The 130,103-nt window shown below is 40.5% G+C and overlaps 2 protein-coding genes across 6 annotated transcripts; one reads left to right on the forward strand and one right to left on the reverse strand.

The window, feature by feature from the left end:
- Positions 1-47,197: 47,197 nt before the first annotated feature.
- On the forward strand, positions 47,198-48,343 carry S1PR3 (sphingosine-1-phosphate receptor 3). The gene has a single exon (XM_074569394.1). It carries the CDS (start codon positions 47,198-47,200, stop codon positions 48,341-48,343), a length of 1,146 nt encoding a protein of 381 aa, XP_074425495.1.
- A 7,256-nt stretch (positions 48,344-55,599) lies between these two features.
- SHC3 (SHC adaptor protein 3) lies at positions 55,600-121,548 on the reverse strand. Of its 5 annotated transcripts, XM_074569393.1 has the most exons (13): positions 121,314-121,548; positions 119,852-120,013; positions 98,171-98,241; positions 85,903-85,966; positions 83,135-83,254; positions 76,560-76,613; positions 72,356-72,407; positions 68,057-68,183; positions 66,766-66,919; positions 65,703-65,796; positions 64,570-64,764; positions 62,050-62,348; positions 55,600-58,990 (listed from the first exon to the last, which is right to left on the reverse strand). In XM_074569393.1, the coding sequence occupies exons 2-13, from the start codon at positions 119,999-120,001 to the stop codon at positions 58,862-58,864; spliced, it is 1,509 nt and encodes a 502-aa protein (XP_074425494.1). In that variant the 5' UTR covers positions 120,002-120,013; positions 121,314-121,548; the 3' UTR covers positions 55,600-58,861. The 5 variants fall into 5 exon arrangements, with proteins under 5 accessions (XP_074425494.1, XP_074425491.1, XP_074425490.1 ...); XM_074569390.1 differs by lacking the exon at positions 121,314-121,548 and having other exon boundaries at positions 62,050-62,345; positions 119,852-121,040; XM_074569389.1 differs by lacking the exon at positions 121,314-121,548 and having other exon boundaries at positions 119,852-121,040.
- Between the last annotated feature and the right edge of the window lie 8,555 nt (positions 121,549-130,103).

Raw genomic sequence — 130,103 nt, forward strand, 5'->3', positions numbered from 1 at the left:
GCAATCTGACAAAATACAAGGATGTTGTTTTTTTCCTGAAGTTTTGTAAGGACACCAGATTTTCCCCGTCTCTTCCTGTCAAGCTGCAGCCCTGAGAACAAAATCATTCCCAGTACCATAGCAAGGAAGATGTCAGGACCTCTCCCATCCCAGTTCTTGATCCCACCACACAGTCCGCAGCAGGATGAAGCCATTTCCACCTACCTTACACCCCTTTACAAAACCACCATTGAGTATTTTTAAGGGGAGATCAGAGAGGCATTACTTGAGGTTGCTCTAGGTATGATTCATCCTGTTTCTGTACTGGGACTCCAACAAAGCTCATCAACTGAGATCCCATTTTTTTTTCCTGTGGTCATAGAGTTACTAAGAGGAATTTGATGGAAAAGACAACAGAATACTGAGTTGCGAAAACACAAAAAGGTTACTAATAGGAAGATCTGTTAGACTGGGGTAGAAAATGGTCTCAAGAGTAGGCGAGGAACATCAGTGAATTACTTTAAAAAATGGATTAGGATCATGTTGGAATATAGGCTGTGAGTAATACTCCCAAGAGGACCTTGAGCGCCTAGACCAGAAGTAATCTAACACGTCTTTTTGAAGGTTAGAATGTACAAGTTTCATACTACTCTGACACCAAGTATATTTCTCTCACAGACCAGTAAAAGAAAAAAGCCCCCTTTTAAAACAATGGTATTCAGCTAAGTGAAATACCTGGAGGTAGCTATCCATATCTATTTACAAGAGGGTGTTACCATCAATTCAGTATTTAATATGACAAATTCTCATTGTCTGGCTTGCTGTGATATTACAGGTTGAATAATCTGAGCCACCTGCAGATAAAGTGCTACGATCTACAAGCTTTTTGTTTAAAGCAGTTTCTCTCTACATATTAAAAGCTGCTTTCCAAACCCAGTTTCAAGACACACCTTTATTTTTTTTTTTCAGTTTTTCAGAGCTCCTGGTAAAATCAGAATTGTTTTTGTCCTACAGCCTTCCAGGATATGGCCAAGCACTTGAAGACCTTCAGTCTAAATCAGTGCAAGTCAAAGCAGACCCTGATCTGAGTGCAGGAAACCCTGAGTGCAGGAGTGCAGTTCCTCTCATTCTTCCCCCTCATTCACTGCCCATTATCCAGCCACTACTCCTTACGTGGCTAAAAGTAGATGCAATTGTTTCCCAAACTGATTTTGACAAATTGTCCTTGTCAAAATAGGTTCTCAAAGAAAAAGACAGAGCCATGAGTTGTTACGTGGGGAGTGTATATTTTAATACTGCTCAGTCAAAGCCAGAACACAGTTAATCCAGTAAAACCAAGTGCATATTTTTATGGACTGAGCATGGAGGAAATGGGACTGAGCAGAAACACGGAGAGTATGTCAGTGTCCTTTTAGTCTGTATGGCTTAGCACTTGCTATACCTGCATGTTGCCCAGAGCTGCCTCCCAGGTCTCCCAGTCCCTGCAGGGAAAGCTGTCTCCAGATTCAGAAAAGTTTTGCTTGAACAATGGATGAGGTACACCAGAGATGGTGCTGCTGGTTGGTGGGGCTTTTTCTCAGACACAATGCCCAACACAGCTGATCAAATGAGTGAAGGTATGCCTTTCTGGAAGCTGTGGATTTGTGTGTAATGCGTGTTTCTGACCATTCACACTGACACCAACCGCTCCCACTCAGGAATGAACATTTAATTCCTCTCAATTCCTAACTGCTTGGGGTGCTAGGCAGCCCAAAAGCTGCTCCCCCAAATCCTGCCAGCTTCAGGAGATACTAAGATACGTTCTATAGTACTGAACAATTGGAGTAACAAGATGTAACATTACTTTTAATCGTTTTTTCAAAAATGCTCCCGTGTTCTCCTCGTGAGACCATCTGGACTGGTGGCTCAAAAGAGCAGTGCTCTCTTGTTATTCGGAGATCTCCATGGGGAGATTCATGTGTCCCAAGATGAGTATGATCTTAAGTGGTTTGGTGGATGAAAGCCAGTTTGCTCAGCAGCATCCCTGTTGGATAAGGAACGCACAAAGTAAACTGAGAAGGTAGATGAAAATCCATCAATCATACATAGCATATTTCACCTATCCAGGACCCTGCTCAGAAGCATTAAGGATATATTTAATTTCTCAGATGCAAAGTCATTCTGCTTTTAGCCATTTCAAAATCACAAAGGACTGTATGCTTTCAGAGAAACTCTTAGTGAGTGTAAGATGCTACCGGTGCACATAAAGGTACACATCAGGCAGAGTTATGGAAATCTTAAGCCTGTTGGACCTGAGTCAGAACTCACAAAGGGGTTTTACAGAGGCATAAAGCTTTGGTCCTGACAAATACAAATGAATGCCAGATGAGGACTGCAATGTTTGTATATGGAATACAAACAGTACAGTAAAGGGGCGGCTAATGCAGTCATGACAACAGCTAGAAAAGATTGCAAAGGAAACAGTAGCAGCACTTCATACTAAGATGCACTCCTACTCATCGCTAAAGTCCTGGGTTAAACTTTACACTTCCTTTCCTTTGTGCTGACCTTTGATTTTTAACCACTTTTCTGTGGCCTTTCTCACATGTCCTGATTAATGTTATGTTCAGATATCAGGGTTTTTTTGCAAAGCAGCACTCATTATCAGGATTTTCATAGCAATTCTGTGCAGCACGAAAAGCATAGGTCTTATTAAAAAATTATTCCATCAGAATTCTGTTTCCATAGTCTCACTCTTATTTCAATTGGCCTAAATAGTCACTTGAGTAACCTCATTAAAAAGTTAAAGTTTCAAAATGTGATGCTTCTAGCACCTTTGATATCCAGCGAGTTTTGGACATATTTCACAAATATTCATGCAAATTACAATTAGATAAACATTACTATAATGCTTTTGAAACAGGAGAAATGGAAGTAGAAATCTGTACATCAACACAGAAACAGAGAAACCTTGGAGTAAATTGAATAACACACTAGTACTGCACCAAGGTGTAATTCTTCCATTCTAGGGACAAATGACTGGAAACCTGGGAAACTCCATCCCTTTCTTTAACCGCTAAATAAAACTCTCCACATCATCTTCAAATGAGACATTTTTGTTGAAGCTATAGGAGACTTTACATGGAAATGGGAGATGCTAGTCCATGAAAATTTGTCAAAGTCAAACTGGATGCAAAGACCTCAAAAAGTAGCGGCAAACATTTAAAACCTAGAATACAACTATAACAAGATGAAATTAATTAGATTTTTAATTACAGCTGAATGTTGGGCAATGAAGAAGATTAAGTGGGCAGGGAGCTAGTTGAGATACAGCATTTCCCACGTACATAGCAGTGGACCTGAGAAAAAGGCAGAGCAGGAAGTGAAGTGATTTCATTTGGTGTGTGGGTAACTTATATGTTAATTTCATAAGGGTGAAGTCAGGCAATGACACCAGTTCAAAACAGTCTTCTGTGCTGCTCCTTCCTAACGCACAGGTTGAACAAGAGTAATAATTTGATGAGATGTTTGGTCTGAAAAAGTGCAATGGCAGTATATTATTCCCTTACCCTATTTCTCATACATCACCTTGAGCTGGAGGAGGTTCTGGGATGGGTAAGTGACTGAGAAAGCAAAAAGGCATAAAATAGAGTGCTTCCACAGAGAGGTAGGAATGCTGAGGTTTTCCCCTCCTTTTCATCAGAGGGATAATAAATTTTTAGTCATATTTTCTTTTCTTTTGTAAATGAAGCTATAAATCCTGAATCCTTGAAAACGGGTCCCACACTCTACCAGCATCTGTATGTAACGAAGCAACTGCACAGAGACCAGGCAAAAAAAGCAGCCCTAGGATGAGGACTGTGTAACTGTAACAGTTTACAGCCTTCTCACACTCAGTGGTCATCCCTGATGTCAGTTAAGGAATGGATTTTCTTTAAGCAATCTGAAATGTAGCAGTACTAGATTCTTAGAAATCTTCTGAAATTTCCTAGGACTGCCAAATATGAATTACGAACTAGCATCAGGTAAAATCCCTCAAGCTAGTCACAGACCATGTGGGTTGTTTTTCCGTTGTATGCATCAAATTTGAGGGAAAGGATGGGCTTGGGACGCATATGCACATAGGGAGTTTTACCCCAGCTTTCCAAAGAAAAAAGAATTGAAAAGCATTCTCCTTCCTGTTTCTGGAACACCATGAACCGTTCTACGGACTGGTATAAACCAAAGACTAACCTTCACTACATGCATATTTTACAGACCACTAAGTAGGGCTTTATTAAGGTATCAATGCTGCCACACATCACCTCTTCCTTTTCTGCGTTCCAGCAACAGTGACACACATAGGAAACATAATTTACAGAGACTACAAACAGTGATGTGTCTGCACACTGAAGTGTTAACTTTTATAGGCTGTAAAAAGTGTTACTGCTCATTTATGGAATGACAAGGTTTGTGATGCTCCACATCTGAGAAAAAATAGCCTCTTAAAGCTAAATAATGAAAACAGCACAGAGAAAGCATAAGTCTTCCCATTAACAGGCAGAGATTTTTTATAAGGTATATGAAGACAAAAGTCCTTGCAAAAGCAGTTGCAACCAATTATAGCCAGATAAACCACTCAGGATGTGGGATGACTCTGGCAACTGAGGGAAGGGAACACTCCTTCCAGTGCACCTGCATCTGATGGGCAGCAAGCCTCAGCCCCATGGTTATTCTTCGCAAAGCAGGAAGCCACAAAGTAATCATTTGGATCAGCCACTAATTTTAAGTCATGTTAAGGTTTTAAAGCATGCAGAGTGCTATTATTTTGTGTGGGACGGAAAATAAAGAGATGCTGGTGGTCTTGGGGAGAGGAGGGTATCGGACTGAAGCACACCAGGTGATAAGGATGTGGGGTCAATTTTATTTGGAAGGAAATAGTAGAACACAAGTACACAGTATGAAGAATATCATCAACATCTCCCCAAACAAGGACACCAAGAATACCTTTGTGGATGAGACCAATGCAAAGAGAATCTTGCCAACAATCAAAGTTATGTTGTATTTATTTACTGAGAGAAAAGCAGAGTATATTCAGCTACTGAAGATCTGTGTCAAGACATTGTGTGCACAGCTCCAGCTGTCTCCAAAGGGACCAGATCAGGAGAAGTAAAGAACTGCATCCCCACTACTTAGAATAAAAGGAGTAACACAGAGGAAACAAAGCAGAAGTGGAATTAGCTACCTTTCTTTGTGCTTTAAGCAAGAATGATAGAAATGCTTTTAGCTTCTTAGAAAAGGTGGCAGTTGCAAGTATGCCAATCCCACAGAAGGAGTTAGCTGTCCTCGAGTAGATAAATCTTTGAAAAAAAAAAATCTAATAGGGCAAAAGGGTAGTAGGGAAATGGAGAATCTGCCAAAACTGTGCTTGCAGGGAAATCCACTAATAAGGCTAAAATTCATGAGATATTGAGAGAGTCATCATCACTCATTAGCCAGAGAGAGAGCTATGAATATTAAACTGACTATACAGCACATTTTACACATCTCAAAATAATTCTCCCAATCCATATGTTTTCCAGCCTGTGGATGTTTGCATCTCCAGTGCTAGCCGATTATTTGACAAAATATTGAAGAATGGCCTTCTACTTTTAATTTTGACAAGTTTGTTTATATTTACCACTTGAGCAACTACTTCTGCACAGAATTTACTTATGGGCTTTACAGAAATTTTCCAAGGAGCAGGTGGTACTAAAAGTTACAATCATTAGTTTAGATCAACTGCTCTTCAATGGTTGTTGCTTCTTTAAATGGGAAATTGAAGATTTATCATAGCAGACTAGCTGCAATTTCCTCCTTTGAATGTTTGATGTTTGCAAAAGATTGCATCACTGTTGTTTGTGCCTGAACCTTCAAGTCTTGGGTAAAACTGACTTGTCCCATTTTGTATTGTAAATTCATTTCATATATCCCTGTCAGTTTTAAAAACATGAGCTTTTCTCACATTCAGCAAGTATATGTAAGTCAAAGCACAGCTTCTCCACCAAGTACCTTTTCTGCTTCAGATTGCTGTGTATACAAAGCAAAGGAAAAGGATAAAGCTCAGAGAATTTCCATGTGAAGACTGTCTCTGCCTCTTTGACTGAAGAAATATGTTTATTTATCCTTCAGGAGGTTTCACAATCTGATGATACTTTTGGATGCAAAAATGCTCCTAGATATTCATGTAGCAACAAAGATCAGGCTGAGTGTTTTTTAATCTATCTCAGACTGGGAGACTGTGACCGTTTCACATGACCCATGTCTCAGTTTGAGACTGGATTACTGCTCTGCATCCTGAATTAGCCTAGCCATTAAATCAGCTAGGAAACTGTAGTTTGTATACAATGGAAAGATTTTTTTCATGGAATGCCTTGATCTATTGCGGGTTGGCTCTCTGGACTGTTTCACCCTATGGGAGTAACAAAAGACTCACAGATTTGGCTTGATGTTTATTTGAAGAGCAGAAAATCCATTCTGGACACTTTGGGAATCCCTAAGTGTGTATCACAATTTGGATCTGAAATTTGTTGCGGATTCAATGCAATTGAGGCCCTTTAGCTGTGACATTAAAATATCCATTTACATTACAGACTGCAGTTGCTTCAGAAACCATACTCCCTGAGGTTGATTAGAATGACTGACCAAAACACCAGCAATAAACCAGACGTCTATTGTTTGGGAAAATCTCACCCTGTTTTCTCTTTTTCTTGTTCCTCTCTCTGCTTTTAAAAAGTAGTATTACATTTAGCACAGTTCTCTGGGTTTTACACAGAGCAATCTGGTGATAGGATAAGTTTCCTGCAAGGAGACACTCTCAGTCCTTGGTTTAAGAACAATCATGTTCCCAAACCCTGGAAAAATTTCTCAGGCCACCAGTAATTTGTCAGAGATGAGATATAGCTAGCTGAAGTTTTTGCTAAATGTCATGGATGGAGTGATGCACTTCACTTGTAGAAAGAAGCAGCAATACATTCATTGATATAAAACAGAGATTTACAAACTTTGATGGCAAATGCGACAGTGTTTTAAAAAGATTTGAGATGGCAAGGCACACTTGGTTATTTACTGCACAGAGGACAGGGTCAGAGAGACCCATCAGGGAGACCCTCCTGTTGAGTCACGGGGTTCAGAAGGGACCCCCTTTCTTTCTAAACTCCTTCTCAGAGAGAAGACTAGGTGCAGCTGCATCCAATCCTAGTCCCAGACTTCATCAATGGTTTATGCCTAAAGGATTATTTATGTGCAATCAAACCTTTATATCACTTAGCTAAGATTTCAAAGTTTGGCATGCTATTAGTCACTTACCAAGGATCTGTTGTGGCAAGGAATCTCTAAATCTTGAGAAGTAAAAGTAACCTTGAGTGGTGTCCCTGCTACAGGGGACATCCTGGTGCTCAAAGGGCTCTTGGGCTGTTCACTATTTAGGGAGGTAAGATGAATGACCCATAGTCATATTTGCATATTGACCACAGTACCAGTATTGCTCGTTAGCCCTTGGCTATTGTGTTTCTGTCTCCCTAAAAACACACTGAACCCGGTGCAGCCATCGTGACTACATGCACCCAATGTGACCACTACAGGTGGTTATCACTTGGGCAGAGTTTTGGGAGATAAATTCAATTGGTGCCTGGGGAAGGGGAGCACACCATCACACTAAAATCCCACCAAACACTCCTCATCAAACAGCTGCAGTGTGCCAGGAACACAAAGAGACAAAACATGCAATGTGGCAGATACTGCTCCTCATCCTGGACCGTGTCCAAGGCACCAGCCTCCGGGCAATTCTGAGACAGCCACACTCTTCTTTTCTTCATATAAGATTTATTAACAACGTCTGAGAAATAGGAAGAGACAAAAAAAAAATATTGTTCTGTAGCCTAGTGGATAGGATGCGTTCCCTAAGTAAAGAGGTCCTGGTTGCTTGTGAATGACCTTGACTACTGAACATAAAATAGTTTGGTTTAAAACACATTCAGGTCTTCTGCCTCTCATACACGACAGAAATGTTACTTGCTAGGGCTGACAATATTCAGGTGTTAAACGAGTTCCTGGAAGCATAAGCTCCTGGCTTTGGGGAGAGAATTGCAGAGACAGGTGTCAGTGTCAGGGAAAACCCCAGGTTTCTAAACCTCTTGGCAACCCATCTTCCACCACTGCGATGCCACATAGCTGTATGTCACACAGATGACAGTCTGGTTTAATCTTGCAACTGCTTGGTATGTTTGGCAGCAACCATATTACGAGTAGATGCTATTAGAAGTATGTGAGCCATTGGCAACGATGCCCATGGGGGTGTGTAGACACATATACAGGGATTTGAAAGCAAACTAGGGAAAAAAGCCCCAACCCAACCAACAACAAGTTTATTTTTCACTTTCTTTCTTTCTCTTTGCGTGAACAGACAACGGCACAGTAGTGTTGCCAGCATGGCCACTGTATAGCAGTGGCTTTCCTCTCAGAGGATCACATATAGGGCTGTTCTCGCATAGCAGGGAAGCTGCAGCAGCAATAGTAGAGAGTCCTGTTTAATTGTGCTGTTTCTGACACAGAGCATATGGCAACTGATTCCTGCCTCCCTTCTGCCCTGAGACAAGGCAGGGCTGCAGTTAGCACCTACATGGTTGCATGATGGCGTGACGAAGGCTGCCTTCTACCAAGTCAAGCCCTGTAAAGGCAGATTGCAATTATCTAACAGAGGCATGAATTTATGCTTTGAAGCATGTTTTGTGATGCTCTGACCTACTGAATTGAGTCTTAACTAGAAGTGGCGTTTTATTTACATGCCAGGAACCCAGCTCAGAACTTCTTTTGACATTAAATTGTTTACAATTAATCCATCACTTTTATTTGGCAGGCTAGCTCCTGAACAGGGGAAAAAGCACCTCAAAACCTCCAAACTAGAACATCAGAGCAAAGCAGGCACTCAATACATGGGAATCCAAGGCAGGACTCTATTTTATGGAGTAGTAATGTTAAAGTAAAACTCTTTGATCCCTTACTTCCACAACACGTGAGCTGCCATGGACTCAGCAGACAACAGATGCTCTTACTAATTACTACTAATTGCTGCTGTCTAGACACCATGTGAAGACTAAACTACCAGCCCTGTTTATAAACCAGCAAATGCCTGCTTACTCTTCTGGTGTTATTCTGGATCCCTGTGTGTTAAATCACCAGTGCTGATTTTGGATAGCAAGAGTAACGGTTTGCATCATCTTTTGCAGTAATATGGAAAACTGCATAAAGTAAAAGGAACTGGAGAGTCAAGCCCTCTATTGCTAACGACATTAATTTTCCTTCATCAGGTCCTTACTGTTTTTTTATTGTTGGTACTACAGGAGCAAGTAGTTTTCTGTATTAAACTCTCAGTCAAATGGCTACAAATGAGAAATGCTCACAAAGGCAGCTTCCAGCATGGGAAAACCTCACAGAGACTTTGTGGCACAAAGCATTTTATTCAATCTCTTTAAAAAGTGGTTAATTCAGTTTTGTTTAATATCCTTTAAACTGAAACCAGCTTAAGTAGAAAACGGTATACCTGTCACCCTGTTGTAAAAAATTTCCTAGTGATTGCTTTCACAAAATAAAAAAAATACTATTTGGAATTTCACAAAGTTGAAAAAATTTTGTCATGCCTTTCTGGAAAGAGTTTGCGATTGTTTCAAAGTCACGAGATTGTAACCATTCAGCCTCTACTCATCTTTTCTACAGAGAATAATATACGAATGCAAGCATTAAGAAGCATCAATGTCAAACAGGTTATACATGGCATACATGTAATGCCTACCATCTTACTTCCACCAGGAGTTAGTGCACCTACCATTGTTCTGACTCATGGTGTTTTTTTCATGTTTTTTTAGCTGTCATGAAAACTAAATGCCGTATTTCATGCAGAAAACATTTTAAAGCATCTATTAGTGGCATCTGCACAGGAATCTCCTACCTGCATCACACTATTCTTGCACAAGAAAACCTTCCAAATGTGTCTGCACAAAAGAGAAGGGTTAAACTGAGTAACAGAAATAGCAAATGAAAACAGAATAAAGTTGCGGTACCTGGAAATGAAAGAAGTATAAAAGAGTTTATGGAACAGTAAAAAAAGTTTATCAGGAGGGGCCAAGTTAATGTATTGTTCTTCACATGGAAGTAGAGATTTTTTACATAATTTTTCTTTCCTAAATAGGATAAAAACTGTCATCAAGAAATGGTACCAGATGCCAAAGTGATCCTGAATTTAAACTGGAATTATTGAAACCAAGGTCTTTCTTAAAGTGTTAGACTGCTGCTGTTTCCATTTCTGTAGACTGCACACAAGCCTTAGATAGATAAGGGCTAATGAGGAGATACTAAGGTCAGGAGAACAGTACTTAATATTACTGTTTGAATCCAGTTGTGATCTGATATGCCTACCCAAGGCTGAAATAATATGAATCAGCATAGATTGAGGCAAACCATATCCAGCAATAAGCCACAGATAAACCCTGCCTTGGTAAACAGTGCAAGCTAGATCTAAGGTTGCAGGTAGCCTCTTTTCAAAATGGACCAAGAGAAATAGCAAACTGCTTTAACCAGTGACAGTCTCCTCTGTCAGCACCCCTCAGCCAAAATATCCTCGTTGCACGGTGTGTCTATGTTAGTCTTGCCTTGTCACAGCACAGTTGTCAGCCCTTGGCTCGAGCCATGGCTGGAGACAGGACCTGTGCCCCAGACGGCATCTGCATGCAAACATACACCATGTGGAGTGGGGGAGAGGAGGTGTCCAAGGCGTCAGTTCCCTATACATGCTTTCCTTCCTTACTGTCATATATTCTATACTCCTTTTTTCCCCCTCTTAACTGCAGTACAGTTACTGTGAAACATTAATGTTACTTCTTCTAACTTCCCTGACTAGCTCAGCATTTGGACATTTGGAACTTATTTGAGTTAGAAAGAAAAATTGGTGAAAGGATATGGGATTTTTGGACACCCCTCCCCCCTTTATTTACAAGAATAAACAAATTCATGCTTTCCAGGGCACACAGGGAACGCAATGTCCAGGAACAGGTTTACAGCTGATGGTTTCTTGCCTCCTTAAGAGAAATCTGACCCAAATGTCCTTTGTCAAGCCTTTATTTAGTGCCAAACTGGTGTTTTTCCAGAAGTTTTGAAAAATTTTTCTCTATCTTTGAAATTTTGTGTCTTTCTCACTTCTATCCTTTTCCCTTCTTCAAAATGCCCTGTCAAATCTCTTCTGACAGACCATCTGAATTTGTGAACAATTTCCTATTCACTATTTATTTAGGTTGGAATTACATATTTTTTTCTCTCCTGCAGATCTCTGAAATGCAGTACATAAAAAGAAACTTAGAACTTCCAAATGAATTTAACCTATTCTGTCATTCTCAAGACCCTTCTACTTGAGACCAAAGTGTATTTTCTCTTGTATTTCCAAACCTTAGCCCACATTCACAGAATCGCAGAATCACAGAATTGTAGGTGTTGGAAAGGATCTTTGGAGATCATCTAGTACAACCGCCCCTGCCAAAGCAGGTTCACCTCGTGCAGGCTGGGCAGGAATGCATCCAGGAGGGTCTTGAATATCTCCAGAGAAGGAGACTCCATAACCTCTCTGGGCAGCCTGTTCCAGTGCTCTGGCACCCTCAAAGTAAAAAAGTTTTTCCTCATATTGAGACAGAACTTCCTGTGTTCCGGTTTGTGCCTGTTGTTCTTTGTCCTGTCACCAGGCACCACTGCCTGACCGCATCCTCTTGACCTGCCCTTTAGATATTTATAACCATTGATAAGATCCCCTCTCAGTCTTCTCTTCTCCAGGCTAAACAGACACAGGTGTCTCAAGCCTTTCTTCATAAGAGAGGTGCTCCAGTCTTTGTAGCCCTCTGCTGGACTCTTTCCAGGAGTTCCCTGTCCTTCTTGAACCGGGGAGCCCAGAACTGGACACAGTACTCCAGGTGCAGCCTCACCAGGGCAGAATAGAGGGGGAGGATGACCTCCCTCGACCTGGTTGCCACACTGTTCTTAATGCATCCCAGGAGACCATTGGCTTTCTTGTCCACAAGGGCACATTGCTGCCTCATGGTTATCCTGTTGTCCACCAGGACACCAAGGTCTCTCTCTACAGAGCTGCTTCCCAGCAGGTCAGCCCCTAACCTGTACCGGTGTATGAGGTTATTACTTCCTAGGTGCAGGACTCTACAAGTGCCCTTAGAAAATTCCCTTAAAAACAACCAAAGAAAGAAAAAAAAAAAAGAACACAAGTTGATGTTCAAGTTCACATAGTCCTCCTGTCCACAGCTGGCCTCTCTCCAGCTCTCACAAGTCCCAAGACACATCTTACTTACTCTTACTCTTATTCTTAATGTTTCTACTGGTGCCAGGTGGCTGTTCTCTTCTCCTACGTGTCTCGTTGTGAGAACTGGGCTTTCCAATACACAATTATGTCCCTCAAAGGAAAAACATTCCTTGGTGGGAATCATAAGAAACAATAAATCAGCGTACAGGTCACAAGCTGTACTTAGTGTCTGAAAGGGTGGAGAATAACTATTGAAGGAATGAAGGACAGAAAAATAGCATCGGACCAACTGTATTTGAGCAGTTGTATAATGCTTGGTCATTTTCTTATGAATAAAGATTTTATTGTGTTTCAGTAAAACTCAGTATTTCATCATGTATTTCTTCAAGGCTATTAATTGCCCTATAAATCTTGAGGTATCCTGATAGTTCTGAAGGCTGAAGAAACCTTGGGTGTTTGCTAACCCAAACATAGGAGGCAGATGACGTTACAGGGTATTCGACAGCACAAAATAAAACATAATGGAAGACTATGAATCAACTTCCTAAAGTACGCAAGGCTAGTAGTTATATGGATTTTCTGCCTCTGTGTTAGCACTATGGAAAAACTTCCCCTAACTGCAGGTATTGTCCCTTGTTTGCTGTAAAAAGGAGGGCATATTGAGCTTTCAGAAGGGCTTATATAGGAGAACTAATAGCAAAATGAAATTGGCTCTGCAGGAGAAGAGAGCAGAGAGCAGTGCTGATGGGGAATCCTAAAAACTGGCAAGTGAGCACTTGTCTTGAACTTAAGAGTCAACCACAAGAAGACCTGTGGAGTCTGAATTTCCAGCCAAATTTGAGATGTTTTCTTGTGACCTTCTTGACTGAAACTGTCCCCAGTCACAGCTCGGTGCTGTATGATCCACACACCTGAGGCTGCAGCAGCCATTATAACTCAAGGCAGCCACCAGCACAGGACAAAGGGTGGTTGTGATTGCCACGGCACCCCCTTGCTGCACCCTGCTATATCCAAACTACTACCATAATTCACAAGTGTGTCAGGGCAGAAGCAATTTCCATTACAAATGTGCCATTTGGAGTTCAGTTTTGTACGCAGTTCAAGCAACACCAGCCATGACACTGAGGATAGCCAGCTCAGCTCAGACTCTTTCACTGAGAAATTCCCCAGCACCTTTCCTCAAATCCCACAGAAATTAAGGTCCATTATGCTAGCCCTTTGATTTCTAGTTTTATGCAAAACAGAATGGTATTAGCTGGTAGCTAACAGCTAATTCCAGGTAGTTGAAGCATATCTTGTTAGTGGCTAGACTGATTCAGCCAATAACCTGGTTAAAACAGAAAATACTGCATGCTGAAGAGGTTGGGACTCTGCCACCAACTTTTTTTGGACATATTCATGGTCTACTGCTGTAGGTACCAGAGGACCCACTCTCTCCCCACTCAGACTACATTCCACTGGGATATCAGCTCTTGATATTTCTTCTTGGTCTCAACACACAGTAGAGGACTGCAGAGGCCTCTGCCTCTCTTCACGGCTTGTCTTGTGAAACTACACTCTTACTTTAGGAAATGTCCCCAAGGATGCCCCAAGCATATGACTATCTGTTAAGGTATTTAATCATCAACAGACGCTTTTTGGTCTAATTAATTAGTGAGAGCTGAACCTAGCCTTTCAATACTTTATTGATACATGTACAGTATAGCTCGATTGCTGCTGGAAAAATGCATTTTGCAGTCCTATGCCATTTTCTTCTACAGTCCCAAAATCGAACAGACATTTTGCCCTGCTGCAGCTTCTAAACACAATTCTGGTGTCATCCAAAAGACACAAGGTCAACTAGCTGTCCTGCATATTGCACTGATATGCAGCTCCAGACCATTCCCACAGCATGTGCTCACAGACAGTATGACCAGCAGCAAGGCAGGCTGCTGTGTGAAGCGTGGGACACAGCATAAAACTTTATTTATGGCTCGCTTCATCTTGGCTGATCAAACATCAGGCATTTCAATGAATGATCCCATCCCCAGGTAGAGTGCTCCTCGCACCCAGGCACTGCGGGATGCTCAACCCTCTCCTCTGGGGACTGTGGGCAGTATCTGCTCTAAGGATGGACTTGACTCCCAGGACTGGCAGATGTTAGTGTTTATGGAGGAAAAATTTTTTGTCAGCAATAACTTCCACGGGACTATAGCTAATGTTTAAGCAGCAACTTTTTAGCCAGGGAAAACTGAAGTGCTTAACACTCTAAAGAGGAGAGCAGGCTAACACCACAACAATGCGTAGGCAGGATGCAATTAGTGCCTGATTCCCATCTCCAGTCACCCTCCTGGTGCAGCTCTCCTGGGAGAAGATGCTGCTTTTTTACAGAAATGCCAGCTGCCCAGAGTTGGGCCAAGCTTACCTGCCAGTTGAGTTAGCATGGAGGGGGGTAGATAGTCACCAAACAGCCAGGCACAGCTCTTGCCCTGGGGAAGCTCTGGACTCTGGGTTAGCACAGACTAGGGAAGAGTACTGTCAGGTGAGGAAATGAGGGTCTCCCTGCCACCACATAGGTTTTGAACAAATGGCTCCTGAGTTGCACAGGTACAACCAGGGATGCACAAATCCACTCTATCTCAGATTCTCACTGCAAGAGGGTGCATTAGTGGGAAATGTCCTTCTTTCTTAGTTTTACTTTGACCCCTGTGAGCTGCTCTGGGCACCCGTGCAAAATACAGAGTTCATACATTCCAGGGAGCAAAAGGAGGAGCACAGCACATGCCCACAAAATGATATAGTCGTGGGTGCTGTTCCCACCATGATGTTAGCCAGCTGGCCTGGATGTAGCCTAGTGTAGATACACAGATTCAGAGAAAGCGGTAAATCAGGATATGCTATAACTAACCCTGGGTATACAGAAATCATGAGTCATGCCTAGAATAACCCAGGGATTAGCTTTAAAATTTGTGGTTTTTTAAAAAGCATAATGAATGCTGTGCTGCTTTTATTTTCCTGCCATTCTTTAATATTTCACATGCATTTTAACTGGATACCTAGTCACCACATGGGTTAAAACTATGATTTTTTAAAAGCTAGATCTGGAAAGTCCCTATAATAACCAGAGTGACAGGGATAAGACTTTCACCAAGAAAATCACCATTAACTGTGGGAACTTCGATAAAATTGCCAAAGTTGGTAACATTGAAATGCCCCCATGCACACCCTTAATGAAGACTGTGACAGGAACAGTCCCCCTGACTTGGTGCCAAGGTAAATATCCATGGAAAAGTCACTATGTTACAGTTATCTCCCTGCAGCACAGCAGCTTCTAATATGTCAACAATTTGAAAACAACTTTCTCCTCCAGACAGCCTTTATGCCTTTATCTTAAAATAGGGCTAGGTGTTCCTGGCTTTTTAGGAAACACCAGCCTGGGCTTTTTAACCTCCTTGTCTCTTAGTAGTTTAAGTGACATAAATAAACCACATGCTTTTAACTCATGGGTCCAACTGCTTTGGTTTTGTCAGTACTATAGCTAAGCCTGCCTGAGAAAGCTGAGTAAATAAATATCCATATATTTACTAAGCTGCTGCTCCACTGATGAAATCTGAACACAACAAAAACTTGGACAACCTTTGAACTACTGTGGCACCACTACAGTGAAATGAGATACAGCAGCTGATTTGCCTGCGGCAGCCATAAAAAAACTGGCATCCCAGCCATTTGTGGTTCGGCCTAATGGGTCTTCGGGTTTAGCCTTTCCAGCCAAACCAGTCCCTTTCTAAATTTCCCATGTTTTTGTATTTAAACAAAGTTCAACTCTCCCAGGCCCCGTGAGGAGGAGCAAACCTGGTGGTCCTTATTTTTTGTTTTCTTTTGAAAGCTGGGACTTATGTCTGTATTTTCCCCACTACCACCTATGCTTTCCCTGTATTTTCTTTGTAGTCCTGGCTACCTCAGCTACTGATCCTAGGGAAACTTCCTCTGCTAATACTCCCAGGAATAGAAGACATTTGTAGCCAAACTGGTAGTAATGCTGCGGTTGCATGCATGTTTGTAAAGTTTGTTTTGTATAGATTTAATCTGAAGTAAAGTGACTGGTTAGAAGTTTCTGCTTCTTTGGGCCATGCACAGATCCTTTGTCTGAGGTCTCCTTATCTTCATCTGAGAATCCCAGCTCACGTGACTTTCTGTTCTGAATCAATGTGCTATTCACAAATTGAATAACCAAAACAAGAAGAAATATTTAGTTATTTTTCAAACTTTTTAAACGTTTCAGAGTCTGTAAATCATCAGGAAAAAAAGGAAAGCTTATGTGGGCCTAAAAGAGAAAACAGCTTGTTCTCTCAATCCCTCCTCCTCCTCTCCCCATCAGCTGGCCCTGGAGGAGAGGACCTCTCCCAGACCCAAAGCTTGTTTATTTTACACAAGCTGCTGAGCTGAGGTCAGGTGGCACTTCTAGCAAAGAAAAAGCTGGGAGACACATCACGGAGTGGTGGGAAGTTGGCAGCAAGTACGGTAAGAAACCTGGGCCATCAGCGGATTGCACAGGTGTGCCCCACGTTAGTCATTCCTCTCTTTGGGGAAAAGCTCCTTGCCATGAGGCCCACAGGCTAAATCATAAAAGAAAAAAAACAAACAAACAAAAAGAAAACCCGTTTAGGAGTCTTCAAAGGGCTGAAAAGAGAAAGTGACTTGGCGCTATGGGGAGTTTTATGGAAGAGCTGAAATAGTTGGACAAACAAAGATGTTGCCGAAGTGCCTGAGCAGGGCAGCTGAGCAGGGAGACCTGAGCAGGCACATGGTCTGTGGGGAGGTGTGTGGGGCTGGGCCTCATGTACTGGCCACCAGCACTTTGTGTGGTGCAGGTGCTGCTTCTCTGTACACAGCCAGGCCGATGCCTCATCAAGAACCAGAGAGGAGAGCAGGACTAGGAACAGCTACAGCTGTTCTTTGGGTGAGGAATAATCCAGTGTTGCTGTTTTCACTCCTTTATCTTCCCACTGCTTTGGCCTCATAATTTTTAGTAAAATACTGTTTGCCAATGCCAATGGCATTTGTAAATGGGGAAAGTTAATTAACTAGGCAGCAAGTAGTTTAGTTTAATTTTCCTAAATACCTGGGTGGGAGCGTGAACTAGTCTTTTATTAATGATCCCTCAGATTTGATCCTGGCCCTTGGAAAGCCTGCAGTCAAGTCAGCACACAGTGCTGTTATGTCTGTGAAGATGCAGCTAGTGTCCATGACCTGCAAACAGAATTTCCAGCTGAGCGTTGCTTGGGTAGCATGTTCTGCATTTGTACACTTCGTGATATGCGGTGATGCAGCATTCCAGTACTTCAAGAAACTTTCCCCACTGTAGATAACACATTAGTGGCTTGGGTTTTTTCCCCTCATACCTTTTTCTTGCCAGTTTAAGTAAAGCTTCAAGTTCTGTAAGTCTTCTACTGCCAGCATATAATACCTATTTAAGGGAGTTCTGCTGCTTTCCAATGTGCTGTGAGCAAAAGGAAGCTTGCAACTTCTCATTTCGGTCAGGGTCTGCTCAGAGGACAATTTCCTCTCATATTTTATTTGATGCATTACAGTGGTGCTTTCCATTGCTATAGTTGTAGAGCTGTTTTAACCTCTCATGCAGCAGCACTGCTTTTGTGTAAATGTCCATCTGGATGTTCCCCCAAGAAATGAGAAAATTTTGATGGTATGGCATGTCACCCACTAAAAAAGAGAGTAAGATCATGGTAAACTTCAGACATATAGCCCATCCAACTACGCTCCTCCCTCTTATGTAATATTATCTGTATTTCCATAGATTTCTCCTTCTGCCTGTGAGCCACATCCGTCTCTTCTGCAACAGTGTATTTCCTTTGACCTCAACCTTACTATAAAATGGAGTCTGATTTTGTGTTGCATAGTTTTCACTGGAAAAAAACCCAAAACAATAACATGCATTTAAATACCTCTCTCAGTTTATTTTTCCTTCTAGGTCATCACATACTTGTTACAATATCTGGGCATTTATATTAGCTGTAGATCTATAGGAAATTCTAGTTACATATGTATTTTAGGTCTTTCTGGACCACACCACAGCTGAGGAGTAATGCATAATGTAGTTCATTGTAACTGGCAGGCATATGCCTACAAGCCATCCAGACTGCTTGCATTTATCAGTAACACTGAAGCCAAGCTCTCAAATACCTATTTTTCTATAAGATGGAAAAAAGTAAACAAGAACTGGTTCAGCAGCCTTTCAGGTCGAAGACTGGGCCCGTTTTTTTCCTAGCGCAATGACATCCTCAGTTTTCTGGAGTCTTTGGGCATTACTGCAACATAAAGTAATAATAAGAATACAATAGGAGAATAAAAAACCAACTACATATAATAAGTACACAACAAAGACAGTTAATATCCTTGAAACACTATGGGAAAGACATTTTCCCACTGAAAGATTCCACAAGAAATAAGAAAAATCATCAACATTTTGACATGATTGTCTAATTGAACTGTTTCTCTTTGTATGGGAATGTAATGAGTATTAAAAGCATTTCAGTATGTTAGTGTGCAACAGATGAAACCAAAGACTTTGGTGACCAGTCCTCAGAGCAAATATTTCCAAGTGTTAAGGCAGAAAATGAGGTGTTACTTAAATGAACACACTTTAAAAAGTCTCCCTAAACCATTCAACTTTCTGAACCCGTGGACTGAGGATTAGCTTGAATTAATTATAAGCTTCTCATTTATTTTTCTTTACTATCTTGTGATGGATTTCTGGGAAGGCTAAGGGGTCTCACATCCATTCCTACTAACTCCAGACCCTGTTTGCCCCCGTTTACACTGGCAATCAGGCACAATATTGCAGATTTGCTCTCAGTCCATGAAAGCTCAGGAAACTAGACGGGAAGAGCAGCATCTAATTTGCAGAGCCATGGGAGCCCTTGGGCTTTGACCACTCTTCCCAGTGTCCTGCTGTAGGTCAGTGTTGGACTACAGCCTCCTGTCTAACACTAGTCACCCAAAGACACTTGTAGTATACAGATCTATTCATTAGCAACCCCCATGCAGGTCAGTGGAGGTATATTGTGTTTCTTTTTATGCTTAAAAATCATATATGAGCACTGGAAGCAGGCAGGTGTTCCTGAAGTTGTTTTAAAACATGGGGATGGATCAATAATGATACTTGTTGCTCAGAAACCAGCATTAACACAAATCTCAAACAAAGTAAAAAAGGATAAATATACTTACACAATCAAAATACAGACAACAGTTCCAAAAGCTTTAAAGGTCAGTAAAAAGAAACAAAATGTAATTATCTATACTTTAAATCAGCTCCAGGAGACTTCAACCCTGTGTCTCTTAAGGCATTTACCTCACCTTAGTGCTGTTCTTATGCACACTACTGTTCTCTGAGCCTGTAAAGAGACAAATCAGATACAGGGAATATTTAACTGTTATGCAAATTTCCCTGACATTGCATTCCTCTTTAAATCTGTCCTTCCTACCCCTGAATGATCTGTACAAACAAAATTCAGTCAGGGTGTTAATTTCAACCTTTTGCTTCTGGCTAAACACCCCTAACCTCTCTCTATCCATGAAGCTTATTCAAATACCCCAGGCACAGCTGGCCAAAGCCACCTCCTGCACAAACAAGTGCCTTCTGATTCATGGGGAAACTGATCCAAAGCACAATTCAATTCCCAGTGATTGCATTAAGAATAACTCCTTTTTTTGCCACCTTCTTTTTTACCTGAATGATTTCCACACTGGGGTCAACCCCCCCAGCCACTCAAACGTGTGCAATGGCATGGCTGCTGGGCCATGCTGTGGAAGGAGGGAGCAGCCAGAACCAGCAAGGAGGGAGCAGCAAGAGGGAGCTGCTCTACCCAGCCCTGCAGCCTGGATAAAAGCCCATGGATGTGTGGCCTCTGCACACAAATGCTTGAAAAGTCACTGCTCCCACAGGCCCCCATACACTCTGTGAGCATAGCATGAAGAGCAAGATTTGCAAATCACTGTTAGCTCTCGGCTAAGAGCCCACAGCAGTGCTCTGACACTGAGCTAGTTTCTGCATGTCTCCTGCTCTATGCTATGAGGGCACTGGGGCATTGCACTCTCCCCCAGCGGAGACCGCAACACTATGGATGCTGTGCTTGAAGCTCAGTCCTGCAATGAAACCTGTGTGTGGCCTCTCCATTGAAGGTTTTGCATTTATTCATGAAAAATATTGGCACTCAAGGCAAGTCATTGTTGGAATAGTTTTAGTTAAACATAGGGCCTATCTTCAGCCAAGTCATTTATCAATTTAAAATCCCACTGTTTCAGCAAAAGTTTTTACTAACAGAACAAAACTGCAGCCATTACTGAAGACAAAAAACAGCTACCATACAAGCACCAGAGCCAAATATGTCAACAACAGTACAGTTACAAGCTCCTATATATGTATCATAATGTATATTGATGGCTATGTGCAAAATACTTAGCAGAAAAACTGTGATAATGGAAGCAAAGAGATGGATGGATGCAAGCCTGGGGCCAGTAGAGTCTGATGGGCTCTTCCCTGACCCTTCTTGTGCTGCAAGGTACTCACACTTACACAGAAATGTTATTAGAAGTATTGTCTTGACTTGGATGCACATGGATTTTCATGGCTGATTTATTTCACTGTCACCCAGCTACGACTTCAGTAAAGCAATGAAGTCAAAGGAGTGTATTCTGAAAATAAGCATAAGCAGTGTTGCAAACTAAAACCTCAGAAAACATATCCAGAAAGGATGTGGTAAACATCTGTCAGTCTGTATCCTTTTAAAAAAATACCCAGGGGAAGTACATTTCATTACTGACTATGCATATTTACCGCAGGCTTAACCTTTTCATTGAATAATTGAGTATCCTTCGTATTCTGAACCAACTGAATGGTTTGAGAGAGTTGTTAGGGAGATTAGACTACTTGTAAATAATCCTGGCATCCATCCATTCTGTAATCCTCTCTAGAAAAAAAATGTTCATCAGTGAAGGAAGATCTCTCCAGAGGGACCAGTTTCAGAGCCGTGGTTTGTGTAGCCACAGTTGTTTAGGAGATATTGAATCACTCAAGGAAAAAACTAGTTGCTAATGACTGAGATATACATACACCCTATATTTATTTCAGAAGATTTTGAAGCAACATAGCAGCCTTTTCTCACTTCCAATGTGACTCTCACTGCATGAAAAAAAAGGAAAATCCATTAAAATCAGTAATTAAGCATTATTGCATGAATGCTATTAACATAACCCTTAACATAACAAGAAAGGATTAAGGTTGTTTGGATTCCAATTAAACTTAAAATTAGCTGAAAATTTCCTGTCTTTACAAAGCATTCTTTTTTGACAACTACTAAGTTCCCTTAATATTCTTTACCAAAAATTATGTGTGTATATACTCTCCAGCTTGACACAATTTTAATATCATTTGTCTTTGAAAACTGAATAAGGTCATATGCCAAGAGGACAGAGGTACAGACTACTGGATATTTGTAAATCTCAAGAGAGTAGTTGTGTCCCTCCAACCCTATTTGGTCTGCAACCATCCTATTTTTAAGAATCTTCTGCTCTGCTGCCAGATGAAGTGGTCATTAGTGAGGCACAGGAGAAGAAGCCATTGCCCAGCACCTGAATTATACTTTGCATTTTGTATAATTTAGGTTAGGGTTTTCAATGCCCTGGAGAAATACATTTTGCATTTTTTAGACCAAATGAACAAAGTGACATTATAACCCAGCTAGTTTTTGGACAGATGAGGTACCTAGGATTGAAGTATCATCACCTGAGATTGTCCCACTATAGAGGCTTGCTGACCAGCTTTTGGAACGTGTGTTTGCATGGACGTGTGTGTGTGTCTGTGTCCCCCTAACTAAATGACCACCCTCCCAAAACAACCACTTCAGCTAAGTGCTTACAGTAGTGGCGGACAAATTCGGCAGTGAGAGATCAGTGGTTTTCCTGACAGAAAAGGACTATGAATTACATGTAGGGAAGTTTTGGCTTTATATTTATATGCTTGGTAGCCACTAAGAATCTGCAGAAGGATGAGACCTTTTTTTTACATCTCTGTATTAACTTCTCTACAAGACTAAAAAGCTAGGACCTCTTTTTATATGAAATGAACCTTCCCAGCCCTGATGTATGTTTGCAAATGGCATGATGTCAATGAGTCTTGAGAGGAGAATTTGCCCAAATGACTGTATGTATATTGTAAGTAACCTAACCATTTACTTCAGTTTTGCTCTTAGCAGACTGGAGCATGATGAAAGATAAGCTTTGTTTCTCCAGTCAGGCATCCTGGCCCAAGCTGTGTGGCATTTCTGTGAAATCATGGCCAGAAGTACAGGACTTGATTCTTTCCAAAATGAGCAGTCAAAAATCTGATCATTAGGATGCATCCATCTGTGTTATTCTCCATAAGCATGTAAAGAAACTAACACAAGGTTGCTCAAGGAGAATTGGAAGTGGCTGAGTGCTATGCTCAACCAGTTATTCAAAATACTGCAGATAGAAGTAGGAGCTAAACTAGATATAGTAGAAAGCTTCTAAAACTTTTTGCTTTTGCCAGATACTGCTAGCATAAGCTAGATAACTCTGCTGCATCAAGGGATACATTACTTCCATGTCAAGTGATAGTGGGCAGTTGTTATGGAACAAGAAAACTGCTATTTTATTACTTATGTGGTATAGTTTTATAAAATACCACCCTCTTGTACATTCTACAAAATAAGTGCGAGAATAATAGATATCCCATGCTACTCGTTTCATTCTTGTCATTCTTGTGGTGGTTTTTTTTTTGGCAAGAGCAGTATGTCTTAAACCTTCCAAAGTCTCAAAAGCCGCCATGTAAGAGCAAATGGTTTATTTATTTTGCATAACAGAAATGTTTAAGTTCAGACCAATCTGAAACGGAAAGTAATATAACCAACCAGTATTGCTGCTCAACGAGCTTAGCAAAACAGATAGTTTTTCAGAACAAGGTAGTATCCATCCAATGTAGATATTCCAACTTAGACTGATGATACGTCCAGTATTTGCATCACTCTGATATATAAGTATGTCCTGAAGCCTAGGGTCATCCCACATAGCTTCGTGTGTGTTTGCCCTAGTGTCACTGTACGCTGGATGAAGAGACAGACACTTTCTATTACTATTTGGATATTTGGTGAATTCTAAGACACAAGCTCCTGTTTTGCTTCAGTGCTTTGAAAATATCGTCCTTTCTTTCCAACTTTAATATTTTGAACGTAGACTCAAAATTAAAAGGTTATAATTTCTTCTATCTGGCATATTGCTCTCCTTTTATTTATCAATTTATAATATATTATGCACATTAATACAAAATAGCATATGAAAGCTTTGGAGCATGGTTTGGCACATAAATTAAAGGGCAGTACATCAAAACCAGAAAGTGTATTACACACACACTTACTCTGTGATGCTTCCCAGGACCCTGCTTCCATTTGAAATATGTTGTTTGACCATTTTCATTTCAGGAGCAACCAACAAAATGCCAACTGTGGACAGTTTCACATTTATGAATCCCAAAGGCTGGCGGAAAAAACAGTCATACAAAGGAGAGAAGAGTGCGTTGGACGTGGATTATACTGCATATTTTATGCTGAAGTAATTGATGTAACTCATTTGGAGAGTGACTCCAGTGCCCAGTGTTTGCATGATTTATGAGGGACGATAGGAGAAGAGGCAGCAGCAGGGTTAATTTCAGAGTGCATTGCTGCCGAGTGCTGCCTTGACTCTGACTCCAACTCCTGTGTCCTTTGTGCTCATGGGCATCTCTTCAGGCTGCCACAAATTCAAAAGTCCACATGGAACTTCAGCAAAACATAGATCTTAATCTTGAAAAAAGAAATTAAAGGAAAAAAGAAATTTTTTTAAGAAAGTCTGCCAAAAGGGACTTCTGCACAGGATTGGTTAGTTGAAGCTTGTCACCATGCTAACAAATTCTTGTGGCCCTTGGCCAGTGTAGCACAAATATACATACAACACAGGTATCCTGGCAGCAGGATTGCGACTCATTAGATGAGACAGAAGTGATTTGGAAACTTCATGGCCTTGCGCTACTGCAAACATGTCACAGACACAACGGTACCCAGACACCCCATCTCCACCATGCTTTCAGGGCTGTGAGGCTGCAGTCACATGTGTAGCCGCTTTAGATCATCTTAATTGCAATTTTTCCCAGTGGAAATCCCAGAATAAAAGAAAGGAAGTCTCCCCAGAGCTTCACTTATGTGTGAGCCAGCTCAGCTTACAAAAATACAAAAGGAAATTCTTCTTGCCAGAACACCATGGAAGGAGCCATTGGTGTTTCCTGTTAAATATTTGCTTACTAACTGTGAAGCACACTCCAGCCGGTATTTATGTAACATCAAGCATTTGTATGCATTTTCCCCACTTCTTCTGCAATTCTCTGTCACTTGAAGACATTTTGAGAGTTAGTCCAAGCTGGCTCTAGCATAAAGGGTGAGCCTGTAACATCTGTAGTTCATTCCAAAATCAAATTCCTTAAATATTTATTTCAGGCACATTCCCAGGAAGCAAGAGACTCAGATGTAATCGCATTCTGACTGAAATCTATTATCAGTTGGCACTTAACATTGCCTTTTTAATGCCTGAGTCCAGAGTGCATTCAAATCATATTCCACACACTCATTGCAAGAGCAAAATTTATTTCTCAGAAAAATAACAGAGGTATTTCACAACATGAAAACTCGTACGTCAGAGAAACTTTAGTAAATCTATTGTACCTTCCCCTCACAGCCCTGTGGCTGCTGGTTGCTACTTCTTTTTATGCTTTAAGCTGTTAAAAAATGGTGATCAAACAACTTCTGATAACAAAAAATGAATATTTATTCTTCTTCAGACAAGATTTCTTATTGTGCCAAGGATCACAGCAGTGAGCAAAGTGGTACCATTGCATGCCCCGACAGGCGTCCCCACTTCCTTTAGTGTGTGCTAGCTGTATACAGAATTAAAGAGAGATTAGTACAAAGAAGAGACCTTGAAAGCAAGCCTTAACATAGATTTGCTCGGCTGATTGCTTTTTGCCTATCACACCCTTTATGCATAGTCATCCTGTCAGATTTGATACCTATTGGACTGTGTCTGAAGACACCTCTGTCTCTCCATGTGTAAGGAGGCCCCTTCGGAGCCAGCCCTGGGTATCTCCTCCTAGGGTGGCCAGGGAATGTGCCCTGTCTGTGCTGCCTCTATGTTATTCCACCCCAAAAACATCAAGGTTACCCTTTAGCACTTCCCCTCCACAATCCCAGTGGGAAACAATGGAACAAGAAGCAAAATTCTTCCCTCTTCTGTGACAGCGTGCAGTGGACCCTGCACAGGCACTGTGCCAGGCTGGCAATTGTGCTATGCTTAATCCTACTTATTTTTACAGCACTTCTTGTAATTGTCAAAGGCACGTTAGATGTTTACCCTTGATTGAGGTGGTTTGATGTTGTTTGTTCAAAAAGCAGTGCTATGAGAACTAAGGTAAATCATTTTTTTGCATCACATCGTAACAAAAACTTCTGTCATATCACCTCAGCTAACTTGCAGGCTAATACATTAGTAATTTTTTTAAAATGGAACTAAAAAGTCTGAGTGGAACTGTCTGTGCTTTTATTTTAGGCACAATAGGGACCTAACGGTCATATAGGAAATCACAAAGAGAAAATAAAATATTCCATAAATAGAAACACCTTGGCACCTTTCAATGTTCAACACAATTTACAAAAATACTTTGAGTGAATAAAGCTCCAGTTTGTAAAATATCTTCGGTTAATTTTGCTCTCAGATTAACAAATACACAGGAACCACTCTGATTTGTTGTAGACAAGCAGTAATTTAAACAAAATTTAGAGTTAAGGCTTATTTACACTTTATTACCTGGTCAGTCTGAGGTGTTCTGCATAAAAATTTGTAGATATATATATATATTTATTTTTTTAATTTCAAATTAGCTTGTGTTTTAATGCATGTTGTTATTAAACAACTTCAGAACTGGATCTATTTGGAGTCACACCGTAAAATGGTGGTCCCTGCCCCTGCCTGGTCCTTCCACAGGGTAGGGAGGTCCCTTTCCTGGCTTGCTGGTTTATCCCACCTGCCTTCCTCCCTCCAACCCTCTCACCCTCCTCTCTAAACATCCACCTGCCACTTGAGGACCAGCAGGCACTGAGACCTGCTCTGTGTCCTTTGCACGCCAAAATGTCGGTGAGATTGGGTACCCAAAGTGATGCCAAGGTGGTAGCCCCAGTTTGGCCACCCTTTGCCTTTCTGAGCCTCTGGGCCCTGGGCACCATACACCACCAAGGGGGGTCTGCAAGGCTGTCATGTTGGTCCTCATTCTCAAACTACTCTTTTTAAGCCATTCCCCTCCTCATCCCTCAAAATGGCAGCAGCGTCAGAAATTGTAGGAAGTTGGTCTCAACAGTCAATTGTAACTCACAGTGAAGGCTGCTACCATGGCCATCTCACCTTATCCCCTTTGATTAACCTGCCACAAGCCAAGATGGGAAGTCCTGAAAGGGAAAGGATTTGAAGGAAAGTGAACTCCGGAAATGAGAAAGTGTCAAGATTATATTCCTGGCTGACAGTTGCTGAGACGTTGGCTTTGACCCAGTGCTGCATACGATACACAGTCATGAAAAAAGAGAACTTGGACCAGAAGTGTCCCAGAAACCATACGGTAGACTCATCTGCCGAGCCTGTCTATGCAGCACAAGGTTCACTTTCACTTCTGCAGGTCTCTGCTGTACAAAATCATGGTGTATTTGCCTTCTATGCCACATTTCCAAGCATATTTTCCCTGCCATTTGGCTATATTCCTCATGGCACTATTATCCAAACAAAGCATTTTTTCTCCTTTATTATTAATAACATTTAGTTTGATGTAGTCTTCCTTGTTTATTTCAAAATCTTTGAGGCTATCTTTACATCTTGTAGTTTCGCATTTTGAGCAATTCATAGTCTCACACTTTGAACACCATAAACTGTGAACATGCTTTACATAAAGAAACCACATGTAATATAATGAAATCCCCACCAAAAAAAAACAAGTTATGTTTTCCACAAGACATGATATTTGCAGTAATCATCACCAAAACCTGTCAGAGAAGCATATACCTTGTTCCCAGTTGTCCTTTATACAGGAAGAAGGACACAGGACATTGAGATCTCAGTTTACAGGAGCCGTTAACAGCATTTTCCAGGGCAGTTCCATGTGATTGATGGAATTGTTCAGCAACCGGTCCACCTCTTCCTACCACACAGTTTCCCCTGCTTTTGAAAAAGTTTTGTGAACTATAGCAAGCAGCATTCATAGAAGGCAGGTATTTCTGAACAGCACAGAACCCTAGCAGGAACATCTGTCCATCTTCCAAAAGCGCATTCCTTCCTGCAGCTACTCAGGAGGGAATTACCAGCTCCTTTCTCTCACCAAAGGGCCCAGCAAAAAGTTTCATAAGCTGCAGAAATAAAATATAAGTCCACTGCCCCAGAGTGAATGGAAGAATCCTAATGCTATAGGTGTTTCTGAGCACAAATCTGCCACTTGCAACCACAAAAAGCAGGTCAGACCTTTTAAGATTCCTGGTATCGTAGACCTTTTAGGATGTCCTACATAAACACTAGGATATCTTCCATGGCAATAAAATGGACTTTAAAATAGGGAGAGACAATAACCTTTTCTCTACATAAACTGATGTTTGTCAGAAAATAGCCATATGCTTTTTATGAACAGTCCAAATATTACTCAGTATTTCCCACAGTGAAAATCTGTTAAGGCCCCCTGGTGAAAGGCTAGTCCTTTTGTACAGTACAACAGCAATGCACACATCTTAGTCCCACAGAACCACAGTATTGACTACTCACACCAAACCAGTTAGGAGCTAATTAATTATAACCAGAGATGTTAAATTTCCAGATGATGATTGCGCTTTCCTTCACACTGAGCAGGGCTCCTGTGGAAGTGTCCATTGGGGCAGTGCTGGGAGCAGTTCTGCACATCACAAATAAAGTAGCCTTAGTCGTTCAGAAATCAGCCTGCTCCTGCTCACTGTGCCAGGTCATCAGCTTCATCCTTCCTCAGATGCCATTTCTTTTCAGCCAAGCACATAAGCATTTCTTCAAAAGTGCAGCCACTCCAGGAAAGACCTGGGAGAATTCTCCCTTTGGTTTCAAGCTTCTCTTCCATGTCACTCATATCACACTGGTCCTGAAGGATCCTGAAATGATCCATTTGTCTTTGCACTGGTTTCTTAATGAAAGACGTGAAGGACTAATGAATGACTGTGATTAAGAAGATACTCACTCCACAAACAGTGGAAAAGATGAGCAACACAAATCTCAAGGAAGAGCAGAGCAAAAGAGTTAACAGTGTGTGCTATAGAAAAAGAAAAGGGGAAAAATATCCAACACCCTTCAAGGGACCTTTCCTATCAACAAAACCTTCTGTCTTTGTCTCTAATAGAGAGACAATACACTCATGAAAGCTTTGCTTTGCCACACACACACTCACACACACATATCCCTCCTGCAACTCTGTCACAGTTCATCCGTTAAAGCAGGCACTCTCACCCGAGTCATCCACCCTCTGTATATTTATAGCACTTTTGTTATTATTTCACTCTTTTTGTGGGTGATCTCTTGAGATATGCTTCCTGTGATTATTCATGAGAGTTATAAATACACTGCTGAATGTGTCAGCGTATCCCTTCACCCTCTTTGAAACAGATCTAACCTACCCAAAAACTCTATACCTCATTTTCTGAGTGGGGACCTCTTCACTGCGACAAGAAGATCCTTGAGAGGATATTGCTGAGACTACAGTATCTGATGAAATGAAATTTGTGAGGCGCATTTCTCCAGCTCTCCTGGGGAGCAAGAAAAGAAGGAACAGGGGATTGTACAAGAAGTATAGGCAGATGCTTTATCTTTGCAGCCTCACATGACCCACAGCATAGCATTCATGGGGAAAGCTTCTCGACTCTGTTATCTCTAACCAGCAGGCACATGGTTATACCTGGAATCATGCCACATTCAACAAAAACTTTCAAGACACTGTGTCATTTCTTCTTCTTCTTCTTCTGTGCTAGGGAATCATGCCTGATTCTCCACTCTTGTAACAGGAAGAATTCATATCAAGCAGACTATTTTAAGCCATACTATTTTAAGCTGGCCATACATCAGAGGATGTTAACTGATAGGACTAGAAGCAAGGTCCAACAGAAAACTCAGCAAACAAGCCTGTAAAAACATCAAGCACTGTCAGCATCACCATCAGTTAGTACAGGACAGCAAATGTGGATCACAGAAATCCTCCAGAATAAAATCATGAGGCTCTTCAGAGCTTACAGTGATAGGTAGCTGCCTCACCTCATATGCTTCTGGTATCTGTTACTGTAGTCCACCTTCTTATCATATGTACATCTCTTGAGGACTGCAAGAATATGCTGAACTTCTGAGACTGAGACGCACAAGGTCCATCCGGTTCAACTCCAAAACAAGCAGTATACTTTTTCCTTTCTTCTCTTTAAATGACTGGGGAAAAAAATCATGTCAATCCTTTCAAATGAACGAATTTTTGCAGAGATACAGCTGAAGCTCTGGAAATTAAAAAAAAAAATAGATATGTAAATTGTTCACATAAAAAACTACTGCTTATGGAGATCTTAAGAAATTGATCTTAAGTGACACACAAACTACTTTTTAGTGACGCAACAGTTGGTGCTTTCAGACTCTTCTGAAGACAACCCACTGACTAACCACAGGAACTGCAAACTAAGAGAAGAATGCAAAAGGTATGAGATGCACATACAGAAATTCAATAATGTAGCTATTTTCACTGAGACAATTAACACTTGTACAAATATGGCTACAAAGCAGATTTTGAAATCAACAAACAGCATTCAAAATAACACAGGTTTGTGTTTGCAAAGCTCACCTACAAACTGTTGCATGCATACATTATGGATGAGATTTCTTAGGAGGAAATATTCTTTCAACAAGATTTCTCCTTGCCCAGAGTTCTTGGAAATCTGCTATGTGTTGATGGAAGATGTTACATCCACCATCAGACCTGTATTTCAATCTTTCCCATCTATTGTCTTACCTTTCAAAACTAAATGTGCAAAGCTGACAGGACATTTCTTAAACAAATCTCCAAAGTCTGCAAATAAAAAGGAATGCTGTAAATTATTTTCCACCACAGCCACTACTATCATGTGTTATTCCTTTGTCTTCCAGAACAAGGACAACTGTTTCTGAGGCAGCACAAGACAATGACCTATAAGAAAAAGAATGGCTATAAATCAGCATTTACGGAGAAAGAGTGACTGGTATAGACACAGCTATATCTGTATACAAGGGCTAGCCGCATGGGCACTGTCCCCTCTATCCAATGTGAGAGCACACATGCACATATAGTTTCCATCAGAATTAATAGTAGCGAGGTCCTTTAACAGGGAACAGTCTACAATTACTGATTTTGCTACTCTTTCTCTTTGTGTCTGGTACAGGCAGTCTGTGCCTTTGTAGCCTGAAAGACTATGCCACTGTTGGGCAAAATATCATGACACAGATGTCCTGACATGCTATTAGCAGTACAACATTTTTGATATGTGCACAACTCATTGCCATGTTCATGTGTTGACATCCACTCCTAAACACACTGGTCTTTGACTACTACCTTGTGCTATTCCAGGTCCTACAGCTCTTGGGAGTACTATAACATCAAACTATTCCATATTTTTGTAATGGCAGCTTATCCATTAACCATTGAAAATAAATACCAAAATATAAAGATACAATAAAGGTGATATAGTAGTAAAAAAATTAATGCGGTAACTTATTTTTGTCAATGAAATAGAACAATGACAGATGCTTGTAAAAGTATGTCTGAACTTCCCAAAAAATAAATACCACAAACTTCAAACTGCTCTTAGAATGAGATGTAAACAGTTCATTACATCTTTATCACATCATGTGAAATGTTCTCCTACATATAACTTAGGTGATTTTCTTTAGGAGACTTTCCTTTGGAGGAAATGCGGAGTATCCTTCTCTGGAGATATTCAGAACCCTCCTGGATGCATTCCTGTCCAACCTGCTCTAGGTGAACCTGCTTTGGCATGGAGGTTGAACTAGATGATCTCCCTTCCAATCCCTACCATTCTGTGGTTCTGTGGTTCTGTCACTCTGTGAAATGCCAGCATCATCAAGAATCACCAGCCTTTACACTACCCAACACACTACACAGTGAAAGTTGAAAGAGCATTGAAGAAAATACAGAGAAATGTGGCAGATTTTAAACTGAATCTTATGCTGAGCTATGGATTCTGCTTTCTGGACTTCCCTGACAGCTAACTGAGCTCCTGAGGCTTTCAGCTGCTTGGGCCTGAGGTGTAAATGTGAGAGGCACCTTCAGCGAGGAGTCCTCTGCCGTGGGACTCATCTTCTTTCCTATGCCAGCAGCCTGTGTGGAGGAGGTGTCTAAATTCTGCAGAGATCTGAGGATGCTGAGACATATCCTTGTATCTTTTACACTAATGTATTACAGCAATTTACAGTGTAATAGCAATGATGGTCCTAGTGCCAGTGGGGGTGTTTACCTCTCCTTTTCACAACCCTCCCCAGTGCATGCACAGTTACCCTGTAAAGACTGGAAGTATGCCACTGGTAAAGATTCTGTGCCCACATGCTCTACATGACCATCATCAGGGGTGCAAATGAAGGATTTGCTCTTCCAGGACCACAGGGCTCTGTATTTAAGCTAAAGAAGACTTTGATCATGGCCTTTACTCCCAGGCTTGCCAACGGGCAGGGCATAAATAACACTATTCCAAAAGCATCCCAGAAAATAACGTGCCCCAGTGACATACATTCCTACTTTCCTCTGGAGATGGGAGAAATTATTATGAATAATGATTCTCCTCAAGTGATATGTATCCACCACTTCACACATGATTTGACCCATGAGCTACATCTAGTTCTGTATCCATTTACCTTCAGTGCTGCCAGAGACCCAGGAGAAAAGGTTTGATAGACACCACCACAATTAGGCAAGTTGTTCCTGCTCCAGCAGACACCTGGGCGCTTATGAGCGGTAGCAATAAAACTGACAAGATGTTAACTTTTGGTAACACTGATGCTTTAAATATTCTGTCCCAGTGATTCTTAGAAGAGTTTTAAAAGAGTAACAATGAACAGCTAAGAGAAATGAAAGGAAAAAAAAACAACTTACCACTGCTTTATGTGCAGTTATGGCATCGTGTGGATATGGGTGAAGGTGTTGGGAAGCCTCACTCATTTTCAGGTCTCCTTCCACCAGCAATCCCATTCCATACAGTGATGGTATGTGGGACAAGTGATCTTCAGACTGGGCTGCAGGCAATATTGTAAGCTGGGCCCTTACTGTGACACTTCAACCATCATTTTCCATGCAACAGCAACAAACGTGCCATCCATTAGCTCTTAAGAAGGTCTTAAAGTCTTATTAACAGAAGGGGCACATAGTGCTTCTGGGGAACTTTTTGGTTTAGCAAGTAATAACAGTTTTTAAGAATGCTATGTGGCATGGGAGGAATTTATCTCCCATTTAATGGGAAACAGATGTTGAAGGGAGCAGGACATGAGATCATTAAGGGGCTGCTGTAAGGGGTCAACGGTTCTTTTATGAACACTGCTTGTTTTATACTTTTCTAAATCATAACGTTGAGTCATTATTATAAAGTCAAAACATATGCCTGATTTTTAATGTTTCTGAGCACTCTCAACCCCTATTAGCCCCAGTAAGAGTCAGAATTTCTCAATGGCTCTGAAAACCAGGTCCATTATCTCTCTTAAAATATGGGTTTTTTTCTCCTCCCTTCTTCCACTTCTCTTTTCCTTCCCTATAATCATTCTCAGCATATAAATTACTCATGGCAGAGAGAGCTAGCATTTCAGTTCCTGGACTGACCTTACATACAGCCTGTTTAGATGTAAGCCTTGGTACAGATTTTAGCCTAGCATGCTGCAAATACAAGTAGTGTCCTCTGTTTCCAGTGCTTTCCACCTGTGGCCATGTCCCATGGCCACTTTGGAACAGACAAAAGGGGTAATGCAGGAACATGTGCTTCCTAGGAGGTCCTGATCTTCCCAAGCGGGTCTTAGGGGGAGTGCAGCTAGCCTTAATGCAGGCTGCCCATGCTTGCAAGTACGCTACAATGCTCTGCAGACATGGAGCACCTTAACAGCCTCTTTCTTTCCAACTCACTGTTACATGAACAGCTTAGGTCTAGCCAAGGTGTCTATTTATTTGTGCTGTTAAGAGAATAGGTGTTAGGTTTCCACAGCTAAGTTCCAGATGTCCTGCTACGAATTTCCTTCTTAGCTTCTGACGTGCCGCATCAGCAATAACTTGTCCCAGCTGGTGGTAACCGAGATGTAACTGGCCACATATTCCCTGTAGACTGCTAGTGAGCCTCAAAACTCAACTTGGATTGCATTTTCCAGAATAAGCTTTGGGAGAATTTGGAGAAAATTAGAGGGAACTGAATTAATGAGAAGGTCAGTTATTAACTGATATGGGGCACAACCATGTTGTTTTAAATCATGGCATACCACAGAGCTCTGATTCAAGATCCCTCATGGGCTCAGCAGAGGTGATTCTGTGTCAAGGACCTGGGGGCACTAATCATTACAGAGGCTTATCTCCAGCCCCATCTCCTGCTGTTCCTTGGCCACGCCCAGAGTGGCTGTGGCCCCATGACCAGCCCCTGCTCTGTCCCCTGCACAGAGCCCTGGGTGATGGCCCAGATGCATGGAATGGCCCACGGCAGGGCAACACCTCACCAAGCTCCCAGACATTAAAGATGTTATCATCACACCTTGATGATACCTGCTTGAACAGCTCTTGCAGCCCCTTGCAAAGGAGACAGCAGGGTTGATGCTAAACTCACCTTAACCCGTGGTGCTCTGCAGTCCAGGGTATAACAGGGTCACTGATGGTTTAAGCAACAGACCAAACCATAGACTGTCTTTATGGAGGAGGTAACCACGTCCAGGAAAGTGGTCGATAAGGCAACTATGTGCAGCAATAGCTTCAGCTTAGTTCAGCAGGGGTAGGAAGTAGGTGCCCCCAATATTATGACAGTTAGATAATGCACATCAAGCATCGCAGTGAAATAAAGTCCATTCTTCCAGCATTGCAAAAGTATTGTTAACATCATGTCAGTACTAACTCAGGGGAAAACTTTAGCTTCTTGCTTTGTGCTTCTTTGCTTTCCTAAAAGAGGTCAATTTTCAGCAAAACATCCCAAGAACCCAACCTTTGCCAAATTTGGTTTTTTTTTCTTTTTTTTTTGCTTGCCTCAGGCCTTCAGGACTCCTAATATGAACAGTTCCATCCTTCCCTGATGCAAAGCAGTGATGCTTCAGTGAATAAAGCCTGTCACTGTACATGATAGCAGATGGCAGCCAAGGAACTAGCTCTGCATTTTGTTTCAGTGGAAGGAAACTTTCTTGAACTGTGCTTCAAATACACTGAATCACGGGGTGATCTAACTGTCTCTGGAGTTAAAACTGACCTATTTACTCTGAAGACTTTTTTACCACCAGTATCAGGGTCTTGGCAGACACTTTGTTAGCATTTTTTGAAAGCTTTCCATCTGAAATGCAGAGATTCAGATTTGCTGCTTTGGCTCAGCTCTTGACCAGATCTCAAATGGAAAGAACTTCTTTTCCACTGACTAAAGTTCTTGCAAAAATCATAAGTAAACCCCATCTCCTGCTACTTCAAAATGGCACTTAGTTACTTTGCTGTTCTGAATACTGAAGTTACTAAAAAAGTTTGAATGTTAATTCTGTATTCTGTGGATGTGCCATTTTCATTTGCAAATGTGACTGCTACTTAAACCAACACCCTTGCCCGATAATATCTGCTTGCTTACATTCCCTAATAATTAAAATATCATATTTTTGGTGTGCAATCCATTTTAAAAAACTCAAATTTATTTTAATTTTTAATCATAATGTAGTCCTTAGCTAATTTAGATGGAGTTCAATCAGATCACCTACAGTTCTAGTTATTTTTCTCTTCAAACAAAATAATCCCTACTTTTTGCCACCTTTGCTGAGAGTTGAGTTAGTTTGTACTAAAAGACAGACAAAATGGGGCAGTCTGCTCCCATTATGTATGACTGCATTAGGGAGGCATAGCACTCCTCCAGGAATAGGGTGCATAGTGCTATGCCCATGGATTTGCCTTAGCCATGCTCTGCTCCCTTTTTCTGGGGGACAGAGATGTCTGTGGCTGGGCCAGGGTCCCATGGAGGCAGCCTGGGGAGCAGGAGCTCTGCAGGAGCTATAGATGATAGGTGATGCTGCAGTGGTGGCATTCATACGAGTTTCCCAGGTCACCCTGGAGGGTCTGCCCATGGCACCCTGAGGTTCCCTGCACAGGAGGGGACCACAGATACTTGGGAAGTGTGAGAGAAATGTGGAGAAGAGAAAGGAGGGACAAGCCTTTAGACAGAGGTGTAGGCGTACAATCTTCATGTCTGCAGTGTTGAGCCACAGGATGCAGATGGGGAAATCCAAAGAGCTGTTTCACTGAATTCATTTCCCCTTCTCCTTTCTCTGCATTTCACTTTTTACATCATGTCTTGCTGGAAGTGCTGTGATAACAACTACCTTTCTTCTAATGCGCAATCTGCACAGTGCTGCACGTTGAGCTGAGTCTGTTTCAACATAACAACAATAAATACCTGCCCATGCTCTGAGCACCTGCCCCGTTATCCCTAGAGGAAGGTGTCAGTTGCAGAAGCAGAAAGAGTTCAGCTTAGCTAAGCACATGATCCCAGTAGTTAATATACAGCATAAAGCTGAAATACATCCTATGGGCATACACTGTACTTACGCATAATAGGTACAAGACTGTACCTCTCAAAAATGCCATTACAGCAATAGAAAAGAAGATGAAGAAAAAAGGACGTCCAAAGCTACAGCCTTCATAAAAGCATGTATTCATCTTGTAAAATGTCAAATTATTTTCCATTTTCATCATCCCAAATAATGATCTGAGGGAGCAGAAAGTAGATGTGAATATAAGAGGTGTGTGTGTTTGATTACTGGGGTTAGTGATCATCTCTAAGGTAAATTCCAAAATGGTGTATTAAAGCAATGTCAATATTTCAAGGAACTTTGAATCAGAGTATTATTTTCCAAAGATACCAAATTTAAATATAAGAATTCACATACATTATGAAATGCCGTGATTCAAACACTCACAAAATGTCAGAAATGTTGAGATAACAGGTTTTGCAAGATCTTGGCCTCAATCATTCCTGTGGTGGATTTATAGGGTTAGTATTTTATTGAGTTAGTGTGTCAGCTTTACTGCTGCTAAAGAAAGGAGAAAAAATATCTTGAAAACAAATAGAGAAAGTCAAAAGAATTCAGCAAGTACATAGCCATGACATACAAGTGCATGAAGATGTAAAAAAAAGCCGTACTTTTTGAAATTTCAAAAATCTTCTCTGCTTATACTTAACAGTGATTGACAAATGATTTCTTTGACGTAGTAACCAAATTTATTTTGATCAGTGCAGATTATAGTACAACAGCATTTCAATGAAATGTTATCTTTTTTATTATTTTATTTTATTTTCTATTAAATCAAAATATTAATTAGATTTATTTTTTCTGTTTTAATAATTTCTAAATTAAGCAATATTGCATTCAACATTGGTTTAAAACTGAGTTGGAGACACAGAAATAAGCACAGAAATGGTGTTACAAAAATAAGTTGAAGCACTTCATCACCTAGACATAAGGTTGCATAATACATTTTGTTAATATAAAAAGATAGCTCAGCAGCAGTAGAAAATAAAATAAAGTCAGATAAACATCACGCTGTTTTAGCCCTAATTTTAAAATTGCCCTGCTGCTGTTGTGTTTACATACCAAGACAGTCAAAAATAAATGACTGATTTTCCAAATGATGGAGCATTCCTTCAGGAACTCCAGGAAAGTAAATCACTGACAGACCTGTAAAGCATTGGATGAATGCCAATATGAGGAAATTATAACTAAGGCATTAATAAGACATTGCATGAATGATTTTTTAAATTTTGATAGACAGAAGTTACCAAAATTTTATCATGCCCTAAACAGTTAACAGAAAAAGGAGATTCTTCAAGGACTTAAAACTGTAACTACTACATGAAAAGGATAATATTAATCTTGAAACACGATCTGTTTTGTCTGTACAGAAACCACAATATCTTTCATCTGCGGGTAACTTCAGCTTTTATTGCATATTTATGTACTTCATCTATCTGTAAATATAAATAACTTTAAGCACTTTTTAAACTTTTAAGCATGTACTGAAAACCCATTTATATCAATGGCATCCATCTTTCACTGCATTCATTGGATCAAATGCCACATATGAAAATAAAAAAACTTTTCTTAATCAGTTATTCTTCATGTAATACACATGACAGAAAATCAAAGTTATGGGCTGTTGTAGTGCGTTATGAGGCCCAGGATCATTTGGAAAACCTCACTAGGTCATTTTATGACTCCATTGATTTAGCTGAGCCACCTTCTCTCTGAGTCACTCTGCTGACTCTTCCTCTGCCATACCCACCATAAATCCTCTACAGAAACCTCTCCTTTTTTCAATACCTGCAGAAGTGGGCAATAGTCATGCTGTTACCTGTGCTATGGCTTGTCCTCTTAGCCAAAACTATTGCCTTCTTGCAACACAGGAGAAAAGACCTCGGAAAGGATTTGACCCATGCTAACTTTGGAGCTAGAAGTGTGCAGGGCATCTACTGCCCCTGGTTGAGTCCCCCAGCCTTTGCGACATGCCCTGCCTTCTCATTGTATTTGACAGCCATTGACAGGCCTTTACTCCATGTGGTTTGTTTAACCACCTTTTCCCTTTCTCTCCTGCAGCAACGTGTTCCGCAATTCAACAGTACACTGACGGAAATTTGTTTCCTTTTGTTTTAAACTGTTCTGTCTCGGTTCACTGTGTTTTTTGCCTTTCCTTACACCTTTGATCAGATCTACCCAACTTGCGTTTTCCCTGCAGGGACAACTTTTATAAGCATTCTGTTGCTTTTTGTGCCTTTTTGTGTTTTATTGCATTCATAGAGAGATGAAGCAAACAGAGGCACCAGTGGTACTCAAGGTGCAGTGCTCACGGAAGAGCTTAACCATGTTTTCCATTTTTTCTTAAGCGTTCCTAGCATTCAGTTTCCCTTTGACAGTTAATGAATGTGGGATGTTTTTGAAGAACTATCCACAGAGACCCCTCTTCTGAGTGATAACACTCTGCATATATTTGTGCGAGTATCATTAGAACTGTTTTTCCTATGTTTCACTTAGCAGCATGGAAATGAACACACCATTTTATCAGCAGGTCACTCAGGACCTTCAGGTCTCAGGAACTTCTTATCCTCAGTTTTAGTTTCACTGTTAAGTACCCTCGATAACATCAGCAAATGCTGCTCTCCTGTTATTCATCCTGTTTGCCCACTCACTCATGAATTTCCAGGGCAGAAGAGACTCCTTATCCCCAGGAAATTCATCTGTTAACCTCCTGGTTGCTATGAAAATTGGTTGCTCTTCCTGTCCTTTCCTTTCTATTTCTTCTTTGGTTATTAATCTTTTTACCCCACAAAAATATAATTTAAGAGTGCTACAACAAGGTCGAGAGCTTCGTGGAAAGCTGAGTACGGTATGAGTGTTTCACAGGCTATAGCTTGGTGTTCAGAAATGAACTGGTGGGTTGCATCAGCTGCTGCCGAATAGGCTGAACTCCCCAAAGGTTATTGCCAACAGCTGCTTTGGCCTGAGATGCCAACCCAGGCAAACCCCTAGCAGTCTCTGTGCAGGAACTCTCTACCACACTTTGCTCCTGGGTGGCTTCTCCAGGTTGCACTACAGTCTGCTGCTTTATGTCTCCTACAATGGTATAAGCAGCCACTGCAACCACAGGCACTGAGGCAGCCACAAGAAACCGCTGCCCTCTGACAAGCTAGACACCCCTCTGGCACATCCATGGCTGAGATCTGTTTCCCATGATGGAAAGGAGAACTGAGGCACGAGATCTGCGCACTCACTGGTGGGACTGCATTGCTCAAGGTGCTTTGCAGCAGAAGAAGGGCTTTCAGACACCACCATGTCAGACACCACTACCAAAGGGCTTGGTCAGAGATAACATCTGGTATGCACCATCAATACACCAATTCCCATGCATACTCCTCTGCAGAGGAGAGTAATTTCCTTGTACTATAGTGGGGCCTTGCTGTGGGCTGCTCTTACGGACTGGTGGCAAGCCCAACTGAGGAAGGCAAATCAAACCCATCACAGGCAGCAGGGCACCTCCTGGCACCATTGCCAAAAAGTCTTTCTGGTGGCAGTATCTCGTCCCTTCATCTATTATAGTTTGATGAGAATGATCATTTTTACTGGCTTCCCTGTCCAAGTAGCCAAAAGGTAGTAAACAAAAAACAAGGGTGTAGTGAAAAGAACAAGGAATAACAGCAGACCACAGAGCAAGTCCAGAGGCTGCTTCCCAAAACAGCTACCCTGCAAGAACTGGGCCTTGACAACAAGTGGCAAGTGGCTGCCACTGCCAGGAGCACTACAGAGCTTCCTGGGGTGGCGTTCAGGGAAGCTATTTGACGAGGCTTTCATGTGCAACGGGAAAGCACCAATTCACAGAACCAGGCTCCCCTTTGCCAAAAAAAGGTGTGTGCTTTTATGTGGTGTGGAAATTTTCCACTCCTCTTCCCTTCCAAAGAGAGCAGCTTTCACATAGCACACGTGATGGGAGGACAAGGAGAAAAGGCCAGGACCACCACATGTCGCAGTATAGCCCTATCCATAGCTAAGTAGGGCCTTACCCATTGGGTCCATCAGCTTCAAAGTGAATTTACCATTTCACTGAATTTTACCAGTCCTTATTTCCTATCAAGTTCCTAAACCAGAAGACATTTATTACTCATCTTCAGCAGATAAAAAGCAATCACAGAAACACACTGTTTGTTCTGCCTCATCAGCTTAAGCTTCTAGCTATAAAAAGCCTAGTTCTGCTTTCTTTCAGGACCTTTCTTCCCCACCAAGTAGCAGTGCAGGCAACCTGACAGCTGAGCCTGTGGCATGAGTCCCAGTGTGACGATGCTCATCTCCAGACAGGAGACTCCCAAAAAAACCACTAATTGCAGCAAGACGACTAGGCAACCCTACATGCCTGCCTGCACTTAGCAAGGCTGTTGTAGTGTTCTTGTTTGCCAGTTCATTATATCCGTTTCTGACAGAAAGCCTGTACCCACAGGCATCTTGCAAGTATGTTTAAATGAGATGATTGTAGGATCCAGGTTTCAACTTCTTCTCCAAAGTGCAGCTCCCATCACTGAAGTAATCTGCATGCCCACCACTGTCCTTGAGTTGCTATTATTCAGTCAACAACTCTGTCAAGAGGTATCTAAGAGCATGCTGTAATTGGCAGCTCAGGGTCAAACAAGCCGTATTTTTGCCCAGAGTTTCTGAATGCTGCACCCTGCATCACCCTGCTCAAGCTCTCTGAATATCACATTATTAGACTCTGTAACGGGGCAGATGGAGGAGACGTAAACCTCACTCCAGCACGCTAATAGCCCGAGTTGAGTAAGGACTACCCAGAATTCCCTCCCTTCCCCTCGCATTTTTATGGACGTTACAAATAATCGGCAGTGGGCTCTGCCACCTCACATTTCACCCCTGGCTGCTTTTAACACCCTGTGCTTCACCCGCGGCCGCGCCCCGACGGCAGCAGCCGGCCAGGAGTGGGTGGGTGGAGAGGCGCGAAGGGGCGGGGGGAAGCGGGGCGAGCCGGGGCCCGACAGCGACGGCCGGAAAGGGGAGCGAAGCCTCACCGGGAACCGCGGCGGCGTGGGAGCAGCGCGGCGGAGGCAGGAGCCGGGGGGACCGACGCGGGGCAGGGGTGCGAGCAGAGAAGAGCCCGGAGGGGAGGTCGGGCCCTCGGGCGGGGGGAACCTGGCCGGGGCGGCCCCGGGCAGCGACGGGGAGCGCGGACCCGCGGGGAGCGGCGGCGGGGCAGGGCCCGGGCGATACCAGCCTCGCCCGGCCCGGCCCGGCCCGGCGCAGCGCAGCCCCGTGGGCCGAGCGGCGCCGTGCATCCGGTGAGGTCGGATGCAGCGGCCGTAGAGCGGCGCAGGGCACGCGGCCGGGGACGCAGCAGGTACTTCTCCTCTCCTTCGCGACAGCCCTGCCCGCACCCTGCCTGCCCCCTTTGCCCTCTCTCCGCCGCCCAGGAGGCCGCCTGCGCCCTGCCGGTGCCTGCCGGCCCGTCGGGGCCCTCGGCGCGGCCGCGTTGTCCCCCTTCGGCGGGCGGCGGGTGAGGTATCCCCGACCCGCGGGGCTGGGAGAGCGGCGACGCCCCGCCTGCCTTGCCCGGTTGTCGTGCGACCGCGAAAGACACGGTGCCGGTGGTACCTTCGGGGGGTCACGTACAGGCACGGAGCGGCGTCGGGTTGAGCAGAGCCCTAGACTGTGAGTAGCGTAATGTTTCCCGTGTGGGATGGTCACACTGCGGACACGTCGGGGGTGTTGTTGAGTAGCCGAGACAAGATGTTTGTCACTCCAGAAAGTTCAGGTCGCTGCAGTAATGCAAATTTGCGAACGGAATAGTGGAGCGTGGAGCGGGGGGATTAGGTCCGGAGCGCTGGGAGCTGCTGAGGGGGAAGAAGTGAATGTGTCTTCCTTTAACGTGCAATAATTAACCCAGCCGGGAGCTTCTCTGTGAGATATGCGTGTTTGCTGCTCGAAATTACAAAGTACACACTGATGTCTAAAATCCAGAGGCCAAGAAAAATAACCATTGTTTCTGAGGCTGTAAGATGCCAGCACGTTCACTTAAAAAAAATCTTTTTAAAGTTTATTTGGGTTGTCCACGGCATTGTTCTGCAGCAGGTGTTTGTTGTCTAAACTTTATTCGCAACTAGTACAGCTCAATTTCAGAGTGGAAATGTGTATTGAAATGTGCTGCTGTTCTCAAAAGCTTTTTCTGTTCTTAAATTTAACAGGGTATGCCTGATAAATTACACGTTTACTTTCCATCTGGAAAGGCTTTAAAAATAAAAAAAATATACAAAAGCTTGGCTCCAGATACACATTCTTGACTTTTCCCTTTGCCTTTCTTAAAATTGTCATTGGTGGCCAAAGCATATGTCTGTGTGTGGAAGAGAAGGGAGAACCACAAGGTATGTGGTGGTGGTGCTATGAAAGACAGTCCGATGTCTTTGGTCAAATCTGTTCATGGATGTTTACAAGACAGGAAAATATGATTTCCAGAGGAATTAAAGTGAATGCACTAAACGCATAGCATCATATGTTCTTGTGTAGGCAAAAGGAGGTAGTGGGAAGTTAAGTCCTGTTCTCACTTGTGCTTTATTCTCACTTGTTGCTTTGAGTTCAGGATATCTTGAAAATGGAGAGCAGTTTGGCTTACTGTTTTGAAAACAGAAATTTCTTATTCTTCCAGCTGTAAAGTACCCAGTGACTCATGAGATGATAAAAGCCCTCAGCGCCCCATGGGACTCTTACCAGAGCTCCTGCTGGGAGCAGAGGGTGGAGATGTACAGGGGATGGTTGCTAAAGGGCTTTGGTAGCCCTATTATCACCACTTCCCCATTGCCTCCTAGCACTGGGAATTACACATTTCTAGAAAAAAAATGCAGGTAGACTCCAACTGCCTTACCCAGGGCATTATCTGTGGGGAGCGGTTGATAGATACAGCCCTGAGTTTCCGCCTGTACCACTGTGTGGTCGGGCTGGAGAGGGCAGTGGAGGTGCTTTGCCATAGGGCAGATTGAAGGGTCTTGGCCTACCACACAGCATTGCCCTTTTTCGTGGCATATGTGGCACAGGCACCATACAGACTCTGTTAGACTCTAGAGACATGAGCTATGGTGGAGAGCCCCTGCTCCAACTTGGAAGGGAGCTTGACCCTGCTAAGATCCTTGGCCTCTGCAGGAGACCACACTAACTGCTGTGGAAACCCCAAAGCACGACAGTGGGTAGGGAGATTTCCCAGGAGGGGCAAATGATGGTGTTTGCTGCTGACCCCAACTGGTCCCTCCACCCTTGGAGCAGGGAGGACAAAGGACAGCCAAATAGCTGAAGGAGGCGACTGAATTGTCCTCCACACGACTGTGGTTCCTAACATTGTACCACTGCCCTTATTAGAGTAATTTAGCAAACACTGTTTTGGCCATCACCAGATTGCCCCTGCACTGCCGATCTTTCTAGTGGTACCTAGTGGTGCAGCAGTAGGGATCCTCTGGTTTGCTTTAGAGAAAATAAAAATTATTTCCGGCGGTATCAAGAGCTTGGGGTATTGAGGTACCTAACAAAGCAACGCTCAACATACAACATGCCACAGGCAGGCTCTCCAGGTCCTTTTTTCATAGTTTGAGCTGAGGTCCATACTTTGCAGCTAGTGGCTAGTGCTCTGTAGGTGTCTGGGACAAAGAGGTTTTGAGTGAGTTGTGGAGCTGTCAGGAAGCAGTGGCACAGATATCCTGGAGATGGCTGCTGCTGTCTTGTTATTACAATATAGCAACAACCTTAATTTTTCTAACTGCTTTCTGAGTTACTGGCTACAAAGGAGGAAACAAAAAAGTAGTATGGCTGAAAGATGTTACCTGGAAATGTTGCTCCTGGAAGAGAATAAATTTTAATTTATTACATTATTATTTATGTTAACTTTCAAGTGGCTTGTGAGTCATATTCATTCCCTGAGAGTCCTGGCACGTGGTAATGTTCTGCCTCTGTTGCCTTGCCACTAGCCTGTCAGGGACAAAGATTTACTTTTGTGATACTAAGTTTGCTGTAATGATTTTAAGAGACCCTGTATGATTTCTGTTGATTGAATGCATCGTCCGTGCCTTCAGCCAGGGGAACAGGTAAAGCACCATTGCCTTTAGCACAGTCATGACTGTTTATAGCTGCTGAGTTGTGGCTGATAAGGTCATAAGTCTGGCATACTGTTTCCTTCACAGAAAGAAATGTATTTGTCCTTTGATAGACCAGTATGATAACTCAGTTTGCAAAAGACTTACAGAAACATTTATTTTATTGCATGTGGTACTCTTAAATGATATGATTCTCCCAAGCAGCCATCAGCCAGTCTGGTGAGTATTGCTAGTTGGGCTGTCATTAACAAATACTTTTCTAGTCAAATGTAATTGTTTATTTTACAGTGGAAAACACTTGCAATTCGTATGGACACGCTGACATTTTGTTGTAAGCCAAGAACCTTAGTTGTTCTGTTGAAGAGTTTCACTGTTACGATGCTTCAGAAAAGAGGTCAACGACTTGAGGGCCCAATTCTACTCCTGGAAGATGAATGAGACACTCACTGTCATCTTCAGAGTAAATAAGACAGAGGACATCAAGCAGCAACTGTGTTTCTTGGATAAAATGTATCTCCCAGCAGGTCTATTCACCAAAGTAGTTTGGACCTAAGAACTAGAATAGGGAAACAACAATAATAATGGGTAAATATTAAATTATTTTCTCAGAAAATAATTTTAAAACATCCTGAATGTACTAAAGCATTCAAGTCAATTCACTGTAGGCTTTTGTTAGATTACTTCTTTTCTGAAGGAGGGAATCCAGGAAAAGGGAGGATGGGAAAATAGGGTGTCTGTCATCCTTTAAATCCCTTTACATTCATCTGGGATGTGGTTTGCTTCTCCCCTCTTTCAGAAGGCACTTGAAAATGCATCTCCCATTTTTCAAGTGCCCAAAGCAGAGTGCTGGAACAGTAGTGGCTCATATGTTTTTGTGATCTTGAAGAAACCTGTACATAGAATTACAGAATGATTTGGGTTGGAAGGAACCTTAAAGATTATCTAGTTCCACCGCTCCCGGATCAGGTTGCTCAAAGCCCCATCAGGCCTGGCCTTGAACATTTCCAGGGATGGGACATTCACAGCCTCTCTGAGCAACCTGTTCCAGTGCCTCACCGCTCTCACAGTAAAGACTTTCTTCCTAATATCTAGTCTAAATCTCCCCTCTTTCAGTTTAAAACCGTTACCCCTTGTCCTATCGCTACACTCCCTGATAAAGCATCCCTCCTGATTTTTCCTGTGGGCCCCCTTTAAGTACTGGAAGGCTGCAGTTCTCCAATGAAAGCACAGACACTTCTGTATTAAACCTAAGCCTGTTGATTGTAAGCCTAGTCTATTAACCAGAGTGATCAGATATTCCTTAAGATGTCCAGGCTGCAGGCTGAAAAACATCAGTGTGCTGGTCTCTAGTAGAGGTTGAGATCTCAATTTCTTCCCTTGATACCCATCCTTTGAAAGTGTCTTTCATGTGTTTGGGAATTGTTCGTAATCCTTGAGTGTGTAAATGTTAATGTCAGGAGCTCTAGCTCTTAGAGTTCCCTAAACTAAGCTATTTCATTTTGGGACAATGGAAAGTGTCCTCCTATCCAGCACAACTTTTTCTTTTCCTACCTTTCACAGGAAAAAAAGCCCACAAACTTTACAGATTTGGTTCAGATGGGACCATTTGTCTGCTCATCCCCATCCTGCTTTGGTTACCAAGCTGAAAAATTGATTATCTGTTCAGCCTCAATACATATGTCTGGGGCATGAGCACTGATTCTCATGGGAGTACGCAGCAACTAAACTGTAACATTTCTGGTAAAACAGTACTTCTGACATGTTCTGATATTTTAACAAAGCTGTGCATGTCTTTCCCAATATTTATATATAGCAATGGGAAAAAAGACAGCTATGAGGATCTGCTGCAAAAAAGCAATGTATCAAAGTCCATGGGAAAATGTTGCAGTTAATCTAAATCATAACTTAAAGAAAAACTGAAGGAAATTGAGCAGGAGAATTAAAGTTGGTATAACAATTTTTTATTTAAAAAGACTCAAACCCAACAACATTAAATATGTATATCTTGCATAAAAGTAGAAAAAGAAAAAAAGTAAAGTGAACCATAAAGAAAAGCAATACTTACAAAGATGTGCTTTGCTATGTTTATTTTTAAAAGGGTAGCAGAAATCCAACTAATTTGAATGGGAAATAGTATTGGGTTTATGATGACTGGCTTTTAGAGCATGTCCTTAGTTGTAAATAGCATATTTTTTTACCATTAAGGGTGGGAAGTTATTTTAGACATTGACAACATGCACACTGTCATCAAGACTTGACACCAACTTTCTCAGGCTCGTTGCTACCTTAGGTCTGCATGCAGAACAGGGACCATCTTTTAAAACAGTGAGTTTGCCCTGCTGCAGCTTAGGCAGCAATGGTGAGGTAGTGTTTTGGTAGCCCCACATATACTTAGGTCTTTTTCAGAAGGAGTGAGCTGGTTGCTGTGCACACTGGGACTTACTGGGACTGTTTGGTAATCCTTCTCACTGCTCCTCTGCATTTTTTTCATCATGGAAATTTTCTAAGGGGAAACACCTAAGAGCAGTTCTCCACATTGACTTCATATTTCTGCACAGAGTTGCATCTGTGCAGAGCATGAGCAATGGCTTATCCACAACTACCTTGATAAGCATGCAGCAATGCTAGACCTCGGTGTCCCATTGTAGTCAGCATCTCTCTCGGATCCTGGATCTATGTTGTGGCTTGAGCACCCATGTGGGCTCTGGGTGACGTGAAAAGACAGTGATATTTATGTTGTATTTGTTGTTTTTTTTTCAGAGCCTCGTTTGCAAGCCACTCTGCCAAATTAATATGCAAGGCTTGCTGGAGCTGGGGATACCCACTGCCTGTCCAGAGGAGTGCTTGGAGGAACGTGGCTTCATCTCCCTCTTGTGGAAAATTATCGTAACTAAATTCTCGTGATACTAAAGAAGAGAAGTCCAGCATCAGCAAACAAATGATGGCAGCAGTTACTGTGCCACCTGATGCTCTTGTTGGCCCTCAATTAAATGAAGAGATGGACTCTCTGATCGTACTGCATTATAATTACACAGGAAAGTTTATTTTAAGGGAAAAGGCAACTGATAATATAGATCTTCCCACTATTGCATTTCTGATCCTATGTAGTTTCATAGTCCTGGAAAACCTGATGGTGTTGATTGCCATATGGAAAAACAATAAATTTCACAATCGCATGTACTTTTTTATTGGCAATCTAGCTCTCTGCGATCTTTTAGCTGGGATTGTTTACAAAGTAAACATTCTTATGTCTGGGAAGAAAACACTGAGTCTGTCCTCTACAATCTGGTTCATTAGGGAAGGCAGCATGTTTGTGGCCCTGGGAGCCTCCACTTTCAGCTTACTAGCAATAGCTATTGAGCGGCATTTGACCATGATTAAAATGAGGCCTTACGATGCAAATAAAAAATACAGAGTGTTCCTTCTCATTGGTACCTGCTGGCTTATTTCAATTTCCTTGGGTGCCTTACCCATCCTTGGCTGGAACTGTATAAGCAACTTACCCGATTGCTCAACAATTTTGCCACTGTACTCTAAGAAGTATGTTGTGTTCTGCATTAGTATCTTCATAGCCATTTTGGTTGCCATTGTCATCCTTTATGCCCGTATCTACATCCTGGTAAAGTCCAGCAGTCGTAATGTCACTAACCACAATAACTCGGAGCGGTCCATGGCACTCCTTAGGACTGTCGTGATCGTTGTTAGTGTCTTCATTGCCTGTTGGTCTCCGCTGTTCCTTCTGTTCCTCATTGATGTGGCCTGCAGAGTCAAGGAGTGCTCTATCTTGTACAAAGCCAACTGGTTTATTGCTCTGGCAGTCATCAATTCTGCAATGAACCCCATCATCTACACTCTGGCCAGTAAGGAAATGCGTCGGGCATTCTTTCGCCTTGTTTGTGGCTGCCTGGTGAAATCCAAGGTGGCCAGATCTTTGCCCATTCAGCCCACACCAGATCACAGTCGAAGTAAATCCAGCAGCAGCAATACCCAGAAGCCAAAAGAGGATTTCCCACAGATGAATGTTCCCTCATGTATCGCTGAGAAAAATGAATCTTCATTTCACAATGGAAACTTCTGTAAATAAAGAACTCCTCAAGTCAAGTACCTTCCTATGGCTTTTAGATTTAAACTACAAGTGTAGTTTAAGTATGCACCTAAGTCGCAGGGGAAAACACTAACCACTTAACTTTGGGGACTTACTTATCACCAATCCTTTGCTTTGGGTGTACATTCAGTAACACGCCTGATTCAGAAAAAACTTTTCATGCTACCCAACAGCCGGTACAGCGTCCGTGCACATCTAATGACACTGTGCACCACAGTGGCATTGCATGATGAGGCTGCATTTGGCACTGCCTGATCTTTCAAGACATCAATAAAACCTGTTACAAACTTCAGCATTCACTGTACATGTATGGTGGTGATCATAGTTCTCTATATGTATCTTGCTGTTATGTTAATGGCCTTGTATGTATGTGGTATAAATAGCTGTATATTTGTACAATTCCTTATTAAAAAGTCATTGTTTGGTAAAAGTTTACAATATGCTAAACATTGTATTGCAGTATACAGTGTAAGGTGACAAATTATACAGAGAGATAGATGTGTTTCAATGGGGATATTTGAAAATATATGAAGTAGCAGCTTTTAACTGACAGGAACTTTTAACACATCATATAAATGCAGTATTTTTATTTTCACCACTATTACTCAAACTTTTTATGTTTAGTGAAAGATAACTTGACAGTTGTCACTGTAACATTTCACAACATATTTTAAACAAGTAGTAAATAACCATTGAGAGAGGCTACATATGTTTGCTGTTTAAGGTAGTTAAAATGTGACCCAACAATACATGTGTATCAAGTGTATGTACAGTTTCAATGCATATACTTTCAGTTACTATTTCCAACGTATTTAAAAGTGTGTGTCAAACCTCTGTAAACCTGTGTACGTTGTGAATGCACTACCTAAGCTGAGATTCTTCATTTCGGAAACAGAGACATATCATTTCAGAAATCAGTGAACCACAAACGGGTCCCTGTGGAGTTCCTTCTTTTATCTCCAGGCAATACCTGGAGATTCATGGGATTGCGTTAAAAATTCTCCCTGGAAAGAAGTCCAGCCAGTAGGATGAGATGCTGTTTTCTGGCAATGGGACCCTATGCTCCTACTGTCTCTGGGCACTTTTGCAGATACAAGAGGGAAGATGTGGTACAGCAGGATCCTGCTGAAGAGCATATCTCCAGTTATACCTGACCCTGCCTTGGATCTGGAATGAAAGCGTCTTTAGTTTGGAAGACCTTCCAACTTTCCCGGAGCCCAGAATTAACTCGTTTGAGAAGCTGTTCCAGAGAAACCTGTATGAAAACCTGTATGGTTCATCACTGCCATACCAGCCTCAGTACAGGATGGTGTTCAGCATCAGAGGGATTCCCTGAGACCTAGAGCAGTTGAGACTTCATAACATCTAATTTCAAGTCCCCATGGAAGTGGCCTGTGGTACTTCCATCAGTAGTACTTTATGGCTGGAGGGTTCAGTGGAGGTTGTTGGGAAATTCTGAGATGTGTTCCCATTATCTTTCAGTAAGAATGTAAGCATCCAACTTTATTGAGCTCTTTCAAACATTTGCGTGTAAGGTTTGTGTCTCAAACCATACCCTGCCTTATGCACAATCAGAAGTAGTTGAGTCTTTTCAAATACAGAGCCTGAAAGAGATCATCCTTAACTTTACTCTGGTCTTAATCATTTCAAGCAGCAGCATTAGACTTTTCTCAAGTATGTACAGTGTGTAAGTTGTGTAATGTATGTAGCAAAAGCCTTTAAAATGTAGATGTTTGCATTGTGATTATCTTTTACAAGTTAACAGTCTGCTTGTAAATGTTTTATGCTGTTAGAAAAGTGTAAGAACAAAGAAAAACTGTATTTGAATGAAATAACTGTGGAAGAGAGTAGTAAATATGAAATAATTTCTACCAAAAATTTTGATAAGCAGTGCACTTAGAGAAGAAGAAAAAGCTAAACTAAGCTAAGCATGATATAACTATATGAACTGCAGATACAGGCTGGGTCAGCAGCTCTGTAGCTTTGTGAGAATTAGAACTGGTGACATTGCATTGCCATGGCTTGCTTAGGTTTTTAGATCTTACAGTGCTATTTGGCTGTATGTTCAGTGTGGAAGTTCTCGCCTGAAGTTGTGTCTTTGAAAACTGTAAGCTAAAATATTTGTATATTTTTAAATGTTAGTTCATGAGGAGGTGGTATAGCATTCCTTGCTATTGTAAAGCAGAAAGGCCTTAGCAACACAATAGTTTGAGAAAACATTGTGGATGACACCCCCCCCCCAACTCTCATGGCAAGGATGTTACATGATTCTCACTATTTAGGTGAAAAAAATTAAAATATTTAGTAGCCAAAGTCCAAGAACATACACATAAAAGTGAGTTTTAACATCTGGATTCTAGCCTTAGCTATCGACAGACTTGATGCAAGGTACAAGTAACAGAAACAACTTCACTGCTGGAGGCCATGTGATTGCATGTCAGTATAAAAACTTTTCACTCTACTTTGATTTCCTTCTCTTATTTTGGAGCTGTGGGGATATTTTGTTAGTTCACCACCCTTCTGTACTTGAAGCAGACTCCTGAGATTAATGGGCTCACAATTAACACTGATAATATCATTTACAAAGTTCTTATGACTGAAGAGTGAAAAAACTTGTTGATACAGTCTCCAGTGGGTACATCCCACTGGGACATATTAGGTAAAGCACAGATTCTGGAAGATTTCAGAGCAGAATTTTACAGTAGGACAAGTCTACAGCTTAACAGCAGTGGACCGTAAACAACAAGGAAGATGTCCTATCCTTGAAGCTAGAAAAAGATGGAGAATAGCTTCTTTCACCCTAAAATATTAGAAAATTCCTTAAAATACATCCCAGAATCCAGGCTTTTTATCATCTACGCTGATTTGAGCATATAACAAATTGAATCAGGTTTCCCTTTCCCAATTGGTTTTACATGGAGCAAAAGCTACAAAGGAGACTAACATTTGATTCATATTATTTCATGAATTGGAGTATTTATTTTGGTTTTGGATTACAAAATAAATGTAAACCAAATCACCTAAGAAGAAAAAAAGCTTTACAAGATGCTTCCCAGGAGTGTTTTATTACCAACAGTCTTACTGTCTTACAGGTACAGTCATTAGGTACCATAAACATTTTGAAAACTTTTAATTAAATCTCAAACCTTTGAACTCATATTTTTGTGTATCAGTCATTTTGCAAAGACCTGTAAAAAGGATTTTGGCCTTTTATGGAAAACATGCATTTAAACTCCTGCAAAAGTGGTTATCGGTGGGAGCGCTGTGCAGCCGAAGGTAGCAGGCTCTGGCTCCACTGCCCCCAGAGTGAGAGAAAGGCTTTGCCCCAGCTTTCCTGGGAGCAGACTCTGTCCCTTGGCTGCCGTGCTCAGAAGGCTGTCTGCTCCGGCAGCACTGCGCGTGGCTGCCACCTTGGGAAGGCACAGGTTACAAGGAGTGACTATAATTAGGGTGTCATGCTGCCTGCAAGGTTTGTCCTTTCGAACTGCTGGAATAAGGAAATGGAAAAACACCTTGGCATAAAGTGCCAAAAGGCTGGGTTCCTGAGAGCAGCCGGTCTGCCCCTGCTGAGTGGAGCTCTGCCAGAATCCAACCCACATAGTGTCACCAGCACAACCAAGGGCGCAGCTCGGCCCCAAGGGAGCTTTGGACCCCCACGGCCGCTTCCTTCTCATGGCAAAATTCATGGGGGGCAGGTGTGGCAGCAGTGATCAGGGGTTTCTGCTTGGTCACCATTGAGCCACGAGGCTTGCTGCAGCCCTGAGGCCTCCTGGCACCTGAAGTGGTCTGGAGACACCATGCAGAGGCATGCAGGGACGTGCTGGTGCCCATGCTGCCTTCAGAGCTGCATTTCTTCTTTCCAAGAGCAACGTAACCTCCCAGGGCATCTCCGGGCTCAGCTTTTCTCCAAGTGTGTAAGAGGGAGGTATTGTTGCAAGGAGACATTTGGGCAGTGGAGAACGAGAATTTGGGTAACATCAGCCCAGCTAAGTAAGCTTCCTTGTGATGTGGACCCTTTCTCCTCTCCATGGTACACTAAATTGCTGCTCTTGCATGGACCTTGTCCTTGCGATCACTCTTCACTGAGAGACTATGGAGTTGTCTACCCTTGGCTACTCTAACCTTTTAAGTGTGCCAAGCAGGAAAGCTGCCTCTTCAGGAGATGTCATCATCTGGCCCATAAAGAGGGCCTGTACAAGAGATTACTTGCATCATGAGAATGGTATTTGTCGAAAATGAACTTGTGAAAACCAGTGTTGCCTCTGTCAAAGTAGGTGGAGCTCCTCTAGTGTAAAGTCAATGTAACTAAAGTCAAAATCCTCATGTGCTGTTGGGTCCTCTGACATATTTGATCCCTGTTTCTACTGAGTAGTTAATTGACTTATTAATATTCAATATCCACGTAAATCCTGTAGAATTTCATTTATTCTGCTACAAAATGTGCATTCCTTCAGGTAAATAAAAAAATGCCTAAGAGCCAAATTAGGCCATTAGGGAACCTGGGCATAGGAGAACAGATTAAAGCCCACTTTATGTGCATTTCAATTTGATAGTAAGTGCTCATTATTTTATTACTTTGGTAAATCATATACAAACTGAATAATCAGAAAACAGTTGCATGACACTTATATTCCAAATTCTGTTGCTGAAGTACTTCCTCAGAGACAAAATTGGCTTCTATAACCAGAATACCACAGTCAGTGGACAGGCGAAAATTTGAGATTCACAAAAGTCGTTTGGAATATAAATCATAACACTATTCCCACATACATTATTTTTCCTGCAATTCTCAGTTAAAATTGTTTCTAAAAGTAATAAATATTAATAAATAACAAATGTACAGTCAAACTCCCTTTTACAGCAAAATAGTTACTTTTTTGTGTCGTTGTTGCTGCCCACACAATGCAAAGAAAAACATTTACCTCAAAAGAAGAAACCTAGTTTCTTTCAAACTTTAACTCTGCAGGACTTTACTGAGAAGCAGTTATCACACCGATCCAGCCCCAAAGGACACAAATATATACCAATTATAATCTTTACATTCTTCGTTGAATAAAAAATTTCACTTACTTTGAATGAATATTTGCCTGGGTGTGTTTGTTTGGTTTTGCCTCACAGAAGAAAAAGGAGGACTGATGGAAAAAGCTGTCATTTGACCTGTATTTTATTTGACCTTCATGATATCTACATAAAATTCAAACCTGCATCTTAATCTCAAAATCTGAAGCTACCTTCTTTTTCTGAGTCATCCGTGCTGTTTCCCACAAAGTGGGGTAGCGGAATGAGTCACCCAGCTTTAGCTTCTTTCTTTCTTTGGTTTCCATGGCCTGTTCTGTTGTTAAACAAGGTTTAAACACTCTTTATTTAGCTTTTCCCCTATATGGTGCTTCTGCTAGAAATGTGTATCTCTGAAATCTTATTCCCCTTACTGAGACACAAAAAAAAAAAAAAAGCCCTGCTTTTTCTCAGTGGAAGCATACAAGATGCTTATGGTGGAGGATGCAGAGGAACAGATCAGGGTCTATGATCAAAAAGAGATGAGCCGTAGGGATTGCCTCAGTATTTTGCAGTTCCTTCCGCAGAGGTTCTGCTTTAACCCTATGAACCAGTTGTCATGTTTATAATTTGGCGGCAGCTCACAATTCTCATTAGTGGTTTATATGCCTATTGGCTTGTGTTTCCAGGCTTCACAATTCTTATCCCTAGCATTTGCTCTCCCAAGACAGCTTTTCAGTCCCTATCCAAGCCTCTGGTTAACTGCAGGCAAATTGTATGTTCACGTTCTTTTCCACAGGCCTGCCCTCATTCCAGCTGCATCCAGTGCAGATGTGAGAAAGGTCTACAGACACTGTGTGTGATGAGTAGAGTAAGTACAGCTAAGCACAGAGCGTTTAGTGGGAATTTGCCCATATCATGGCAGCTTTAAGCAAGCATAGATTTGTGGACAGTGCGACCCTAGGCTTGGGCAAAAGACCATGCACATCAACATATTTTTGACGGTACACTTAGGTGAATCTGAATTTGGATTTTATGCAGACATACGTTGAAAATGTCTGGAAGATAAAAAGGGAAGTGTGTCTGTTACTTCAGCTTAGACTTTGTTTATGCTAAATTCCTTAATACAAAAGACAGAATTAATACAAAGGATAGACAAAGATAGACTTAATTCAGACAGACATCGGATGCTAATAACAAGGGCTTGAAAGTAGAGGAGAATTTGTAACCTGTTGTCAGAACATTCACAAGTTCCAAATTTCTCCTTTAGATCTGTGCATTTCCTGGAGCCTGCAAAAATCTGCTAGCTTTCAAATGGAGCGTTTGCTACTTACAAATATCTAAACATGCATCAATTCTATTTTGAATATATTGTAGCTGGCATCTGGCACTTGATGTGCCAGCAGCAATCACACTGGTATAAATTTTATAAATTCTCCTCATCTAACTACACAGCAGGATGCCTGGGGACCATGATGATAAGAAATGTGAGCATATTATTCCACAGAGGAGAAAAAGAATTAATCCAGGACACAGAAAATTTAGTTCTGGCAGGTGACATTCACTAGACTGTTAGTGAACATTTTCTTCCAGTGACAGTGCACATTTTGTGTGCAAATCCTGGTCCCAGGACTACGTAGTTTGTATTGAACGTGTGTGGCAGAGAGGTTTCTGACAGAACTGTCATAATCTCCCATTTTGAACTCTGTAGGATGTGAAGTGGAGGGGAGCAACTGTATAACCTCCTACCCCCACCATCTGTGCAAAGCCCTGGGCAGGGAGGCAGGTAGTAAACCATGGAAATTGTATCTCTTCCTATGGTCTCCACCCAGGCACGGCCAGTTTGAACGTCCTCTTCTTGCACTAGGGAAAGAAACCTGGGAGTCCTCACACTGAGCAAATTCCCATTGAAGTCAGAAGGTAATTCAGTTTTCAAATCACATTTTCTACATTTGATATTTCATTGCTTATGAAGAATATGAAATAACTGAAAGTTTGGGAACATGACTGTACCTCAATATCCAGTCTATCGCTGCCAGCCTCACTGTAAGATTTTATTAACCTAATAATTACTCTAGATCTGCAATAAAATGAATCAGAAGCATCTGGTCCACTTTTGAAAGTTCTTTGTGTAAAGGAATTGAATGAATTTTCATTGCCCATAGTTCACACAGTTGCAACACAACTGAAATCCACACTAATAATCAGACAGGACTCAAAATCAATGTAGACAGTCTTGCAGGATATTTAGAGTTTCAGTTCTGACTTCTCAGTTATCCCCTGTGAAAATACCAGAGGATACCATAATATTGTCTTACCTCAGTGATTTCTATTGAGTCTAGTAAATTTGTTCTTTCAGTAAATTCCCAGTTCTTGAAGTTTTGGTACTGAGTTATCACCAGCAAATATCTAGCCTTGGGATTGCATAAAAGGGAATGAAAACAGAAGGTGAGGGGACTCAAAACCAAAGCCAAACATGAAAAGGCTGTCAGCTGTCTGGTTTTCAGACAATTGCACAGCATTTGAGCCCACCTCATAACTTCTACATCTCTTAAATTGCTGGCAGTGTTGGCTCCTCACAGAAAAGAGCCCTTCCTCTCTAGCAGGTTCAGTTCATTCTTGTTGAGCTCAGTGTAAAATGGTCTTTGACAACAACAGTTTGGAGTGCTATCCAGATGGCTATACAGTTTTTATACCATTTTCATATAGGGGAAAGTCAAATCTACCAGAGTCACAGTGAAAAAAGCAATGGCAGGATCAACAAGGGAGCATTGATTGGCCCACAAACCCTTCCTTCTGGACAGCTTTGAGATCATTTTGTTCACGGTGACTTAGAAAAGCCTCTGGATCATCACACCTGGCCAGACAGGATCTTCTGGCCCATTGCGGCAGCAGGGCACTGTCACAGCCCGAAGGTGCTACCTAGGACCAAACCGCATCTGATCAAGCTACATGTAACCTTTGCATCATCAATGGGCATGCTGAGCTGGGCAAATTGGCTGGGCTGGCAGAGCAGTTTAAAATAGACACATTTTCCTGGAGGCAGAGTTTGTGAAATGTAGTCTGGGGAATTTAATATTTCTGTCAATTTTTTCATTTTGTGTCTCCTTGCCACCTGCTTCAGTTTACTGTTTCAGTAATAACATGCAGCTAGGTGGCTGCTGTTATTAAAGCTACAGCTAGGACAATGGTAAAAATTTTAGATGTTTATTTCAGCGTATGTTTTTCATATTCATATGTCTTGTCACATTTTTCCAGGCATACTCTGACAGTATATTTAGGAATCTGAAACAGACATAGGCAGCAGGTGGGATTTTTAAAGGCACCTGAGACAGTTAGGCAGCTGGCTCTTACCAAAACGATATACAACATTCAAAGTATAAAAGAGGCCTTCTCTTACAGTTAGTGATATCACACTAAAGACTTTCCAGGACGTGGCTGTAGGGAGGTGGAAGAATGGGATGACAAATGTTATATATGACAAAAAGGTGTCAACCAAGATACTTGAAACTGAAACATAGTGAGACATGGCTGCTCTTAATTGAAGTAATTTTGATGGATACTGTTTTGGGGTATAAGATCTCCTCACTTTCCCTTGCAATTTCCAACCTGATAAAAGGACAACACAAATTTTAAGAATTCTGATAACCTCAGTGCAATACTAATTTGGGCTGCAATGCAGGATTTAATTTCTTTCCTTTGCTCTCAGCTCCAACTCGGAGCTAGAAATATCAACTAATAACTATCTGCAGGAAAATTGATCAGAAACATTTGGTTCACTAATGTCTTAGTTTGGCTTCTGAATATATTGATTACAGAATCAAGTGTATTTTTATTGCAAGGATCACATGATTAGTCTTAGGTGCCTCAATCATTTTTGTTATTAAGATCATTAACCTATTAACGTAACCAAACTTCCTAAGTTGTAACTTCACCATATTTCAAAGCAGAAAGTATAAGAAATTTCAGGATTTTAATACAATAATCCTACCTGAATGGATTCTAAGTGAGCCCTTCTGTCAATTTGGTTGTAGTTTGACAAATTTTTGAACTTAGCAAATTCTTAAAACCAAATCTAATTTTAAGTACTTGGCTACTTCCATGTAGGCAGGTGCTTAACATAGACTTAACTTGCTGAGTCTTGGCCTTTATGAATCAAGTCTGAAGATTTGATTTCAGATACTGGTGTTGGAGAAGACCTTGGAATGCTGAAGGCTAAATCCTGACTGGCACAAATTTTACCTTTACAGGAACTACATCTATTGAATTTGGCTCTTGATAAGCTTCATAAAATAGGAAAATAACTTCATGTAGTGCTTGCATCTGAATAGTACAAACCTTTCTTAAAACATTTCCCAGTACCTGAAGCCAAGTACATTTCTGTCAGAAAGGCATCTTTAGCATATGCGCATTTTTAAACTTGATATTTAGACAAAAGCAGTATATTTGCAATACCTATCACTTGTTGAAGGCCAAAGTCAAGTTATGCCTTGGTTAGTATATGCAAATGACATAATTTGCAAAACTGACCACTGAGTCGTGATAGTTTTCACAGTTTGTAAGAAGAAAAGATTTTTCATATATGTCATTGATTAACCATGTACACCTTGCATTAAACCTTAATAAAGAACTTGCCTAATAGGTATGTAACATCTCATTGGAGACTGGTAGTCAATGACATCTAGATCTTCACCAAAAGCACAGAACTACTTATAAATAACCTTAGCACTCAAATTAATAAATTAAAATTACAGAATATTGTTATATTATTATTAGAAAAAACAAAAGCACTCACCTCAAACACAGAGAATCACATCAAATCATTGTTAAAGAAAGATACAAATGTTTTGAGTAGCATCATGTAAGAATTCAAATGACTTCAGAAAGATAAAATGCTTTTGATATCAATGACACTGAATAATGCTTTTAAAAATTATTTTATGTTCAATTTCCAAGTTGGAATACTAGTTGCTGAATTCAGACTCCTTCCATTGTTAACCGGGATAATCTACCTGTAGTCCCAATAGTTGTGCTTCTTAGGTAAAATCAGAAATAAGATTCCTAATATTAATTTTCACAAGAAATTGAGACTGCTGAATTCTATTTTTATCTGAACAACCACAATTGGTATTTTTCACCTGGTAAAAACTTATGGCACAGAAGATAGTTCTATATCATCAACAGACTGACTTGAAAAATATAAATATAGACTGTATTTTTATATATAATGTGTATATATACACTATCAATATTCACATTAGAGAATCTGAACAATTTTATTGAAATCACTTTTTCCGAAAACCTTCTGCTGTGACTTCATGTCTACATAAAGCATTGAGAATTTCCAAGCGTACTGTGTGAAATGGGGCTCCTTAAACCAAAAGAAAACATACTGGTGAATAGGTGAATATGCTATCTTTTTTAATATACATGTTCTTTCAAATCTGCAGTTTCCACCAGTTGTAGCTTGCAAATTACAAAACCTAAAATAGTTATCTGGAGTCAGTGTTTCCTTTCAGCAGGCTGCTGCAGGCAGAGTTCACTCCCAGAAGAAACTATTGGCAAATTATTCTCAAGATGATGATTGATGAGATGACTTATGCTGTCAAAGACACGATCTTTTGTACGAACCTTCAAAAAAAGGATGCAAGAAGATAGATTAAAGAGCAAAATACTTTTTCCCTTAACTTTGCATAAAATTCTCTAAGAATAAAATGGCACAATTAGTCATGTTTTAGAGACTGACCTCTCTTCCATCAAAATCAGTGGAAATTTGGCATTTCTGGAGTTTTGCTTCTGTTTTGTCTCCTTTTTCCACTATCTCCAAACAGATATTTTGCATGCTACCTGTGGGCCAGTCTACTACTATTACGCTTTCTGAATAGGTCTGCTTGAAAACTTTGTGTAAGTCAGACTGTAAGTCAGATTTTTAGATGACATTTTCTTCTTCAGGAGACCTGCTTCTTTTAAGTGTTTTCACCTTTTTCATTAGAAAGAGCTGTCCCTCCAGAGATGCCAGAACCCAACTCTTCTCTGTGCACCTCAGCAGCTTTGTACTTTCCTTAACAAACACCTTCTTCTTCAGGTGCTGGAAAATGCCCTTCCCCAAAAGCGATCCAGCCACCAAATGTGCTTGGCTTGGGTTTGCCCTGTGCTGCACAGTACACCCCTTTGAAACTGAAACATTTCAGGGCAGGGGATGTCATTGTCTAGCTCATTTAGCAGCCCTGTGCACCAGCATATTGCTAAGTAAATTATTACACCCATGACAAGAGGAAACTGATATTGCAAGGTAAAATGGTCAAAAATCAGGACAGGCCAAAACCTGATCTATATTACAAAACAATCTTTAATTATTTAAACACATCTTCACAAAACATTTCCTTCCTATGTTTAAAACAAATTAACCATCTATCTTCCATCGGCAGAGGAGAGGTCCTCTCAAGCTAATGTCATGCTGCAGTACAACATTGTATTGGGATGGCTTGACACTGCCTCAAGCAAAAGCCTGTTAACACTGCTCTGAAGTGAGGCATGTCATCTGTTTTCCTTGAACTTTTCTCAGAAAGAGAGGACAACTTTTCTTAAAACTTTCCAGAGTCAGCTTATGGTGTGGTGGGCACGTCACTTGAAATATTTCAGTCTTCATCACTGAGTTCTGGCAAAACTGCTAGAAACTTAGCACAGGCTAAAAAAAGAAACAAACAACTTCCACAACTGAGCTATCTGCTCAGTCCTCATGTAGCTGCGTCACTGAAGAAAATGAACAGGCTCTCACGATTTCTGAAACATACTGCTTTGAAACATCACTTTCTATAATTATTGAAAGCTATAATTTCAAAATGAAAAGACATCTTTAAAACAGCAGTAACTTTCCCTGTCTATATTTATATTAACACATTTTCAGTCCGTTCAACTCAGCTAAGAGTTTTCTCATCATAAGTGGTATGCTCTGCCATCACTAGAATTCAAGCCCTAATTCTAAATCCAGCAAAAATCCTGCAGTCCTCCGTTTTAAACATCCTTTACCTGAGCCAGAGATCTTTTGATTTTTGTCAGTGGGATGAGAGCAGAAGCAACTGGACAGTTAGCTCTGCTCTGAAAACACACCCTTAAAAGCTGTAAAGTGTCACTGGGTAATTTGTGAGTCAAATGAATTTTCAGGCAGTCTTTGTGTGAATTTTTTTTTTTTTACAAACAATCACACTGAGGCTATGCAGAAGAAATGCAAGTTGCTGGCATGCTGCTGCAGCTGGCCACACGCTGGCATTTTATTGACAATTCTCCACTCTGACAAGTCACAAATAGGGCTGCTCAGGGTCTGTGTCAGGATCCCACAAATCATAGACAGCAGCCTAAAGACAGCCACAGAAAAGCTGTTGTTATCAAGCAACGCTTCCTGAGCAAGGAGCTTCAGAGCCATTTGGGCCACGATGGCAGATCACAAGTAGCCTCGGGGAGGGGGTAGGTGCAGAGAACAAGCAGGTCCCTATTCAAGGACGTCAGCAAATTAGTGCTGCTCACAGGGGCAGTGCAGAAAAGATGGGGGGTGTCTGTCCTCCACCTACAGGAGGAAAATGTCCCAGGAGTCATCACTGGGCCCAAGTACTCCATGCCAGTCATCAGAGCAGCAGAGCTGCCAGAGGGACATAGCATCCTTTTACTTGCTGCGTCACATAGCAGGATTTTCCTTGGAAGTAGCTTGTAACAGCTATTTGTGGGTTTATGGTGAAGGGAGAGTTAGGGGGCCCTGCTGCAGGAGTACAAAACCGCTGGCAAAAGTTTAGCAAAGGAAGCCACCCCCAGGAGGCATGGGGCCAGTCCCCCAGGCTTGGTGTACCTGCCAAGCTCAGGACTCTGCAGTTGGAACCTAAAAACTGCAAACCCGTTCTTTGTCTGCCCTCATGTGGCGAATGCGATTACAACAAGTACCATGGGCATTTCTCATCGCAGCGTTACTGACTGCAGGATCGGCATAATTCGGCTGACTGTTACAGTTTTCTCTGCGGGGACAAATGCCAACAGGCCAACTCCTTTACAGGAGTTTCTTATTTTCTCTGGGGTTTGTCATCTAAAGTTGTCCTTCACAGAGGAAGAGGAGTTGCCCACTCTCAGCTACCAGGAGCCAAGAATAAAACATGGTGATGCTTTCATTTTCTCAGGTGAGACTAAGCCTCCCAAGAAGCAGGACGGGACAGGGCAGCTGCAAATAACTGGAGCACCCTTGCCTTCTCCATCCCGCTGCTGGGAGCGTCCCCTTGTCACTAAGGGAGTCCCTGTGCAGCAAGGACATGGAGCACGTTTACACCGGTTCTCCCCTTGTCTTAGGTGCAGGAAAACACAAAGGGCCTCGTCCATATCCTAACTGACAGAGTTGTCATGTGGAAATGGCTGAACTTGCAGAGCCACCTGCAGCTTCTCAGCAGGAAGGATAAAGAAGTGGCCTAGCTGCACTTCTGACTAAGACTGTACAGCAGTGGCCAAAGCTTGAACTTTCTGGGAATCAGGTCCCTAAGGCACCCTGCAATGGGCAGAAATCATGCAGTGGGTCTTCTGCAACACATTAGGGAGAGAATTAGAAATGTGATGGCATACTAGAGATATGAATAAGTTGTAAATAAGTTTAAACACATTTAGAGAAAATATGAAGTGCCAGAAACTTCCTGTGTTACTGAAGAATCAGCACTTACAGTTCCTTCTGGGTCCACCAAAAGAAGATGCTTGGCTTGTCCATTGTGCATGCCTGTCAGCACATAGGAGCCGGGATTCGTGGTACTCTTCCTCACGAGGAAGTCTCCACATTTCTTTAACAGCTGTTCTGCTTCTTTCCTGCTCATCTCTCCTTGATACCATGGCTCTGTACTCAGCTCTTCAGCTACAGTCCAGTCAGATGCTCTGGATAAAAGAGGACTGTTGCCTCCAATGGAGGTGGATTTACTCAACACAGCCTCAGACGTTTGGTTCTTGAGGGCATCTTCAAATGGTTCTGCTTGTGGAAATAGGAACAAAGGCAAAATCATTCATAGGTAAATCATGTTACACAATGGTGATATTCCACTCATTTTTGAAAGGATCTATTTTGTGTTATAGCCACTTCCTTTTATCTTTATGAAAAAATGAGGGAAGATACACTACTAGGCCTACTGATTTATGGATTATGTTAAGAGTTGAATATGTTAAAAATTTATGTTATACACAGAATGATGCTGGTAATAACCAGAGCAAACCTTGGCAAAAGCTTTTGAAAGGTAGTGATTTTGTTTCGGTAACGGCTATTGTCAACAGTTGCATTTATATGCCCTGGTAATGGGCAGAGCTCTCCTTTTGTCTTGCCATGTACACCAGACAGTTTCATTTCCAATAAATTGCATAACATGGGTACTCAATGTCGTTATACTCATATTTGGTCTCTCTTCAAGCAACAAACACATTTAAAAATTATCCGTTTCTTCAGCCTAGTGTGTCTAGAAGGGATCAGTTGCCCTTATCATTCAGCCTACCCCTAGACTCCACCTAGGAAAGGGACTTAGCAACATAGACACAATCTAAAACCTTTACCGTGATTTACCTAGCTGAAATTAGCCTCAGGGAAGCAACTTTTAAACCTCAGCTAAATCCTGAACTCAGTGTTACTTTCTGCAGAGTGAAATGAAAAGATGCGTCATTACAGGTCCCAACAGTCTTACAGAAATAGTAAATGGGTCAGTGCACGCTTCATTATATGCTGTACTGACCTATCGGAAGCTATTTTCCCTTGCAAGACCTTCATCTGGCCAACTAGCACATATTAAAAAGATATATTGTTCTGTGCCCGCTAGACTTGCTAAATGACATCTGCAGAGCAATACCATGTAGCAATTCACCATCTCTAAACAGAATGCTTAGATGCGAGGAGTACGTAGTCATGTTTGCATGGGGCCACAGAGAGGTTAATTTATCTCAGAGAAATAGGGTAAATACTGTGCTGTCACAGCTTGTTGATACTCAGATAATTCTCAAAACCAGCTCAAGTATGTCTTCACTACATTGCAGTCTGCACAAAGCCCAACACATGTTTAGCTTGACAAACAACTCACTTAGGGCTAGTTGACATATTTTAATACTACTTTTCCCTGATGATCCAATAGTTAATAAAGATTAATGAAGGCTGGAAGACAGAAGATGAGAAATCAGTTTTCCTGATTTTTAGGAAAAGAATGTGTATAAAATACAGGTAAGCATGTGCACATTTTAAAGGCACAGCATGCTAGAAATCAAGGTTAACATCCCTGATTTCAGACAGCAAAATTTTCTCATTTCAGATTTATGTTCACAGATCAACTTTCTTCCCTCACCCTTTCTTTTAATCCAAAATCTCCCTAAACTGTGGAAATAGAGCCATATCTGAGCAAAACCATGCCAGGGAGACAGTTTTATGTATACTGAGATAACAGAAATGTAGGTATGATATTTTACAAATAGCATTTGGGGACCAACCACTTTGTCTCACTGCCTTTTAATTATGTGAACTGAATTAAAAAAAATTGTGTGTCAGCAATTGATTGGAAGTAGGAAGAATAAAAAAAAAAACAAAGAAAATTTTCTGTACTTCAAAATGCTTTCCCTAATTTCCTGTTAAGTATCTCTTTAAGGCTGAGAACAACGTGTATCAGTAGCACAAACACCAAATTATGACTGATGATTAAACCATTGTCTTATGGCTATGGCTGTGATTCTGATGTTGGGAAAGCTGGCTTCAAAGTTGGAACAGATAACTAGATAAGACAGTAGGCCTATCCAGAGCAAGGCATAACATAGCCTTTTAATTTTCCTCCCAGCTTCCTTGTTGCACAAAGTTTTTTCAGTATGCGTTGTCTTCCTAGTAACATATTCGTAGGACAGGCTGGAGTTAATTTTCCAGCCATTCACTGCTTCACTTTCCTGCATGACAAGCCTCCTGATGTATTTTCCTTCTGACATGGTCATGTTAAGGACAACGTAGACTGCAACTCAGCTTAACTCAGATGTAATACAAACTAGCTTCAGATCTTCAGCCATTCTTATTTTAACTTGGTCAGATATGGAACCACCATATGAAACCACTAAAATTCACCATAACTCCACCAGGAATACTAACATTTTGAGAATTTTCAAATTCTTTTTATACAGAGCTAATACATAAACATATTGGTTTGCTTGTTGGAAAGGGAGTGAATAGGAAATGAACTCACTCATGTCAAACAGATCTTTTCCTGGGCTGCTCTCTTTGGTATCATCTGCTGTTCCACTGATGGTGCTTTCAGCATCTGCCTGAAGTGCCAATAGAGCTTCTATATTTATATGCTGGGTGTTCACGTATGTTGGCATCTCTGCTGTTTTGGTTACTTGTGATTTCCCTTCTAGCATACTACAAATATCCAGAGATCCTAGAAAATTCAAGACTTTTTTTCTTCTTTTTGGTATTTGACAGAACAGGGTTGTTATAATGACCAAATAACATCACACCCCATCACCACAGGTTTAAAATTCCCTGGAATGGGAGATCTAAAGTCAATAACTGCAGAATTTAGTAGAAAGAAATGTTGATGAATGCATTCAGAACTGTGTTTAAATGAGGGTGTGTGTGTGTGTGTGCTATTATTCAGGACAAAAGGAAAATTTTATAAATAAAGACTGTCAGTTTCAAAATTGATATTTAGGTGGGAAGTCATGAGAGAAGGAAATGGAATAAAATCCTCAAATCTGTGCAGATCAATAACAGATAACATATTCTCACACTTGAAAAGAAAAGTGTTCCCAGAAACACAGTAAAGCTGGCACTTAAAGGTGGCACATAAAGGTGGAAGGGATGAAATTTCATGCATATGTTTTGATGTGATTTGCTTAAAATTCATAGACAACAACAAAAAGAACATTATGCATTATTTGTTATTTGGGGAGCAGAGATCATGTGCAAACTCATGCATTGTTTCACATTTTAAAAAAAGTTCTGACTTTAGGCTCTTCCTTTGGAAACTCCATCTTCCCTAGCCTAGTGGGTCATATTTTATGAACAGACCGTGCAGCTTGTCTTTAAATACCATATTAAGATATGGCAAGCTAGATAGCTGAAGGTTTGGGACAACTCTATTTATGAACTATCCTGCAAAAGATAAAATTTTATGAAGGTGTGCATTTAATAATCTATCCAGAGGTAATTACCAAATACTTTTCAGTGATTCACTGACATCAATGCTAAAATTCAGACAAAGGGCATCTATCAACAAAGTGTTCATTGCCTTAAGACTTTGAGGCATCAGACTTTCACATGCTTTGCCTACCCAAGACCTCCTGCAATATTACAGGTAAAACTAGCAACACTCACCTTGCTTAACAGGCCCATGATGCCAGTCTTCATTGAATTTGTCTCTTAAGTGACGACTCTGGTAATAGATTTGCTCTCCCACTCCTGCTGCAGACTAGAATGGATGCATGTGCACAGAAATTTTCAATTACCTTTAAAATGCTCAGATATCTTATGAGTGGCTCTGACAATTTCGTTGGTCGTATTCTGTGTATTCCCACTTTCATTTCCAATTCATCATGGTGTCAGAGTATGTATCTCACAAATGCATTTGTGTAGGAGTAAAATATTACTGGTGACCTTCATGTAAACTTCCCTGCTTCCTGCTTTTATTAACCCTCACAATCCCAAATGATGTATCACCTCCTCCACGAGATTTGCCGTCTCGTAGCAAGCCCTGACAAACCATGTCTGGGAAAAGTGTTCCACAGAAACACACCTGGGACCAGCAGATGCTCCCAGCACCCTCCAAAGCCTGAGCTGAAAGACTTACATTGGTACCAGGGGATGCACTCGGGTACTGAAGGGAAGATGATATATACAGACAAGGCCCCTGTGGATTTAAGCAGAGTTGTGCTGGATCTGAAAAATACTCTTAGGTGGCTATGTTGATAGTGTAGTCAAACTTCGCACAGCAACACTGTAGAAATATGCAAGCTGACCTCAATTCAACGTGAGGTGGAGAACCTACCTAGGAACCTGGCTGAATACTGATGGCTACTGCATTATTAACATAATGAACAGTTGATAACGACTGCACTAGATTCTCCATCAAATCTTTCCCAGTTAGTGTGCACTATTTGATGCTCTCTGAAGCAGACATGGTTTCTACAAATGTAGTAATGCTCGGTGGATTTCTGTTCCTTGCACCTGTGTAATATATTAACACTATGAGGAGCTCACCTCCTTTTGTTTGTTCTGAACCTGCCTAATTTATTGCCCCCTAGATCTTCCATGCCCATTCAATAGGTAGCTGGCCACAGGTGAATGGCAAGCTACAGTCCCAATGTATCTATTTTAAAATATACATTTTTTAAAAATTTTGGATCCATCAGCAGGAGGGCAGACATGCAACTGCACTGACCTGAGCTGTATCTGCAACACTGGGGAGTCTTGTTTTGAGCCTGACATCAATGAAGCCGCCAGGTGGGGGGATTTTATTTGGGATGTTGTTGTAATAAGGATGTTCTCTTGTCTCATTATCTTCCTCTATCCATGGCTCATCAAAACTCTGCACCCTGTAAGAAAGTGAGTGCTTTATTTTGCCCCGTGCTTGCAAAGGACTTACAGACTTAACAGCATGTTTAGACTGCCTGTCAGGGAATCACTATTGTACATTATTTTGAAAATTCAACTCCCATTGTAAGTCAGGAAGCAATGATGGATCATGTAGCAGACCCCCTCCGTTTAGACAAACTTGCTCCAAACCTCCTGTGCAGTGGATTAAATCCTTTATGCTGAGTAAAGGATGTTTTTACTTAGCTTCAAAGACCAGTATAAACTGCATTAACAAACGATTTTATTTAACCTTACAGTAGCATTTTTAATATTATTATTTGATTGATTGACTAAGCCCTAAAACTTTGTCTTTAATTATGGTTGCTCTATCACCAGTATAAATCTGGAAGAACTTCCCAAAGTCAAGAGATCAGATCCGTGGTTTCAGTCTACATTTAACAGTCATTTACAGAAGTCTAAAGTGAGTACAGAATGCTTCCAGATTAGGATAGTAGCATCTTATATTTACCATACGCTCATTTTACTCTGATATAAGAGATTATACAGGGCAGCAGCTCACTGGGATTTATACTAATGTTAGCAAGCATATAGCAATCCATGTCAAAAACACAGCTCACCAGAATGCTCTATCACAGCCTTTTAAACATACACAAGCAAACAGATTTTTTATCCTCCAGAGAACAATGCAGTCAAAGCCTGTGTACAATACATCATCTTTCTAAAAACTTCACCCTAGCTAATATCAGAAATAGTGAAACATCACTAGTCATTTTGGAAGCCCAGCAACTCTAGCTTACTTCATCTAAATTGACAGAGCTGCTATGAGAGTAACAACAATGAGGAAACGCCACAAATAACATCCATTCTTGGCCATCCAACTCTGCCTACTAACTACAACAGAAAATGCATGATCATTTCAATAAGTTAACTGTGAAATCCATATTTAGCCCATTCTTTTAAAATGACTGTGGACCTTTCACATTCATTAGGCAAGCCCTGCTTTGCTAATTTGGGACAAATCTCCTTTTAAAGTATTTAAATCCTATCCATCTCCAGCAACTTTGTCCATGGCACATTTTATCAAAAAACACAAAGCTAAAGAAGATCCTTTAGCAGTCTTCTGCAATCATACTCACCTATCATGGAAAGTAGGTATCTTAGAGGGGCATCGCAAGTATTGCTTGAATCGAAGCTCAAATGCCTGCCCTATGGTGCTGATGACATCCTGAGCCAGGCCATCACAGCATTCCAGTATATGACAAGCTAAATGAAAAAGATTTGACACATGCACATTCAAATAATTATTTATGTTATGGTGGGGTGCAGTAATCTATGTCAAAACACCCACAATGACAGGCATAGTTGCCCTATTCATGGTGTGCACATATCAATAAAACCCAAATCTGCCAAAGAGAATTTCAGGCAATGTGGTCTTTTTAAAGGTTAAATAGAATTGTTCTAGTGTGTAGCTGCAATACACAAGACGACAAATCAGTTCCACAATCTTAACAAGTCCATAAAGACAGGAAATCTCCTAAAATTTCACTTGTTATTATCTGAATGCAATAGATTATATGAGAATTCTGAGTTTAAAGTTGAAATTATAAAAATATTAGTAGATGGTAACAACAACAAAACAAAGCTCTCTTTGCTTTCCTCAACTTTATCCCCACTTCAGTTTTATGTCTAATCACCCCAAGTTTGCAAGTTGTTCACTTCTTTTGAGTTTCCAGAATTTCCCAAATTTCAGGCTGAGGGAGGAGCGGTAACTAGGATCCTTCCTAGATTCCAGACCCTGGTCTGATTCCAGTAATACAGAGGCTGGTGCCTTTTCCTGCTTGTCTGTATGGAGATGTTCTCAGCAAGCTGGAGGATGACTGAGGAGCATAAAGCCAGGACCCCAGTTAAATCCAGCACTCCCCCACGTGCCACCTCTCTGAACCCACAGTTGACAGAGGCACTAAGGAGGGAAGCTGGCAACACAAGCTCTTTTCCTATAGGAGACGGAGAAACCATTATCAGCTTTATCCGAGCAGTCAAATCCACCATGGTTTTAAATTGGAGGTATCATCTTATGTGACAACTTAAACAGGCAAACCTGTGAAGATTTAACCTAACACTGCAGGAACATAGATGGGTGTTAAGACCTGGAAGCTAAAAATCTGAATGAACATCTTGGTGATATTCAGAAAAGCCCAGGCAAGTTCATTTTCCATACTTAGTGCTGGACAAGCACACGGTCTATTGGCTAGAGCCTGGATTGGATTTGAAACTCTGGTTCTTTTCCAAGCCCTCCACAGTACAGTGGGACCTTGTTCAAAGTTACTAATTTCTGTCACCCCTGACTGCTTTAATAACCCAAATATAAATTCTTCAGCTGAAAAACTGCATTTTAGCACATGCCCAGTGTCCAGCTCAGTGGAATCAAGTGCTTTGAATGCCAATGTCCTACAAATAAGGATTGGTCATGACATTTGTGTGACATAATTTTGGTTAAAGCAATATAGGGAGGCTCAGGAGGTTTAACAATGACTTTTCAGAGGCTAGTCTGCTGGACAGACTTCTGAAGAGGCCAGAATAAAGGGCCAAGAAGCCTCCAGTTATGCAGGTATGGGATGATGAGGGCATCAAGCTATCTCTCCCTCAGCAGCAGCAGTACCTCATGCAGCATGAGATGGCACCAGTCACAGCGCTACCCTGCTAAACAGATCCAGTGATGCTCTCTTCCCACTTTATAGCATCTGCTGTGCTGACCAGCAGGCTGAGGCAATGCCTGATTCAGGGGAAATGTACTTAGCTGCATGTTGAAGTGGATTCAGCAGCCAAAACCAGGACCTCCATGTGTTCAAAGACAGAGGTAGACATCACTGGCTAGCAGCAGGATATTTGCTGTTTACCCCCTCTGCACTACTGCTGCGGCCAGTGAACAATCATCCACCAGAGAAGGTGAAGACTTACCTCCGTGAATGTGGACTGAAAGTGGTTAGGCCAAACAAAGCTATAATTTTTGCACTCTACAACTAGAGTGGGGATTTAAAGGGGCTAGTTTAGCTCACTGCTAAACCTGTCTGGAGCTGAAACAAAGCATGAATCATTAAGTAGTTTTGGTAGGTGACATAACGAGTAACCTGTTTCCTTGGATACATGAATGGACTTTCAGCAGGTAGGAGAGGTGCTTCTTGTAAAAGTATGAGAAGGTTTAGCTCACACAGAGATGATTTCTTCTGAATGTTACAGTGAAAGACAGTCAGCCTTTAGTTTGCTAGTTCCAGAATATAAAGCCTGAAGAGATCTTTTCCGTCCTTGGGCAGAAATGAGTTTAATATGCAAGTGAAAGCTGTACCACAGCATCTGTGCTAGTGTCAATAACAGCAGCAGTAACATTTTCACTAGATACAGAAGTAAATTCAAACTCACTTCTGAAGTAATTTGCAGATAACACAAAGGCTGACAGAATAGCTACTGATGGCGAAAGAGGCAATCCAGACCCCTTGGTAAACAAGACCTTTTAAAAAAGTGTATTTTAATACTGGTCACATACAAAGTCACTGATCCGCAAACGACTGATGTAGACACATGATTGGGGAAAGCTCTCACAGAAAGCTGTAATGCAGAAGGCTTAAAGATCTCAGCATGAAAGAATTTCACATGAGATAACAGTGCTTCACTCCAGCAAAAAGGGCTTATGAGAAACAGGCTAATGATGACCACAAAAGAAAGTAAGAATAGGAAGGTGCACACTGTATTATAGATTGCAAACATTAATACTAGATTACTCCCAACAATAACTGGCATAATCTGCATTTTTAAAACAATGAAGAAAAATGAAAGAAGGAGGAACAGAAATTATCTGAAGGATGGAGGATGTGCACTGCAGCTGGAGATCTACAGAGTTCACTCTGTCAAACTTTTCCTTAAGAAAACCGAGAAATTACTTAAACTAAATACACCACAGGAAAACAATACCAGATGCTTAGATGAAGCCGTGATCTCAGGATAGACTAGCTCAACAATGAGCAGTGGCAGAAAGCTAAGACTAAACACATTCAGCTTAGATATAAGGAACATAGTTAGTCCATGAAACATTATTAATATAAAATCCACTCACACAGGAACAGAAAACAGAGCACAGATCTTCCAACCCCTAAAGTCCAAACATCCAGTCTGTGATGCTGGTCCACTAATTGCCACTGAGATCTCTCAGTACAACTAGATCAGTTTCCAGTTTAGCAGAAGGGTACTGCTAAAGCAGGCAGGGTGGAGAACAGCTTTGCACCATACAGCCTGCAGTCTGATGCTGGAGCCTTTCTAATGAGGGACATATCATGTGGGAACATAAAGCATGGTAAAGAACTAGACTATCTCCCTACCTCCCTTTATCCATAAGTTTTCTAGGTGTTTCACTAATATTCAGCATATTAGTGTGCTTAGTGCAAGTATTATTTATAATACTTGCACAATACTAACACTCTCAAGTCTGGACATCTCTGCACATGGACACGATTGTGGAGGTATGCAAAATTGCTAAAGGTGACAAAATATGGAAGTTACTGAATTAGTTGTGCCCATGGTAAGGTGGCAGCTTAGGGTTTGCAGTGTTGGCATTTTGGAGTTAAAGTGTCTGAATTCTGCAGAAATCCTGTTGGAAGTACATGAGTCTTTTTTTTTGGAGCCAGTCTTTTTTTCTCTATGAATCTATGAATAATAAATAGATTCTCAGATACATTATACTATACTTTGTATCTAGCATTAAGACCTAGCGATGCTTTCTGCATTACGAGCGGGAATGTTTTCTGTACTTATTATTTCAGAATGTAATTTACACTTTTTATAATTTACTTTTACTTTTGAGAATCTGAACTGGATCTTAGTCTTTAAAGACAATGAATAAGAGGTTCCCTCTTCCTGATCAATTGCTCATAAAGCAATATAACCTTGAATAAAACTTCACTGAGAAAGAGGGTTACAACCTCCAGCAAGCTGGCTCAAAAGCTCGCTATTTGGCAAGAATTTGATTCTGCCAGGAAGAATTAGGCAAGTACTGAGAAGACCTAACAGATTCAGCCGCCTCATCAGAAGACTTAGTCAGAAGACTGCTTAGTTCTTGCATAGTGATTGGATGTAGGTAAGAGTTAACTGTTGCCTAGAGGCTCACACAGCCAAGTAAGGCAAGTGTTTGATTTAAGTCATAAAGAGAATCCAAGTGATATTTGAAGATGAACTACAGGCAATACCTGTTCCAAGTCTGAGAATCAACTTGCGCATTGTTGTTCCTTATTGCTACACAATCTTTCCATGATTCTGTCAAAGGCAATCTTTTTATTGGGCTGTATTTATTTTTTTCTGGGGAAGAAAAAAAAATTTACTGAATTATACCATGAATAATTCATGTTTCTCAGAGGAAAAAAGATGCCAAATAGATATTTCTAACTTACCTCTCCGATTAACAGGATCCTTAGCTACATATGCAACATAGTCAGTTGTATCCTGTCAAAAAATGAAGATATCTATAATGAATGCAAAAAATCTTTGCACTGGTCATAGCAAAAGATCACAGTCCAGAGTGAACGTATTCCTGTGGGTAGACCCTCAAATGTCTTGTTGTGCTCTACAGTTTTATGCTACTTAAACCCCATAAAAATATTTATAGGTTTTGGTACCGATCTCACCACTTTACTTTCTCCACAGTGTGACCTATTTCAGCAGAACCTAAAAATCTCTTCCAGGGCCTTTGAAATTCAATTAAACAAAAATAGTAGAATTTGGATCAGGCCTCATTTAAAAGGGAGTAGAATTACAAGTCCCTGTCTTTAAACTACCCAGAGATTTTGGTTCAGAACATGAATAATCAACTGATTCTGTGGCAGAAAGAGTGGGAGTAACAACCTTGCTCCCCAGAAATACTGAGCAGTGGTGTTTATTCATGTGTGACAAGCAAGTGTGTTTACTTTACTAACTACCGTGTCATATGGCACAGAGGTGATCAGCCACTGCTTGGCTGTGACAAGCAGTCTCCCAGGACACTCTCCCCCAGCCCATGGGCTGCTGCCACATATAAGGCAGATTTTGTGGCAAAAGATGGCTGACATCTTCTTTGGGGATTTTTTGCTTGCTCTCCTGCCACCCTCATGCTCCTGTGTACAAGCAGCACAGACTTTTATCATTGTGCAGATGAAACAGAAAGGCCAGTGCTTCCAGGAAATGTGAGGCCTGCTGGCACATCCAGAAAATGCCATATATCTTTGGATGTGATCAGAAAGTCCTGATTAGATCCAATATTTCCTGAAATGCCTGGCTAGTCAGGTATAGCTAAACATTATTGGGGAATATATAGGATACACTACAGCAGGCTGCATAATTGTACCCCCAGCCTTTTCAGGGGACTGATCCAAGACCATTGACAATTATGTCAAGATCTAATATCATAACAAACATCAACCTTCAGTTAAATATAGACTTCTTTAGCCTAGCTTTCTCTAGTACAAGCACACACCACCACCACCACCCACTCAAAACAAATCACTGTGCTGCACGTATATACAACTTCCTTCCTAAGGAGAGGGCAAGGGAAAGGATGAAGCACATTCATGGTTCTGGTGACAGATGTGCGGCCACATCACTTAATGCATTATTGGAAGGCAGTCAGAGTAATTTCTTAAGTACACATTGACTGGGCAATGACTAGAGTGGAAGTAATCATGCATATCAACAAGTAAGAAGTTGAGAAAAGTAGCTATGTCTATGTAGCAAATAAATGAGAGTTGTCCCACAGTTGTCCATACTGTTTAGTGGTTGCTACTCTCCCTTGCCTGGCTGTGCTGGTTTCCCACATCATGCTCTGAAATTCTCTGAGGGACCAGCACATGCTGGGCATTGACCCCAAGAGGCTACTGGGAGGGAAGAAAGTGAATGTGTGTATGCAAATTGCACCATGCCATTTAGTTTTGCAGACAGAAAACAGGCCACAGGTAATTTTATTTATTAGTACAGACATAGCTAATGGTTACGCTTATTCCTGAGTAAATCATAGATCTATCTCATAGGTAGCATGGGTGTGAGAGACTGGAACGACCCACTCTTTATTTCACCTAAAACTCTCAGATTCAAGCTGACTACGATAAACCATTAAGGGCCTAAGGTAGGCACATTTCACAGTGGCTAAATTAGAAGACTCCCATTAAATGGCTATATAGGGCTGGGCTGATGCAGCAAAGTGGTCCTTGACATTCAAGGACTGTAGACAAGCATGAATGAGCTATAATTTTCACTTCAAAGAAATTGCATTGCAGAGTTAAAATTTGGAGGCAGGGCTGAAACTGAAAAACTACTGCCTTCAAGGAGCTCTGAGAGACCTGCCTTATTAGGTCTTATGAGATCCACTTCTCTGAAATTTCAGCAGGCATCTCCAAAAACAGATGCCTTGTCTAGCAGACTGGAAACTGCCACCTGAAATGACTATGGATGAAAAATACTTAGTGTATCAGAGAGCTAAAGCAGATCCAGAAAGCGGTCTTGGAAGTCAACTACATGAAATGGTGTGCAAGATGTTTTGGTGGAGAGATTTTTAAGCTCCCATGTACTGACACAGCCAGAAACTGTCCGACTCATTGCAAAGGGGAATATTACAAAAACATATATGGTACTCAAGCTGTTCTCCAAGACTGTGGAACATTTCTCCAGTGGATGTATTTGGAATGATGAAGGTAATTAACACTTAGGGACTGGGAGGAAAGTTGCAAAGCTAATTGCTGGCATGAATTTGTGGCAGATATCAAGAGCAGAAAAGTGGATGGAGTGACGAGTGGGGGCAGCCTCGCTTCCAAATAAACCTAACTTCAAAACTCAAAATAAGGGAAGTATTTCCTGAAGCAACATGGGTACAGATCAGTGTTGCTTGTTCAGTATGGCTTTTCTCCATCCATTTTAAATCTCATATGAAGAGATGAGCTTGTGGGCTGGAGCTCAACTGTGTTTAAGAGATATGGTTTGGTGGTGGCAGTCCTCCACCAAGTAGAAAGCATTAAGGGCTGATGAAAGTTATGTCTGGATGAGCCTCAGATGGATTAATAAAGCTGTGACTTAAATCACATCCTTGCATCTTGTCTTCTTCCTTGTGCACACAGGACAAAGGAACAACCTGCCTTATGAACAAGCTCTTGATTTAAAGTTGTGCCACATACTAGCCCACTGAGATAAGCCTGCAGAGTATCATTAGATACTCATACCTACCCTCTCCACCCCCAGAATGAGATCACCATGCAATGGTCTTACTGTGAACACAGCTTTACAAATTCACTGTCTCTGGTAGGCTTCCTTACAAGACACAATTTGACTTCTCTGGTAGCTCACTGACTCAGTAGCATGATTTTCTTCTCTCTAAAACACTTGGAAGAGCTTGTTTGCTCCAAATCCAATCTCTACTGCTGGTTCTCTCATCTTACCTGGTAAATCACTCTATCAGTGGGCAGTGTGCAATGGTGTTTCCAGGACTCAGCATTTGGGATGGTAGATGGGGAGCGAAGAATCTTCTTACAGAGGCAGGGAACTGTGCTAATCATTCCTCTGCCCACTTCAGGAATTGTTCATTTACAGTATCCATTGCAATCTGTTGTATTTCAAAGCTGCTGTTGATCCATTTTTTGCTCCTCAAATTATTATGATACAGTGTCATTTTTCCTTCTGGAACTGAACTGAACTCAGCAGAGCTATACTAAGAATGAAGTTTGCCCTTATGTTTTCTGAGGACAGTAAAATGAACAGAGAAAGTGCCAAGGATCTTCAACTTAGCAGCATTGAGCTGAGAGGATTAACTAAAAAGCAGGCTAGATATTACCTTACCTGTAGTACATGACTGATAAATGACAGATAATCATATGACAGAGGAAGAGACAGACTCATTCAATTAACCTAGGTATAAAAGCTTTCAAACCTCTAAGATAAGAGGTGAGTAATGTCTCTGTTTTATAACTCTCCCATTGCCTCCTGGGTGACAAATACTTTTTAAGCACTTTTAATATGCCTTTGGATGGACTGCTTAAAAAAACAGGGAAAAGCACAATAAGCAAAAGTCTGCCCTTTGATCCAAATGAACTAAAAGTGTAGGTGTATCTGAAAGCTCTGCAAAACTAGAATGGAAGACCTGGGCTTTTTCTGGGAGCCTGTCTTCAAGCTGCATGAGTGTGGTGAATCCACATGAAGGCAGTATTTAGCACAGTTTTCTCAAGGTACACTTAAAGATGAGAAGAAGAAAAAATGTATACATTGCTATAAATATAACTGCAACACAGTCTATTACTGTAAAAAGTACAAAATAAAAAACAGTCAGGATGAAAGTTCACACAACACCCATGTGACTATACTACATTACTCTGAAAAACAGAGACCTGCTTATCAGTTATTATATGAATGCTCACAGCCCTTTGATGCTCTTCGATTCAGTCATTCAAAGAGGAGGATTTATGACTACTTGTCAGTTGTTTCCCTCAAGAAGAGTTTGATGGCATCAAGAATAATTTATGAAACAGGAAACAGGAGCTATTGTGGTTATATTTTTATTTCAGTAAGCTATGCAATAAATTTTGTCACACAGTCCTCATAAAGCAATATCTACATGGTAGAAAGATTTGAAGAAATGCTTACCGGATCTCCTCCAGATGCAAAGGAAATGGATTGCATATGGTGATTTGCTATGATCTGTACGGATCAGAAAAAGTAAGTGTGAGTCAGTAGGTTTTCTTACAGATTAGCCTTTTAATTTCTGAGTCAGTAGGTTTTCTTACAGATTAGCCTTTTAATTTCTTTTTTGGCTTGTATGGGGTGAAAATACAAAACCAAGATCAAAATGACTTCTGCCTTTCACCTACAAGGAATGCAAAGAGTAGCATGATAATATAAACTCACTTAAGGATGAATGTATCTATTCTCCTGTTCTTTAAAACCTCGCAGGACACAGCAAAATTGTAAATGTGCTCAAAACTCCAGTAAATCATACAGATCTGTCATCCAGTATCATAGAATCATAGAATTGTAGAATTCTATGTAGGGTTGGAAGGGACCTTAAAGATCATCTAGTTCCCACCCCCCTGCCATGGGCAGGGACATCTCCCACTAGATCATGTTGCTCAGAGCCCTGTCCAGTCTGGCCTTAAAAACTTCCAGGGATGGGGCTTCCACCACCTCTCTGGGCAACCTGTTCCAGTGTTTCACCACCCTTATGGTGAAGAACTGCTTCCTAACGTACAATCTGAATCGTCCCATCTCTAGTTTTAATCCATTCCCTCTAGTCCTACCATTACCTGACATCCTAAAAAGTCCCTCACCAGCTTTCTTGGAGAAATTTTAATTAATTTTAATTTTAATATCTTTGGAGAAATTTTAATTAATTTTAATTTTAATATCTTTGGAGAAATTTTAATCTGCTAAAGCTCACTTTGTTTATTACAGATTGTGATGAATGGAGCAAGGGGTCCTATTCATCAAAATACTTTTCTGCTGATGACACTATGGTGAAATCAATGAAATCATGTCAAACTGCACACCAGCTAAGATCCTAACATTGTTTCCGATACCTATTGTGTCATTTTATGCTTCAAACACCAACATGTTTGCAATATGCAAACAGAATTTTGAATCTAGCTGCAATGTAGCATTGTGGACAAAATCTCAGGCACATTCCAGGGAATTTGAAATTCAATTTGCTTACTTGCTATTTGAACTAATGTAGTATTTCTAAGGGAAGAGACAAATTGCCATGAACCTCTAATACAAGGAGAACAGCTCTGCTCCCACGTTATTCTCAGATTTGACTTATGAAATATTTTAATAAGAACTCATGTAACAACCAGGAAAGAAAAGGGCATTTTAAAGAATCACAGAGTGAAACATGTTGGAAGGGACCTCTGGAGTCATCTAGTCCAACCGCCCTGCCAGAGCAGGGTCACCTACAGCAGGTTGCACAGGAACGCGTCCAGGAGGGTTTTGAATGTCTCCAGAGACAGAGACTCCACCACCTCTCTGGGCAGCCTCAGTGCTCTGCCACCCTCAAAGTAAAGCAGTTCCTCCTCATGTTTAGGTGGAACTTCCTATGTTCAAGTTTGTGCCTGTTACCTCTTGTCCTGTCGCTGAGCACCACTGAAAAGAGCCTGGCCCCATCCTTTAAGTATTTATAACCATTGATAAGATCCCCCCTCGGCTGTCTTTTTTCCAGACTGAAGAGACCCAAGTCCCTCAGTCTTTCTTCATAAGAGAGGTGTTCCAGTCCCCTCATCATCTTGGTAGCCCTTTGCTGTACCCTCTCCAGCAGTCCCCTGTCCTTCTTGAACCGGGGAGCCCAGAACAACTCCAGGTGTGGCCTCATCAAGGCAGAGTAGAGAGGGAGGATGACCTCCCTCAACCTGCTGGCTACACTCTTCTTGAGGCACCCCAGGATGCCATTGGCTGCCTTGGCCACAAGGGCACACTGATGGCTCATGGTCATCCTGTTGTCCACCAGGACTCACAGGTCTCTTTCCACACACCTGCTCTCCAGCAGCTCAGCCCCCAACCTGTACTGGTGCATGGGGTTATTCCTCCCCAGGTGCAGCACCCTACACTTGCCCTTGTTGAATTTCATAAGGTTTCTCACTGCCCAGCTCTCCAGCCTGTCCAGGTCTTGCTGTGTGGTGGCACAGCCTTGTGGTGTGTCAGCCGTGCCTCCCAGTTTTGTATCATCAGTAAACTTGCTGATCATCAGCAAACTCTATCCCTTCATCCAGGTCATTGATTGAATATATAGAACAGGGCTGGGCCCAGTACTGACCCGTGGGGAACGCTACTTGTCACTGACCTCCAACTAGACTCTGTGGCCCTAATCACAACCGTATGAGCTCTGTCTTTCAGCCAGTTTTGAGTCCACCCCCCTGTCCATTCATCTAACCCACACTTCCTAAGCTTCCCTATGAGGATGCTGTGGGAGACTGTGTTGGATGCTTTGCTGAAGTTAAGGTAGACAACATCCACTGCCCTCCCCTAATCTATCCATCCAGTCATTCCATCATAGAAGGCTATCACAGAATCACAGAATCTTAGTGGTTGGAAGGGACCTCTGAGATCATCGAGTCCAACCACAAAAAAAAAAAAAAAAAGAAAAAAAAAAGAAAAAAAACCACAAACGACCACCTACTAAACTCCACACCCACAACCCCACACACAACACCCCACCACAAACCAATAATCTTGGGCACTAGAGCATGCCCTGAAGAGCCATGTCTACACGTTTCTTAAATACCTCCAGGGATGGTGACTCCACCACCTCCCTGGGCAGGCTGTTCCAGTGCCTGACCACTCTTTCAGTAAAGTAATTCTTCCTAATATCTAATCTAAATCTCCCTTGCCGCAGCTTCATACCATTTCCTCTGGTCCTGTCGTTATTCCCTTGGGAGAAGAGGCCAACCCCTGCCTCTCTACAGTTTCCTTTCAGGTAGTTGTAGAGGGCAATGAGGTCTCCCCTCAGCCTCCTCTTCTCCAAACTAAACATGCCCAGCTCCCTCAGCCTCTCCTCATAGGACTTGTTCTCCAGACCCCTCACCAGCTTGGTGGCTCTCCTCTGGACACGCTCCAGCACTTCAATGTCTTTCCTGTAGTGAGGGGCCCAAAACTGAACACAGTACTCGAGGTGAGGCCTCACCAGTGCCGAGTACAGAGGCACGATCACTTCCCTACTCCTGCTGGCCACGCTATTCCTGATACAAGCCAGGATGCTATTGGCCTTCTTGGCCACCTGGGCACACTGCTGGCTCATGTTAAGCCGGCTGTCCACTAACACTCCCAGGTCCTTTTCTGCGGGGCAGCTTTCGAGCCACTCTTCCCCAAGCCTGTAGCGTTGCCCGGGGTTGTTGTGACCAAAATGCAGGACCCGGCACTTGGCCTTATTAAACCTCATCCCATTGGCCTTGGCCCATTGATCCAACCTGTCTAGATCCCTCTGTAAAGCCTTCCGACCCTCAAGCAGATCAACACTCCCACCTAGTTTGGTGTCATCCGCAAACTTACTGAGGGTGCATTCAATCCCCTTGTCTAGATCATCAATAAAGATATTGAACAAGACTGGCCCCAAAACTGAGCCCTGAGGGACACCACTGATGACCGGCCGCCAACCAGATATTGCTCCATTAATCACAACTCGCTGGGCACAGCCACCCAGCCAGTTTTTTATCCAGCGGAGGGTACACTTGTCTATGCCATGATTCTCCAGTTTCTCCAGGAGAATGCCGTGGGGGACGGTGTCGAAGGCCTTACCAAAGTCCAGGTAGACAACATCCACAGCCTTCCCCTCATCGAGAAAGCAGGTCACATGGTCATAGAAAGAGATCAAGTTGGTCAGGCAGGACCTCCCTTTCATAAACCCATGCTGGCTGGCCCTGATCCCTTGGCTGCCCTGCACTTGCCTTGAGAGCTCACTCAGGATGATCCTCTCCATGATCTTTCCCAGTACAGAGGTCAGGCTGACCTCTGTACTGGGAAAGATTAGTCAGACATGATTTCCCCTTGGTGAATCCGTGTTGACTACTTCTGATAGCTTTCTTTTCCTCCACATGCCTTGAGATAATGCACAGAACGAGCTGTTCCATCACCTTTCCAGGCATGGAGGCAAGGCTGACTGCCCTGTAGTTACCTGGGTCTTCCTTCTTACTCTTTTTGAAGACTGGAGTAACATTGGCTTTCCTCCAGTCCTCAGGCACCTCTCCTGTTCTCCAGGACCTTTTGAAGATGATGGAGAGTGTCCCAGCTATGACTTCTGACAACTCCCTCAGCACTCGCGATTGCATGCCATCAAGACCCATGGACTTGTGGATATCCAGTTTACTTAATTGATCTCTAATAAAATTTCACTTGATGACTGAGTCACAGAAACCATGTCAAGGAATTTATCTGGTATAGGACAGGTCCCTTATTTAGTGCCTCAGAGGATGTGATAATAGTCATTTGGATCTTAATTGCTCACTTTGGAGAGGGTACCACATACTTTAGAAAACTGTTTTGGAAAAAATGAGGCTAAAAAGATATTCTCTGGGTTGTTCTCCCATCCTGCATCTTAAAGACCTGAACTAGCAACTATCTTCCTTGCAAAGAAAAGAGACTGACGTGAGTTTCTCTGGATCTTGCTGCTTCACAAAGTCAGAGAGAGCTGACGACTATTTGTAGTGCTACTTTCATGTAAAGAATGCTTTATTTTCAATATTCCTGCTTGTCCCACAGCAGCCTCTGAAAATGTGGTTAATTTTTAAGCGTTCAGTGGTGAACCACTGTTCCCTTACTCGTCAGTGGGGACTTCTCTTTTTCCCATAGCTAAGGGATCCTAACAGCAGAGATGAACTTGTGAAGATTTGTTACACATTTAATATTGTCACTCTCTTGAATTGTGAAAATAACCTGATCTTTTAGTTCAGCATCATAAAAACCAAAAATTATTTCAGATTGCCTCAAAACTTCTTTTTCCAAATTTTAAGAAAACTGAAAAGTGCTTGAATCCATCAGTTCAGGTCAGATTATTTTTCTTTTAATTCCACTGCTAAACAGTTTGGTTTAGTTTGAGGCAAGGGTATTTTGTCCCCTCCAATACCAAAATTGAAACAAGGCATAGCAAATTACCAACACCTTGCGTTGCTTAAAATGAAATGATTCACTAATGTTGGCACATAGTTGAGAAATATTTTAGTCTCCCAAAGCTGCATTTTAAACAAATAAACAAAACAAAACAAAATAAATTCAACTTCCACCCATTCCTACTTAACGTGTTCACAAAACTGTTGCACGGGGATACATGCAATTGCTTCCCAAAGGCCAACAACTCCTTTCTTGCCTTCCAGGTTGTCTGGGAAAAAAGGCTATCACAGAAGTTCTCAGCCATCTCCCTGGGTGGGGCTTCAAAGGGAAAAGCTGCTGGGCCATGCTTATTTTAAAATCAAATGCTTGGCACAAACAAGAAACAAGGGAGACCGCAGCCAGACTGGGGATCTCTGAGAGACCAGATGTTTCCCAGGCCTGCAGCACCCACAGCGAGTCTATCTCAGAAAGAATGACATGACAGAAAGATAAGCAGTTCTGTCAACTCAGAGAAAAGGCATCTGGGGAAGGATTCTTCCCTGGGATATGTCAGTTTAGCTCCATTTCTACCCCGATGTCAGCTGAAGACGAGGCGACTTTCAGGGTTTGGCACTTTTGTAGTAGATTTAATTACCATCAAATTTCTATGTTTCTGACTGAGGGTAACTGTCCTTATGAAAGCACTGCTGTTTATATTCCACAATAAGGCTCCAAATTACTGCAATCAGCCATAATATGGCTCCCACAGTTTAGTGCTCACTGCAGAAGGTTATGTTTTCTAAATAAGGATAAGAATGAAGATAAATGAATGAAAACATAATAATAAACAGCAACCTGTTTAATAGACAAGGTATGCATTCTTTCTTATTCTTTAATCCTGAGGCTCCTAAGGACTGCAGGAATTTATATTTTTTTTTCTCTCTACCTGTATCTGGGCAGAAAGTTGCATGCCCTGACATAGTATGTGTCTCACAGCAAATAGCACAGCAGTGACTGCACACATCTGTCTGCTTTATATATACCCTAAGCAAGAATTTTTCTCATCTCATACATCATTCACAATCCACTGCAGTGATTCCCCAAAGTCTGTCTGTACCTTCAGCACAATGAAGAAGAAATGGGCTGCTTGAAAAAGGCTGCCTTGTCTCTCTAAAAGACTGGCATTTCGCTGCACTGCAAAATCCCCGAGGCTGTGTTTTCAGCAGCACCTCAGGAACAAATTGGCCGTTAAGGCTCTAAATGGGAAGAATGACAACAAAATTGGGGATGTGCATTCATCCCTTTAATCACTTACTCCAAATGCATCCCTTTTAACACTCTGAAAGTTTGTAACTGTACCCAACAAGAACTCCCACGACCAGAAAATATCATTTCAAGTCACAGATCTAGTCATAAGAGCAAAACTGAGCTCCCTGAAACATGGCAAGAAGAAAGTAATTCATCAAAGCTGTGCTGAACACCAGAATAAACTATGACTCCTACTATGCTTTATATTCTGATTTCATTTATTACGTTGGACGTTATTGTGGGATAACAACTTTAAGCAACTGAGCATTTTGGCAGAGAGCAAATAATTACGCAGTAGGCTGTTCATCAAAAGCCCCACAAATGAATATGGCAGTTACACTCACCTGTTTTGTATCAGGAGTCATTAGGTTTAAGCTGGTGGTGGAGATATTCAGCATTATGCTCATTCCTGCAAACTGAAGATTGCTTTTCCCCAAGATGCTAGAAAGAACTTTGCTTGGTGGCTGTGAAGGGGGGGGAAAAAAAGCACATTTTTGTTCTCTGTTTATTTGGGATGACCTTCATTGTTTGCAGGGCTAGCTGTAATCTTAAAGGTTTCTAAAAAGTTGCAGGCTTTTGAAAGATCATTTGTCTGCAGCAGCTGTTTTCCTCTGGAGATAATTTCTTATTTATATTACTGCTGCTACTACTACTAGCTAGGCCAGTATTCATCCACTCTTGACGTAAAAAAATAAGGGTTTCATGAGATAGCAAAGTGTCATCTTCACCAAGGGATCAAGTGAGCTGACTAAGATGCCTTAAGTCAGTTTCTTAAAATGGCATGTTCTTATTCTGTAAAAACAGCTTCAACTCCTGAAAAGAAATCTGTTATTTGCTGTGTGTCTACTTACAGCTCTACCCCCTTCCCACATGGAAAACAGGACTCCAGTGATACCGATGGGATGCTCACAAAAAGGGATACATAATGTCATTATGCTTGCAGACTTCTTAGCAGTAGGTAAAAGACCAGCCATAGGCTAAAACCTCTGTATGCTGGGGTATACCATGCAACTAAAGATTAATCCTAGCTCAGAGAATAAGTACAAAGTGTGCAAATGTAATAAAGGGAATGTAATAATATTGATAACTTTTGTAAGCCTTTCACTAGGCCTTACATTTGTAGCAATGTAAGTTATGCTGCCAAAGCAAAGTTTACAAACTTTTCACTTTTGACAGCTATAGGGAACCACGTTGCTGCATGAGAGCAGCCTTATTCAGGTAAACCACAGCGTGTAGAAAATCAGGCTCCCCAGCAATAACAGACCAAGTCATTCTACTTGCTGTGGAATGGTGAATTGGACTGGTGAATATTTATGCTGGTCATTAGGATATAAAAGCAAAGTTGTGACTGGAGGCAATGTTCTTCTGCCACTGAATTTTCATTTGGCCTAAGCTCCCTGCAAGCTTAGAAAGTTTTGCCCTACCAGGATGGACACACTTGTGCTTCTTTGTTCCTTAAAACCTATATATATTCAGTTTTAGCTCCTTTTCCTTCTGTTTAATTGATTAAAAATATACTACCTACATACTGCTCATATGTAACATTTGTGCTGCACTATTTTAACTTTGCCATCATACAGAGCTAGTATTTCAACAACAACTCTTTAAAACAAGCCCTTTTGAATATTCTTGTTTCTCTTCTTTCCTCAAACCCTCATGATTCCCAGCTTGTGCCCAAGGATCAACTGCCCACAGTGTGGTTAAGTGTGAAAACTTGGCCTCAAGAAGTACATGTCACCTTAACCAAATTCATAAGCCACTAGTGGCAAAACCATGATGAAAGTACAGACTAGCAAAAGATATCTGTCTTTAACATTTATCTGAAATTCTGTTGCTGGGCAAATTTTATTCTCAGCCTGTAAACTTATTTTAAAAACAGTACTTCTTTTCAATAACTAAGAAGCAACATTGCTTCTAAAACCAATAATACAGCAAGGTGTCTCACTAGGCACTTGGGACTCTGTTTAACCTACTTTTCCAATGATATTTTGCATCATTTTGCTTTCCAAGGAAAAAGATATTTTCCTCTTTACTTTTAGGTTTAAAAACAAAAGCCAGAGAACCTAGAAACACCAGTGACATATATTTGGTGGCAAGGGGGAGAACCACAACCTTAATTTCTGAGACAATATCCAATTATGCTGTGACATATATTGTCACATATGCCTTATTTCACCAGGGGAAGATTCTCCATTGCAAACAAGTGGCATTTTATCCCACCTCTTTCTGCTGGGATTCTGCCTAGATGGTGGAGCAGCTGGGAAAGCAGACAGACCTTTTCCTTCTCCTGCCTGTTCTCCTGTGCCCAACAACACTACACAAGGTTTATAATTAATTGCTTTCTATGCTCCTTCCCTTAAAGTTAGCATTAAATCCCAGCTTTGCTAGCTGGCCCCTGGAAGAGCAGGCAGTGCAAGACTGTTGAGACCCATGAGTACAGGAACCAAGTCAAGGATTCCTCCACTCCTTGCCTGCAGTTCCTAACTCCTACCACACAAATAATAGAAACAAGGTAATGACTGTGTCAGGCCAATGCCCACTGGACCTGCTGTCAATGCTGGCCACTGAGCATCAGCCACAGGTGTTTATGGGAACAGAGCATAGGGAACAGAGGATAACTTGCTATGTTCTCTCAATTTCCAGAAATCAGTGATTTCCAAATTGATTAATTGTTGCCAGTAGAGCTAGGCTCCAAGAACAGGTCTAATCACTTTCAAAACTATGTATATTTTTGGCCTCTGCAATAGGTTCCAGCACTTATTTCCACAACTTACTCATGCATCTTATGAAACGGCATCCCTTTTTGTTTGTTTTAAGCCTTTCACCTGGAATCTACAAAAGAAAGAAAAGGACAAGGAGCGGGTTTCTACTGTCGGAACATAAAGGCAAGCCACAATCTTTTTCCTAGATGTACTTATAATTCTAGATGCCTATAAAAGCAGATCCTGACCAAAGGGTAAGAGGCAACATACGGTGGGTGAAAACAGCTAATATTTTAAATTATTATTGATCTGCAATTCTCAAAGCTGCTTTAAAGTCACCTGACTGCTGTGCCTCCTCTGTGTTGAACTAAGAAAATACAGTCAACTGCACTACGAGTAAAGAAAAATACCTTTCGTTTCTTGAAGGCTCCTTTGGCACCAGGCACAGCTTCACAAACACGACTGATTGCTTCCCTGAAGAGACAGAAAAAAGCTTTATGGCAAACGAATGCACAGGTTGCTTTGTTATACTTGAAATGCACTAGGAGAGAACAGTTTCAGACTGTATTTCTGCTCACAAGTGAGGATAGTGGGTCCGTTACTCTCTTCTCAAGGCCAAAACAGGTGCCATTCAAATTTAGATTACTTCAGTGTGAAGCAGAAGACAGTATATAGTCAATGTAAGTGTAAGGAAGAATATCTTGAGAACTACAAAGGATAAAAATGTTTTCTTGCAGTATTAAAAAGACATTTGCTCACCCTAAATTAGAATATTTATCTTAATACCATCTTCCAAGTCTCATCTTTGTACCTTATTAAGCCACAAGGAATCTGATTATAAGCCATGTCTTTAATCAACATCACTTTACACCTTATCTTTAAACCTTTCTTGTAATGTAAGGGGTAGTAACTATCATTTTTCTCACTACTATACTATGCACTTTTCTAGTCAGAGCAAAACCACCTGGCTTTAGATAATATCAGAACCCTAAAATATTCCTGGTAATATGCATGTTATATACAATACATGTGGTGTACAAAATTTTAATTGATATTTGTTCAATATGATCTGAATAATTTATTTGTGGCCCTATTTTTACGTTGTAAGCAAAACTAATGCCATTAACACTTTGCTTCAGTTCTCTAATATGGCTTCATTCTTCCCATCACAGTCAGGTTGAATGGAAGAAATGCGTGTTGAAAATTAATTTGAATCCATACTCTTTCATAGGAGAGTAACCGTATACCACAAAAACTCCTGAAATCATACTGCCGCAAGCAAATCTTATAGATCCTTTCAGTATTTAACAAACTATTATCTGAATAGTCAATCTGGTCAGTATTTAGAATTTGTTTCCATGCACTGAGAGACCTTCCTGTGACCATTAGCTACAAAGCTGTAACAGACCTGTCCCATTGACACTGTAAGACAGAACGGTTGCACAGGGACGAGTAAAGGTGAATTCTAAACTTGTTTAACTGTTTTAAATATGTATTGAGACTAACAACACATTGTATTTAGACCTAAAAACATGCAAATAACACATATTTTATGAAAAAAAAAAACAAAACAAAAACGAATGGGAGACAATGAAATACAAACTAAAGAACAGTCAAAATAATCAAAACCTTAAAACACAACCTTGATAAAAAAATAAATTATTTTAATTTTATTCCATGTGCACGATGACATTTCAGTCTCGCACTATGCACAGGATCAACAAATGAGTCAGGAGAGAAATGCGTATCAGCATTCAAAATATAATAGCTCAGCAAATGTAAAAGATGTATCCGGTTGCAATCGGTAATCACTATATAGTTATGCCTTGGGTGCTTTTACCTAGGGCCCAATCCAAAGTTGGAATCACCTGAAGGAATTGCACAAATGTATTATTTTTTGGGGTGGTGGTTGTGGGGGTGGAACAGGCCTCGCAGCAGGTTTACAGTCCTGTCATTGTGAAGAAGCATAAGATTTATAGTGACAGAGTCAAAAAAAGTTTCAGGCACATAATCCTTTCTTCAGGTCTAGAGAAGACCTTGTTTTTTCCACAGCTTGTCTTCTTCTTTTCTTCCCCCCTACCCCACTACATCTGCTGATCTAATAAAATTGCCTCTCACTACAAACCCTGCCTTACATATGCTCTCAGACCATCAGAGCTACAAGCGCACCCCATTTCACAGCTCAGAGCTTGTATTCAGTTCCCGCATTTCGCACAATGTCTCTTTGACTCCAAACAAGTGTTTTAGTTGAAGTAGCTACTAGCTTTTCTTAGAGCAAGTAAAAATCAGTTAGCCTAAAAGAGCAGCCTGATGCATCTTAGAAATACAGCACAGCAAGCATCACACACACTGATCATCGTGATGCTGAGACATAGGATACTCCTGAAACTGTAATCAGGAAAAAGAAATATTCTTCTTCTCTGACAGAAATACTTTTCTTTGACTCAGGAAAGGCAAACAGATGTCGTGTTACATAGAGCCTTCCCCTCAGCCTTGCTACTGAGCTAAAACTTGTGGTTTCCATCTCTTTCTTGCACTGAACCAAATCCTTTGCAGGCAATGGGGTGGGAATCCCAGGCCTGTGGCAGTCACTAGCCCACTGCTATCTTTCAGACCCATGCCTTTTGCTTCCCCTGGTGTGTCTGAGCTGCCCAGGCATTTTGTCTGCCAGTCGCTGCCACAGAATCATCACCAGCACTTCATCCTCTTTGTCTCCTCCAGCGGTCTGATTAGCACATTGAGATCCCTCATAGGTTTTGCCTCTCACAAAAAGGATTTGTATTTCAGAGATATGAACTGTGCTTGAGGGCTACATTCACCTGTAACTTCCTTTCTCTTCCCATTTGCTTCCACCATCTTCTCTCTGTAGCAGCAACATGGAGCAGGTAGGAAGAGAAGGGAATTTTCAGGTCACTGCACCTGACAAAAAACATTTACAGGCTTATTATTTTTGTAGTGGTTTTGCTACTACCTCTTTTGCCTGCGAGCTCCTGATAATCATACATAAAGCGTGTTACTCAATAGACCCATGTGACTCAAGGACCTTGTTGATCAAAACTGCCACTTGAGTGTACGAGAGGAAATGCACCAGCTGAAGATGCTGAAGCCCAGGACTGAGGGTTGGCAAGGCAGCCTTGCTTTCTGCTCGTAAGTCCTGCCTCAACAGAGTGGGGAACACACTAAGCAGCTAAAAAGCTAGGATATACATTCTCTCACTCAGTAACAAAATGCTATAGATCTTCCAACTACCTGTCTTCCTTTTAGTAAAATATATCAGTTTTACTGAACTCAGTGTTCCCAAAGTCTGCAGAAAGACTGTGGGGTGAAGGACCTGAGAAAGGTGACAACACGTTGTGACACATGTCAGATGAGGCAGGACATCTGAACTTGAATTTGACAATTCTTTAACTTCAGTTTTTGAAACTCTGTGAATATTAAATGTACCCAAGCAACTGCAGGGTTTAACTTAACAATGCATTTGGTGAAAATGCTGTGAACTTCAGAAAACAGAGCAATTCTGCGTAGGCAAGGTCAGACCAGCCCGGCAGCAACTCTTTTTGTACCTGCAACAGAAGACACAGTACTTTTAAGGAGCCTTAAAGAAGTATCTGATGAAAACAGGAAGAAAAAGGACAGCTGAATATCTGCCACTGGACTGATAGGCACTTTTTGCAGGGGAAGGTTCCTGCATCTCTCTGTTCAGAACATTCTAGATCATTTTGGGGTGGAAGTCTTTACACAAATAGCCTAGTGATGTGGAAAAGACATCCTAAAGACTTCTTTTTGGCTTGCATTGCCAGGCAGCACAGGGCAGATGTAAGCTTTTTTTTCAGCAAATCAAATTTGCAAATGCCTCTGCAGCACAAACACCTGAGCCACAAGTCAAGCCCAGAAATAGATATTGCTGCTAGGTTGAGAGTGCCGTTACCTGCTTGTGCATGCAAACACTTGTCCAAGGAAGGCAAAAGCAGATGTTCTGGACATATCTGCTTGGCTAAACAGTTGCACAGAGTTTGGAAAATTTGGATGTGACTACATTTGCATCCTTTCCAATAGGAAAGTTATTCCACATAGACACACATTACACCTTTCTAAGCCACATGCTGTTTCTTTAGCTAGGCTCAGATAAATACCAGTAGAGTTATCTTGATCTCTTGTAAAATTAGCTACTCCGCTGTCTGCAGTAGGGACCACATGCTGAGTTCCAAATCTGTCCAAGAGTATTTTCTGCTTTGCAGATGGTCATACTGTGGAGTCATTTTCTTGGCACAAAACATGTTGTGTATTTTGAATATAATTTCAGCATGCAAATTTATCCAGTGAAAAATTACAAATATGCATTTTCTGAGGCTGACCTATTCTGCTTTAAAGCAACATGACATCTCTCTGAGACAGAAAAAAAAAGACATTGCCATTAAAAAGGCTAGTGTCCTGATATTTTTCATAGCTTTAGTCAGATTTTACTCTGACTGTTACACAAAGTAGCCCACTCAGGAAGCTCAAATCTGTTCCCCTGTGAAACACCATCACATGAAAATACCCTCCCTTCTTGTGGTTTCAAAGATTTCTTTGGCTGTGATGATAGGTTTTGGTTTTGCTGTTTTCAATTAATACGATTTAATTGATTAAAAACCAGAATTTTGGAACTCATATTTCAATGAGTTGAAATGGGAAATGACAGGCACACACAAATCACACAGATTTTGTCAACATATTTGGAAAAAGTATAGCCATCTCAAATATTGAGACAAGAAACTGTGAGTAGTTTTTAGTCTGAAATATTTTGTATGACGAGAATTGAAAACTACCAATATTCTCTTGTTAATATCTTCTAGTATTCTACAGTTTCCAAGTTTATCTTTACCACCTGCAAAGCACAGGGCTTCAGAGCTTAAAAAAGCAGACATCAAAAGATGGACTTTTAAATGAAAGCATGACATAACTAGAAGAACTGTACAGAAGGCTCCCAGTTACTTTTTAACAGTATTATATTCCTGCCATTTTTAAATTTTTTTTTATAATTCATAAATCATTGCCACATGTTGTACCAGTATTTGCTGAGGAGAAACAAAGTCCATACCAAATGTAAAAATAACTTGCTTCTGAAAAAGAAAAAAAACCGAGACCAAAAATACTTTTTTAGAAATCAGTTTAATAATTGAAATATTATTTGTTCATTTGCAAAACAGGCAAAATGAGCATGTGCTGTCTGAAGAAGCACATGCACAGGGGACATTCACAAGCTCTGAAGACTAAACCAGTATATTCCGGTTTACAGAACTTTAAATGCCAACTGGCAAATTGACAATGTCTGGAAGATATAAAGCTGGAGAAATAGCTAAGGGAAACAGAACACAGAGTATGGATAGGAAGGGAAGGCTAACCATGTGGTGTGGATGTGCCTACTGCCACAAATTCAGGGTACTGTGCCAGGAGTACCCCTGCAGGGGACCCTCCTCACAAAGTGGCACAGAGACTGAGCAATGTCTCGGTCATATTTGTCACAGCAGTCTGACTGAAGTGAAGCCTGTCCTGACCACACAAGTGACAGAAAGCCTGGAAGAAAAGGTTTGTGGAATAAGGCAACATCAGCAGATGCAGCATGCAAGCTGTTGACACTCGCAGAGCAAGGAGACGATGACTCCTCCTTTTCTTCCCCTTAGCTCCTAGTTTCTTGAAATGGAGTTTTTTCACATGTAGAAAATCTACAAGCAGAAAATGAAAGAAAGCTGGCCAACTTCATTTTTGGTTTATTGAATAAACTTTATATAGTAAAACAATATAAAATTGGCTTCGGCAACTGTTAGACATAGAGTACCACAGGCTATTAGGTATGTAGTATGCAATCTATCCAACGGTTGTTATTCTTACACTCATGCATCTTCAGTGCAAGACTTACATCAATCTGTTAACAGAAGTCAGTGCACTTGAGAGGACTCTTTCACTTTTACTGCCAAAGAATCTTCTTATCTATTGGTATGCTCTATGGCAGGTCTGTTCTCAGTATTTATAGATGATCTAACTTCAAGGAATATTTGAGGCAATTTCAGTACAATCTCTACCTTCTCTTGTAACATGCAAGTAAGTTTCAGAAACTCTGTTTCTTTCATCAGTAACAGGGAAGTCTACCTGATCTTGATGCCTTTTTCTAATACAGCAGTTCCGAAAAATGGTCTTAGTTTTAGACATGTAGAGTGAAACTGTTTATCCAGTAGCACAACGAATTTAGATATATCTCTTTGCTCTGCCTGCACTCATAAAACTGGAGCAAAGAGATCAATTCTTTCCTTACAGCTACGACAAATGTACGCCACCAACAGGCAATGCCAAAGAGGCATATAGCTGCTCTTTCACTGATGAGAACACAGTCATATATATCTGCAATTAACCATTATTTAGACTCTGACAATTTTGGTCCAAAATTTGGGGTACCTTTCAAAGCGGAAACCTCTTAAAACATTGGTTACAGCTATTATGAACATAAAGTGGGGGTATACAAAACCTTGATGTTGAATGCACACGTACAAAAGCCTGCCTTCTGCACAACGCTCCATCTGTCAAGATCAGGGTCAATGATACAAAAAGAAATAAAGAAAATTTTACTCAGAGGTTTAGATCTGTTAGGCAGCTCCAATTCTTTAACATCTTTTTTAACCTTCAGGCTGTTTTACACTCAGCCTGGTCTCTAGCTGTTTATTCTAGCAGTGATCAGGGAGATAGAGAGAGAGAAATTAAAACTGTCTTCTGTTGCTAAGTCAGAATCATAGTAACCTCCAAACTGTGTCCAGCCTCAGGTCATTTACTATAGTATCTTCTCTCTCAAAAAGTAGCCCGTTGCAGGTATTTCAAAGAAAGGCACAGGAAACCTTACAAAAGTAAAATAAAAAAAATTTAGTCTAACAAATATTTTTCTCTAACCTCTAATTGGCTTCATGTCCAAAGCAGGACTTTGGAGATAGAGATCTTCCAAAACCTCTTTTTTATTAGAGGACTGAAGTTCTAACACTGCCCTTTCAAATAACCCTATTTTATATTTTGTATATTTTATATGTAAAGTATATTTTATAAATATACAAGTCATATTTGCCAAAATGACTGTTCAGTGGTGATGAACTGTCTGGTATGACTGGGCATATCATACAAAAGACACTCAAATTCCTTACACCTTCATTTCTCTATGTAATCAAACTGCTAGGTGCTATTAGCAGAAGAACTTGAGAGTGTCTCTGTTTCCAAAGTGCTAGGCAGTTGTTCACTTTGCATTGTGATTAAAACATGTTAAGACCACGCTGCCTCAGTCCTCCTGCTTCTCAGTCTTTCCTGCTCCAACCAAGTGGAGTCACCAGTTTTCTGAAAACCCAGCGTACAGCTATAGCCGTAACTGCTTCCCTGACCATTTTGCTTTCAACTCTTCACCTTCCCTACCCCTTGACAGGCTCTTTGATTTCTCACAAAGGCAAGTGAATAGGGGACCTCAATTAGTTATTCTTGCTCAGGCTTTGCAGTAACATACATTAGTCAGATTAATCCAAATACTAGCTAACATTTTCCCCACTAATATTACATTGAAAATGAAACATTTCAATGTTAAACATACAAAACCCTATTTATTCTGACCCATTTCTGTGCTAATGACAGCTAAACTAGCAAATGTAAATTATTCCCTGACAGTATCAGGCACAAAAGCTGTCATTGCCACACTTAGAGATGTGCTGTATTAATTATAAGGATGTCACCATCCACTTTTGGAAATCCTGCTTCCTGGTGAACAGAGCAGTAGTCAGCACTCTGTGCTTCCCAGAGCTTTGGCCCTGAAGTAACTGTGCACAAGGAAAGAGGATACTTGTTCATATGCAGCTGTGTACCCAGACTGTTGTGCAGGTATTCGTGTTCTGCAATTCCCTAAGCACCATCCCCTAAGCACTACCACCCGTCCAGAGTCCACATAGCAGAAAGCAGGGGTGAACCACACTCACCTTCCAAGCAAGAGAGCATGTTAAGGAGGAGACTGAATACAGAATTCACTGCAGATAACACGTTACCTATCCACCTTTAAAAATCACAGAGGAAACACTCTTCCTTTTCAATGTCTTCCATCCTTTTTTCATTGATACTTGCTGACAGTAAATTTCTGCAAAGAATACAGGTACGGTTGAAAGAAAAACTACATCAACTGAACTTCATTCATATTACTTAGCACTGGACTTGAACCCAGCTCCAAAATCTGGATTTCCATCATCTCCCATCCAGAAGCTTGGGATATTGGTATAAATGGGTTTGGTTTTCACAATTAATAAAGTTCAGGCCCAAAATTAGGAATCTCTTTCAAATTGTTCAGCCCAACAGAGTTCCTGGAGAGCATTGGGATCAGAGTTTGGATTCGGGTCCACTGCTGATACAAAGTATTTTGGTCCTCTGATCTACTTGCTATTAGCACAGCATGCAATATAATGTTTTACTCAGGATGGGGAGGTGTGACTTTCTGAAGCTGCATGCAGTAAACTGATTACATTCAATTAGATACCAAGGAACATGCAGCCTTGTAGCCCAGACACTGCTGTACAACAAATAGTGCATGCAATATTATTCTAATTCAGTCCAGTGCATAACTACACTCATGCATAAAACACAGAAGCGAAGACTCATTACACTATAACAGATTTAACAATAAGCATACAAACATATTATATGAACTGCAAACACTGCACATGTTGCAAAAGAATTTTACCTTATTTATTTATTTATTAATAAACAGCCTGAGGGCACAAAAGGCCTGGCCACACAAGCTTAAGAGTGCCCATTTTCTGTAACGATGATGGTAGGTTTCAGATGAATTTAGGACCGCTTGCCACCCGCAGTTAGCTCAGTAGTCTTTCCTGCTAGTTCTCCTGTTCCTTTGCTACGTTGAAAATGAAATGCTTCTGTTCATCTTGCTGCCCAAGAAAGTCATCTTGACTTCACATGTGTGAGAAGAATTATTACTGGATAATTAATGATGCAACATGTGGATTCAGCTGGCTTTTATTTATCATTATGCATAATTTCTGACCCTTAGCTTGCGCATCTATTTATTTGCTCAAGAATTCACATGACATTACATTCATTACACAAAAGAATAAATACAATAAAACTGATTAACACTACTCTAATTCTCCTTTTTCACCTGTATGAAAGAATCTTGAGACTTCAAATGTGTAATGATAAAGGGAAAAATCTGTTATAAATTGTACATAGCTGTTCGTTTTTCCTCAAATCAGATCCAAAATTAGGACAACAATACCTTGTGTCAGGCACCAGCAAGGTTCCTAACATCCGATTAAGACTATGACAAGTGAAAGTGCTTACTCGCTGTTTTAACAAGAAGATAAATATATTTCTGCAAGTTTTTACATTTTAATTTACAAAATGGGAAAAAGCAAAACAAAAACAAGTCACAAGCCGGGTACAACAGCATTAGATGGCACAGGTTGTTTTTTCACACAACCATGACACAGAAGGAAGATTGCTGACCAAACTGTTTACACAGCGGCTTCAGTCCAGTTCCTGGAGTTGAAATCACAGTTCTTCATTTGTCATTTTTAAAGTAATTTCTAAATGTCCACTTAATGATTTAAGTGCCCTCTACAAGAACTAATTCATTTAATTACACAGTTGTCTGTGACTGGGACTAATGGTTTCTCCAAAATAATACCCAATGTTTGCAGTAGAGGCAGAGACTACACATCTCACCCTCCCATGACTGAGCCACAGGAGACTTTTTCTTCTAGGAATTGGTGATGCTCATCTCTACTTTGGGGTTTTGTTCCTCCTCAAGGCTAGCAGAGACATGAAGTGACATACGCAATAACCAGAAGACAGAAAAAAGGCAGACTTCCTATGCTTGAGCTCTCCAAATGGAGGAAAAGAAAGCGAAAGAAAGCAGGCAGGGACAGGGATGTGATTCAGTGCTAGAAAAAGAGTAATGTATGTGTCAAGCACAATGTGTGCTTATTAGGAAGAGATGCATCCATACCTCCACACTGAATCAGGTAACTTAGCTCATCTTCTCTAACTATTTTTAAATTTTACTTAGTAAATACTGCATAATACCAGAAGCCATATGGGCCCAAGATGGATCACTTTCTTCTATGACTGGTTTTGCAAGATCTTGGAAAAAATAACAGATTAAACAGATGTCATGCATGCAGTAGGATTGATTTATCAATTTATGGGTCAGAAAGGGATCAGAGTTGCCTTGACATCTGTTTTTCAAGTTATGGGAAATAGCACAGAGAAGTTTACAGAGCGCCATACACATAAAAGCTTTTACTGCAGTTATGTATCTAGGTTCCTCAGTTGCAGCAGTCACCAATAACATTACTAGATCTAGAGACCCAAGCCTCAGACACACTCCATCATAAGCTGTCAGGTTACAAGGACAGTTTTCTTAGTAACGCCAGGCTGCAGAGAAATCACCAAGGGACATAACTAAGTACAAATGTATGACACAGTAGACATAAATGTAACTTTAGGTACTTTTATTTTATTTGTAATCAAAGGGCTGCACAGACCGTTTGGTGCCAGGTGTCTTATTAAGAGGAAATCAGTGCCTGTAATATCAGAACCTCAGCCTTCAGTACATACCTTGAGGCCTGTGTTATGTTTCTTAACGCACATGAGCAAGTTAATCAGCAAATGTGAATTTTAATAATTCCTTAATAATATTTTCTTAATAAAGAATAGGCTTGTATGTGAAATGCTACACAACAAAGCATGGCAGACTGCTTCCTGTGGGTACGTACTTAAGACATGTCATGGGGATTTCTAGAGCCAGATGAACTCATGAAACGCAGGTTAACATGCTAGATCTTGATTCAGAAGTCACCTATAAGCTCCTACTTTCAAAAAAGTTTTAGATCAGGAACTACATAATGAGAATGAGGAGTTAATGAGTCCTCATTTTTATGAAAAACAGAAAATTGCAAATGCAAAATAACAAGCAAAACAGGAAGATCCTGTGCTCTGGATGTGGTAAGAGGAAGACGAGCCAAGAAAATGCTCACCATGTAGCCAAATATGCTATAACTTCAACAGAAGAAAACATAATTCCAAGTCTGTTTCACAGTAAACGACAAGAATCATTTTTGTATTGAAAGAACTATAAGACAAAGATGCTTTGTGCAGACCACTTTGCTTTACATTGGCAAATAAGCTTACATATTAATGGCAGAGTTGTGCCTTTAAGCTAGATAATGAGAAAAGTGCAAGGGTATTCCAATGAAGACATATAGTGAAAGACACTGTGCAGAAAAATAAAGCCGAATTCAGTTCACCTTTCAATAGACAATACAAACCCAGTAACTATCACAACTGTTTCATAGGTTTAGTATTATTTAACTTCCAAGGGGTAAACACAAAGGTGCTGCCGGCATTGGAACTACAAGTCTGAAGCAGACTTGAAGTCATTTTAAAATGTCACTGCTGCAAATACCACAGAAATGTACACAATGAGTTTAAAAAAGTGCAGTAGTAAAATTCTCAAATGTCTCAAATAGTCTACATTGCCTGAAAAACAGAATTCTGTCATTTACCTGTCCTGTGCTTTTATGCCCCTCATGAACACAGTAGCTTCACAAATTAATGATTAACATTTTGTGAGGACTCGAGGGGTCTAATTCAAAGCTGCTCTATGCAATTGTAACTCAAAGTCAATGCATATAGACCATACCATCGGCATCCAAGCCTAAAACTAAGTAATTTTTCTCTTTTAATAAAATAAATACTTAGCTGTCTACAGTATGACAAATAGTTTATGATAGATTATCAGCAATTGTAAAATGCCTCAAAGAGGTGAAATTCTAGCACGATGTCCAGTTATGTCACTTTATATGTGTTCCTTTAGAAAGGATTACTTCCTTATTTCAGTACCACAATTTGAAAATGTGGTCTCCAGTTGCTAGAAGATGTCAGTGCTACAGTTCTCTGAAATCAATGAGCTCAGCTTTTCAAGTGAAAATGTCTGCAAAAAACTATTTCCTATAGTTCTCAGAAAATGGTCTCCTAGAAAAAAAATGATTCATGGATACTTCTTAATAGAGTGCTGTAGTGATGTACCTACCGCTCATACAAAAATACCACGACAAGTTTAAAACAATTCCAGTAAGAACCTAATACAAGCTTACTGTTTCTTACATCCAATCTGGAAAAGACAACATTCTTTCATTTGTCTCTGGTATCATTGTGGTGATATATTTTCATTTATATCCTTTGTACAGCCAGTTTGTAATCTGACATCTTTTCATAAGAAATTACTATGAAAACCTATAAACATGTGGCTACAAACCAACTCCCTAGACTAATTTTAACAAATGCATTGTAGATTTTAAGCATATTCTAATTCTCGTTGGCTTAAATGTCACAAAATTGGTACCCAGATAAGTGTCTTATTTGGCATAACAAACAGGCAAAAATTTTCTAAAGCAGTTCCTGGGACATCAAAAGACCATGAAGAAAATACCCCTTAAGCCCTGTTGGAGCTATATTAATACCAGGTGAGAGACGTACTTTGTAAAAGCAAAATTTGAAAGTGGATTTAAAGTATTAAAAAATTATTTACTACGTGTTTTGCCATTTTCCCGGCCTTTCCACTCTGGGGACGCAATTCAGAATTTTTAAAAACCATACTTGTACAGGCCTTACCTTGCAATCTGTGTTCTAGTATTGAAGTCAAGAGATCTCATTGAGCGTAAGACTTCTATACACCCCAAGTACTGTAAGGAAAAAGAAACAGTTGGAAAACATATTATAATTTTTCTTGAGTTATGGGTGAAAATGCAGCTTGAAAAAGGCATTTTCAATTCTTATCTTTACATTTTATTTATCCTATGTGTCAGGTAGGTTTTTATGATTATGTTCCTGTATGTCACTGATTTATTCCGTAAAAATTTAATTTCATTTAAGTCTCAAGTTTGGTTGAACATATCTTTATACCTTTAATCTAATCACTGAAATACACCTAGTTCATAGTGTTTTGAAGTGCTTTTTAATTTTCCTCTGTCTTAATTCTTCCATTTTAGATATGAAGCTAATCAAAGTAAAAAGTAATATTAATGAAAAAGGAAGTGTGGTAAAGCAAATTCATCTAGCACTGGTTAACAGGAAAATCTTATTTAAGAGGGAGACAACTAAACCTCATCAGTACAAAAAAGGCAAAATATAGTAGGGAAAGCTGAAAAGAGCACCAGCAATCCAAAGCGGATTCCTTAATAACCAGCTCAGGGATAGATGAGATTTAATGTTTTCATTAATGACACTAGTATAAAGATACAGGAAAATGCTAACAAAAAATACTAATAACCTCTGCTGGGAGATGGCTTCAGCAGGGTCATTCAATAGGGGAATGACAGGAAGGTTAGCTAATAGTAGGAAAAGACCCGTGACCCAGATTTCTGCCCTGCATCTCTATGAAAAAGAGGGAGTACCATTAGAAAATATGTTAAAATATAACATATCTATCACAGGAATGAGAAAAACTCAGGTGAATCTTCTTCACTTGCTTCCAAAAATGAGCTTAATTTGCATGTGCTAAAGCCTACATGCAGCTACAGCTCTTGTCAGACATTTGGCTAGTGACTTTGTGGAAACCAAGCCATGACTGGCATATCCCATGGCAGTATCTTTGCATGTAGGTTAAGTACTCAACAACACACCTGACATTTGAAAGTCAGGGTAAACAGGGATGAGTCTTTACATAATAAGCCTGGTAATGCTATTCTAGTATTGTGGTTTTATATCAGTTTTTTATCTATTCACAGCATAATCCAATCTATTTGTGTATGAAACTGGTGCAAACAATCAAGTGAGGGCACCATTTTTCATCTGTTTTGGAATTTTATTTATACTGAAAAATTATGTTTAAATTAGAGAATTACTACATCAGTAACTGTACTATCTAGAATTTCAGCAATGTTTTTTCTATAGAAACGTGTATGTCACGAACTGTTTACAAGTCAAGGGAGTATCTAGTTTGTTTTCACATGTCCATTATTATTTAATTTATTGCCATCAAATGTTATGAAGTCATTGCAACCCTGAATAAACTAAACTAGAATATCAAGTGACTCTTATTGATTAAATTGCTCAAACTTGGATTATAACAGTACACAGTTTCTGGGAAGGGTTGTTTCAGGATCCATTTCTTTGAATTTTTTAGAAATATCCCAACATCATCTTACATTTTTTGACAAGCTTGGAAAATCCTCATGGAAAATGTCTTGTCTGTAGATATCCTGGCACATGGAGCTTTCAAGCTAAGGGTCGTACTCTCAAGCTGTTTAGATTATCATCACTCTATCAGTGCAAAATAAGGTAACCCTTGTATCAAGGGTATACAAGTAGACTCCTTTTTTACATATACTTCTGCCTATGTACTTAAAGCATCCAGAACAACATTTTCATGCTCTGATGCATGAAGTTAAGCCATTAACTCTATTTTTAAGTATCTCAGAGGGTGGTTTGATTTGCTTGGAGATGAAGAAGTTTGTTAAACGTCAATTAAAATAATCAGCTGAAGTCAGTTAACTTATGCCAATATACTGCAATGAAAAATGTTTTCCTCTGCTCTTTTTGTGTCATTTTGCTTTAGTTCTAGGATGTTTTTATAGATAAATTTTCCGAAATATTTATTTCATATTAGATATTTTTATAATTAAATATGCTGTAAAACATATAACTATTCAAACGTGTTCTGCTGATTTTTTTGTTAGTGAAATACTTGTTTTTTATTATTTAATCAACCTGTTCATTAAGACCACTCTATACTAAACCACTATTGGATTGCACTTATTTTTTCACTTTTATATATTTGCCACAAGTCTTTTAAAGCAAAGTAATTGTACAATTTTGAGAACCAGTTCTAACATTTTAGAAGCAAGCTCTGGAAGGCAGTTTAATAAGTACATGCAGGCATGCAAATAAATACACAAACATATGTGCACACAAGTTACTGTCAAAATAAACACACAAATAATCAGACAAATACCCATAAACATATTGAGAAGGCGTGCATTTAGACTCCTTTGAGTTATACTACCTGATCTGCATTAACAAAAGTAGAGACAAAACCAGACTGAAGGAAGGTCAGATGGAAAAATTACCCTGTGTTTGTTTTATGTATAGCATGGAGACAGCTGAACACAACATAGTAAGGCTTGCAGTATTCCTGACTGATCAAGGCAAAGATGGCAACTGATTTTCTAGGATAAAAGATGTGAACACTTAATCATCACGGCATGTTTTCAAGTAACAAAATTACTATAAAAACTGACATTCAAAAAGTCCAATGGCCAACTACAGGGACATATAACTCACCTACTGCTATGCTTCAATTATTCCACAAGACCAACATTGCTCTCTAAAAATATCCATTTGAAGTACATCCTGACAACGATCCACAGAAAGGAGACATACAACCAAGATAGCAAGTGAATGAATTATTCATTTATTTCAACAAATAAATATCCTGATTAAATAAAAAAAATGCTATCTTTTGCTTTAGGCTTTCCATGAAACATTTAAAATACCGTTATAAAACAGTCTACTTCTAAAAAAGCTCTTCGCCCAGCACTTAATGTATATTCTAACCAACCAGCTACTGTGCATTGTGATATTTATGAGCTCCTACTAGCATGCTCCCTCTCACTTCTCAGGAAACAAATATACCGAGATGCAGCCCACTTTGAAGCAGGAAGATTTGCGACTACCAGTTCCAGGCTCTCTCAGACAACATTCTGCCTTCTGTCTACATTCCAATATCTGAATGAGTTTCCAGCTTACATACCTTCATTGAATGGTACTATGCCCCAAAGAAAAAGTCTTTTATATGAATGAATACCTTGCCATTCAGTCATTTTAGACTCATAACTAGTACTTTGCATGCTAAACAGCACCTTGCAGGAAGCTAACGTAAATCAAAATGTAGAGTGCCACATACTCCTGGGACCATACCTCTCTCATTGCATGAAGTTACAACATAGAATCATAGAATCATAGAATCATAGGGTTGGAAGGGACCTCTGGAGATCATCTAGTCCAACCCCCCTGCCAGAGCAGGGTCACCTAGAGCAGGTTACACAGGAACATGTCCAGGCGGGTTTTGAATGTCTCCAGAGTTGGAGACTCCACCACCTCTCTGGGCAGCCTGTTCCAGTGCTCTGTCACCCTCAGGGTAAAGAAGTTCCTCCTCATGTTTAGGTGGAACTTCCTATGTTCAAGTTTGTGCCCATTGCCTCTTGTCCTGTCCCCGGGCACCACTGAAAAGAGCCTGGCCCCATCCTCCTGACACCCACCCTTTAAGTATTTATAAGCGTTGATAAGGTCACCCCTCAGACGTCTTTTTTCCAGACTGAAGAGACCCAAATCCCTCAGCCTTTCCTCATAAGAGAGGTGTTCCAGTCCCCCAATCATCTTTGTAGCCCTCTGCTGCACCCTTTCCAGCAGTTCCCTGTCCCTCTTGAACCGGGGAGCCCAGAACTGGACACAGTACTCCAGGTGCGGCCTCACCAAGGCAGAGTAGAGGGGGAGGATGACCTCCCTCAACCTGCTGGCCACACTCTTCTTGATGCACCCCAGGATGCCATTGGCCTTCTTGGCCACAAGGGCACATTGCTGACTCATGGTCATCCTGTTGTCCACCAGGACTCCCAGGTCTCTTTCCACAGAGCTGCTCTCCAGCAGGTCAGCACCCAACCTGTACTGGTGCATGGGGTTGTTCCTTCCCAGGTGCAGCACCCTACACTTGCCCTTGTTGAACTTCATAAGGTTTCTCTCTGCCCAGATCTCCAACCTGTCCAGGTCTCTCTGTATGGCGGCACAGCCTTCCGGTGTGTCAGCCACCGCACCCAGCTTGGTGTCATCAGCAAACTTGCTGAGGGCGCACTCTATCCCCTCATCCAGGTCATTGATGAATATGTTGAAGAGGACTGGACCCAGTACTGACCCCTGGGGAACACCACTCGTCACTGGTCTCCAACTAGACTCTGTGCCCCTAATCACAACCCTCTGAGCTCTATCTTTCAACCAGTTTTCTATCCACCCCACTGTCCATTCATCTAACCCACACTTCCTAAGCTTCCCTATGAGGATGCTGTGGGAGACCGTGTCAAACGCCTTGCTTAAGTCAAGGTAGACCACATCTACCGCCCTCCCCTCATCTATCCATCTAGTCATGCCATCGTAGAAGGCTATCAGATTAGTCAGACATGATTTCCCCTTGGTGAATCCATGCTGAGTACTTCTGATAGCTTTCCTTTCCTCCACGTGCCTTGAGATGACACCCAGAACGAGCTGTTCCATCATCTTTCCAGGGATGGAGGTGAGGCTGACCGGCCTGTAGTTCCCCGGCTCCTCCTTCTTGCCTTTCTTGAAGACTGGAGTGACATTGGCTTTCCTCCAGTCCCCAGGCACCTCGCCTGTTCTCCAGGACTTTTCAAAGATGATGGAGAGCGGCCCAGCAATGACTTCTGCCAGCTCCCTCAGCACTCTCGGGTGCATCCCATCAGGGCCCATGGACTTGTGAATATCTAGATGATCTAATTGGTCCCTCACTCGCTCCTCCTCAACCCAAGGGAAGTCGTCTTCTTTCCCTGTTACTTTATTCAATGCCTGGGACTCCTGAGGGCTGGGCCGAGCAGAAAAGACCGAAGCAAAGAAGGCATTCAGTAACTCTGCCTTCTCCACATCCTCCGTCACCATGACTCCTGCCTCATTCAGCAGTGGGCCTACAACTTCTCTGGTCTTCCTTTTGCTTCCAATATACTTGTAGAAGCTCTTTTTGTTGTGCTTGATGTCCCTAGCCAGGTCTAATTCCAAGGCGGCCTTGGCTTTCCTTGTTTCATCCCTGCACGCTCTGGTGGCATTCTTGTAATCCTCCCAAGGGGTCAGTCCCTTCTTCCACTTATTATAAACTTCCTTCTTCCACTTGAGCTTTTTCTGAAGCTCCCTGCTCAACCATGCAGGTCTCCTGCGTCCCTTGGCCGATTTCTTTCTCTTAGGGATGCACCGATCCTGAGCTTGGAGGAAGTGGTCTTTGAATATCAACCAGCTTTCTTGAGCCCCTTTGCCTTCCAGAGCCCTAGCCCACGGGATCTCTCCAAGCAGTTTCTTGAAGAGGTCAAAGTTAGCCCTCCTGAAATCCAAGGTTGTAATTTTACTTCTTGTTGTTGTTTTGTGGATAGTACCCATGATCCTGAACTCAATCATTTCATGATCACTACAACCTAGGGTGCCCCCAACCTTAATGTCCTCCACCAATCCCTCTGTGTTTGTCAACATCCTTACTAGTTCAAATTTTTTCCAGGTAAACGTAAGAGAAAGCCATATATCCCAGGTTTCTGGTTTGTCCCATAGGTGAAGTTTTCTTCCATATTCCCTAAAGTACCCCTGTCTTAATGTCAGTCAGTCAGTCAGAAAATTCTTGTCTAACAACTAAAATTTTTTACTGTACCCAATGTAAGAAAGAGTACTGAGTTCTCCCAATATTTGTCAGAAACAGACACTTCAACACATGAGTGCGGAGTGCACTTCAACCTAGGAGTGACAAATGCTTGAATGCTTGAACGTTTGAATGGCATATGCACGCCTAATGCAGGTGAGTGTCTGCCCAGAACATGAGTGGCATGAAGATATGCTTATCACACAAAATAAAGACTCCTAATCTCTGAGTATGAACTACTGGAGTATCATTAGCTCACCAGAACTGCGTGCATATTCTTAGTACATTAAGACAGACCAGTTTTAATCTGTGTAACCAGAGGACCATCATCAAATCTGAGTGGTTCACAACATTGCAGATGGTACCTGCAACATATAGAGCCTCGTGCAAGTTGTGTAAGAGAGAACGGTTATATCAGCAGACAGACATAAACTTGCTTTCTTTGCCAAAAATTAATCGAAGTATCTGAAATCTGCACTAATATTGCATAGCTGCTGATAATAGCGTAGGGGCTCAAAAAATAGATTCAGATTCCCAGGGTTCTGGGTGGTGTATGTAGATCTAAATTTTGAGAGCAGAAATCTCTGAAACACATTATAAAACACCTTGTAATAAGCTAGTCAATTCACTGCAAGTTTCTCACCCAGAGGCTTAGGCTGTGCTTTTGCATGGCAAGTATGCAAAAGTGAGGATCTTTTTACTTGCCACATCTGTTCCTCATGTGTATCTCTAGTCAAATCCCTACATTTTCATGATTCCTATTTTTTTTTAGGCATGTGTATGTATGTGTTTGTTTCTTTGTTTTCGAAAAGGTTTTGTTTTGCATTTTGTTCCTGTTAGTTAAAGAGTTAGTCAGGAATTAAAGTATGCTAGTTAGTTAAAGAGCTGTTAGTTAAAGAGCTAGTCAGGAATTAAAGTATGCCATGAAATGACTGGATGGATAGATGAGGGGAGGGCAGTGGATGCTGTCTACCTTGACTTCTGCAAGGCATCCAACACAGTCTCCCACAGCATCCTCATAGGGAAGCTTAGGAAGTGTGGGCTTGATGAATGGACAGTAAGGTGGATAGAAAACTGGTCGAAAGACAGAGCTCAGAGGGTTGTGATTAGGGCCACAGAGTCTAGTTGGAGGTCAGTGACAAGTAGTGTTCCCCACGGGTCAGTACTGGGCCCAGCCCTGTTCTATATATTCAATCAATGACCTGGATGAAGGGATAGAGTTTGCTGATGATCAGCAAGTTTACTGATGATACAAAACTGGGAGGCATGGCTGGCACACCACAAGGCTGTGCCACCACACAGCAAGACCTTATGAAACCTTATGAAATTCAACAAGGGCAAGTGTAGGGTGCTGCACCTGGGGAGGAATAACCCCATGCACCAGTACAGGTTGGGGGCTGAGCTGCTGGAGAGCAGGTGTGTGGAAAGAGACCTGGGAGTCCTGGTGGACAACACGATGACCATGAGCCAGCAATGTGCCCTTGTGGCCAAGGCGGCTAATGGCATCCTGGGGTGCATCAAGAAGAGTGTGTCCAGCAGGTCGAGGGGGGTCATCCTCCCCCTCTACTCTGCCTTGGTGAGGCCGCACCTGGAGTACTGTGTTCAGTTCTGGGCTCCCCGGTTCAAGAAGGACAGGGAACTCCTGGAAGTGTCCAGTAGAGGGCTACAAAGACTGGAGCACCTCTCTTATGAAGAAAGGCTGAGACACCTGCATCTGTTTAGGCTGGAGAAGAGAAGACTGAGAGTGGATCTTATCAATGGTTATAAGTATCTAAAGGGCAGGTGTCAAGAGGATGTGGTCAGGCTCTTCCCAGTGGTGACAGAGCACTGGAACAGGCTGCCCAGAGAGGTTATGGAGTCTCCTTCTCTGGAGATATTCAAAACCCTCCTGGATGCATTCCTGTCCAGCCTGCTCGAGGTGAACCTGCTCTGGTGGGTGTGGGGGGGTTGTACTAGATGATCTCCAAAGGTCCGTTCCAACACCTACAATTCTGTGAAAGTAAATGAATAGTTAGCATGAATTCACTAGTGCTAGTTAATTCCGGTTGAGGACTTCCTTTTTTAAAAATACGAGCTTTTGTTTCAAATTCAAATTATGTTGCATCTATTGCAACATGCATTTATTTATGCATAAAAATGACAGTGCCTTCTACTTTCAGATATCATCATTAACAGCAAAAAGGGCTTGCAAAATGAGAACTAAGAGTCCCCACAAACCCACAAAGCTTCTTCAGGGGCTATCCTCTTAAGCACAGTTATGTTTAACTGCAATAATTTGCTAGTAATACTTAGTCTTAAACAATAAGTAATACTGACCAGTATTTACAGCGCTCACATAAGTTTGTACAAAATTTTGTTTCCAATGGTAATTATATGAAATATGATATGCTTACACAGCAGCTTGAAACGCATAAATCCTCTCTCCAATTACCAGAATGACTTTCAAACCTTTTCAAAACAGGTAAATGGTTCATTTAGTCAGACTAATATGGAGGCAGTCTATGTTTTTGAATTCACATTGAATAAAAAGAAGGAGGGGTACTCTGAAGACATCTCTACATGGCAAAGACTGAAGCTATCATGCATATTGCATTCCATACAGCAGACAAGAGGTAGGATATGAGCTGATGTCATGAGCAGTTATGAGGACTGAACACTGTGGGAAGGCCCTAAGGCTGAACTTATGCTTGAAATCTTTTAAATATAGAGGTACTGCATTTATACTGAAAAGACTATATATATAGGGACTTTATACATATGATACTGGTCATTGCCCTAAGGATGTGGCTCAGCTACCTGACTGGGACATAGATCTTGATGGGAGCTTGGTAAATCTTTCTGGACTCAACAGTCAGCTAGACCACTGGATCACAGGAACTAATTCTGAAGCCAAACTAGAACAAAAGGTAGCAGTATAGGGAGGTACTTCTCTGTAGCACCAAAAAGTCAGCATTTTCTGAAGACCTGCACTCTATGCAGACCTGCACGACATGCAATAAACTTTTTGTTTTGTTTTGTTTTGTTTTTTAACCTTAACAGCTGCCCAGTGCTAAGAGGTTGTTTGCCCAAATCTCAGGCAAACCTTTTCCTGGTAGGTGGAGAACCACTGTATGTTGTCCTGCCATCACCGTGGCAAACATCCCACCCAACCGTTGGCACCACAGAAGTCTGTGGGACACTCTTTTGCTGCAGATCTTGTTGATGATGCAAAGCATTCATCAGGTAGAAGCGGCAGCCTTTGGCAAATACTGACTACCATTGACTGAGCAGATAGCAGCACAGTAGATAGAAGGTCTTGCATACACACAACCGTTCAGATTTGTGTCACTGTACCTAGATATTTTAAGCAGAAGGAAGCAATGGAAGATTAGTTCTGTGACATTTCTAATGTAGGGTGAGTTACAATATTAGAAAAAGTTGTGGGCATAAGAAAGACGGCCTGTTTTGAGAGAAATAAATTTTTATAAGCAGCAGTCACAGAGCTTTAAGTCAGCTGCTAGAGATTTCAGTTTCTCTGATAGTTTGGGATATATATATTTGCCTTTAAATGCTCTGCTTAGCTACCAAGTAACACGATAGTGAGAACTTACCTAACATGAGTGTTATTCTCCCAGCCATGCCATAGTCTTCCCTTGGGGCAAGACACATCTTCAGGACTACTTGAAGACACAGATCTCTGAGGGTATCTGATGACTGTGCTCTACCAGCATATCCTGAGGGACCCGCTCTGGACCTTTGCTTTGTGCTTCCCCAGTATGTGCACAATGGCACACCTCCTCAGGAAAGAAACACTAGCAGTCTTGTTCTGAATGAGGAAAAGGCCCTATATTTAGACTTTGTCAGAATCTAACACCAAAAATGTGTCATAAACACATGCTGCCATGAAAAACAGAAAGGCACTCTTCTGTGCTTTCATACTTCTGCAATTGGCAACCTTTATACCAGTAAGTAATCATTTATAGAGCTTTACAGTGAATCAATATTTCCCCAAAAGGTTTTTTCTCATTAAAGAATGTATGTCCTAATCCAGACAGAAAACTCTAAGTAAGGATTGATTGAATGGAAATGGAATGGAAAATCTAAAAACAAAACCGTATTCAACTACAAATAAACCTTGACCCTTTGGCTGTAAATTTATCACCATAAATTGCTCCATGAGACAAGTAAACCAGCAGAGCTTCTGAAGTAATGCAAACAATGATGGATATGACTGTCAATTGCATTTCTTTTGGAAATAGGTAGTTTGCTTCTTCAGTATTGGGTGAGAGGAGAACACAGTTCTCCAAAGAATACCTCCAATTTTGGCCAACACCTACTTGTTTTCTATTTCCTCTTGTACAATAACTGGCTGTGAGACAGCATCTGTCATTTGCCTTGGTGGCCAGTCCGGCCCAAACCATGACATCTAGTATAAAAATAATTTATATTTCCCTGTGTATGCAGACTTTAATAATTCTTAACTGGTGAATCTTAGCCTACTCTTTCAACGAACTGCCTTATCCTATTTGAACACAAGGCGCAGGTGTGCACAACTGTAATAATAAAGGGATTTAGGAGGCAAACACATGTATTTTGTTCATGAGATCAGTACTTCCCAGAAATTACTTCTATGTTTTATATACTTTGATTCATTAATTAACACATTATTTTTAGTATAATTCAACGCTATGTTGGCAACTTACAATGTTTAAAATTTATTGCTTCTCTATTTTATTCTTTGAGCTCAATGCTTGGATTTTCAATAACAGGAATGCTGCTAAAATTATGCTATTAAACTATTTTTATAAAAGATGTAACCTTCATAAGCTCTTGATTTAATTATCATAGGAGAGTTACAAAACATTTTCATAAGAGAGTGCAGGGAAATAAGACTTTCTCTGAATATCTATACCTTGATATATTTTGATTCAAAGCACCAAACAGAAATAGTGTTTGTTTAGCATCCAGAGTACAAACTAATAAAAAGAAAGGTCACGTTTTAAAATTTTCACTGCATGACTGTGAGTCACTGCATATTTGCTAGATGTCTAGCTTTAATCATGGAAATAATTTTACAGTGAATTTCCTGAAGATTTTCATAAAGGCTTTCAGTCATAAGTAAAGCAAGACTAACTTCCAGAGGGATTGTGGAATCAACTGTAAAACAAAGTGCCTAGCATAGACTAATTCATACTGAAAGGCAGTAAAAGTTTTCCATCTAAATAAATTCATCCTAATTCTAATCCACTGCCAGTAGAAAAATCAGCTTCTAAACAAAGGAAGGCAACTATATTGTTCTATTTCACATGCCTTTCTTGCACTGAGTTCCTTAAATGATAAAAAGAATCAATCTGCCTTAACAGGACAAAAAATATTTTTTATTTAAACTATATAAATATATATTTTATATATATTATGAACATGTATGTATGTATGTATTTTGTATATATACACAGACCTTGAAATCCTATATATTGACTTCAAGCATGCACAAATACACAGTGCCACTGGTATTGAGAATGCTTATCAAGAATCCTTAAATCTAAAAAACCCACTAATTTTTAATTCTTTCTGAAGCACAGTATATAAATATTTATAACTATTTTAAAGTTTCAGTGGGCAGCTATATGTATCTATTAATAAACTGACAAATATGATTACATATAAAAATATATCAAGATTTGCCAAGATGCTGAAAAAGCTGGAAATAGGTTATTCCTTTTTCTCCCACAGAGATCAGATAACCTGCAAAGTCCTTCTTCAGTAGCTAAGGATTCATATAAACAAAGAGGCCTTGGAGAAGATATGAACACTTGTTGAATACCTCAAAATCTTATTGATGATGAGGCACAGAGAGAGCAAGCATTTGCAAAAGAAAATATATGCCACTGATATCAGGACAGAAGAACAGAAGGTAGAACAATACTAAGCAATACTTTCCATGTCTATTAACACATCTTTGAAGTATGATGAAGATTTTATGTGACTCAATATTATCAGTTGCTGGGGAAAGTAGATATCTGAAGAAAAGCTGTGCAACAATGTGCAATATTTTCACTGCATTTCAGAGTATAGTTTCCCTCGTTGACAGAATGTATTTTCACTTGATTTTACTAGAATAAGTGGGTTTTTTTTCTACTTTTCCTGTACCAGAATTGGAGACAGGAGTAGCTGCAGAAATCTCCACACAACATGAGAATATGGGGCATCTTACCAGTAAGAAAATAATTAAAAAATATATCACATAAACCTCTGTAAGAAAAGAAGAATCCATTCTATTTGGGATACAACTACAATTCTCACTAGATATTAATAGTTGGTTTATGTTTGTCCCCTGTGAAAGTATTCTGGCAGCATCTCGCAGTCAAATCATATGGTAAGGATTCAGAAGCCCTTAAAAAAAAAAGCTGAAGGATTCAGCTAGAGGAATAAGAAAATATTTTATCTTATCTGAAAAGGAATTTCTTAAGTCAACTCTACGGTCTCATTTCTTGCTAGTAAGGGGAAAGATACCACTGGGAAGTAAATTTTGCTTCTGAATTTTCTATCCAGGTTCTCTAAATTTTCTATTCTCCATCTGAAATGGAGTTGAAAACAACACATCTTCAAAGAAACCTTTTTCTTATTTCTTACCTGTACGTGGAAGAAATAAGATTGCCAACATCATGCTTAAAAATATTCATGCAGTACAGATGCTAAATGGACTGGGCTTTCACAAGATTCCATAAAAATACCATATCAGCAGTTTTGCATGTACAATATTTCTTACATTCTTATTTTACACATGTATGGTTTTGCATGCAAAAACTCAGAAATGCTAGAATCAGAAATGCACACATTGGACAACAATTTATTCTATTATTTTAAATGTAAATACATTCTGTATTATTTCATATATGCCAAAATTTTCTTTGAAAAACACTACATTTGGGAAAAAATTTAGTTCTACACTTTTCAGGATTAATTTTAAAAATATATAATACAAGGTGAATGCAATTATTGCAGTGTGATATTAATCAGTGTGAACAACTTAGAGTATGCACAGATTAATTGTTTCGTTTTCACAGTTACATACTTTAGCTCAGTGAACATTTTCAAGACTGTTTTGCTCAGTACCTTGAATATCCACTAAGATGTATTTCCCTTTAAAGCACCATGCAGATTAGTTCTAGCAGCTTACGTTCTGCATCAGAATTCCTTTAACACAAACATGCAAAAGCTTCTGCAGCCAAAACATTATGCTTCAACAGCTGAAAATCATAATTAGACATTTGAAACCGTAAATATGGACACTGTAAATATATCTAGTTATTAAAGAATTTATACTACCTCAGTCATTAAGTAGAACTGGTTGAAGAGGAGTATTATAAAAGCACAGACCCACAAGATGGAAGATCTACAAAGTGCTTTTCCACTATGCCAAATATAAAATTATGCTGAAATGCTATATAAACCTATCTGAAATGATATACAGCTACGCTTTCAAAATTGTACATTTGGAGGTGGGATTTAAGATTTAACAGGCATCACTGTTAAAACTGAAAATCCAAAACACAGAGGGAGTCCTGTTTTATATCAATGTTGCATGTACCTCTGCTCTTGTGATCATTACGAGAGTCCAGCAACTAAAACACATCTTTTGTCCTGAATTTTTATCAACCTTTAACTTTCTTATGCTTAAGCTATCGCTACTTGTGTCCACAGTAAGAATGCCCGAAAGATGGTCTCCAGAACAGAGGAATAAAGCAAGAGATGTCCCAGGTTGGATTTAAAGAAAGAAAAATTCTCTAAAATGTCTTCTTTGCAGCATAAACGCCATGAAGAAGCCCAGGAGAGTAGCTCTGGGGGACTGGGGGCACCATCATGCTTTAATGGCCCCAACCAGCCTCCCCTGGAACCACCCGCCACCACCACCCCTGCCCAAAACCCCCCGGTCAGTGTCAGGTCAGCTTCTGCCACCCACAGCCCCGCTCTTCCAGTTCCTGTCAGAAATAAATACGTTGCAAGAGATGGTTCGTGTAATGTTTCTATTACTTAGAGCTCTCTGCTTATTTTAGGACTATAAAATTAATTTACAAAAGGTTCAAAGTGACAGAAATATATATCTTTAACAACCAATATTTTAAGTATTCTCTTCCAGAGTGGGCCTGCTTCATGAGCAGGCTATTTATCCAATGTAACTACTGCTGTAACAAATGGATGGTTACAGAAGAGTCCCAAATCCTCAGGTAATCTACACTACATAAATAACAATATTATAAGCAATGTCAATCTTGTCTCAATTTGAGAGGTCTGTTGCACTAACTTCTACAGGCTGTGCATCCATCCTACTTCTTCAGATGTCTCTCACATAACTTACTACTCTTTCTGCCTATCATTGAGCAACCTGAATTGCAATTCATAATGCTGATCTAAAAAATACATTCATAAATACTGCTCACTTCAAGCTCACAACATACACCAGACTAAGTCTCTAACATGAACAAAACCTGTCTTGTATCTCACTGTATCCAGGGTATTCTCCGCAACTCTGATCCTGCAAAACATCCATAGAGCATATGAACTTCGAGCTTACAAACAGTTTATTGTTTTTTACAAAACATTTTTAGGTTTGCATTTCATAGGGAATCTTCTGTTCTCCCTGTCTGCTGTGGCATGCACTGTGTGCTGAATGACATTTTTGACAATTATTACAAGTGCATCACAGTACACCATGATTCAAAGGTAGCATCTGCTGATCTGGGCAAAGCTCTTTCTGCCCCTCCAAAACTTCTAGTCTAATTTCTGTCATAAATGTGCACAGTTTGCAAACTGAAAAGATACTTTGTGATTTGCCTATTCTGCCTACCTAGCTAGAGGCTTTTTACAGCAGCAGACTTTCACTCTGGCAACTTTACAGAGCACCTGGGTCTGGTGGAAGAGCACTGCACTTCGGTGTTGTGAGTCACACCTCTGTCAATAATTTCCTGGACACCCTCAAGCAAATGACTCAAATCTCTACATCTTTATTTCATCCTCAGTAAAATCAAAAGCTGGATACTTTGCAATAAACACTACTTTTTATTAAAGCTTGTAAACAAACATTGCTTTGTAAATCATGAGGATCTATTAACAACAAGTGTTCCGTAAGAGCTAGGTGGTATTATTATTGTTAGTAGTAGTAGTAGCAGCAGCAGTTGTAGCAGTAGTATTAAACCTGTAGTAACGTGAGCCTGACTTCATTGCATTCTTAATGCTGCTGAAGTGCAGTAAGAGAAACAGGCTCAATGCATCTGTCAGCACAGCTTGATTTCATACCAGACCCTTGTAAAGCTCATAAATTCTGAAGATTTCTATCACGCCTGAGTGGTCTTAAGGATAATAGTCATCTAGGAACAGGACGATACTGGGGCCTGCCTTCATAGTTTCTGTCTCTGAAGCAATAAAAAGCTTTGGACAGATCCAGAACACTTGTCTGATATGTTTTTAACAGTTTATTGTGGTGTTTGCAGTGCAGCTTCACACTTAATTACTTCCTTTCAGAAGGAGGCTCTGCAGAGTTTAACCACCTGGTGACACTGTAGCATTTGCACATGTGGCGAACAAGCATGGCCCCTACATTTTGTGGCAAAGGAGGTGTTTCTGAAACATTCTAATTTCTCAGGAATTAAGGGTACTTTTAAAATATCCTGTAGTTAATTAAAGCAATTTGTCTATAAGAAAAGAAATAATCCTGTTTCTGATAATTACTTCATCAGAGGTATGCAGTATCAAATGTCTGTCGGGATGCTGGTGTCCAATGAGATACATACTCACTTGTATAATTCCTAAAGTAATAAGAGCCAAACCCAGGAACAAACGTATGTTAGTACAACAACGTATCCAGAAGGATGGAAATGGTTCTAAGCAAGTTAAAATAATATTTAAAGATTTCTCTTTCAGTCTTGTCCTTACTATTTAAGGTATTTGGTCAACTTCTGTCTCCAATTTCAGTATTTGCTGTGAGATAGCAAAAAAGACAAAAATCCCTGTATCAGCAATATAATGTGATTTTGTGGAAAAAAAGGACTAGACAGCTTTTCCTGTTTACCTCACATTGTTTTCTCTGTGTCTCCCTATACCCTGCTTATTTTCACCTTTTATCTTTTTGCTTGCCATTCCTGTCTAATTTTAAAGGGCATTTTTTAGTCTTTAAACTTTTATTGTGACTTGGATTGTCTGAATCTTCCTTTTGAGACTGAAATTTTTCCTGTCCCCATGAAAAACTTATTTGAAAAATCTAGGGGAATATCTATCACTTATTAAACAAAGATTCTAGATTACCCTCATCAAATTGTGCCCAATCCCCCTGTGAAAACAAGTGATGATTGGAAATGTGGTTGCACCAAGCCCCATCATTATTCCCATCACAACTCCCATGGACAGGCTCTGCCTCAGACCTGCCTGGTGCAGCCAAAGGTAGGGCTGCGTTGCATTTCATCATAAATATAATCAAGTGTTATACCAATATTGCATGACAATGTAGAACTGCAGAGAAGCAATACTGAACCTGTGTTTGCCTACAACTTTGGAATTTGTTTCACTGCTTAGGGGAGTAAATCACCCTGAAAGAGTGTCACTAGCTGGGAAGGCTGGTTGTCTCTGGCACTATCCCAGGGCAGATTTGCTTTTTTCCCATTGCACACAAGAAAATTTAATATTGACACTTTGTGCATTCACTTCAACTTTCTACTATAAAACGAAGGTAGGCTGCAGCACAAGTATAGCTAGTGTGTTAATGGAGACAAGGTTCCTCAATGGGTTATGTAGCTGGGGGACAAAGGAGTGCCCTGTCACTGGGACAAAGGAATGCCTTGTCTCCAGCAGCAAAGGCAGGCATGAGTTTTCCCTGAAGATCTCAGTCTGTCTGTGTGTTTTCTTTATGTTTGTAGCAGCAGTTGAATCCTTCAGCACCAAAATTATTACGTGCTTTGCTTTCTACGAAAGGGGTGCAAATGTAGAGTATTAGTACTTGATTCATATAATTAGAATAATACTATAATAAAAGACTCTATTGTATGATTTTTGCTCACAGATCTGATTTAATTTCTGTGAGAAACACTCTTTTCATACTAGTGGGCTGTACAACAGACCCACAGTGCTTCAGATCCATGGAGCTCAAAAAAAGAGGTTTTCGACAGAGCAACTGATATCAATATCATTCCTTCATAGCCCAAATAACACTGAAAAAAAATGCAAAGAATACTAACTGATTGCAAAGGAATATGGTGTACTAGGAGGGACTATTTGCTAAAACCAATGCCGCATTGCATACAGATTTAAAATCCACAGTTATATGCCATTTTCATAAGTCTTTGAGCTCTGGCTAACAGGGTTTGGGTACCTGGGTTGAGGTACACAAACACACAACCCACTTCTCAAACTGTAAACCTCATTACAAACAGGATGCTTTGGGACTGTGTTCCTTACTATTAGAATCACATGCACGAAATGCTGCTGAGTATGTTTTAATTCAGGCCATGTTGAACTATCAGTGATTAACCATTAACACTTCTGCATCTTAACTGACAGAAGCAGAATTTAAATTTGATTAAAAAAAACAAAAACAAAACATAAGTTACAAAAAAAACCTTGCACAGATTTTTCTCTACAGAAGGAAGATAAATTTAGCATCAACCAAAAAGGAAAACTAAAAAGTCTTGCTGCAATGTTAATATTCTTTTTTAAAAAACAAGAAAAACCCAAAAAACAAACAAACAAAAAAAAGCAAAACAAACCAAAAACAAACAAGTAGATCGCAAATTTGACTTTATGTCTTTAAAGGAGTAAGAAGGAGGCAAGAAACCCTTTCATTTTTTTCTTACAGGCTACGCTGGATACCTTTCAAACAGGTGGGCAAACAGCACCACCACAAAGCCATGAAGCATTGGTATCTTGCTCCTACTTCAAACCCACAGCAAATCAATTCTGGTTAGAACAGAAAGAAAAAAAGAAAAACATTATTCCAAGGAGTCCTGAAGTCTTCTAGGGGAAAGCCACATATGTTGCAGTTTCCATCTTGTTAGCTCCATTTAAGGCTGTGATTTGCAGTCTGAGTTAGCCTCTAAAGAGAAAAGCAATTTTGTAAATTCTGCGTCTACCTGCAGAGATCTGCTAAAATCACAGGTGCCCTGCATATACACTGAAGGGAGTACTACAGTACAGAATAAAAGGATTCAATAAGAGCATGCAACACAGCAATTCGGTTCATCCTTAAACACATACTTAACTTTCAGCATATTGGAGTAGCTACAGTCATTTCAATGAGAACATTCCTGTAAACAGTGTCATGAAGAAATGTTTGCAGAACTGAAGCCTTTACTTGGTGATGTGTTTGAACAGCTTCACAAAAGATGTCTATTTTCCTCATCACGTGTAAATTGCTGTTATTCCCTCCCAAGACATGAAAGTCTTAAATGTTAAAGAAATAGTTGTAGTTAGGATTATGCTCTTTAGATACTTTGCTATAATATTAATAATTTAATAACTTTTTCACTGAAATATTATTTGCCAGGCTTGCAGTGCTTCTTCTCAATGAAGTCCTTTTTCCTTCCTATCTCTCAGAGACTTTGTATTTTTTAACAGTAGATTTACCCGGGTCTGTTCTATACCACTGTCTTGGTTTTATGGTTTGTTTGATCTTTTGGATATACTGTATATAGGGTTGTAAAATTATGCAATAGTATTTTGGGTTTCTTCAGTTTTGACTGCTGAGAAACAGCATTTTAAGCTCATGAACACTTGTTACAAAAACCAACCACAAGTTACCTAAAGACAGATATACATTTGCTTCTTTACTGTTGCCCTGAATTCAATGTAACAAAACCCAAAATGTCTATGCCATTACCCAATTAAACTCATCAGTAGACAATTACCATTAGAAACAAAAAGATTTCATTGAAACTTTTAACTATTGTTACATTAAACAGTTTTACACTTTTTTTATGTATTTGTTTTTCTGACCACTTGAACGGTTATAATCACTCCCTATAGTAATCAGTCCCTTTATGGGGAAAAACACTGAACTCTTCAATGACTTCCGCCACAGCAAACTTTTTTTTTTTATTAATCCATGATTTATTAAACTGTTCAGCAGTAGTGTTAATTAAAACCTCACCACTTTATGTCCCCTAATATGGCTATAGTCATTGTCTAATTTGTTACAGGTTTGGTTTTCTTTGTGAAATTCCCATTAAAAAATAAAATATAAAAATGCAATGTACAATCCACAGGGAGAAAAAAAATACAGAAAGTGCCATTTTTTTTATGGCTGAAAATAATCATGATCAGATCATGAAGATCAGAATACAGTTCTGTTTACCATAATCCTACACCCATTTTTAAGCATTAGAGTTACACTGCCCATTTTAAAAATGGGTAATATGTGAAAATGTTGGGACAGCAGTAAAGTTACAGATTTGTCATACATTCCACATAGAAACTCTGTGTCTCTTACTTCAGAAGATTTCAATGTGAGTTATCAAACTGCCCAGTAGCAACCCTTTACCCGGTGCCATAGATAATTTTCATGGTTTGAATGTGGATTAATGAGAAAATAATAACTCAGTGCACATTTACACATTTACATAAAAAAGATTTCCTGGTTAACGACAAATCTAATTTTTGTTTCACTTAATTAATGGCATATGTAATTTTCTGCGAGGCATATGGTACTAATTAAACATGGTACAAGTCCCCCAGATAGTCAATATAGCCATGAGGTATTCAAGGAATGTTTCCCTTCAGTGTACATTATCTATGTATTGATTTGATGGTCTGAATGCATAAAAGCTCTGGGAACTAACAATGTTTAATGATGTGAGAACTGCACTTCTATTCTTATCTATATGAATGCTGCAGTTGCTGAGGAAAATTCTGAGATACTTAATGAAAAGGCAAATCATGAACTAACGAGGAACAGTTTATTTTCATTCATCCATTAACCACCAATTTTGATACTTATTTTTAACATTCTTTTTACATTTAAAACACTGTTCTGTGACTCTGTATGCTAGAGAGCGTGAAGTTAAAGATATAATCTGGTTTTTTTTAATAGAAACAATAATCTATATTCCATCGATTTTAATGACATTAATAAACACCTAAACAAAAGTTGTATGGTGCTAATGATTTATTTTGTAAATTCTAATATGCATAAAGTGTATAAATACACTTTCATGTATTTGACACCAGCTGCGCTAATTAAAAATCAGTGTAAGATAGTACATATGGGTAACGTAATAGGTTAATTATTAACTTTAAATCTAAGTCCACTTGTATATAATTTTAATTCTCTTTTCAATTCAAGTATATCAGCTTCCTCTAGCATACAGAAGGTCAACTACTGAAAATAAAATTAAGAAAATGAATACTGTGTTTGTTCTGCTTCATAATGATCACTTCAGGTAAAACAAACAGCAGCAGTGAATTCTCACAGTCATTATCTGCCTACTCATGGTATCCTAATCAAAATAAAAAATAAAATAGCTGTGTTCCCTGAGCCAATGGGAAAATTGTAAGTGACCTTCCATTACCCAGAATATTTCTGTGTGAAAGAACAACGGGGTCTCAACACCACTATATCTAGCATCAGTGTGTTATCATCGAGACACTTCTCAAACAGTAACGGAGCAGCAGTTTGTATTCTGAAAGGTAGCACTGACTCTTTTGTAGCTCCAGTAAATTTCATAGCAGTAAAAAAGACAGTACAATTTCAGTAGTCCTCTGAATTGGCCAGCTTACTCAATCTACCATCACTTGCAAAACCTACCATCACCACTAACAGAAAGAAATGAAAACTGCTTCCTTGTGCTCCAACTGTTAAATATGCACTCTGCTTTTGATAATAAGACTTAAGAAAAAATGGCGAGTTAAGCAACAAGGCTGTCACTCAGTTTTAAAGCATCCTGATACAAAGTCACAGTGTGACTTTTATACCCAAAATAAGATGAGATTAAAAATAGACCTGCAATCTTATTAATAGTCTGCTACAAAACAGTTTAACACTTAAAATACAAAAGCCACTCAGCAAATAAAACATGGTAGGAGACGGAAGAACAAATTCTTGACAATAATGTTATTTTTACACTTTCTGCACACTGTGCTGGAAGGTGTAACCAGAATCTTACTGACCACAAAAACATTGCACACACTCTTCTCTCAAAGGCTCTAATTTACCAGCTAATTTCAAAATACTTTCAAAGCATATGGAAACATTACCCTGTAGAGTTAGGATTTTCTGCTCTTGACATGCTGTATCAATGAACTGAAAACAGCAATAACACATAATGTGGCTGAATTCTCATTATGTAAAACAAGCTGCATTTTCCTGCTCTACTCACAACGGTATTTCTATTTGTGGAAAATAGGAATTGCGCTCTGTGCCTTCCTGCTCTAAGATTTCAAATATAATTTCCCTTTAAAAACACACATGTCCTTAGAGGTATTTTCAAACTGAAATATCATGCAAGATTAACAGTTCTTCACACATTAAGGAGTCTTTCTTTCCTCCTGTATATTGCACCAGACATATTGAAAGCCTATGTATCCAAGACATATACAGTATGCTAGATAACACTGAAAACCTAAATTTGGAAGAAGGAAAAAAAAAAGCAGACCAAAAAGTAAAAAAAAAAAAACAGCTTTTACCTTAGGAACAGTATTTTTACACAGCTGTAGAACATTATCTGACAAACAACCTATTTGCAGGTTTGCTCTAATGCAACAAATTAACACAGCTTCCCAACCCTGCCTTCCTGCATTTACATACTGGGTATTATGCACAAAAAAAGGAATATACAAATAGAGATCCTTTCAGCCTGTCTAGCCTGTCATCAAAACCAGCAGAGAATTTTTCATTGATAAAAATAGAGAATGGAAGAAATCAGACTAACCTTCACAATGTACGTCACACCAGGTCCCAGGATCTTCTCACTCGAGTGCAGCCATCCTTGAGAGGGTTTATTGACAAAGCTGCTACTTTGATTCCAGTCTTCACCTCCTGGGTGCATTTCCTCTGACTGTGTTTTTTTCCCCATACTCATCTTGCTCACCTCCTGCTGAGAACACGAAGCAGCAGAGACAAGGTTACATGTGTTGTCTGAAGCCCCTGCTGCTGAGCTAGAAGCACTCGAGCTTCCCTGCAACTTGGAGACAGCGAGCTCCTTTACTGCAGAGGAGAGGCTTTTGATACCCAAAAGGCTGCCCGTGTGAGAGAGTTTCAAGTGGGACACTTTATGGATGAGGGTACACAAGGTGGTGGGTCCATCTTCTTGGTCCTTGCGGAGAACTGCTGGTGAGACAAGGTACGAAGGTGCTGTTGAATTCGTAGCAACTGCTGAGACCTTGCTGTTCATGGACAAATTGTGAATAAGATCATCAACTGATGTCACCGAATCATTCCTGAAGCGGTTATACTTGGTACGTTGAAGCATGCCCTTCTATCTGGTTTCCTGCATATGTTCTGGCAAATCTAATGCCAACACAGGAGATGCTTTTGCTAGCATAGCAGGCAATTCATAACAACATGGATGGATAACAAGATTTTGGGGTAAAAAAAGAAAAGACTATAAGGAAGAACAAAAAAATATATATTTTTAAGAAATTTCTTATGGTTCCCCGTTAAGGTTGGATGAAGTAACAGTTTTCTATGACAGAGATCCCAGTCCTGCTTAGAGCTGCCAACTCGCTTACAGCAAAAGCATGACTCACACAAATGAGAAGGACCCTTTTCAACAAAAGGCTCAGTGAACACTGCAAATCACTTCCTGTAGCAAAAAAAAAAAAAAAAAAAAGAAGAAGAAAAAAAAAACCCATCCACCCACTTACAGCACACTAGCACCAATCAATTCTCAAATTTCCTTTTCCTATCTTCTCAAACAGATATTTCCTTCCAACCTTTAATTCCTGCCCTCCCCCACCTCCCACCCTTTTGGTACCAAAGACAATTTACTCTTAAAACTGAATTTATGAAACCCCACACTTTCCTCCGTTTAAATGTTCTTCCACCACACATATTTGTGAATCTGTAAAGAAGTCACAATTAGATAGCAAATATCTGGATAATATATACACAAATATACCCCCCCCTTTCTTTCCCTGCCCCAGCAAAACACAGACACCTTAAAGGTTTTCAGAATACCTTTAAGCACACAAGTATTTTAAAAACAGACAACAGAACTAAAGAATATACACATTTTCTTCCACAAAAGCAGTCTAACAGGCTTTACAAGTGCCTTTTGTGTCAATGCTGTCACTCATAGGAACTGTTACATCCATTTTTTAATAGAGCTAAATCCTTCTTCCCTGTTACTCCACAACGACCTTATATTTTAATGCAGGAATTACATAAAGTACCTATGTGTGAAGAAAAGTATTTCTCTGATGTCCGACAACAGGCTTAAGAGATGTTGTTTCTTTCACCACTGATAATCACTCCAAAGAAAAACATGAAGAGGATCTTCAATTCACTGCAATGCTTGGTTTAATTCTGAAAAGCTGAAAACATCAAAAAGAATATTCAAAAGTCCAGGTGGCAAAAACCTGACATCCTGCAGAGGAAAAAAAAATAAAAATGCACCAGGTCTTATTAAGCATAAATGTCAGCCACAAACACTTGACCTGAGAACTATCAAAACATGCAGAAAACAGATATTGCATTTCTTCTACATTTTTTTTTTAAATACAGAATGTGTACAGCACTGTGATACACAATGCCCGTCACAAACCATTGGGTTTTTTTCTATGAATTGATCTTTGCAAAACAGCTTTTGGATGTGGGACAATACACTGCATTATAAACAAATTCCAACCTCAGAAGTTGCATACTGCAAAGTTATTTTTTTAACTTTTAACAATTGACTAACTGCAGCACAATTTAAAGGAAAAATCCTATGGAATTCCTTCCCTCTCCCATGACTAAAGACTGCAATATACAAAGTGCAAATTTGGTGAAACAACCAGCTCAAATACAGGCATTTAATCAGTATATTCATGACATTAAATTAAGTCAGCACCTCTTATCCCAGCAATGATGAGTAATGGCAATGTCCTACGCAGTGTAAAAGCAGGTTTCTAGTGATCTGCGGAATAGCCTTTCATCACCACACTGCGAACCTGCTACAGCATCCACACAGCATTCATTCCTCTCTTCATTCTCCTAGCATAGCAACAGCAAATATACACACCATAGCCTAGTTTTACTTGTCTCTACTGCCCAGAAAACCCCATTGCTCCCAAATGGCTCTCTTCATTAGAAGTGGCTAGCGAAACTGCAAAATATGAATGAGATTCTGTGCATGTGAATGAAAGGGCTGGCTAGCATCCCCACATTTCTGTGAATGAAGCAAGGCCTTGCAGCCCCTGCCAGGCAATCCCTTGGGTGCTCACCAGCCCAGCCAATACCAGCCGGCTTTGATGACTCATTCAGCAAAGCCTTGCTAAATAGTGGAAGATCCCATTTTGAGTGCAGGTGGCACCTTTTTTTGCAGAAACACCAGGAAATCAAGCCAGCGTCTAAGTGAATGACGGTGGGTTGCAAAGCCGTGTGGAAGAGAGGGTGTTGCAGGAGAAATGCATGGGGTGTCCACAGGGGTGGCAGGTGAGGAAAACCAGGGAGTCAGAACTGCATTTCTCCCCGACGTGTTTGTTCAACCAGTTAATTTACATCCAGGATGGGAACATGAATGCGCATATTTTGTTTGATGTTCGACTGCTCTCTATGTGCACCAGCGGATTCACAGATTTTACAAGTTTGCCTTCAGAGACCCCTGATGCAGAAAAAAACAAAACAAAACAAAACAAAAAACCCCAAACAAACAAAAAAAAGAAACAAAACCAAAACCCCAAACAAACATGCTTGAAAAAAATGCATATACTTACTTATCCTATTAGCAGAGCAGATACTAAAAAACGGTATGATCATCAGTACGCTGAAAGCAAGGCAGAGAGAAAGCTAGAGGATAAAAGAGGCTAAGAGCACCAGCAGAAGGACTAATTTGTGATGCTGATTCACTGGAACAGAAACACTACCAAGACACCCTGTGGATGTTGAGCTCTCATGGAAATCTGACATTAGATATTGCAGAGGAGTAGTAGCCACTGAGTGCCACCCAGTAGCCACACAGCGCTTGATATCTAGTGCTCATTTCAGCGTCTGATTGGGAACCTCTCTCCTTTACAAATCTGGCCCTACTGGGACAGAAAACTGGGCCAACTGAACATTTTAAAATCTTGCCTTATATAGCTCTTGGGACTGGAAAAGGTAGATAATTTTGCCCTACAGGCAGCAGGTTCAAATCCAACTCTAAGAAATACTGAATGAAATTAGAAGGCCTTGTAATAGGCATAAACTGCAATTAAAATTAGGATCTAGTTAATTCTAGCTATTGCCAGAACATTTTTCCATGTTCCAACAACGTGCCTGTAGCTTGCATACTGACTACACCACACTAGCCTTAAACTTAAACCTTGTTACTACTGTTATCATAGCACTACTGAAAACACAACATTCAAAACACCATTTCTCTCTAATCTCTCTATCTGCACCTATGCTAGGTCAGTTAGTGAAGTGGATGCAAGCTGATAAAGGCCTTTTTCTTTTCTTTTTGCAGGGATATGAGCCAGATGCTGCCACCATGAGTAACAAATGGCTGTGGAACAATGAGTACACTGTTGACTGAGTAATAACATGGCAGGTAGAAATTCAATGTTGACAAATGCAAAATAATACATAATCATAGCAATACCTACAGAGCGAGGGGGGTGTACACTGCTTCTGATCACGTACAGCACTTCTTATCAACTACTGGTAACTTTGGCATCTCTGACCATTTTGTCTTTTTTAGATTTTTTTCTATGTTGTTTTTTCAGTTCTGTTTTCTCATGGATCCTCCTCTCACCCTGATGCAGTCCATGTCTTCTGTCACAGTTTCTCCTTTTTCTCCCTCCAAGTGTCTCTCAGGGGCTCATCCTTAGCTGCCACCTTTTTTCCTTCTGTATCTTAACTACCTCTGCAGCCTGTATTTCAGAACTAAGTTTTATTAACAGCAAAGGGTAGGGAAAAAACAATACTGGTGGGCAAGATTAGAGGGAGGAAAGGGGAGAAACTACATTTTGGTTTCCATTGTTAGGATGAGGTTTAAAGCCATTTAAATTGCTGCAGATGTAAAGGTAAATCAGGTAAGATGCTGTGATCACCATAAAGAGGAAGTGCAGGAAATACAACTGGTATGTTCCATGACGTGTAGAAAGAAACTCTCCTTAATGCAAAAAAGGTGACTTTCAGTGACCATATTTACAGAAATATTAATCATAGAATCAGCAAAAGTATCTAGTTCCAGTAACACAACGTGGTTAACTATGTACTCCATACAAACAAGTGTTAGAAACTGTTAAAATTCTGCTGAAATACCATTTGCACTTCAACAGCTTCTGCCCAGTGCCAGTAAAATTGCTTGTGGACTAAATTAAATTTTTAAAAAATGAGCATGAGAAAGACACTGACTTTGGGAAAAAAAAATCCAAACTGATTAGCTAAGTTGTAAGAAACTGTGAATATGTCAGACAAACTTAAATATAGATGTTCCTATGAATTTTAATTGCAGCACACAAAAATTAGCCATAGGGCCACTGTAGTTGACATTCCTCTTTACAATAAGCCCCAAAATTATTTTAATTCATGTTACTATGAAGCAGCATTAAGCCATCAGCAAATAGGTTGCCATTCCTCACATTGTAATATGATGGACAGAAGGGTTAATGCTCTGCTTTAGTAAATCATCTTGCAGAATCTTTAATACCACAAATGGTCAATTCCTCACATAAAAAAGATATTGTTTCAATAGTGAAGGTTTCTAATATCCTGTGGGGACATTTATTCTCTTGGTTAGGTAATTGAGAAGGGAAAATACCAGCTTTCTTTGCACATGCTAAATACCAGAAATCCCTTACCCATGTATTAATCAGCCTAATGCAGCTTCATTTATGTGAGACAGCCTCTGATGGTGTAGTTAGAGACAACCAAGATAATATCAAGACAAGCTAAAAAGCATTATGATCCAATCTTCTTAAGAGGTGTGTAGCTATTTTAATTAAAAAATATTTCTAAATAATTTTGATTTATTTATTCTGCTTGTACATAGTTAATACATTATATTCTGTTTTCTTCTGTGTCTCTGATATACCTGCACACAGAGCTTATGTGTGTATGACTGAATACATGCTCGTATGATTTCAAGGGAGGCTCATCTGATAGAAAGGCACTGAAGTTCTGTTAAACCTCATCTTACCGTCCTATGCTAAATAAGACCAATCACCAACAAAAAAAAAAAACAGGGCCTGTAGGCAAAGGCTATGATTCTTCCCTAGCAAAATTTTAACAAATTCTGTTTGATTTATTTAAACAAAAACCTGCTATTAATTGCCCCGTCTCCCTTTCATTCTTGCCCCTTCCCTCTCACCTGATCAGAGTTTTTCTGTTTCCGTGGCAACCTTATTGCTAAGGGTGGGCTGCACCAGTAAATGGGAGCATTATCTGTGGCTTTGCAAGTTATTTCTCTGGAAAACCACATTGTTGGAAGTATTACTGTTCAAAATCAGTGATCATTAATCATTAATGATCAACTTCTGACTTCAGTGGAATGTACCATTAAGGTCTGAAATATAAGGCCTACAAATTTCTGTGCAGATGCTTAGGGTTTGAGCCAGAGGCTGACCCTAAACAAGGAGGATGTTTTTTCTGCTAGTTGAAAATACTGAAACAATTTTGTCCTAAGCCACTTTCACCCTGTGAAATATGACATGAAATATTTGGAAGAAAATTAAACTTATAACTCCTTCTGCTCCATTAGTGGTTCCTAGGGGCCTATTGTTAAAAGTCAACGCACTATAAAAGTTCAGGGTAAAGATGGATCTGAGATAATACCCGAATCCGAACACGACATTAAGTTTTGCACAGCAGGATCAGACAGAGGAGTGCATGAGAATTTGCAAACCAGCACTAAATCAACTTTGTAACATGGGACCTGCTCTTACGAAAACCCAAACTTTTACAGTAAATTATTTCTTTCTCTAAGACAGCCCCTGAGGTGAGAAAGAGAAGTAGCAGCAGTGTAACAGGGCTGTATTTTCCACCTACAATGTAAAGCTCAGCCATGTCTGTGTGGCTGCCTGCACCTGCCACAGTCCTTTGTGGGCGCTCTTCCTCTTTCTTCCAGACCCCAAACTACCAACAGCCCTCTGCACCAGGAGCCACACTCCAGCCGGAGCATCACGCTAGACAGGGACTCTGCTTTCCAAAGAAATTCCTCCCAGTCACGTTTTCTCCTCTGTCCACAAACTATCACACAGGTGTCAAACTGTACTGTGTTGAGAATAATGTAATAAGAGGCCCATAACCTTCTCTCTGCTCCTATGATGCACTCATATTGATAGAAATGGCAGTTCTGGGCATATATGCATTGACGTCCAAGTGCCTCCAAGTGTTTTTATTTTAAACAATTAGAAAAACTGGAGATTCAGAAGAGAAAGTAAACAGCAACATAGTTCAGTGACAAATTATGCAAGAACTCGTTTTGCTGTCTTCCTTTGATGTGGAGCCAGTCAACCACTTATTTGTTAACCCAGTGACTCTTTCATTCTCATTCATGAGATGCATTTAATAATTCAGTTGTTCTCTTGTGTACTTTGTAATAAGGTGTCTATTTCTGTTCTGGTGGGTTTGGGTGGGGTTTTTTGTGTGCTTTCTCTTTATTCTGTTTATATCTTGTTTTCCCAGGAACAGTTTGCAAATTTGCTTTAAAAAAACCTGTATACTAAGTTCTGGCTTGGCAAGTTTCCTATTGGTTTCAATAGGAGTGGAATTTTATTGCAGGTTTCCCAATCCAAATACAAGTCTGGGAATTTTAATTGTTTCTGAATTTTTGTACAAGGATTCATAGGTAAACTGATTAAAATGTAGAAAAATATCTATGAGGCATAGGTTATTAAAATAAATGATACACCATTGTTTGTCATTGAAAAAATATGTTTATTTTTATGACAATGTAAATTGTTTTATTGATACTTTCCTTTTTAAATACATGAAAAAATAATTTCTTACATATACAGTATAGATACAAGTATGTGTTTTACCACCACGAGAAGATGTATAGTCCAGTACCTGCTCTTTATTAGGATAGTTAAATACTGGCAAGAGGAGCAGGAATGGAAAGGATGATGTGAAGAAATGCATAATGCTCTTTTTTGTAGCTTTTGGCATCAGACAGGACTAATTGTACCTTGCCTGAGCTGACAGAAGACATTAAAAATACTGAACTTTCTCATATCCCTACATTACCCCTCCCCTAATTAAAAGGGTATACTCAAAATGATAAGAATTGAAAATCAACGGAGAGTATAAATGGCCATCTTCATCTTATGTTGCACATCAGACCAAGATTCTGGCAGTATGTGTAGAGATGTGGTGGCAGTAGCAGAGCTGTTCAGCCTGCTCTCGCCTTCCTGTCACTGACTGTATCACTTTTGCTGCGTTCCCATAAAATACATGCTGTGGCATCCAACTGAAGAATAACACAGAAAAAAATGCTTGTTTTTTTTTCAACCAGATCGGTTCTGGAGTCTGATTCACTAAGGAAATTGAACTGAAGGCAGAGCAAGGGTAGGAATAAGCAGTCATGGACTGCGAAGAGGGAGAGGAAATGTATTAACCGCATAGGCCTGAACAAATACCCACTTGCATCAACTTCACCCCGAAACACAACCCACTAACTCGTGCCACCAAACTGTACACATTTTCTTGGCAAAAAAAGAGTTACACGCTGTGTTGCATTTATAGCAAAGCCATTACCAATCAGTGTTTGTAGTGAAAGAATTCTGGCGATTCTGCAGCAGTGGATAACAGTGCCAGTGCAGGGTTATTTGCAGCAGCACTCATCCTGGTGAATTCAGAATGTGGGGTACTTCTGCATTATATTTGCACAAATTGCTTGTGTGAGTCACTGTACCTGTTTACGCTAATGATGCTTGTTATCTGACCTGAAGTGATGGTTAACTTCTTTCTGGTTAACACAGAAGAGGCATCTGCAGACACATGTGTGTGTGTGTGTGTGTGTTTGTGCCCAGGGATGCACACATGCATGCATGTACTAAGGATGTATTCTCTTCTCCGCTAGGTTGCTTCCCTTCCTTACATTTCAGTTGCACTACCTAGATATAACAGTAGGTATGGCAAACAGGGTGGCCAACCTGTGAAAGACCCAGTAATGAATCAGGGGTGTGTGGCAGGATTTAAATAGCTGTTTAAATGATCACTTAACTGGACTGAAGTTTACAAATTCCATTGCTAGTAATGTGAAGAAAGGCAAGAAGGAAAATAGCTGCAGATGAGAAAACTGAGAAACTCTCTTAGATTCCACGCATTGAAGCACACCAGAAGGGAGACAAGCAACCTTCATTTTAAAAAGGAATCCAAGATTAAGAACTGTTTAGAGGGACAGAGGAATGGAGACAAAGATATGCGTACTGCTCTATTGTCATCCACAGCAGCTTGTGTATTTCTTTGCTGTAACAAAGGTATATAGTGACTTTCTCCAGGTACCCTCAGAAAATCTGTTTTGTTTGCTCAAGCAGGACAAGCCCCTGAGAAGCTTCAGTACAATTAAGTTTGAGAAAGGATGGAAGCTGATGGTCAGCAGTTCTCCAAAGGACTTTGTGTGAGATTTTTGTAACAACAAAGACATGGAGCAATGATGTACAACAGAGAGGCTGGAGCCAAAAACTTGGCCAGAGCTTAAAAAGACAAGTAGAAACTGAAACCCGCTGGCCAACCACAGCTATCTGATGGGTATCCAGGTCAGAGGAGCTATGCCAGAATGGGAGAAAAGGGTCAATATGAGGGTCTGTTGAGAAATGTGGGCATCAGTAGCCTGACTCCAGAGTTGCATGGTGCTCGCTGAGGCCTGGGCTTCAACAAAGCACTGCTGCCAGGACGAGGGAGGTAGGGGAAAAATGCTACTGGCAGAGACAGTGACCACAGCTCCCAGTTCCAGAAGGGAGAAAGGGAAAAGGGCCATTGAAGCCACCATGTGGCCTGAGAAGGCCTGTTACAGCACTAAGTACAGCAGAAGGAAAAATCCTACTAAGTGGCACTGAAATCAATCAGCCTGACTACCTCCTGGCAACAGTGATGCTGTTATCTCCAGGTTCAACAAATTTAAGTGACAGCACATCTGCAAGACTAACTGAACACTATCATTACAGCCAACATGGTAGCATTGTACGAACGTTGATCATCTGCTGTTACTATTCACTTTGACTGGGATAGGAAAGAGTAAGGACCTATACCGTTCTGAACCTATTAAGTGCTACCGAAGCAACCTGTAAAGCCTCTCCTCTTACCTTGCCAATACTGTTTTAATATTGCTTTAACATTTTTGGCCCAAAAAAAAGGTTTTTAAGAAAAAGGAAAAGAACACTCTGCTAGAAAAGACTTCCTATATGCACAAAACCGAATAAACTGTATTGAAGTGCTCTGTACTACAGCTTTGTAACTTTTTATAGCAAGGAGACACTTTCATCATGTGTATACACACAGCCATTCCACATAACAAACTTCCAGCCACACAAACCAAACAGCTGCCCTCTGCTGTCCAAGATGCAAAAGAAGCTGGAAGGAGCTTTTCCTTTCTACACAGTACATTAACTCTCTCTAGAGCTTTAGCATCGACAGGCAGCTAAATCACCATCCTGCAAATCACACCTAAAAGAGGGAATAAGGAAATAAAAAACTTGTATCTAGGTCCCTGCAAGGCTATGTTATGGCAGCAAGAAGTGAGTGTGGGCCATCAGAAAGCAAGACCACAGTTTAATCCAGTTTAAGAGGGTAGCAATGCCCTGCCTGCCTGTCTCATCTGTTCAAAAGCATACTGCACAGACCAGCTTTTTGTGCTTTTGAAAGAAAGCAGTCTATAAAATCTCACAAATAGATGAACTGTCTTCCTCAGCCCTGAGGGGGTCCTTTGTAGCAGAAATGATGTTTCTACCACTTAAAAACGGATATGTACTGCCAGGAGAGGTAAGCAGAAGTATGAGGTATGCACAGTATAGGGAGAATCATATGATTCATCTTTCTATAATTTTTAATTATGT

This window comes from Larus michahellis, chromosome Z (genome assembly GCF_964199755.1).
Source record: "Larus michahellis chromosome Z, bLarMic1.1, whole genome shotgun sequence".
Lineage (NCBI taxonomy): Eukaryota > Metazoa > Chordata > Aves > Charadriiformes > Laridae > Larus > Larus michahellis.

Bases quoted from the DNA above. Each gene is read 5' to 3' on its own strand.
- SHC3 (XM_074569389.1), bottom strand. From the start codon at position 120,391: ATGCTTCAACGTACCAAGTATAACCGCTTCAGGAATGATTCGGTGACA. The intron at 98,242-119,851 runs GTTAGTCTGATT...TTTTCCTTACAG, and splicing joins GTGTGACGTACATTGTGAAG to TACTTGGGGTGTATAGAAGT. The intron at 85,967-98,170 runs GTAAGGCCTGTA...CTGTCTCTTCAG, and splicing joins ACTAGAACACAGATTGCAAG to GGAAGCAATCAGTCGTGTTT.
- S1PR3 (XM_074569394.1), top strand. From the start codon at position 47,198: ATGATGGCAGCAGTTACTGTGCCACCTGATGCTCTTGTTGGCCCTCAA.